The sequence below is a fragment of the Oryctolagus cuniculus genome, chromosome 6, assembly GCF_051225735.1.
Source record: "Oryctolagus cuniculus isolate XC-2025 breed Fujian yellow rabbit chromosome 6, ASM5122573v1, whole genome shotgun sequence".
NCBI lineage: Eukaryota > Metazoa > Chordata > Mammalia > Lagomorpha > Leporidae > Oryctolagus > Oryctolagus cuniculus.
In genome coordinates this window covers 168,048,237-168,172,377 of record NC_142872.1, presented here as the reverse complement: position 1 = coordinate 168,172,377, position 124,141 = coordinate 168,048,237, and the positions used below count along the sequence as shown (strand labels likewise).

Genomic DNA, 124,141 nt, shown 5'->3' with positions numbered 1-124,141 from the left:
GGCGACAGCAGCTCCGAGGCCAGGGAGCGGGGAGCAGCCTCGCGGGGTCCCTGTGCGGCAGGAGGATGTGGCGGGGGGGCGGGGCAGGCGCCGCGGGAAGCAACCAGAGCAACACGACCAGCAGTGACAGCTCCGGGACCAAGCGCAGAGCAAAACGGAAGCCGGCGGAGTCATGCGGACGAAGGCAGAGACCGCAGACAGACAACCGACGACAAACTGCAAAGGCGCACGACGCCTGCCAGGCTGCACCACGCTCACAGGGCTGTGCGCGGCTGGCCCTGCGTGAGCGGGCGGGGGCCGGGCAGCCGTGGAAAGCAAGACCCTGCTGGGTGCTATGTCCCCCACCCCCCACCCCGCTTAAACATGGAGAGGCACAGAGAGGCAGCAGGACCCCGCTGGGTGCTATGTACACCCCTCCTTAAACACCCAGACGTACAGAGGCAGCAGGACCCCGCTGGGTGCTATGTCCCCCCACCCCCACCCCGCTTAAACATGGAGAGGCACAGAGAGGCAGCAGGACCCCGCTGGGTGCTATGTCCCCCCACCCCCACCCCGTGTAAACACCGAGAGGCACAGAGAGGCAGCAGGACCCTGCTGGGTGCTATGTCCCCCCACCCCCACCCCGTGTAAACACCGAGAGGCACAGAGAGGCAGCAGGACCCTGCTGGGTGCTATGTCCCCCACCCCCACCCCGTGTAAACACCGAGAGGCACAGAGAGGCAGCAGGACCCTGCTGGGTGCTATGTCCCCCACCCCCACCCCGTGTAAACACCGAGAGGCACAGAGAGGCAGCAGGACCCCCCCCCCACTTAAACACGGAGAGGTACAGCATCTGTGCTCAGGTTCCCGGGGCCAGGCAGAGCCGTGGCCGCAGCCGGAGGCCCCAGCAGCCCCGCTTCAGGAACCCGGAACACGGCGCCAGTGGGGGAGGGGGCCCTCCCGGCCGGGCTGGCGGCCACGGAGCCCTCCCCGGCGGCGCCCGCGCCTTCCACACGGAACCCTTACCAGGACGCGTGAGCCCCGGCGACGCGTGTCTCCCCAGAAACGCGCCCGTCGCGTCGCTTGCCGAGTCTGTTGGCGCCGGCTTGTCCGTGGGACTCGTCTTCCGTCTGTGCGGTCAGGAGCGCCGCGGGGGCACCCGCTGGGGCCTGCGCTGGGGTCCGTCCCCGTGGTCTCGCAGGTCTGGCGCTGGGGTCTGTCCCCGTGATCACGGTGGCCGGTGCTGGGGTCTGTCCCCATGGTCTCGCAGGTCTGGGGCTGGGTTCCATCCCCGTGGTCACGGTGGCCAACGCTTGGGTCTGTCCCCGTGGTCTCACAGGTCTGGGGCTAGGTTCCATCCCTGTGGTCACGGTGGCCAGCACTGGGGTCCGTCCCCATGGTCTTGCGGGGCCGGCCCTGGATCCATCCCCATGGTCTCGGGGGGCCGGCACTGGGGTCCGTCCCTGTGGTCACGGTGGCCGGCGCTGGGGTCCGTCCCCGTGGTCATGGTAGCCGGGACCCGTCTCAGTTTCCATGCTGTGTCTCCTGCCCCACTGACCTCACTGACCACTGCTCAGCCCCCTTCACCGCAGCTTGTTTCTCACGCGGGAAGTGAGGCCGCTATACAGTTTTTTTAAAAGATCTATTTATCTGAAAGGCAGAGTTAGAGAGAGAGAGAGAGAGAGAGAGAGAGAGAGAGGTCTTCTATCCGCTGGTTCACTCCTCAGATGCCCACAACATCCAGGCCCGGGACAGGAGCCTTGGACGTCCTCCTGTTTCCCGCGACACGGGCAGGGACCCAAGCACTTGATCTGCCTCCTGCTGCCTCCCGGAGCACCCACGGGCAGCAGCCAGGGCTCCGGGGCGGGCGCAGGGCCGGGCGGTGGTTCCCCTCTCGGCAGCCCTGGCCTCGCCATGAGCGATCTGGCAGCCCAGCGTTCCGCTGCCAAGCAGGGGGGTGGGGGGTGGGGGGTGTGTGTTTCCGCACGATCTGTGCTGCGGGTTTGGCGCTGAGCCCTGCCTCAGACGACACCGGCCTCTGGTGAGGGCCCGGGCCTCTGTGATCGTCAGTTATGCGAGGACCCGACATTCGCTCGGAGGCGCCATCAGGGCCCTGAACCAGCCCAGGTCGGGCCGCCCTCACTCCCAAGCACACTGCTGCGGACCGAGAAGTCGGGCCCCGGACAGGGTAACCTGTAAGTCACAGGCCAGCCGCGGCCACCACGGCGGAGCGGAGACCCCGCGGTGACAGGCGCTCACGCCGGCTGTCGTCCTTGGAGGACGCGGCGCGGGGTCGACTCCCACGGGCTGCTGTGGCTGCTGCTCAGGGCTGGGCCCAGCTCCACCCAGAGAAGGCCACAGGAGGCCCGGCCCGGAAGTCACTAGAAAGCACCCACACGTGTGCCATGGTGGGTGGGCGTCGCCCGGCGGAGGACAGCAGAGCGACAGCCAGGAGCAGGGGAGACTCGTCCCAAACCATCACGCGGGCTCCCTTCACCTGAGACACAGGAAATGCCCGGATCTGTGCCAGACGGCTCGTGGGGGCGGGAACACCAGATCTGTGGTGAGGGATGGCACATGGGGCGGGAACAGGCCAGATCTGTGGTGAGGAATGGCACGTAGGCCCGGGAACACTGGCTCTGTGGTGACGACCGCACGTGGGGGCAGGAACAGATCTGTGTGATGGACGGCACGTGGGGGCGGGAACGCCGGATCTGTGTGATGGATGTCACGTGGGGGCGGGGACGCCGGATCTGTGTGATGGATGTCACATGGGGGCGGGAACAGGCCAGATCTGCGGTGAGGGAAGGCACGTAGGCCCGGGAACACTGGCTCTGTGGTGACGACCGCACGTGGGGGCGGGAACAGATCTGTGTGATGGACGGCACGTGGGGGCGGGAACGCCGGATCTGTGTGATGGATGTCACGTGGGGGCGGGGACGCCGGATCTGTGTGATGGATGGCACGTGGGGGCGTGGGCATCGGTGCCCACTTATTTATGAGCTTTGTGTTAAGATTTCCCTGTTCATGTGAAAGGCAGAGTTATGGAGAGCGAGAGCGAGCTATCTTCCACTGCTGGTTCACTCCTCAAGGCCGCAACCGCCGGCGTGGGCGGGCTGGAGCCAGGTCTTCTGTGTCTCCCACGTGGGCACAGGGGTCCAGGCACGTGGGCGTCCTCACCGCTCCTGCAGGGCACAGCAGGGAGCTGCCGGGACTTGAACTGGCAGACGCAGGCTGCAGCACCGGCCGCACGCTTATTTGAAAACATCCCCGCAAAGGATGGGACAGGTGGGGGCCCTGCGGCACGGCCTGAGGTGGGCCGCGGGCGGCCCCTTGGTGTCTGCGCCCGCCCCGCCCGCCAGGTCAGGGGCAGGAGGGTGGCTGGCGCCCTCATGGCTGCGACGGCGCCTCCTCTTTTCCCGGTCCTGTCTTGCGAGTGCCCAGCAGGTGGCAGCAAAGGCGCTGACATTTTGTCCTGATCCCAGCAGAAGAGTGAGGCTCTGGTGGGGACGTCTAGCGGTCTAGCGTGAGGAGTCCCCCCAGGCCGCCCAGGGACGTCCCCCCGGCTAACCCGCAAGCAGCGGCCCCGGGTGGGAGGTTTTGGAAACGTACTGAACACGAATTCAATACCAGGGTTCCAAAAAGTTCACGGAGAAGGAGTTAAAAGGTGAGCGGTCTCAGCACAGAAAGTTTTCTCAGGACGCGTCCTTGTGGACGGTGTGGCGAGGGTTCTGGATTTTGTTTTTAAAGATGTTTTGTTTATTTGAAAGGCATACTTACAGAAAGGCAGAGAGAGAGAGGGAGGTCGTCGATCCGCGGGCTCACTCCCCAAATGACCACAACAGCCAGGGCTGGGCCAGGCAGGAGCCAGGAGCCAGGAGCTTCTTCCTGGTCTCCCACGCGGGTGCAGGGCCCAAGGACCTGGCCCATCCTCCCCTGCTTTCCCGGGCCACAGCAGAGAGCTGGATCGGAAGAGGAGCAGCTGGGACTCGAACCGGCGCCCATGTGGGATGCCGGCGCTGCAGGCGGTGGTTTTTCCCGCTGTGCCACAGTGCCAGCCCCTGGATTGTGTTTTTATTTCAGCCTCTTTGGACAGGGAATGCTCAAGTGACAGAGAAGGGCTCTGCGGCGGCCGCTGAGTGCAGAGCCAGGCCTCGCGGGCAGCCCCAGGCCCCTGCGCCTTCGGCAGCCCTGAGCTCGGCACAGCCCACGTTCTCACACGAGCGGCTCACGAGTCACGGAAGGCACACCGAGGCTCCCCACAGCCTGTTGTTGATTTCCGAGGACAGCAGCATGAAAGACTCCTGCGTGCGCGTTGCTGGGGCTACTGAGATGCACGTCTTCTCCGAAGCTGCCTGGGAACCCAGCGGGGTAAGCAGCTGCCTGCGCACCGCGTCCCATCTGAACAACCACTCCAGTCCCGGCTGCCCCACTGCTGGTCCAGCGCCCCGCTCATGGCCTGGGAAAGCAGCAGAAGATGCGGGAGGCCCCGCCCCAGCTCTTGTGGGCCCTGGGGGTGGAGCCAGCAGTTAGGAACTCTCCCTCTCTCTGCCTTTCAAATGAATTAAGTAGATAAAAATGAAACCTAGAGGTGCTCAGTGTCCGAGTTGTCCCCCGTAGGGGCGCCGTGGGCTCCGCCTGTGCTGGGCTCAGCTTCCAGCCAGGCAGAATGCGGGGTCGGGGCCACTGCACACGTGGGCCGCGGCAAATCTTTTACGTTGGCAGAAAACGCAGCTCAATTCGGTAGCTGGGCGCCAGAGCCCTCACGCTCAGAACCAACTGCAGACCCCTGGGTGGGGGCCCCGGCGCTGCGGGGAGGGCTGCACCGCCTGGCCCCTGTGTCCAGTCTGGTGGGACAGGAAGCGTTTCCAGGGCGCTGCTTGGCCGGCAGGAGCCGTGGTGAAGATGCCCAGCGCCGCCGCCTCGTGCGGACGAGCAGAGGCGGTGAGGGCGGTGGCACGGGGACGCCGGGGTCCCCAGAGGAGCCGCAGACCGGGGCTCCTGTGAGTCCCCACTGCCCTGCTTGCCGTGGGCGAGCAGACCCCAGGCCGGCGTCCCAGGAGCTGCAGAACAGCTCGAATAATCCCGAAAGACGAGAGCCGCGGGGCCCCTCTTCCCCACCCACGTCTCACGGCACGGCGCCGGTTCTGGAGACAGCCTGGCACCGGCGCAGGACCGTCCCGGCGCAGCCGGCCTGGGACCAGGGGCCAGGCCATCAGCAGGCAAGGCCCGGCACTGGACAGTGGCCTCCGCACTGGGACCAGGGGCCAGGCCGTCAGCAGGCAAGGCCCGGCACTGGACAGTGGCCTCCGCACGGGACCAGGGGCCAGGCCATCAGCAGGCAAGGCCCGGCACTGGACAGTGGCTCTCCGCACGGGACCTGGGAGTGGACTGAGGCCCAGGAGTAAGACCTGGAGCTGCTGACCTCACAGGAACAGGCGCGCGTGTCTGCTGCCGTAAACTCCCAGACGTGGCTCCGGAGGCCCAGGCAGCCAAACGGGACGTCAACGTGAGCACTCGGTGCCTCAGGAAGACGCCCCTGGCGGAGCGGCCGGTGGAAACCAGCGCCGGCCCCGGGGGCCCGGGGACGCCCTCAGGCAGAGGACGGGAGAGGTGTGGGTTCTGCAGGGCCGTGGGACGTGCGCGTCTTGAGAACACCTGTGGACTGAGGCTGTCTGCATCAAAAGCGCACTGACTTTTTAATTGTTTCCCATGCGCGTCCTGAGGGGCCCGGATGCAGGCAAGGCAGAGAGACGCGGTGTGGCAGCGCCCGCGGGAGCAAGCTGGTCTCAGGACTTCCCAAGTCCACATTTCTTTTTTTTTTTTTTTTTTTTAAGATTTGTTTATTTATTTGAAAGCCAGAGTTACACAGAGAGAGGAGATGCAGAGAGAGAGAAAGAGAGAGAGAGAGAGAGAGAGAGGTCTTCCATCCTCTGGTTCACCCCCAGATGGCTGCAACGGCCGGAGCTGCGCTGGTCCGAAGCCAGGAGCCAGGAGCTTCCTCAGGGTCTCCCATGCGGGTGCAGGGGCCCAGGGACTCGGGCCATCCTCCACTGCCTTCCCGGGCCGCAGCAGAGAGCTGGATCCGAAGTAGAGGGGCCAGGACTCACACTGGCGCCCATATGGGATGCCGGCACCGCAGGCAGCGGCTTTACACGCTACACCACAGCACGGGCCCCAGTAATTGCATTTCAAAGAGGCAGAAGAAGCGCTGGCGCCGGCTCACTAGGCTAATCCTCCGCCTTGGTGCGCCGGCACACCTGGTTCTAGTCCCGGTCGGGGCGCCAGATTCTGTCCCGGTTGCCCCTCTTCCAGGCCAGCTCTCTGCTGTGGCCGGGAGTGCAGTGGAGGATGGCCCAAGTGCTTGGGCCCTGCACCCGCATGGGAGACCAGGAGAAGCACCTGGCTCCTGCCTTCAGAGGGTGAACCAACGGCAAAAAGGAAGACCTTTCTCTCTGTCTCTCTCTCTCTCACTGTCCACTCTGCCTGTCAAAAAAAAAAAAAAAAAAAAGCAGAAGAAGAAGCGGCAGCGAGAACGTGGAGGAACTGACGTCCGCATGCCTGGCTGGCGCCACTGTGAACGGGGACGGTGCCTGGGAAAGTTAAGCCCGGTCCACCTGGGTCCACCGTGCGACCCGAGCGCTCGCACACCCCTGGATGGCCTGGCTCGGCCTGGCTCCGTGGGAGAGTGCGGCATCTCACGCAGTGGAATGTCACTCAGCCGACAAAGGGCGACCCCGTACCCAGCACGGTGGGCACGAAAGGCCACGCGGCCACGTGTGTACCGACACGCACGGCCCGGAGCAGGAGGAGCGCAGACAGACGCGGACTCGCGCTTCCCGGCGTGAGGCCTGGATGGGTGATGGCTCCGCAGCCTCCCACTTGGCTGAGAACCGCCGCCCTGCGCACTTCAGGCTATTGAAGATGGAGTTGATGACAGCACAGCGGCGTTAGAGCCTGGGCCTGGGCCCGGGGTGGGAACGCCGCCTTCGTTCAGGGCACCGGAGACAGCGCGCGCCGGAGCGCTGGGTGACGCAGCCGGCCCAGCGGGGGCGTTCCCTGAGGCTGAGCAGCAAAGCCACGTTTCTTACGATTTTTATGTTGGCGGCGGTGGGAGGGGCAGGCTCTTCACGAGAAAGAATTCAGGCGTGGGACAGAGGGCGGCGGTCAGCAGGGGACAGGGGTACGGTGGGACAGAGGGCGGCGGTCAGCAGGGGGCAGGGGTACGGTGGGACAGAGGGCGGCGGTCAGCAGGGGGGCAGGGGTACGGTGGGACAGAGGGCGGCGGTCAGCAGGGGGCAGGGGTACGGGCGTCGTCAGAACGGGGTGGGGGACAGAACCTGAGAGAGAGCGCCCGTCACTCAGCCTGGGGACGGCGAGGCCCGTGGGTAAGTGGAGAGGGTGCACCCGGCGGGGCGGGCGGCAGAGCTGAGCGCGCAGTGGTCAGACTGCGGCTGATAAGGGAAGGGTCCAGGCCTTCCCGCCGTGCCCCTCCCCCCCCCCAGGACAGAGGTGTGCTGAGTGTCAGTGAGTGGACTCCTCCCGGCGTTCCCTGCTCAGTGCTGTCAGACGGGGAGCCCCCTGGGCGGGCAGAGGAGCCTCCCTCGGGCGCCCGCCCTGGAGGAAGGACGTGACGGATTTATTGCTCCGTGTGGTCAGGCCGGGCCACCCGTGGGTGCTGAGAGAGGGCTGTCCGGGGAGCCTTCCCTGGGGGCAGCCGGGACCCTGTGCGTCATCGGGGTCAGGCTGCGTCTGAGGCGGCTGCGTTCCCCTCCCCAGGCCCCTCACAGGCTGCTCCCACCTGACATTTGCAGGCTCAGCGGCGTCACACCTTAGGCGTCTCAGCGCTGCTGGTTTGTACGGCAGCCTTCCTGTGGTCGGGGGTCCGGCGTGTTCACGACAGAGACGCCCGGGGCAGGTTTCGAGGACAGATTTAGGACTGGAGCTTGGGAAGGCGGAGCCTGGGCCATCCCCTCCCTGCACGTGAGCAGGGAGTCACCGGGGGTGACCACGGCTGACCCCCTCACTTGTCTCTGGTTGCGGCCCTATTTTCTCTACACCAGGGCTGGCCGGGCTGAAGCCAGGAGCCAGGGGCGCCATCCAGGCCTCCCGTGTGGGTGGCAGGCACGCAGGTCTTGGGCCCATTCCTGTGCGTTGCAGGTGCGTAGGCAGGGAGCGGGGTCTACAGCGGAGGATGCGGTGTCACGGGCGGTGGCCGCTGTGCGCCTTACGGGGGTGAATCTCATGTGGGTGATGGCGAGCGAGAGGGTTAGGCAAGAACGGGCTGGTTTGCAAGAGGAGTGATGGGGAAGGGAGCCAGCCCCAGCCACCAGGGGCGAACGGCGCTGGAGGCGGCCTGCTGCGGCCCAGCCCAAGTCAGGGACTTGGCCAGGGCGCGGCGGCACACCCATGGCTGAATTCGGGCGGATTAGGCAGGCGCCTGGCAAATCCTTTCAAGTAGCGAAACGGCTCAAGGAGAACAGATCAAAGGGCCCGAAGTGACCCAAGTGCTGGGATGAGGGGCAGGACCAGGGCGCGGCTGCACAGAGCAGGGTGGCCGGGCCTTACGGGGCCGCGAGCGCTGCGGGAAGCCCGTTGGTTTTATGGTCTCTGGGACACGCACGAAGCCGTCCTCCTCCACCTGCGCCGCCCATGCCGCTGCACTCTGAAAACTGCCTGGAAAATTCCAGAAAGGCGCGCGGCGTGCGTTGCAGGCGCCTGCCGGTGTGGCCACGCAGGGACAGTCGGGCGGGAGCCGTTGCTGCTCTGGTGGACAGCGAGACCACCGTCTCTCTCCCCACAGGGCTCTGCTGGCATCTGAGAAGCAGGGAGACAGAGAGAGGGCCCGGCGGCAGGCACCCTTGCGCGGAGCCCTCGCCCCAGTCGGCCGGCGTCGCCCCCCACCCTCGGGCCCTTCACCGCTCCGTGTCCCGTGTTTCCTTCCAGAATTTGCCGCGACTGCCAGCATGGCGCAGCCTGGGAGCCGCGGCTGTGAACAATGGCCCAGCTCTCCCGTTGCCTGTCAGCGCCAGGTAAGGTGCCGGGAGGAAACAGGCGTTTGATGGTGGATCCGTGGGTCTTCGTGTGTAGACGGAGCCAGCGCCTCCAGCCTCTGCACAAACTGAACCGGGCTGAGAGTGTCTGGGGCCCGGGCGCCTCAGATGGTGCGGTGTGCGTGGCCCATGGCTGGCTTCAGAGTTCCGACGCCTGGGGCCCACCAGGGGCCGGCCCCTCCCCCACCTGTGCACCCTGGAGGCACCATCGCCGTCCTGGTGCCCAGTTAAGGCCGTGCAGGGTCCTGGGCTCTGCAGGGAAAATGCAAGGCCGGACAACACCCTGGCCATGCCTGCGGCCAAGCCCTGGGAACCGTGGTGGGCGGCACCGGCGGCAGGCAGCTGCGGCCCCCCGGGACTTCCGTTAGCGGTTTCTGAACGTAAGGCAGCATGCTTGCGAGCTCGGAGCAGAGTCTGCGTGAGGCTTCCTCCTGCTCTCACGAAGGAGCCCGAGCTCCCTGCGCCCCGCGTGCACCGTGAGATGTGGCCGCAGGGGATCCCGCCCCACCTGGCCCCACCTGGCTCCGGCGGGGGTAGACGCAGACCAGGGTGCTTCGCTGGGTTATGGGAGATTGGAGATCAGTTTGCCTTGAGGCAAAATTTTGAAAGGGGGACTGGCGCTGTGGTGCAGTGGAGTAAAGCCCCAGCCTGCAGTGCCAGCGTCCTGGACGGGCGCTGGTCAAGTCCCGGTGGCCCCACTTCCGATCCAGCTCCCTGCTAATGCGCCTGGGAAGGCAGTGGAGCAAGGACCAAGTGCTTGGGCCCCGCCCCCACGTGGAAGCTCCTGGCTCCTGGCCTCCCCGCCCCAGCCCTGGTCATTGCGGCCATCTGGGGAGTGAGCCAGCAGTTGGAGGACCTCTCTCTCTCTCTCTCTCTCTCTCTCTCTCTCTCTTTCTCTCTCTCTCTCCCTCTCTCCCCCCCACCCTGTAGCTCTGCCTCTCAAACAAATAAAAATAAATCTTAAAAAAATTCTTTGAAAGGAATGGCGTTGTGACACAACCACGGTGTGCGGTGCTGGCGTCGCGTATGAGCACCGGCCTGAGTGCCGGCTGCTCCACTTCCGACCCGGCTCCCTCTGGCGCACCTGGGAGCGCAGCGGAGGATGCCCAAGTACCTGGGAGACCCGGATGGAGCTCCCGCTCCTGGCTTTGGCCTGGCCCAGCCCTGGCCATTGTGGCCATTTGGGGAGTGAACCAATGAATGGGAGATCTCTCTGTAACTCTGCCTTTCAAATAAACAAATAAACAAATCATAAAACATTTTTCAAAAACCCATGGATACAAGGGGTCTTCAAAAAGTCTGTGGGAAATATGTTTTATGAGAAAGCCATGCCTAGATTTCCCCTTTTTTTAAGATTTATTTTTTATTTATTTGAAAGGCAGAGTTACATAGAGCTTGCGCAGACCCCTGCAGCGCGTCCTCATGTATATATATACACATACATACATACATATATATGGGGGGTTTCCTTCCACTGGTCCACTGCCCGAATGGCCACAACGGCCGGAGCTGTGCCAATCAGGAGCCAGGAGCTTCTTCCGGGTCTCCCACGCGGGTGCAGGGGCCCAAGCACTTGGGCCATCTTCTACTGCTTTCCCAGGCCACAGCAGAGAGCTGGATCAGAAGTGGAGCAGCCGGGACTCAAACCGGCTCCCATGTGGGATGCCGTGCTGCGGGCGGCGGCCTTACCATCTACGCCAGAGCGCCGGCCCTACCATCTACGCCACAGCGCCGGCCCCTGTCCTGCTCTCATCCCGCCCGGCCCGCGTTCCTCCGGAGCAGGCTGGGCTATTTCTGCCTCCCCAGGGCGCGTTCTCTGCCCCTCTCGCTTGCTGTGGCCGAGCACCCCTGGCGGCCCCTCCGCGGTGGACGTGGGGAGCCAGTGAGGAGCTCAGGCCCCCGCAGCCTGCGGCCCCACAGCCGTACAACAATGCCCCATTGTCCTGCTGCCAGCGCTGCTCCCTGGAGCCGGCCGGTGGGCCGCCAGCCTGGGCGCTTGCCTCTGAGCCTCTCTGCCAGGCTGCCACCCCCGGCCTCCCAGCGCCGGGAAGCCGGTTCTGTTTCTCCCCTGACTGACGGGCTTTGTTCCCCTCCACCCCCGCAGCGCCAGCCGCTGCCAGCAGCAGCAAGGCCCGGCCGGCAGGAGTTCTTGGCCTTGCCCGGTGTCCCCCTGGCTCCCGTGGCTTCCTTCCCCATGTCCTTCGTGTCCTCTCAGCACCCGGCTTCCGGCTCACGTGCTGCCCAGCTGTCGAGATCACGGTGTCACCGCGTTGGTTCCCTGTGGGCTCTTGGCCAGCTCCCTAGGGTGCCCCGGGCTTGTGTGGACCCATGCAGCGCGTCCTCACCGCCTCTGTCACCAGGCACAGTGGCCAGGCCCGTCCCCCGTCCACTGTGACCTCCTCTCAGCCACCGTACAAGTTCACATTCTGGGGTGCAGAGCTAGGCCTCAGCACAGCTCTTGGGGGACACAATGTGCGCCCACCAGCATTGGGTGAGAAGCGGGCATGGGTGGGGGTGATGACTCCGTGTCCCTGCTGTGAGGGCAGGGGGCACCTGTGACACCACTTCAGGAAGACCCCCAGGTGTCGGGTGCACGCAGGTGCGCGGCAGACACACGGCCGTGCACGCTGCAGACACACGGCCGTGTACAGTGCAGACACACGGCCATGTACAGTGCAGACACACGGCTGTGCACGCTGCAGACACACGGCCATGCACGCTGCAGACACACGGCCGTGCACGCTGCAGACACACGGCCGTGTACAGTGCAGACACACGGCCATGCACACAGCAGACACACGGCCATGCACGCTGCAGACACACGGCCATGCACGCTGCAGACACACGGCCGTGCACGCTGCAGACACACGGCTGTGCACGCTGCAGACACACGGCCATGCACGCTGCAGACACACGGCTGTGCACAGTGCAGACACACAGCCATGCACGCTGCAGACACACGGCCATGCACGCTGCAGACACACGGCCATGCACACAGCAGACACACGGCCATGCACAGTGCAGACACACGGCCGTGTACAGTGCAGACACACAGCCGTGCACAGTGCAGACACATTGCCATGCACGCTGCAGACCACAGCTGCCCCGGCGGCCTTTCTGTGGCCATGAGGGTTGAAGCAAAGCTGAGAATGTCAGACCAGAAGCAGACGGAGCCCGAGTCTTGGACAGCTGTCCGTCGAGTCTGCTTCCAAGGCCCACTGGCCGTGGGTCCATTTCAGGGAGAGAATGCCCCCCGCACACGAGCCTGGCTGCACGGCAGGCATCCTGTAAGCCTCTCGGGCCGGCTCCTCTGAACGGGGCTCAGGGCAGGCAGCTTGGGCCCAGCCGGCTCCGGTCCCTGGGCAGAGGGATCTGTGCAGACTCAGAACCCTTCAGAGCACCAGGGCGGCTGCCGCTGGGCCCTGGTAGAGGCGAACCACACGGCAGGGAAGCTGGGAGTTACCGCTCGCTGGCCGTGAAGGTGTGCGTGGGCACCAGGCACCAGCAGAGCCCAGGGCTGGGCTGCGGGCAGGAGCGGGTGGAGCTGGGAGGCGGCAGACGACTCTACCCCAACCGGATCTCGGCCCCAGCTGCAGACAGCTGCACCCGGCCAGAGGGGCCTGGAGAGGCAGGGGGATCTGCGCCCAGCCCCAGCGTCTCAGGCCCCCTGCCTGCTGTCCGCAGACCCTGAGGGGGGCTGCTCAGGGACGGCCAGTGCTTAGGTGGATGGACAGACACGTGGGAGGCCAGGGCAGGTGTGCAACAGCTGGGGGTGGGGTGGGGGCTGCGAGAATGCACCTGCTGGCACAGACAGAGGACACCTTGCCTGTCACCTGGGGCATGGGGGTGAGGCTGGGGGCCCGGGGGCCTCAGTTCAGCAGAGGGGACACGGGGGCTGTGACAGGCACCCCCTGACGTCTGTCTTGTTTTTCGGTTTCCAGTGGCAAAGGAGGGGACGAACGCGATGACTGACGGCTGGGGCTCAGCTCTAACTCACCCCCACCTCCCCAGGAATGCCCTACGCCGGCCACGGCCGGGGCCTCTGGGGGGTGGGGGCCCCGGTTGTAAGCTACAGAGACTCAGGCACAAGACAATCTGTTGGAAAAGACTGGAAGGCCTGCGGGATTGGGAGGGGCTTGGAGGGGGCTCGGGAGGCCAGAGGCAGGAGGGCAGCGGCCGGAAAAAGCCGGAGCCGGGGCCAGAGTCCCCGAGCCTCCACAGGCCGTCCTGGCCGGGAGCAGCCTGGCGCCTTTGCCCATCCTGAGACCAGGTCCTCAAAGGCACCGCCCTGACGGGGTCCGGGAGAGCCCGGTCACCTCGGAGGGTGAAGCCCCGGTGTGCGTGGAGGGAGGCCAGAGCCCGCAGCCCCTCGAGAGGCTGGCCCAGGTCTTCTTGCCCAGGTGCCGCCACACCTGGGTTGGATTGGATTAATTCAGCATTAATTGTGTGCCTGCTGTGTGCCTGGCTCTCGTCTGGACAGAGGCAAGAACCTATCGGGTGCCGCCCGCGTGCCCGCTGTGGGGCCTGGCTGGGATCTAGGTGAGAGGGCGTGGGAGGGGAAGCAGGGGGGGAGGGGGAGGGGGAGGGGGAGGCGGCTCACACGCATGTGGGTGTCGCTCTGGGGCAGAATTACTGGGTCCTCCCCTCCCCTGCAGTGGCTTTTGTCTGTCTGGGTTCCCAGGCCCAGTGGCTCCCAGAGCCTGCGTGCCGAGCAGCCGGGAGCGGCCAGGGCCCTGGGGCTGGACGGCCTTTGCCGCGGCCCACAAGGCCCCTCAGATGCACTCACTCCTCATACCAAGCTCATTCCACGGATTCCTCCGAATCGGGCTGCCAGGGCTGCCAGATTTCCGGGGAAGATAAGGACAGCTACAGCCCCTGCTGCGGCTGCCTGTTCCCCGGGCCGCAGCCCGGCCTCCGCCCCACCGCTCCGCCCCGCCCTGGCCTTCTGACCAGCCCGGGCCGCATCCAGGTGACCCCGGCCCTCGGTGTCTGGGTCCCTGGTCACCCACCCTCTCAGGACGGCTGCATCCAGGGCTGACCCCGGCCCTCGGTGTCTGGGTCCCTGGTCACCCACTCTCTCAGGATGGCCACGTCCAGGGCTGACCCCCCCCCTCGGTGTCTGGGTCCCTGGTCACCCACCTTCTCAGGACAGCCGCGTCCACGTGACTCTGCCCCTCGGTGTCTGGGTCCCTGGTCACCCACCCTCTCAGGACGGCCACGTCCAGGGCTGACCCCCCCCTCGGTGTCTGGGTCCCTGGTCACCCACCCTTCTCAGGACAGCCGCGTCCAGGTGACCCCCCCCCCTCGGTGTCTGGGTCCCTGGTCACCCACCCTCTCAGGACGGCTGCATCCGGGGCTGACCCCGGCCCTCGGTGTCTGGGTCCCTGGTCACCCACCCTCTCAGGACGGCCAGGCCTTGTGGTGGCTGCACTGCTCAGGCCCAGAAGCAGCAGCAGGTGCCAGGTGCTCTGGGTGCTGCTGGCCAGCTCCCGCACCCGCCCCGCACAGCCGGGCCCGAGAGGTCCCCAGTGACCTGCTGGTACCTGAAGCTTTAGGGACAAGGACCCTGGCTCTGTCTCCCGCCTGCCGCCTCCACTCCCAGACCCAGGGGTTCCCCTACGGGGGACACGACACCGCCCACCGATGTCCACCTTACAGAGTGACTGCCAGGGTGGCACCTTAGCTGTGGCTGTACCAGGCGGCTCCAGAGAGAGAGAGCGAGAGCATCCATCTGCTGGCGCACTCCCCAGATGGGCCAGGCTGGAGCCAGGAGCCAGGAGCTCCATCCGGGTCTCCCACGTGAGCGGCACAGGTGTGGGGACGTCTTCTCGGGCCACCACCGATGCCTCGCAGGTGTGTACCCAGGACGCCCATGGAAAGTGGCGTAGCGGGATGGAGCCCCCGCTCTGATACGGGTGTGGGTCCCAAAAGGCGGCTTAACCTCTGCACCGATGCCAGCCGTGCGCCCGCCCCACCGCCTTCCCCACCAGAAGCAGGCCTGTGGTTTAGGTTAGGCCATGGGGAGCCCCTGTGGCAAATCCCTCTCGCATCTGGCATTGCCACGGGGAGAGGGCAGACGGGACCCCCATTCCTGGGAGGGGTAACAGTGCAGGTTCAGTCTCTGCCACGAGACGACCCCAGGGCTGTGCAGCCCGGCTGTCCCCAGGGTGCCACCGAGGTTGTCGCCAGTGGTGGCCGTGGAAGCTGCCCAGGCACCAGGAAGGGCTGCACTGCGTCAGGTGCCGAGTCACGCGCCAAGGGAGTCGCCTGGAGCGGACGGCCGGGGTCGGGGGCGTGGGGCCTGAGGGTTGAGGTGGCCGCCTCCAGGGGTCAGTGCCCGCCCTGAGTCCCAGACTCCAGCTCCCTGCTCCTGCACGCCCTGGGCGGCAGCAGAGATCCTGCAGGACTGGGGTCCCTGTGTCCCCTCCTGCCTGACCGCTCCCAGCCCTGAGCTGCAGGCTTTAGGAGGCAGGCAGAGCCAGCGATGGGAAGTCTGTCTGTCCGTCCGTCCATCTGTCTGTCTCTGCTCCTCAGGAAATGAGACGTTTTACAAAGCGTGGGGAGGAGGTGGAGGCCCGGGCTGGGCCCTCGGCACACGTGGCTGACCACCGGGTGGCCCCCGAGTCCAGCACCGTCAGACACTCGCCAAGGGCCCCTCCTGCCCAAGTCCCACCCGCAGGGCTGAGCCGGCCCCTTCCTCCCCCAGACCACAGGGCATCAGGCCGCCGCCCCCCCCAGACCACAGGGCATCAGGCCGCCGCCCCCAGGTCCGACCCCAGACCACAGGGCATCAGGCTGCCGGCCCCCTCCTCCCCCAGACCACAGGGCATCAGGCCGCCGCCCCCCCCCCCCAGACCACAGGGCATCAGGCTGCTGGCCTCCTCCCCCAGACCACAGGGCATCAGGCCGCTGGCCTCCCCCCGCCCAGACCACAGGGCATCAGGCCGCTGGCCTCCTCCCCCAGACCACAGGGCATCAGGCCACCGGCCTCCCCCCCCCCAGACCACAGGGCATCAGGCCGCCGGCCCCCTCCTTCCCCAGACCACAGGGCATCAGGCCGCCGCCCCCAGGTCCTCCAGACCACAGGGCATCAGGCCGCCGCCCCCAGGTCCGACCCCGGCACACTGGGCGGCTCTGAGAGCAGAAACTTGAGCTGGTGGTGGCGGTGGCCCAGGGCAGGGCTGCTCTCCCTGCCGCGCGGCGACGCCTCGCGTCTCTCCCAGCCCCGGCGGGTGCAGCCGCCCTGGGCGGCCCGGCCTGCAGCGGCAGCTCCTCCTTGGCTTCACTGGGCTGTGAAACCCTGTTGCCAAATGAGGTTCCGGGTTTAGGTCCCGGGCCTGGCACTCAACAATGGAGCCAGGACAGCAGGCGGCCTGCTCTAGAGCCTGGGCAAGGGGCGCGAGGTGCCCCCCCCCCCCAGTCCTCTGGTTGTTTTCCGTGCTCCAGGCCAGCGGGAGCCGGTTTCTGTGGCCGTCTCCCCGAGGGGGCTGTGGGGCAGGTGCCCCGCTGATGGCTGTTGCAAAGGCACAGGCTGGGGCGGCTGGGTCTCCCTGCCGACAGGGCCCGCGTGCTTCCCTTCTCTGCGCCACGGCCCTGCTGCAGAGCTCCGGGCCCCTCCCCGCCAGGCCGGCCTTGGCCACTGTGACTCCGCCAGGGAGTCACTCCCATGGGGACGCTGCCGTCTGGCTCCACCAGTGCTGACGCAGTTGCTGGCCCCCTGGGCCGTGGCCACTACAGGCTGGGAGGGAACCCGGACCAGACCCCGGTCCTCAGCTAAGATGGGAGGCACCAGGTGAGGTGGGGCCTCTGCACGGGTGCCCAGTGTGTCCACTTGAACTTGAGACGAATGGACACAGAGAAGGTGGCCTGGGCTGCACGGCCGTAGGCCCCAGCACTGTTGTCTCCTAGCCTGCTGTGGGCAGCCACGTTGCCAGTCATGGATGGGAGGGGCTCTTGGGCAGGGGGCCACAGGGCCTGAGGGTCCTGCTGGGCAGGGGTGCGGGAGGAGCCAGGGGCAGCAGGAGAACTGGAAGTGCCCAGCCTCGCGGGGCCTCTGCTCCCCGGCCACAGCCGGGCTGACCCAGCAGGACCTGTCCAGGGTGCAGGCCTAGGACAGGGTGGGGAGGGGGCATGCAGGCTGGAAGAAGGCCGGGTGCCCGCCATGGCGCTGGTCCTGGGGCCTCCGGAGGGTGTCCCCACAGCCGGGCGCCAGGGCACAGGTCGGTGCCAGGGCGGGCGGGTCTCCCCACCCACTGAGGCTCCTGTGGGGACCCCACACTCCGTGCTCCCGGGCCTGGGGTGGGGACTGAGAACAGGGAACAGGCAGGACAGGGTGTGGGACGCAGAAACCCCTCCCAGGAGAGGCGTCTGCCCCCAGCATCCGCCCTGCACCCACAGCCTGCCCTGACCTGTCCTCCTGCCCACCTCACCCAGCATTTTCCGATGCACAGTCCCCAGGGCAACGGAGCAACAGGCCAGCAGGGCAGGGGTGGGCCGGGTGGTCACAGGCTGGAGGCGGGCCTGAAGGGCGGGGAGCCGTTGCCAGGCAGCCAAGGGACCCGTCACACCCCAGCCCGTCTGGAGGCCGGGTCCTGGGCTCCCCTGCCCCTGCCCCACCAAGGCAGGATGGCTCCCGGGAGGGCCCAGCAGGGGACCACCTGACCACAAAGCACACCATGCACCTTGGGGATGGGCGCCCCTCACCCTCCCTCTCCCCCCGGGCCTGGGAGGAGGGGGTTTCCTGTCTGGAGGAGGAGCAGGTTCGTTCCAGGCCTGGGTGGGGTAGGTGTGGCCAGGTGTGGAAGCTCCTGGGACCAGTCTGGGGCAGGAGGTAACCTCCGGTTGTGGGGGGGCTGTGTCTGAGCCCCAAGGGGGTGGGACGGGCACAGGAAGACGGAGGCTGTGGGAGGAGGGGAAGCCAGCCGGGGTCCAGGGGTCTGCACCTGCCTATGGGCCCCACCCTGATCCCAGGGCGCATGCAAGGCCCCCCTCTCCACTAGGGCGGGCCTGGTGTCACTACCAGCACAGCCTCCCCCACAGCGATGCCCGGGGGCTGCTCAGGGCCTGTGGGCAGTGGGAGCCGAGGAGGAGGCGCGAGGAGCCGCAGCCCACCCCATCTCCCAGGAAAGATCTGGAGGAAGACCCTGAGCCGACTGGCAGGACAGGCTGGGCTCCAGCCGACGGCCCGAGACTGGCCGGTTCAGGGCTGCGGACAAAGGCGAGCTCCAGGCCAGCTCCGGTCTGCCCAGGCCAGGACCCACAGCGGGGACCCCAGCAGGTGAGTCCCAGGTGGGGCTCCAGCAGCAGGCTCGCACAGGGCGACAGGCCCCTGGGGCCCCTCCCTGCAGGCGCCCCTTGGCGTCCTGCCCTCACTGTAGGCCTTGCTGTGTCCACCATGGGAACCTGGCCTCCAGGTTGGCCTGCCCGGGGAGAGAGAAGCCGCTCGGTGGCCTCGCCGGGCAGCACCCAGGTCTGCTCCCACTAGAGAACTCCTGGGCCTGCGGGGTCCTGTGCCTCGGAGGTGACAGACAGCGGTGACGGAGGCCACGCAGGTGAGGCCTGGCCAGCCCAGGTGTGGCACTCCAGCCTCAGGAGCACAGGTGCGCAGTGCCGGGGGCTGGGGAGCCAGCGCAATGCAGGCACCTGCTAAGGTCCCCATGGCTGGTGACCCCCAAGAGGGGCAGTGGTGGGAGAGTGGGCAGGGCCACCTCCACCCCGTGCCCAGCTCTGCGTGCCCTGGCTGCTGCTCCCGCACCTGCCAGGGGCGCAGGCACTGCAGGTGGAGCGGCGCTGCAGCGGGCACGGCTTGGCGGAGCTGCACAGAGTGGGACAGGAGCTGGGGGAGGCCGAGGGGGCGCGGCGGGAGGAGTTGGTGCCCGGGGGCTTGGTCCCCAGCTGGGGCTCCCCCGAGGGGCAGCTGCCCCAGGGAGACCGGCCGTTCAGCCTGGTCACTCAGCCTGACCCGTCCGCACTGCAGGCGCTGCTGGGGGCTCGAGTCACCCCACAGCCCTGCCTCTGTGCTGTCTGCAGGAGACGAATTTCAGGCCTCCAGCCCAGGGTTCCTCCCGTTGCCCACGACGCCCGTGTCTCTCAGCCCCTGATGTCCACACTGATCCCCGGCCGCCCCTCCAGGGCCACCGAGGAGCAAGCTCAGCCGTGGGGCTGACAGTGGTGTTGGGGGGGGTGTCCTGCAGGAGGGAGCTGTGTGCGTCAAGGCTCGAGGGCCCACCTCAGGGGTCCGTGCCCACCTTGCCTCCCTCCCCTAGAGGTCTCCCCACTGCACCCGGGCGGGCTGCAGCCCGTACCCTGCAGGGCAGGGGCAGCTGCTGGGTTCCTAAGGGCTTTCTGCTCGCAGGCTGCCCGAGGCGATGCCGGCTCCCTCCCCGTGGAGCGCCGGCAGGCAGAGTGGACAGCAGCCCTACAGCGTCCCTCCAGGAATGGAACTGCCTGGCAGTGTCCTGGGCAGAGCTGGAGCCCCTGATGGGACACTGGGCTGAAGGCCACATGGGGGCCACCACGTAGATCCGGTGGAGCTGGCAGTGACCAAGGAGGGACTGTGGCCAGGGCAGCAGGGTTACAGGTGCCTGGGACAGTTGGGGGGCATCACCCAGAGTCTTTAGGGAAGAGGGGTGACCATGGGTGGGGTACATACTGGGTCCCCTGGAGGTAGAGAACACCGGGTGGGGGAGGGGGGTGAAGAGGAAGGAAGTGGGGGCGGGGCGGCCGGGGCAGATTTCTGGAATCAACCTCAGGATTTCCACGCCTCCCACCACCTCAGTGTCCCCAGCACCAGAACTCTGCAGCAGGTGACCGCCCCGCCCCCACCCCAGCGCCTGCCGCGTTCCTTGGTGGTGACTCTGCGGGTCGGGGGGTGAGGGGAGGGTCCCTGGCGCTCGGCAGCCCCTCCTAGCCCTGCTGGACCTGCAGCAGTGCCCCTGGCACACCAGTGCCCAAGCCCTAGCCTGTGCGGGGACACAGTGAGGGCCCAGTGAGAGCACACCTGCCCCTCCCCCACACCTGCACCTCCCACACCTGCCCACACCTCTCTGGACCACGCACCCTGTGGGAGACATTGCTGCTCCTGGGCCCCACAGGCTGTCAGCAGCTACAGCCTGCACAGGGTGCCCTGGGATGCCCTTCCTCGGACCTGCCCTCCGAGAGCCCCTCTACCCCCAGGCAGGTGCGGCAGTGGCCATGGGGCCCCCTTGCTTGCCTCCCCTCCCTGCTGTGCAGGTGGTGCAGCCCCGGTGAGGGCGCTGCTTAGCGGAGGCCCTGGATCTAAGGGGCGCTGACCGGGGCCGCCCAGGGCCCTGGCAGTGGAAGCTGCCCAGGCGTGCCTCAGGGGCAGGCCCCAGCAGAGGCAGGCTGGACGTCATGGTGGACAGAACTGGAGCTGCAGGAAGTTGGAGCCCAGAGAGAGGAGCCTGGAGGTCAAGGACAGTGGGCGCAGCTGGGGCAGGGCCAGTGGCAGGTGTCCCGCCCACTCCAGAGCACGTGATCGAAGACGGGCACCACCCACCCCAGACCCACCAGGAGGGCTCGGCGTCCTCCAAGGGGCTGGCACACACCCGGGCTCAGCCTGCCAGCGACACCACTGCAATGGCGTGGTGAGGGCCCTGGGCCCCCAGTACCTGACAGCCATGGTAGCAGGGCTGGGGGGGACGCACCCGGTCAGCTGCTCCTGGAGGAAGTGGCCCCACACCCAAGGTCGCCACTGTGGCCAGCAGCAACCTCACTGTTTGGCCAGAGTGGGGACACATTAGGGGCGAGCACGCAGCTGGCCCTAGTGAGCAGGTGTGGGGGTGAGTTCGGGGGAGGGTGCAGCCATAGAGCCTCCCCAGCAGCCCAGCACTCCAGTGTGGCGAGGGTGGCCTTGAAATGCCCTCACACGTGTGCTGGAGGCAGCTGGCTGGCAAGGCGTGAGGGCTGGGACTGGACATAGGGCCAGGGAGTGGCCAGGGCCTCAGGACCTTCAGAGGGGGCGAGGCTGAGGCCCTGGTCTGAACGGGGTGGGGTGGGGGCCAGGAACCTTCTGTGACCATTAACGCACCCCCCACTTGCCAGCTGCTGGCTGAGGCCACGCCGCCAGGACACCGGCCCCAGGGGCCCTGCAGGCAGCAGAGAGCAGGGGCCGCGGATCTGCGCGCCCAGCCCTTAGGCGGGAAGTCCCTGCTCCCGGCCGCGGCCCTATACAGCAGGTGACCGCCCCCGCCCCCGCCCCAGCGCCTGCCGCGTTCCTTCGCGGTGACTCTGCGGGGGGCGGGGGGGTCGAGGGGAGGGTCCCTGGCGCTCGGCAGCCCCTCCTAGCCCGGGGGTGCTCACAGTCGCCCGGCGCGCCCGAGTTCCCGGTACCTGCCCGCCCCACCCCGCTGGCGTCCTCGACCTGGCGGCCGCCGCGCCCCGGCCCCCAGAGGAAGGCGGAGCCGCCGCGGGAGGGGCCTGCTCCGAGTTAAAGGCGGGCGGCGCGGGCGCGGAGCCACTGCGGACTGAGGAGCGTTCGGCAGGTGCGCAAAGGTGCAGGTGCGGACGCGGGCCGGGGGCGGGGCGGCCACCGGGCGAAACCGAAACACCTGCGCGCCGGCGGGTGCGGGGCGCAGCCGGCCCGGGGCCCGGGGCTCGGGGCCGGCGCGGAGCCCTTGCGCCCGGCGCGAGAGGAGGCTGAGGCCTGGCGGAGATCTCGCTGACCCAGCTTTCCGGGTGGGATGAGTTAGGGGGGGCGGGGCGGGGGGACTGCAGGAAGGGGACGGGGCGGACCCATCCGGAGCACTGGCGCGGCCCGCGGCCCCACGCAGGGTGCGCTCCAGGCCTTCCGAGGTAGAGGCAGAGGCGGGGGCACCCTGTTTCTGTCCCTACCTGCCGTCCTGCCCCCGGCTCTGGTCTGTCTGCAGGGCCAGGGAGCAGGTGGGTGGGGTTCTGGGCCCGCTGCCCAGCCTCCTGGTTCCCTTTGGACCTGGCCCACGTGGGCCCGCAGCAAATGCCTGCTCCTTGTCCCAGACTGGAGGGGCCGCCTGCCCTTCCGTGCAGCCCCCGCCTCCTCCCCAGCCCCCTGCGCACTTCCTCCCCCACCTGCCCTGAGCTCTGGCCTTCTCCAGAGCCCTGGACCCCTTCCTGGCCACCGCTGCCCTGCATGGCCTGCAGTGCCTGTGCTGGGCAGGAGACTCTTGCCCTCTCCCCCCACCACATCCTGGCCGGAGATCAAGGGGCAGTCCTGTCCCCGGCTCATGCCTCAGACCTGGACAGTGTCCGGTGTGAGTCACACGGGCTCACCGGGAGGGCAGGCCCTGTGCAGTGGGTAGCCACGTGCCCAGGCTGGGTTCTCGGAGCAGAGTGTGAGACCGTGGCCCCCACAACAGGGAGGGAGGAGGTGCGGTGGGCGAGGCGGGTGCTGGCCCGTTGTGTCCCCCTGGTCCCTGAGGGCTGGTCTGGGCCTGTGCCCACCAGCGCCACAGCCACACCCCTGAACCAGCCTCCGGGGGCTGCTGCAGGCACCCACTGCCCCTGCTGTCACCAGTCCACCACAGTCCCCCTCTGCACACCTGGGGGAGGCTCCCTGGGACCTGGCCTGGCCCTCCTCCCTGAAGGTCCCTCCCAGGCCAGCAGAACTACGGGCACTGGGAGGGCAGGTACTGCTAGCCACCGGGGCCCATGCCCACCCCAAACGAGGCGGCCATGCCTTCTCCTAGCGGTCAGCTGTGACCCCACAGTGACCCCTGTCTGCCTTTCGTCCCTGGTGAAAGTGGCCAGAGGCCCTTGGCTCCGTGGGGCTGGTCATGTCCCTGGCACAGAGCTGTGGATCGCCAGGGGTGTTGGGCAGTCACTGCTGGTCACCCCAGACCTCCGTTCCTGCACCCATGTGGCCCTTCTGGGAAAAGCCATCTGGGGTGCTCCCTGGGAGCTGGGCCTTGTGGGTCATCCTGAGAGGCCAGCAGCCTCCGGGCGGCACGCACGCTGTGGCCAGTGGCCCGCGGTGAGCTGCACGGCTCTGCTCCTGGCTTTCCTCACCGGGCGGCGTTTCTGCTAAGGCCAGGGAACTCCCAAGGACACCGCCCACCCCACACAGACACTTAAGGTCAAGGGAGGGGGCTACGGAGAGGCCCACGGCCCCACTGCGAGCCAGCCTGGCCCAGGGCCCCGGGGGGCCTCCAGGCGCTCCGCCACGTGGTCCCTGCTCCTGTGGCCACACTCCCTGGCAGCGGGGGGAGGGGTCCTTCTTGGTGTCTGCTCTGGACCCGGGGCTAGGCTGGGGGACCTTGGCCTGAGAACCGTGTCCGTGCCTCTTGCTCAGGTCGGGTCACCCTTACGGCCGCCCCAGCTTCGTCTGGCAGCTGTTCCCGGAACCCTCTGTGGTGGCCGGGGGTCCCTGCCTTGGCTGCCGGTCACCTCCAGGCTCCCACCTGCTGGGTCCCTCCCACGGTGGCCGTCCCAACCCTGGGCTTCAGGCTCCCGTGCTGGGCTCCTGCAGCCCTTCCGGGTTGGGGGTCCCAGGCTGGGTTCTGGGGACCTGTCAGTGGCAGCAGACCCCTCAGGGCAGGTGCTGTAGAAGGGGCTCTGGCCTGAGGGGGGCGCTCCGACAGGGGCAGGGACTTGGGGGTACATGGAGCCAGGTGTCAGGGTGCCCCCCAGTGCCACTGGGGCCCTGCCTTTGGTGAGGCCCCCACCCTGGCCCTGCAGCACGCCCCCCACTCCCGCATCTCTAGCCAGCCAGGGTTTGCATCCCGAGTATGCCCCCCTTTGGAGAGCAGAGCCACAGGGCCACGCCCTCCAGGTGACCACCGACCCCAGCCACGCTGAGGAGGCTGCTTGGTCCTAGCACCAATGGCCAGGACTCTGAGTAGCAGGGCAAGACGCCTGGGGAGGGCTCAGGACCAGATCTGTGCCAGGGAGGGGTGAGATCTTGCTGGGAAGGGGTGGGCTGCAGGTGTGGCCATTGGCTGCCCAGGAGGGGGTGCCCTGGGGCTGCAGGGCGGCACTAGCCATGGCTCTCCTGAGCTGGGGCTGAGACCTACAGCCCCAGAGGACGTCTGGCAGGCTGGCCACCCCCGGGTCCAGGGGACATCAGGCCCCGGCTTGTCCCTGTGCCACCAAAGCCCCTGCCCTGGCCCGTCACCCTGAGCACATTCCAGACTGGTGTGTTGCTGGGAGGGCAGAGGGCAGTGGGGTGGCCGGGTAGGAGCCGGCCCAGGCACGCAGGAGCAAGAAGGCAGGAGTGGGTCGCCTGGCGTGGAGCTGCGGTGGCCCTTGTGGGGCCAGGGAGAGAGGCCAGGCTGGCCCCTGTGTCAGTCTGCGAGGGTGTGGGACCCCTGAGATCGCCCAGAGGGTGCCTGTGTCCAGCTGGATGCCTGGTTCTGAGCTCAAGCTGCAGATTCTGGGGGCTGAAAGCTGCTGGGGGGTCTCTGCTTTGACGGGTAAACAACAGCCGAGCAGGACCACCACGGGGAGGAGCTCCCCCAGGTCCAGACTGCCTGCGAGCTGGGGGCAGGAGTTGGGTGCTGCGGGGAGGCGGGGCCCGCGTCGCCCGAGACCCTGGGAGCTGAGGGGCAAGGGTGCAGGCAGGCTCCCGGTGGACGGAAGCTTCCAGCAGGACTGGATGTGGGCCGAGAGGGGTCCGCAAGGGGTTCCGAGGGGCGGAGGCAGGTGCAAGGAGCCGGCGAGCCCAGGAAGGGGCCGCAGAGACGCGGAACGGGCGTGAAGGCCCAGGGAACGGATGCCAGGGCCACACGTCTGAAACGCAGGTGCGGGTGGGGCCGGGGCAGGATCCTGCCTGCCGCGGCTGCCCCTGGTGCCTGCGTCAGCCGCCTACTCCGCCTGCATCCTCCCAGGGCCGTGTTACAAGGCTGTGACCTCACCTCGCTTAGGTCAGCAGGGATCCTGTTTCCAAATAAGGCTGCCTTCGCAGGAGCTGTCTAGGGCACCAGTGCAGCCCGCTGGAAAGGGGCAGGAAGTCAGGTGGGGAGGCGAGGCTGACGGAGCAGCCTCAGCGTAGGACCAGGGCCCTCCAGGGCACGCGTGGGTGAGGGCAGGCGGAGGAGGGGCCCGGGGGTGGGGCTGTCAGGGAGCCTGGGTCCCAGGCAGAGGCCTCCTGCAGGGTGGCCGCCACGTGGGGAAGGTGGAAGGAGGCAGGTGCTGCTGACCCGTGAGACCACCCAGGGGAGGGCAGGAGGCAGACGCTGAGGCTGAGGGGCGGGGCAAGGCGCTCAGCAGGGCGGGCCAGAGGGGGACCCAGGGTGGCGTGGACACACAGACCCCTGCTTCCCCCGAGACAGAGAGAGCCCCTCACCCGGCCCCTGTGCTCACGCCCTCTGGGCCCCCTGAGGACCCCTCGCTGCCCGCACAGGGGCCTGCAGGGCTGGGGAGCACCCACTGAGTGGGGCTCGTGCCCCAGGGGGGAGCTGTTCCCGCGAGCAGACGTGGCTGCCCAGGACCCCTCCACCCTGGGCATTTGGAGGTGGTCCCAGGGCTCATCCTGCGCAGAGGGGCGGGGATTAACCCTGGGACAGTGTCCCCTCCCAGCCACCCTGGCCATCCAGGGTCTCTGACCGAGGCTTCTGTCCCTGCAGGACACGAGTGCGGCTTGGTGAGCTCTCCAGGACCAGGCACCGGCAATGAACGGCCTCGCCTCTCCTCCTCTTGACATCCTCACCAGTGGGGGCACCGAGCCGGCCGGCGTCCCCAGGACCATGAAGCCTGGCCCAGAGCCCGGCACCAGCTCTGCAGAGGCCAGGAGCATCGCTGGGGTGTATGCGGAGGCCTCGGGCCAGGTGCAGAGCGTCTACGCGGCCATGAAGCAGGGCCTGCTGCCTGCCGGGCTTGGGCTAGCTCTGCTGGAGGCACAGGCGGCCACAGGGGGCCTGGTGGACCCCAGCAGGGGCCAGCTGCTCCCCGTGTCCGAAGCCCTCCGGCAGGGCCTGGTGGGGCTGGAGCTGAAGGAGAGGCTGCTGGCCGCGGAGCGCGCGGTCACCGGCTATCCTGACCCCTACGGGGGCGGGAAGCTGGCCCTCTTCCAGGCCATTGGGAAGGAGGTTGTGGACAGGGCCCTGGGGTGGAGCTGGCTGGATGCCCAGCTGGCCACAGGTGGCCTCATAGACCCTGCTCGGGGCGTCCGAGTGGCCCCGGACCTAGCCTGCCAGCAGGGCTTCCTGGACCAGGAGACGTGGCAGGGCCTGGTGGAGCCGGAGCTGCAGCCGGAGCCGGGCACCGGCGCCCCAGGCTTCCTGGATCCCAACACCCTGGAGCGGCTGCCATACGGCACACTGCTGAGCAGGTGTGTGCAGGCCCCTGGCTCGGGGCTGGCACTGCTGCCCCTGAGGGTCACCTTCCACACGCTGGGCAGGGCAGTGAGTGCCGGCGAGCTGCTGGAGGCGGGAATCCTGGACCAGGAGGCGGTCCAGGGCCTGCAGGAGGGCAGGCTGGCCGTGGGGGAGGTGGGCGCCCGGCCCGAGGTGAGGCGATACCTGGAGGGCACCGGTGGTGTGGTGGGGGTCGTCCTGCTGCCCACAGGCCACACGAAGGGCTTCTTCCAGGCTGCCTCCGAGCACCTGCTCCCTCTGGGCGCCGTGCTCCCACTCCTGGAGGCACAGGCCGCCACCTGCACCCTGGTGGACCCCGCCACGGGCCGCCAGCTGTGGGTGGAGGAGGCGGTCAGGGCAGGCCTGGTCGGCCCGGAGCTCCACCACCGGCTCCTGGCGGCAGAGCACGCGGTGACCGGCTACCACGACCCCTTCAGTGGCTCCCGAGTCTCTCTCTTCCAGGCCATGCAGAAGGGGCTGGTGGACAGGCCGCTGGCTCTGCGCCTCCTGGACGCCCAGCTGGCCACGGGTGGGCTGGTGTGTCCGGCCCGCAGACTCCGGCTGCCCCTGGAGGCCGCCCTGCGCTGTGGTTGTCTGGACGAGGAGACACGGCGGCACCTCCCGCAGGCCGCTGGCTTCTCAGACCCCTGCACGCACGACAGCCTGAGCTACGGGCAGCTGCTGGCCCGCTGCGTCACCGACCCCGAGACGGGGCTGGCCTTCCTGCCCCTCTCGGGGGAGCCCCGTGGAGAAGAGTCCCCCGCACGCCCGTTTCTCGAGCACCGCACGCGGCAGGCCCTGAGCACGGCCAGCACCGAGGTGTCCGTGGGGAAGCTCCGGGGCCGGCCCGTGTCCCTCTGGGAGCTGCTCTTCTCCGAGGCCGTCTCCGCAGAGCAGAGGGTATCGCTGACCCAGCGGTACCAGGCAGGGGCCCTCTCCATGGAGGAGCTGGCGGCCGAGCTGAAGGCCGGCGCCGAGCAGGCCGCCGCCAGGGTCACCTTCGCCGGGCTGCGGGACGCCGTGACCCCGGGGGACCTGCTGACGGCCGAGATCATCAGCCGGGACCTGTATGAGCAGCTGCAGCGGGGGCAGACCACGGCCCAGGCGGTGGGCAGCCTGGACTCGGTGCGGAGGTACCTGCAGGGCACCGGCTGCATCGCTGGCCTGCTGCTGCCCAGCACCCAGGAGCGGCTCAGCATCTACGAGGCCCGCGGCAGGGGGCTCCTCAGGCCGGGTACTGCCCTCGTCCTCCTGGAGGCACAGGCAGCCACCGGCTTTGTCATCGAGCCGAAAGAAAACAAGAGGTACTCCGTGGAGGAGGCGCTAAGGGCCGGCGTCATCGGGCCCGACGTGTTCGCCAAGCTGCTGTCGGCCGAGCGCGCCGTCACGGGCTACACCGACCCCTACACGGGCGAGCAGATCTCGCTCTTCCAGGCCATGCAGAAGGACCTGATCGTGCGTGACCACGGCATCCGGCTGCTGGAGGCGCAGATCGCCACGGGCGGCATCGTTGACCCGGTGCACAGCCACCGCCTGCCGGTGGGCGTGGCCTACGAGCGCGGCTACTTCGACGAGGAGATGAACTCTGTCCTGCTGGACCCGGACGACGACACCAAGGGCTTCTTCGACCCCAACACGCACGAGAACCTCACCTACCTGCAGCTGCTGGAGCGCTGCGTGGAGGACCCCGAGACGGGCCTGCGCCTGCTGCCGCTCAGCGGCCGGCAGCCCCAGCTGGTGGACGGGGCCACCCGGCAGGCCCTCCAGAGCCTGCTGCTGCCCATGAAGCACGGGCGCTTCCAGGGGCGGGCGGTGTCTGCCTGGGAGCTCGTCAACTCGGAGCTCTTCAGTGAGGCCCGGCGGCGGCAGCTGCTGCGGCAGTACCGGCTGCGCAGGCTCACGCTGCAGCAGGTGGCACGGCTGCTGGAGACGGAGGCGCGGCGCTGGGCGGGCGTCACTCTGCCTGCGCTGCGGGGCCAGGTCCCCGCCCACCAGCTGCTGGAGGCCGGCGTCATCGACGAGGAGCTCCTGGACCAGGTGCTGGAGGGGGCGGTCAGCCCCGAGGCCCTGCTCCGCGTGGACAGTGTGCGCAGGTGCCTGCGGGGCTCGGGCGTCGTGGGGGGCGTGCTGCTGCAGCCCTCCGGCCGGCACCTCAGCCTGTACCAGGCCATGGAGCAGAAGCTCCTGGCGCCCAGTGTGGCCCTGCCCTTGCTGGAGGCCCAGGCGGCCACGGGGGCTGTCAGGGACCCCTGCAGCCGGGAGAGCCTGTCAGTGGACGAGGCTGTGCGCAGGGGGGTGGTGGGGCCTGAGCTGTACGGCAGGCTGAGGTGGGCCGAGGACGCCATCGTCGGCTTCAGGGACCCCTTCTCTGGCAAGCGGGTGTCCCTGTTCCAGGCCATGAAGAAGGGCCTCGTCCCCGTGGAGCAGGCCACCCGCCTCCTGGAGGCCCAGGTGGCCACGGGGGGCGTCGTCGACCCCAGAGGCCACCACCACCTACCCCTGCCCGTGGCCGTCCAGCGCGGCTGCATCGATGAGGAGACCGGCACGGCCCTGTCCGGCTCACCTGAGACCTTCCCCACCGCAGACGGCCAAGGCCGGACCAGCTACGCCCAGCTGCTGGAACAGTGCTTGCCGGACGAGGCCTCCGGCCTGCACCTGCTGCCGCTGCTGGAGGGTGCGCCCGCCCTCCCCAGTGACGCGCAGCTGCAGGAGACCCTGCGGGCCACGCCGGGGACGGAGGACGGCCGCTCCCTCTGGGACCTCCTGAGCTCGTGCCACTTCACCGAGGAGCAGCGCAGGGCCCTGCTGGAGGACGTGCGGGTGGGGCGGACCCCCGTGCCGCAGCTGCAGGCCACCGTGCGCAGCTGGGTGCAGGGGGCAGAGCTCCTGGCCCACACCCATGTCGCGCTGCCCGGCCCGCGGGGCGAGGTCCCTGCCGCCTGGCTGCGGGACGCCGAGGTCATCACCCAGGAGACCCTGGAGGCGCTGGCACGGGGCACACAGTCGCCCTCGGAGGTGGCCGAGCAGCCTGCCATGCGGGCCTGCCTGTGGGGCACAGGCTGTGTGGCCGGCGTGCGGCTGCAGCCCTCAGGGGCCAAGGCCAGCATCGCCCAGGCTGTGAGGGACGGGCTCCTGCCCCCGGGCCTGGGCCAGAGGCTACTGGAGGCCCAGGTGGCATCCGGCTCCCTCGTGGACCCCGAGACTAACCAGAGACTGTCGGTGGACAATGCAGTGAGGGCCGGCCTCGTGGACAGGGAGATGAGCGAGCGGCTCAGGCAGGCCGAGCAGGCTGTGGCTGGGTACGCGGACCCCTACTCCGGGGGCACCCTGTCCCTGTGGCAGGCCATGGAGAAGGGGCTCGTGCCCCAGAGCGAGGGCCTCCCTCTCCTGCAGGTGCAGCTGGCCACGGGGGGCGTGATGGACACCGTCCACGGGGTGCACCTGCCCCTGGCAGGGGCCTGCAAACTGGGCCTCGTGGATGAGCAGACGCATCGGGAACTGACTGCCACGGACGAGGGCAGAAAGTTCTTCTTTGACCCCAACACCCGGGCCGAGGTGACGTACCAGCAGCTCAAGGAGCGGTGCGAGCTGGATGCTGACACCGGCCTGTGGCTGCTGCCGCTCCCCCAGGCCGCCGCTCTGGAGGTGGACGAGCACACCGCCGTGGCGCTGAGGGCCATGAAGGTGGCCGTCAGCCTGGGGAGGTTCCAGGGGCACAGCGTCTCGCTCTGGGACCTGCTGCACTCCGAGTACGTGGGCGCCGACAGGCGGCGGGAGCTGGCCGCCCTCTGTCGGTCCGGCCGGGCAGCAGCCCTGCGGCAGGTGGTCAGCGCGGTCACGGCCCTGGTGGAGGCCGCGGAGAAGCAGCCCCAGGAGGCCACCTTCAGGGGGCTCCGGAAGCAGGTGTCGGCCAGGGACCTGTTCAGGTCCCAGCTGATCGATAAGAAGACGCTGGACGAGCTGAAGGAGGGGAAGAAGACGGTGCAGGAGGTGACCCAGATGCGCAGCGTGCGGCAGTCCCTGGAAGGTGGCAACTTCATTGCCGGGGTCCTCATCCAGAGCACCAGGGAGAAGCTGAGCATCCCCGAGGCCCTGAGGCGGCACATCCTGCGGCCCGGCACGGCCCTGGTGCTGCTGGAGGCGCAGGCGGCCACCGGCTTCATCATCGACCCCGTGGAGAACCGGAAGCTGACCGTGGAGCAGGCCTTCGAAGCGGGGATGTTCGGCAGGGAAACCTACATGAAGCTGCTGTCGGCCGAGCGCGCCGTCACGGGCTACACCGACCCCTACACGGGCGAGCAGATCTCGCTCTTCCAGGCCATGCAGAAGGACCTGATCGTGCGCGACCACGGCATCCGGCTGCTGGAGGCGCAGATCGCCACGGGCGGCATCATCGACCCCGTGCACAGCCACCGCCTGCCGGTGGGCGTGGCCTACGAGCGCGGCTACTTCGACGAGGAGATGAACCGCGTGCTGCAGGACCCGAGCGACGACACCAAGGGCTTCTTCGACCCCAACACGCACGAGAACCTCACCTACCTGCAGCTGCTGGAGCGCTGCGTGCCCGACCCCGACACGGGCCTGCACCTGCTACAAATCGTGAAGAAGGGAGAAACCTACTCCTACATCGACGAGGCCACCAGGCGGGCTCTGCTGTCCCGAACGCTGCCGGTGCGTGTGGGCAGGTTTGCCGGCCAGACTCTGTCCTTCTGGGACCTGCTGTCCTCTGTGTACTTCTCCGAGGAGAGGAAGCGGGAACTTGTGCAGCAGTACCGGGCCCAGAGCCTGAGCCTGGAACAGCTGCTGGAGATCATCACCGCCGCCGTAGAGGAGACGGAGACACAGAGCCAAGGAATCACGGTGGCAGCCCCGGGGGGGCAGGTGACGGCGGCAGAATTATTCAACGCCGGCATCATCGACAAAAAGACCCTGGACACACTTCGCAGTGGGGAGAGCGGCGAGCAGGCCCTCAGCAGCCTGGAGGGCGTGAAGACCTTCCTGGAGGGCCGCGGCTGCATTGCCGGGGTCACCGTCCCCACCACCCAGGCCGTCTTGAGCTTCCATGACGCCAGCAGGAAAGAGCTCATCCCTGCAGGCATCGCGGCTCAGCTGCTGGAGGCCCAGGCCGCCACCGGGTTCCTGCTGGACCCCTGCACCCACCAGAGGCTCTCCGTGGACGAGGCCCTGGCTGCCGGCCTGGTAGCACAGGAATTGCGGGAGAGCCTCCTGAACGCCGAGCAGGCCGCCAAAGGCTACGTGGACCCGGATACCGGGGACACCATCCCCCTGTTCCAGGCCATGAAGAAGCAGCTCGTGCAGAAGGAGGAAGCCCTGAGGCTGCTGGAGGTGCAGCTGGCCACAGGGGGTGTCCTGGACCCTCTGCACCACCACCGGCTCCCGCTGGACACGGCCTACAGGCGCGGCTGCCTGCAAGAGGACGTGTACCCGCTGGTGGCAGACCAGAAGCGCATGAAGAAGAGGTTTCTGGACCCCAACACGCAGGAGAAAGTCACATACCAGGAGCTGCAGGAGCGGTGCCGGACCCAGCAGGAGACAGGCTGGGCGCTGTTCCCTGTGGTCCAGGGCCCAGAGCACGCTGAGTACGTGGACGAGGCAACCAGGAGGGCTCTGCAGGAGGAGCAGGTGCACATCACGGTGGGAAAGTACAGAGGCCAGAGGCGCTCCGTGTGGGAGCTGCTGAACTCGGAGTACGTGACCGAGGAGAGGAAGCGGGAGCTGGTGCGGCTGTACAGGACCCACACCGCCGAGGCGCTGGGCAGGGTCAGGGATGCCGTTCTGCAGCTGATCGAGGAGAAGGAGGCGGGCAGCCAGCAGCTGTGGTTCACAGGCATCAGGAAGCAGGTCACAGCCGCCGAGCTTCTGCAGGCAGCCGTGATCAGCCAAGAGACGCTGCAGGAGCTGCAGGCCGGCACGCGCACCGTGCAGCAGCTGCAGGACAGCGAGGCCGTGCGGCGCTACCTGCAGGGCACCGGCTGCATCGCGGGCGTCCTGCTGCCGCCGTCCGGGGCCCGGCCCGGCGCCCCGCAGAAGATGAGCATCTACCAGGCCATGCGCCAGGGCGTGCTGCGGCCCGGCACCGCCCTGGTGCTGCTGGAGGCGCAGGCGGCCACCGGCTTCGTCGTGGACCCGGCGCGCGACCGCAGGCTGTCGGTGGAGGAGGCGGTGGCCGAGGGCGTGGTGGGCGGCGAGCTGCGGGAGAAGCTGCTGTCGGCCGAGCGCGCCGTCACGGGCTACACCGACCCCTACACGGGCGAGCAGATCTCGCTCTTCCAGGCCATGCAGAGGGACCTGATCGTGCGCGACCACGGCATCCGGCTGCTGGAGGCGCAGATCGCCACGGGCGGCATCATCGACCCCGTGCACAGCCACCGCCTGCCGGTGGGCGTGGCCTACGAGCGCGGCTACTTCGACGAGGACCTGAGCCGCGTGCTGGGGGACCCGGACGACGACACCAAGGGCTTCTTCGACCCCAACACGCACGAGAACCTCACCTACCTGCAGCTGCTGCGCCGCTGCGTGCCCGACCCCGACACCGGGCTGTACATGCTGCAGCTGGCCGCCCGGGGCTCGGCCGTGCACCAGCTGAGCGAGGAGCTGCGCGCCGCCCTGCGCGACGCGCGCGTGACGCCCGCCGCGGGCGCCCTGCGCGGCCAGAGCCTGTCCGTGTGGGAGCTCCTGTTCTACCGCGAGGTGCCCGAGAGCCTGCGGCAGGACCTGCTGCGCAGGTACCAGGCGGGCGCGCTCACGGCGCAGGAGGTGGGCTCGGCGCTCAGCTCTCTGCCGGCCGGGCCCGACGCCGGGGGCCCCGGCTCGGACCCTCGCGGCGCCCTGCGAGCGGCCACCATGGAGGTGAAGGTGGGCCGCCTGCGGGGGCCCGCGGTGCCCGTGCTGGACGTGTTGGAGTCCAGCTACGTGAGCGCGGCCGTGCGTGAGCACCTGATGGCCCAGTTCGGCTCGGGGGCGCTGGCCTTGCCCGCGCTGACCCGCAGGCTGACCACCATCATCGAGGAGGCCGAGGAGGAGCCGGTGGGCGGCGGCGAGGGCGGCGAGGGCGGCGAGGGCGGCGAGGGCGGCTCGGGGCCTCCGGCCTCGCCCCCCAGCCGCAGCGGCCAGGAACAGACCCTGCGCGCGGCCACCATGGAGCTGCAGCGCGGGCAGTTCCGGGGCCGGCAGGTGTCCGTGTGGGAGGTGCTGTTCTCCGCCTACGTGAGCGAGGCCCGGCGGCGGGAGCTGCTGGCGCAGCACGCGGCCGGCACCCTGGGCCTGCCCGACCTGGTGGCCGCGCTGGTGCGGGCGGTGGAGGAGGCGGAGGAGCGGCTCAGCAAGGTGTCCTTCCGCGGGCTGCGGCGCCAGGTGTCCGCCGCCGAGCTGCGCGCCTCCGGCATCCTGGGCGCCGACACGCTGCGGGAGCTGGCGCAGGGCACCAAGACCCCGCAGGAGGTGACGGAGATGGATTCGGTCAGGCGCTACCTGCAGGGCACCGGCTGCATCGCGGGCGTCCTGCTGCCGCCGTCCGGGGCCCGGCCCGGCGCCCCGCAGAAGATGAGCATCTACCAGGCCATGCGCCAGGGCGTGCTGCGGCCCGGCACCGCCCTGGTGCTGCTGGAGGCGCAGGCGGCCACCGGCTTCGTCGTGGACCCGGCGCGCGACCGCAGGCTGTCGGTGGAGGAGGCGGTGGCCGAGGGCGTGGTGGGCGGCGAGCTGCGGGAGAAGCTGCTGTCGGCCGAGCGCGCCGTCACGGGCTACACCGACCCCTACACGGGCGAGCAGATCTCGCTCTTCCAGGCCATGCAGAGGGGCCTGATCGTGCGCGACCACGGCATCCGGCTGCTGGAGGCGCAGATCGCCACGGGCGGCATCATCGACCCCGTGCACAGCCACCGCCTGCCGGTGGGCGTGGCCTACGAGCGCGGCTACTTCGACGAGGACCTGAGCCGCGTGCTGGGGGACCCGGACGACGACACCAAGGGCTTCTTCGACCCCAACACGCACGAGAACCTCACCTACCTGCAGCTGCTGCGCCGCTGCGTGCCCGACCCCGACACCGGGCTGTACATGCTGCAGCTGGCCGCCCGGGGCTCGGCCGTGCACCAGCTGAGCGAGGAGCTGCGCGCCGCCCTGCGCGACGCGCGCGTGACGCCCGCCGCGGGCGCCCTGCGCGGCCAGAGCCTGTCCGTGTGGGAGCTCCTGTTCTACCGCGAGGTGCCCGAGAGCCTGCGGCAGGACCTGCTGCGCAGGTACCAGGCGGGCGCGCTCACGGCGCAGGAGGTGGGCTCGGCGCTCAGCTCTCTGCCGGCCGGGCCCGACGCCGGGGGCCCCGGCTCGGACCCTCGCGGCGCCCTGCGAGCGGCCACCATGGAGGTGAAGGTGGGCCGCCTGCGGGGGCCCGCGGTGCCCGTGCTGGACGTGTTGGAGTCCAGCTACGTGAGCGCGGCCGTGCGTGAGCACCTGATGGCCCAGTTCGGCTCGGGGGCGCTGGCCTTGCCCGCGCTGACCCGCAGGCTGACCACCATCATCGAGGAGGCCGAGGAGGAGCCGGTGGGCGGCGGCGAGGGCGGCGAGGGCGGCGAGGGCGGCGAGGGCGGCTCGGGGCCTCCGGCCTCGCCCCCCAGCCGCAGCGGCCAGGAACAGACCCTGCGCGCGGCCACCATGGAGCTGCAGCGCGGGCAGTTCCGGGGCCGGCAGGTGTCCGTGTGGGAGGTGCTGTTCTCCGCCTACGTGAGCGAGGCCCGGCGGCGGGAGCTGCTGGCGCAGCACGCGGCCGGCACCCTGGGCCTGCCCGACCTGGTGGCCGCGCTGGTGCGGGCGGTGGAGGAGGCGGAGGAGCGGCTCAGCAAGGTGTCCTTCCGCGGGCTGCGGCGCCAGGTGTCCGCCGCCGAGCTGCGCGCCTCCGGCATCCTGGGCGCCGACACGCTGCGGGAGCTGGCGCAGGGCACCAAGACCCCGCAGGAGGTGACGGAGATGGATTCGGTCAGGCGCTACCTGCAGGGCACCGGCTGCATCGCGGGCGTCCTGCTGCCGCCGTCCGGGGCCCGGCCCGGCGCCCCGCAGAAGATGAGCATCTACCAGGCCATGCGCCAGGGCGTGCTGCGGCCCGGCACCGCCCTGGTGCTGCTGGAGGCGCAGGCGGCCACCGGCTTCGTCGTGGACCCGGCGCGCGACCGCAGGCTGTCGGTGGAGGAGGCGGTGGCCGAGGGCGTGGTGGGCGGCGAGCTGCGGGAGAAGCTGCTGTCGGCCGAGCGCGCCGTCACGGGCTACACCGACCCCTACACGGGCGAGCAGATCTCGCTCTTCCAGGCCATGCAGAGGGGCCTGATCGTGCGCGACCACGGCATCCGGCTGCTGGAGGCGCAGATCGCCACGGGCGGCATCATCGACCCCGTGCACAGCCACCGCCTGCCGGTGGGCGTGGCCTACGAGCGCGGCTACTTCGACGAGGACCTGAGCCGCGTGCTGGGGGACCCGGACGACGACACCAAGGGCTTCTTCGACCCCAACACGCACGAGAACCTCACCTACCTGCAGCTGCTGCGCCGCTGCGTGCCCGACCCCGACACCGGGCTGTACATGCTGCAGCTGGCCGCCCGGGGCTCGGCCGTGCACCAGCTGAGCGAGGAGCTGCGCGCCGCCCTGCGCGACGCGCGCGTGACGCCCGCCGCGGGCGCCCTGCGCGGCCAGAGCCTGTCCGTGTGGGAGCTCCTGTTCTACCGCGAGGTGCCCGAGAGCCTGCGGCAGGACCTGCTGCGCAGGTACCAGGCGGGCGCGCTCACGGCGCAGGAGGTGGGCTCGGCGCTCAGCTCTCTGCCGGCCGGGCCCGACGCCGGGGGCCCCGGCTCGGACCCTCGCGGCGCCCTGCGAGCGGCCACCATGGAGGTGAAGGTGGGCCGCCTGCGGGGGCCCGCGGTGCCCGTGCTGGACGTGTTGGAGTCCAGCTACGTGAGCGCGGCCGTGCGTGAGCACCTGATGGCCCAGTTCGGCTCGGGGGCGCTGGCCTTGCCCGCGCTGACCCGCAGGCTGACCACCATCATCGAGGAGGCCGAGGAGGAGCCGGTGGGCGGCGGCGAGGGCGGCGAGGGCGGCGAGGGCGGCGAGGGCGGCTCGGGGCCTCCGGCCTCGCCCCCCAGCCGCAGCGGCCAGGAACAGACCCTGCGCGCGGCCACCATGGAGCTGCAGCGCGGGCAGTTCCGGGGCCGGCAGGTGTCCGTGTGGGAGGTGCTGTTCTCCGCCTACGTGAGCGAGGCCCGGCGGCGGGAGCTGCTGGCGCAGCACGCGGCCGGCACCCTGGGCCTGCCCGACCTGGTGGCCGCGCTGGTGCGGGCGGTGGAGGAGGCGGAGGAGCGGCTCAGCAAGGTGTCCTTCCGCGGGCTGCGGCGCCAGGTGTCCGCCGCCGAGCTGCGCGCCTCCGGCATCCTGGGCGCCGACACGCTGCGGGAGCTGGCGCAGGGCACCAAGACCCCGCAGGAGGTGACGGAGATGGATTCGGTCAGGCGCTACCTGCAGGGCACCGGCTGCATCGCGGGCGTCCTGCTGCCGCCGTCCGGGGCCCGGCCCGGCGCCCCGCAGAAGATGAGCATCTACCAGGCCATGCGCCAGGGCGTGCTGCGGCCCGGCACCGCCCTGGTGCTGCTGGAGGCGCAGGCGGCCACCGGCTTCGTCGTGGACCCGGCGCGCGACCGCAGGCTGTCGGTGGAGGAGGCGGTGGCCGAGGGCGTGGTGGGCGGCGAGCTGCGGGAGAAGCTGCTGTCGGCCGAGCGCGCCGTCACGGGCTACACCGACCCCTACACGGGCGAGCAGATCTCGCTCTTCCAGGCCATGCAGAGGGACCTGATCGTGCGCGACCACGGCATCCGGCTGCTGGAGGCGCAGATCGCCACGGGCGGCATCATCGACCCCGTGCACAGCCACCGCCTGCCGGTGGGCGTGGCCTACGAGCGCGGCTACTTCGACGAGGACCTGAGCCGCGTGCTGGGGGACCCGGACGACGACACCAAGGGCTTCTTCGACCCCAACACGCACGAGAACCTCACCTACCTGCAGCTGCTGCGCCGCTGCGTGCCCGACCCCGACACCGGGCTGTACATGCTGCAGCTGGCCGCCCGGGGCTCGGCCGTGCACCAGCTGAGCGAGGAGCTGCGCGCCGCCCTGCGCGACGCGCGCGTGACGCCCGCCGCGGGCGCCCTGCGCGGCCAGAGCCTGTCCGTGTGGGAGCTCCTGTTCTACCGCGAGGTGCCCGAGAGCCTGCGGCAGGACCTGCTGCGCAGGTACCAGGCGGGCGCGCTCACGGCGCAGGAGGTGGGCTCGGCGCTCAGCTCTCTGCCGGCCGGGCCCGACGCCGGGGGCCCCGGCTCGGACCCTCGCGGCGCCCTGCGAGCGGCCACCATGGAGGTGAAGGTGGGCCGCCTGCGGGGGCCCGCGGTGCCCGTGCTGGACGTGTTGGAGTCCAGCTACGTGAGCGCGGCCGTGCGTGAGCACCTGATGGCCCAGTTCGGCTCGGGGGCGCTGGCCTTGCCCGCGCTGACCCGCAGGCTGACCACCATCATCGAGGAGGCCGAGGAGGAGCCGGTGGGCGGCGGCGAGGGCGGCGAGGGCGGCGAGGGCGGCGAGGGCGGCTCGGGGCCTCCGGCCTCGCCCCCCAGCCGCAGCGGCCAGGAACAGACCCTGCGCGCGGCCACCATGGAGCTGCAGCGCGGGCAGTTCCGGGGCCGGCAGGTGTCCGTGTGGGAGGTGCTGTTCTCCGCCTACGTGAGCGAGGCCCGGCGGCGGGAGCTGCTGGCGCAGCACGCGGCCGGCACCCTGGGCCTGCCCGACCTGGTGGCCGCGCTGGTGCGGGCGGTGGAGGAGGCGGAGGAGCGGCTCAGCAAGGTGTCCTTCCGCGGGCTGCGGCGCCAGGTGTCCGCCGCCGAGCTGCGCGCCTCCGGCATCCTGGGCGCCGACACGCTGCGGGAGCTGGCGCAGGGCACCAAGACCCCGCAGGAGGTGACGGAGATGCACTCGGTCAGGCGCTACCTGCAGGGCACCGGCTGCATCGCGGGCGTCCTGCTGCCGCCGTCCGGGGCCCGGCCCGGCGCCCCGCAGAAGATGAGCATCTACCAGGCCATGCGCCAGGGCGTGCTGCGGCCCGGCACCGCCCTGGTGCTGCTGGAGGCGCAGGCGGCCACCGGCTTCGTCGTGGACCCGGCGCGCGACCGCAGGCTGTCGGTGGAGGAGGCGGTGGCCGAGGGCGTGGTGGGCGGCGAGCTGCGGGAGAAGCTGCTGTCGGCCGAGCGCGCCGTCACGGGCTACACCGACCCCTACACGGGCGAGCAGATCTCGCTCTTCCAGGCCATGCAGAGGGACCTGATCGTGCGCGACCACGGCATCCGGCTGCTGGAGGCGCAGATCGCCACGGGCGGCATCATCGACCCCGTGCACAGCCACCGCCTGCCGGTGGGCGTGGCCTACGAGCGCGGCTACTTCGACGAGGAGATGAACCGCGTGCTGCAGGACCCGAGCGACGACACCAAGGGCTTCTTCGACCCCAACACGCACGAGAACCTCACCTACCTGCAGCTGCTGGAGCGCTGCGTGCCCGACCCTGACACCGGGCTTCTGTTTCTGGCCCTCACCCTGGTGTGAGTGCCCTTGGGTTCCCTCAGCACCCGCTCCTGTGTTCCGCGGCGTTCGGCTTTCTCCTCATTTTGTTTTGCTCGGTGTCTGCCGTCTTGTGTGTATTTTTTCCCCTTGTACTTTTTTCAGTTCTTTGCCTTTTTTCACATCTCCAAATTGTCCTGTCCCTTGGCTGTTCGGAGCCCTGTTCTGTCCTGGCTGGCCTCATTTTGGTTTGGAGCATTTTGCAAAACGAAGTTCGTGCATACAATAAAGTTTGTCTTTGTTTTCAGGGGTTTGAAAGCTCATCACCCAAACCTTTACATCCTTAATGTGGAGATTAAAGCTGGAACGTTAGCACCGTGGCACCCCGTCCTGAGAGCCTGCCTGTGGTGGGGTGACACACACTCTGCTCTCCCTACCAGGTCTTCGAGCCTCCGTGCCCTGGCCGGGCCGACAGGCGGTGCAGGCTCGGGTCTGTGTGGTCCGCTCCCGGCACTCATCGCGCGGCTGCCGTCGTTGGCGTGGGCTCTGTCCTGTTTGTAGGATGGGAGCTCTCACGCCCACACGGGAGCGAGTTTTCACGTGACTGTCTAAGGCCCTGCTTGCTGTGCTGAGCCCTGGCCCCCCGCAGGCAGGAGCCCTGCTGGCTGGTGTTTGAGTCCAGCTGCGGGCTCCCCGAGCCTGCCGCCACCGCCCTCACTTTCCTGCCAGCTGAGCCATCTCTCTGGGCCGCTTTCCCCTTCCCCGACGCCCCTCGGGCCCCCACTCGGCTGCTGAGACGGTGGATTTATTATTTCAAGCACTGTGTTTTTCTGGCATTTCATGCGGCTCTCACTGAGATTGCCTGTCTGCCTTGGGTGTTACGCCACGCTCTCTAACTGCCACCGGTCACCTTTTGTAAAGAAAACAGGTTTACTGTGCAGCTCAAAGTCCGGGCTGCGTCCCCTCGTGGCCAGTGGTCCCTCTGCAGGTCCCTCCTCCAGATCCCAGCACAGGCAGGCTCGTGGAGGGCCCCCCCGCGGTCCAGGCTCGCACTGGCCCGGCCTGCTCCCCTCAGCCCTGGGCAGACTTCCAGTCCTGGATGCTGAGTCACTTGGGGCTTACCTTGGATGTTATAAACACACAGAATGTGGGACTCTGGGTCCTGTTAACCCCCTGCTGAGAGGAGGTGCCCTGGGTTGTGGCCAGCACCTGCCTTGGCCAGGTCCAGGCCTGGAGCTGTGCCCGGCCCTCTGGGGGCAGTGGTCTCACGGTCAGTTCCATTTTCACAGCTTTTGCTGGTCCGTGTGGTTTCCTGGCCTGCTGCTGGGCGCCGGGTCAGCCCCTACATGGCATGGGCAGCCCTTTGTCCAGCGCTGCCCCTCCAGGATCTCCCCCACAAGGCCCTTCTCCCAGTCCTCCCCTCTGGGAGTGGCGAGTCTCATGCCATCTGGCAATCCCACACCCCCGGGCCAGAGAAGTCAGGAGAGGGCACAGGGGACCCCACACACATGCCACAGTGCCCACTCCTCTGTCTGCAAGGGCGGGGTGCCACAACACTGCCAGCACAGGACAGGCCTGGGTCAGGGCTGGCTCCAGGGCGGGCCTCCTCTGGGGCTCTGTTCTCTGTTTAGGGTGAGCACCACTCTCCGCAGGGCAAAGCCCCAGACACAGCTGCACACGACACCCTCCCCCCAACCTCAGGGGGGGTACCTCTGCTCTCCAGGACATGACTCCTGGCAAGATGGGTGGGCCAGGTCTCCCGTGACAAGCACCCAACTCTGGAGTGCACCCTCAGCCACACAGCGCCCTGGCTGGACCTGCCCCGGGGCCGGGAGCCTGCCAGCCTCCTCGGGTCTGGCTGAGCCTGCAATGGGCAGAGCTGTCCAGCAGGACTCAGCTGCTGGGGCCCGGGGAGGTTGGGGTGGGCTCTCCGAGAGCAGGTGGGAGCAGTGGGGGTGGGTGCGGCAGGACCAACGGCCCGGCCCTCCTGGTTGGGAGAGAGAAGAGACCAGCAGGAGGCCCCAGACCGTCCTGGCCTTCCACGAGCCAGCAGACTCTCAGAACTCAGAGCGGTTACACTGGAAGGGGTACCTCACCGTGGCCGGGGACACAGGGCAGAGCGGGCAGGAGAGCCCCCACAGGTACCATCCGGCGCGGCCATGCGGACAGATGAGGCTTGGTCTCCTGAGGCCTGGGCTGCGGCCAGCCGGGCAGGCTCCACGGGCCTCATGCCCAGGGCTTCTACAGGGACAGGTTCTCACTGCAAGGCCCCAGGCCTCTGGGGGGAACGCAGACACACCAAGAGGTGTTCCTGGGAGCCGGTCGGGGCCAGTTCTTTAGGAGGTGTGGGGCACAGGCTGGTCAGAACGGTGACAGCAGTGGACGTGGGAAAGGGTCAGATGCCAGGGTTCGGGGAGCCCAGCAGTTCAGCTAGTTTCAGCCGGAGAGGAAGCAGGCACCCCAGCCCCCAGGGAGGGAGTCGGCAGATGTGTGTGTGTGGGAGGGGGTGCATGTTGAGATGAGTTTTTCTTTTCTTTTCTTTTTTAAGACATTTTATCTAAAAGGCAGAGTGACAGACAGGCACACACACACACACACACACTTCCATCCTCTGGTTCCCAACCCAAATGGCCACAACAGCCAGGTCTGGGTCAGGCAGAGACCAGGAGCCAGGAGCTCCATCCGGGTCTCCCACGTGGTGCAGGTTGGGGGACCACCGGACCTCCCCACCTCAGCGGAGTGTGCTCCCACTGGGCACGGCAGTGGCGGCGTAGGGATGCGGGGCAGCAAGGTGGTCGTGGGTGGTTCCCGACCGCGCTGCGCCCCAGGGAAGCCCCGGCCTAGGAGGCTCAGGCTGGCGCTGGGGTCTCTCCTGCCCATAGCCGGAGCGCCCCGGGCCCAGGGCAGCCGAACGAGGCCTCGGGCGGTTAGGGGCCAGGCTCTGACGGAGCGGCCAGGGATGGGGCAGCCTTGGGTGGGGCGGAGCCGCAGAGTGGGCCGGGCGCGGGCGCTGCCCTCCGGCTCCTCCCCCCGGCCCGCCGCGCGCCCGCGCCTCCGGATTCCCGAGCGCGGGTGGGGGCTTCAGGCGGCGGCGGCGGCTCGGCTCGGCTCGGCCGGGGCGGGCGCGGGGCTGGGCGGGGGCCGGGGCGCGGGACGCGGGGCTGGGGCGCGAGAAGGGCGGTGCCTGCCCGCCCAGCCATGGCGGCCCCGGAGCCGACGCCGAGGAGGGGCCGTGAGAGGGAGCGAGAGGACGAGAGCGAGGACGAGAGCGAGATCCTGGAGGAGAGCCCGTGCGGCCGCTGGCAGAAGCGGCGGGAGCAGGTGGGCGCGGGCGGGCGACGCTGGCGGCCTCGGACGCCGCGGGCCCGACGCGCGCGCCCTGGAGAGAAGCCCCGGGCCTCCGAGGACCGGTCTTCTCCCTGGACCACCGTGCGTCCCCGGAATCCGGCCCTGGCATGCGGCCCACCGCTCCTGGGGGACCCAGCCACGAGCGCGCGGGGCTGCGGGACGGGCGCGCGCAGGGCCCGGTCCCACCCGCGGCGCGCGCTGCCCCGCCCAGGTGAACCAGGGGAACATGCCCGGGATCCAGAGCACGTTCCTGGCCATGGACGCGGAGGAGGGGGTGGAGGTGGTGTGGAACGAGCTGCACTTCGGCGACAGGAAGGCCTTCGCGGCCCACGAGGTGAGACCCGGCCCCGCCGCGCCGCGCCCCGGGCCGCCCCTCGCTGCTCCTGACCGCGCCCCCTGTCCAGGAGAAGATCCTGACCATGTTCGAGCAGCTGGCGCTCGTCGACCACCCTAACATCGTGAAGCTGCACCGCTACTGGCTGGACGCCTCGGAGACCCGCGCGCGGGTGAGCCGCGGTGGGGTGCGGGCGAGGCGCGGCGGGCGAGGCGCGGGCCGTGGGACCCGCCGCGAGCCCGCCCGCCACGCAGGTGGTCTTCATCACGGAGTACGTGTCGTCGGGCAGCCTCAAGCAGTTCCTGAAAAAGACCAAGAAGAATCACAAGGCCATGAACGCCCGGGTATGGGGGAGGGGGCGGGCCAGGGGTCAGGGTGGGGGTGGGCGCGGGGGGGGGCGGGCTGCGCAGGCCCGGCCGCCCCCCCCAGCCCACCCGATGGCGTCGTGCGTCGCCGCTAGGCCTGGAAGCGCTGGTGCACGCAGATCCTGTCGGCGCTCAGGTGAGCCTGCGCCTGCGCGCCCGCGCCCCACGCCGGCCGGGCGCAGCCTGACCACGCGGCCTCTCCCTGCCCCGCGTCCGCAGCTTCCTGCACGCCTGCAGCCCCCCGATCATTCACGGCAACCTGACCAGCGACACCATCTTCATCCAGCACAACGGCCTGGTCAAGATCGGCTCCGGTGCGGGTGCAGGCGCGGGCGCGGACGCGGCGGCGGGGGCAGGGCCGGGCGGGGACCGTGGACGCCGCGGCCTCGCGCTGACGCCTCTCTCTCCCCGCCGGTGCCGGTGCAGTGTGGTACCGCATCTTCTCCAACGGTGCGTGGGGCTCGGGGTAGCCTTGGCTGCGGCCAGGTTGCGTCCGCTCAGTGCCCGCGCTCCCCTGCAGCCCTCCCGGACGATCTGCGCAGCCCGGTCCTGGCGGAGCGCGAGCAGCTTCGGAACCTGCACTTCTTCCCCCCGGAGTACGGAGGTGGGTCCGGGGGCTCGGCGCGCGCCTCGCGGGCCCTGCCCGGCCCTGCCCGGCTGCCCGGCCTCGCGTCTCCCTTTCAGAGGTGGCCGACGGCACCGCCGTGGACATCTTCTCCTTCGGGATGTGCGCGCTGGAGGTACTGGCCCTGGCTCCCCGCCCCTCCGTGCCGGGCGGCCTCCGCCTCACCGCTGTCCTCTCCACGCCCAGATGGCTGTGCTGGAGATCCAGGCCAACGGGGACGCCCGGGTCACCGAGGAGGCCGTGGCTCAGGCCCGGCATTCCCTGAGCGACCCCAACATGCGGGTGAGCAGCCTGCCCGGGCTCTGGGCCTGCGGCTGCCGCCGAGGGGTGTGCCAACCACTTGCACAAAGCCCACCGGCGAGGAGGACCTTGCTGGGGCCCCAGGCGGGTTTGGGGCCTAGGACCCTAGGGGATCAGCGCTGTGAAGCCAAGGGCACTAGAGACAGCCTTGGCACGTGGCGCACTGGACCTCCCCCCCCCCCCCCCAGACCCGAGGCTGGCTCAGAGAGGGAGCCACAGCGTCACGCCGTCTGCCCAGCCCCGAGACCTCCAAGCTTCCAGACCTGGGGCTCCAGGTGGATGGGGGCAGGGTGGGCAAAGCAAGTGTAGGGCGCAAGCCTTTCGGGTCGGAGGCCAAGGGTTAGCTCTGCGGCCCCAGGGGCTCCTGGGGAGCTGGGGCGGCCCGGTCCATGCAGCCCCTGAGGCAGAGCCTGAGCAGGGCCGGGCTGTGGGTAGGGCCCGCCTGTGTGCCCGGATAATGGCAGTCACTGCCCGCGGTGCCGGTGCCCTCCCGCTCAGAGTCGGGGCTGGCTTGGCTGCCCTCGGGGTGCCTTTCCCTGGGTATTCCCGCCCAGGGCTCCCGCTGGGACTCTGAGGCGAGAGGGGCTGCACCCTGGGGTGCGGGGTTTCAGGAGGCCTCCTCCCACGCCCTCAGGAGTTCATCCTGTCCTGCCTGGCCCGGGACCCTGCCCGCCGGCCCTCGGCCCACAGCCTGCTGTTCCACCGCGTGCTGTTTGAGGTGCACTCGCTGAAGCTCCTGGCGGCCCACTGCTTCATCCAGCACCAGTGTGAGTGGCCGGCCAGCTGGGCCTGGCGTCCTGGCGCGGCAGCGTCCCCCAGGACTGGGGCTCAGCCCGCCCGTGTATCCTGCGGCCCGCAGACCTCATGCCGGAGAACATGGTGGAGGACAAGACCAAGGCGCTGGATCTGCACGCCGTCATGGCGGAGGTCCCCCGGCCCCCCCGGCCCCCCGTGCAGTGGCGGTGAGCGGCCGCAGCCAGAGAGGCCCCTCTCCGGAGAGCCCTGGACGGCCACCGCTTACGCACTCCCTCCCCCGTGCCAGGTACTCGGAGGTGTCCTTCCTGGAGCTGGACAAATTCCTGGAAGATGTCAGGTGAGGGAGCTGGCTTGAGGCCGGGGAGCAGGTGGCCGTCAGGCCCGAGCCCCAGCTACCGCCTGCTGTACCCCAGGAACGGGATCTACCCGCTGATGAACTTCGCGGCCGCTCGGCCCCTGGGGCTGCCCCGGGCGCTGGCCCCACAGCCCGAGGAGGCCCAGAAGGCCAAGACCCCAACGCCAGAACCCTTCGACTCAGAGACCAGAAAGGTGAGTCTTGCCGCTGTAGTGCACCCCGTTTTCCCTGGGGCCCCCACAGCCCCATCCCCAGGCTGCCTGTGGCCAGGGCCAGCCCCCGCGGAGGCGGGGCTCCAAGGGCTGTTTCACCAGAGGCACCCCTGAAGACCCTTCCCCCACCTTGCTCCAAGCAGCCTCCTCTGTCCCCCCTTCACCACCACACCTGCAGGGCTGCAGAGGCCCGGCCACCTCCCTTCCCCTCCACCCAGCTTTCGGACCAGCCAGGGCCGCTAGCATCTGCTGACAGCACCACTGTCCACCCGCAGAAGCCCCTGCCCGGCCCCGCCCCGCCCCCACGCCGCCAGCCCCGGCATCGGCTCCGGCAGAGAGCAGGGGCAAGGACGCCCCGTTCCCCCGGCAAACAGCCCCGTTTCCGGTCTCTGCCGCCCCTCTGGGCCCTCGGGCAGCGTCAGCCCGTCCTGCTGGCCGCTGAGTTTCGGCCTCCCGCCTGCAGGTGATCCAGATGCAGTGTAACCTGGAGAGGAGCGAGGACAAGGCGCGCTGGCATGTGAGCGGGGGCGGGCGCTTGATGGGAGGAGCGGAGCCCGGGAGGGGAGGGGCAGGCCCGATGGTGGGGGGGGGGGCAGGGGCGAGGGGCGGGGCCTGGGGGAGGAGCCCGATGGTAAGGGGGAGGCCTGGGAGGGGTGGGCCGGCAAGGGGCGGGGCCTGGGTTGTGAGGGGTCAGGCCCGATGGTAGGGAAGGGGCAGAGGTGAGGCCTGGGAGGAGCGGGGGGGGGGGGGGGCTGGGGAGGGGCTGGAGCTTGATGGGAGGAGCGGAGCCTGGGAGGGGCGGGGCCTGACGGCAGGGGCCGGCGGGGGCGGGGCCCCAGTCCGCCGCGCCGACCGCAGCTCCCGCCCGCAGCTCACGCTGCTCCTGGTGCTGGAGGACCGGCTGCACCGGCAGCTGACCTATGACCTGCTCCCAAGTAGGCTGCGCGGAGACCCCGGGCGGCGGGCGGGCGCTGCGGGCGCGGCCGTGACCTCACGCCGGGGTCCCCGCCTGTCCCGCAGCTGACAAAGCCCAGGACCTGGCCGCCCAGCTCGTGCACTACGGCTTCGTCCGCGAGGTGCGCGGGGCGGGCGGCGCCCGGGCGGGCGGGGGGCGGCGCAGGGCGGGCCTGCCGGCGTGCCCGCCAAGCCTCCCTCCCTCGCAGGATGACCGGGCGAAGCTGGCCGCCTTCCTGGAGAGCACCCTCCGCAAGCACCGCGGAGCCTAGGGCCGAGCCCCTGGCCTGGGCGCGCGCCCCATGGGCACTGCCGAAGGCAGCCCTGTGGGCCCCGGGTGGGGTGGGGGTGGCGGGGCCCCTTGCGTCTCCACGGTCACCCTGCTATGTCCGCGGGTCTTCTGGCCGGGAGGCCCTCGGGAGGACACCTGGCCCGTGACTGGGCACTGGGCCTGCACGGCAGAACACGCACACCCCTCCCCCCCCAAACCTGCAGGTGTCAGGCAGGGCGCTGGGCAGTGGGCAGGGCCGGACCTGGAGGGAGAAGCAGCGGGGAGAGCCCGGAGTCCAAGCTTCAGTGCCCGAAACCTAGGTCCCCTCCAGCCCACACCTGCCCAGAGTCCACCACCTGCTGTCCCGGCAGCCCCGCCATCGGGCCAAACTCATGCCCTCCTCCCTGGGCAGCCGGGAGCCACCAGGACATGGGTGCCTGGCTCTGGCCCATGTCACCCAAGTGCTGGGTCAGCCTTGCGCAGTCCGGTGCCGGCCCGGGGACGCCTCCCCCACTCCTGCCTGGATCGCTTCCCAGGCCTGTCCACTCCCCACGAGGAAGGCTGACCACTGCGCCTGTTGGTGCCACCGTGAGGCCGCGTGCACTGGCCCAAGACGGCAGCCTTTGCTACAGCCGGGTGGGTGGGCGGGCTGACCCGGGCCCACCACCAGAGCCGGGGTGGGTTGAGCTCACAGCCCTGCCGTGGTGGGCGCTTCCTGCTGGCTGCAACCAGGGCGGCGGTCGGCTGCCAGAGGCTGCCTCGGCCCTTCCCCGCCCTCGAGGCCAGCGCCAGGAGCTTGAGTCTGCCCCAGTACCCCTCCTGTGCCTCAGGGAGGTGCTCCTGTCTCCCACGGCGCCCGGGACGACAGCCCTCTCGGCCCTCGGCGTCGGTCACACCTGAGAAAGCCTTGTGCCTGGTCAGCCGAGGGCTAGGGGCTGACCCCAGCCGAAGGCCAGCCCTGAGAACAAAGGTGTCTCGAGTCTCCGTGCCTTACGGTGCCCCCGTTGTACACATTCCAGTACTGCTCACGACACGGCCGCCGTCCCGCGCCTGCAGCTGGGTCGGGGTCTAACAGCACTCACACGGCCCAGGTCCCGGCTGAGCGAGCTGGCGACAGCGGACCGTGATTAAACGGAATTTTCCAAGCGTCCGAGCCATCGCCTCTGCTGAGCGTTGCATTTTCAGTTTTGTCTGCTCAGGGTGACACCACGTGCCTGAAAGCGGAACCGGTTCTTGAGGCAAACAGCCGTTTACCGCGCAGCCCCCCCCCCCCACAGCTGTTTACCGTGCAGCCCCTCACAGCCATTTACCGCCCAGCCCCCCCATTTATAATGCAGCCCCCCCAGCTCAGCTTCTCACCGTTTCTTCAGGCACTTGCAACCACTTTCCTCAAAACCACAGCGCGCTTTTAGCCCTGCTGCCTGGCTGCTTTCTCTTAAAAAGATTGATTTATTGTTTGAAAGGCAGAGGGAGAGGTCTTCCATCCACTGGTTCACTCCCCAAATGGCTACAATGACCAGGGCTGGGCCAGGCGGAAGCCAGTAGCTTCCTCGGGTCTCCCACGGGCGCAGGGGCCCAGGGACCTGGGCCATCCTCCACTGCTTTCCCAGGCCACAGCAGGGAGCAGCATCGAAGTGGGACAGCCGGGACGCGAACCAGCGCTCGGATGGGGTGCGGGCGCTGCAGGTGGCAGCCTTCCCTGCGCCACCACACTGGCTGGTTTTTCTGTATCCCGTGTCCCCAGGCAGCGTCCTCTGCAGGGGGGCGGCGGGCCCTGTCCTCACCCCACCTGCCCCACCTGCTCCAGCGGTGGCTCCTCCACCAAGGTCCCTCCAGGGAACTCAGCGTCCTGGACTTTGTCAGCGCCTGCATCCCCAGTCAGCGGTCAGGTGCCCTGAAGTGGTGGACATGGCCGTGGCCGTGGGGGTCCCCTGGCCGCCTGCCCTCTCTCTCTGTTGGAGCAGGAACTCCCTCCAGGTGTGCCAGGCAGTGTGGCTGGCAGGCACAGGGCGGCCTGCGGGCCTCACTCTGCCCTCAGCCGAGCGGCCAGGCAGCGTGCTGGCTGGGACCACCTCTCCCCAGGATCTGGGCGTGCCGTGCTGTTTCCTTCCACGTCCCAACCTTTGCACAGGGCTGCTCTCCCGGGGGTCCCGATTGCTCAGCACCTCAGAATGGCTGTAGAAGGTTTTCCTGAATTCTTTCCTTGTCGGCTCCACTTTCCTTATTTCCGGACACTACTGAGATGTAGAACTTATCTTTTTTTTTACTATTATTTATTTATTTGAGAGGCAGGGTTACAGAAAGAGAGAGAGAGACAGAGAGAGGTCTTCCATCCGCTGGGTCACTGCCCAGATGGCCGCAATGCCTGGGGCTGGAGCAGGCACTGAGACGCAGTGCAGCCTCCCGCGTCCGGGGCGGCGGTCACTGCTGCCGCCAGGGTCTGTGGGCAGCTGGAGCCTGGTGCCCACGCGTGCTTCCTCACCTGTGGAAACAGGCCCGGGTGCCCACCGAGCGGCTACTGTAAGGGTCACTGCAGGTGACCAGGCCCACCACGGCCAGCAGAGGGTGGCGCTGGAGTGGATGCCTGGTGAGGAGGACCGGCCGGGGTTGCTGCTGGCACTGTGTTCTGGAAGATTCCAGCTGTGTGGAGGTGTTCACGGCGTGCTGAAGGTCATTGCACTGCGGCTCTGGGGCCTCACCCCACCTGCGTTGCCTCCGAGCCCCGCAGCCCTGGCTGTGCGGCTGCCTGGACTTGGGACTCCCAGTGGCGGGGGGCCTCTCGGCTGGCCGGCCTGCGGCCATTCCAGACAGTGCCAGCTTGGCTTTTTTTTTTTTTTTTTTTTGGTAAAAGTTTATTTATTTATTTATTTGCAAGGCAGAGTTACAGAGAGAGAGAGGGAGAGAAATCTGGAGCCAGGAGCTCTCTCCAAGTCTCCCACGCACGTGCGGGGGCCCAAGGACTCGGGCCATCCTCTACTGCTTTCCCAGGCCACAGCAGGGAGCTGGGTCGGAGATGGAACAGCGGGACTTGGATGGGCACCCGTATGGGAGGCCGGCACTGCAGGTGGATGCTTAGCCTTCTGCACCACAGTGCTGGCCCCGCTTTTCTTAATTTTACATAAGGTAGGGGCCGGCGCTGTGGCAGAGTGGGTTAACGCCCTGGCCTGAAGCGCCGGCATCCCATATGGGTGCCGGTTCGAGACCCAGCTGCTCCACTTCCGATCCAGCTGTGGCCTGGGAAAGCAGCAGAAGATGGTCCAAGTCCTTGGGCCCCTGCACCCACGTGGGAGACCCGGAAGAAGCTCCTGACTCCTGGCTTCAGATTGGCACAGCTCCGGCTGTTGCGGCCAATTGAGGAGTGAACCAGCAGATGGAAGATTCTCTCTCTCTCCCTCCCTCCCTCTCCTCTCCCTGTGTAACTCTTTCAAATAAATAAATAAATCTTTAAAAAATTTACCTAAGCTATAGGAGTTTCTTGTATTTCCTATATACAGGTTCAGGAACAGTGACATCCCCACCCCACCCTCCGTCCTGCCCAGCTCCCACCCTTCCTCCTCCTCCCTCTCCCATTCCCACTCTTAAGTTTTACAAAGATCTGTATTCAGTTTACTTTATACTCATAAGGTTAACCCTACACTCAGTATGAAGACAAAGCCCTGCTCCTCAACAGTCGAGACAAGGGCTGTAAACAATCATGGAGTCTCAGAATGTCCGTTTCTCTCCAACACGTTGCATTCCAGGTACTCTGTTAGTACCACAGCTGGGGAAGCGTACCGCGTCTGTCTGTCTGGGCCTGGCGTGTTTCACTGAGTATAACGGTTTCTGGTTGTAGCCATTTCCTTGCAAAAGGCAAGATTACTTTTTTTTTTTTACCTGAGTCGCACTCCTGATTTTTTTTTTTTTTTTTTTTTTTTGACAGGCAGAGTGGACAGAGAGAGAGAGACAGAAAGGTCTTCCTTTTGCAGTTAGTTCACCCTCCAATGGCCGCCGCAGCCGGCGCACCGCGCTGATCCAAAGGCAGGAGCCAGGTGCTTCTCCTGGTCTCCCATGGGGTGCAGGGCCCAAGCACCTGGGCCATCCTCCACTGCACTCCCGGGCCACAGCAGAGAGCTGGCCTGGAAGAGGGGCAACCGGGACAGAATCCGGCGCCCCAACCGGGACTAGAACCCGGTGTGCTGGCGCCGCAAGGCGGAGGATTAGCCTAGTGAGCCGCGGCACCGGCCAACTCCTGATTTCTTTATCCAGCCATCAGCTGATGGATGTCGGTGAGCTGAGCTGCCGTGGGCGTGGGGATCAGATCTCTTTCTTACGCTGATTCCATTTCCTCCGGGTAAATCCCAGGAGGGGATTGCCGGTCTCTTCAACAAGTGGTGCTGGGAAGACCGATCTCCACGTTCAGAAGCAAGAAGCCTGACCCCTACCTTCCACCTCACACAAAAACCCACTCAGCATGGATCAGAAGTCTAAATCTATGACCTGACACCACCAGATTACCGGAGAACATTGGGGAGGCCCTGCAAGACTTTGCTAGAGGCAGGTTTCTCGGAAAACACCCCAGAGGCACAGACCAGCCAAGACTGACAAATGGGATTATGTCAAGCCAAGGCGCGTCCGCACTCCAAAAGAAACACTCAGAAACGTGAAAAAAAAAAAAATGAACAGAATTGGAGAAGTTATTTGCATACTCTGCAACTGATAGGATTAACAACAACAATCAATTTAAGAAATGGGTAAAGGGGCGGGTAAAGCCGCCGCCTGCAGCACTGGCATCCCATATGGGTGCTGGTTCGAGTTCCGGCTGCTCTACTTCTGATCCAGCTCTCTGCTGTGGCCTGGGAAAGCAGTGGAAGATGGCCCACGTGCTTGGGCTTCTGCACCCGTGTGGGAGACCTGGAGGTAGCTCCTGGCTCCTGGCTTCGGATCAGCACAGCTCCGGCCGTTGTGGCCATCTGGGGAGTGAACCAGAGGATGGAAGACCTCTCTCTCTTCCTCTCTCCCTCTCTGCCTCTCTTTCTCTCTCTGTGTAACTCCTTTCAAGTAAATAAATAAATCTTTAAAAAAAAAAATGGGCAAATGACTTGAATAGGAATTTTTCCTTTTTCTTTTTCTTTCTTTTTTTCTTTCTTTTTTTTTTTTTTTTTTTGTAAGATTTATTTTATTTATTTGAAAGAGAGTTACAGAGAAAGGTCTCCCAACCTCTGGTTCACTCCTCAAATGGCCACAACAGCCGGAGCTGCGCCGATCCAAAGCCAGGAGCCAGGAGCTTCTTCCGGGTCTCCCACATGGGTGCAGGGGCCCAAGGACGTGGGCCATCTTCTACTGCTTTCCCAGGCCATAGCAGAGAGCTGGATTGGAAGAGGAGCAGCCGGGACTCAAACCAGCGTCTATATGCGATGCTGGTGCTGCAGGCCAGGTCTTTAACCTGTTATGCCAAAGTGCGGGGCCGGGGGGGGGGGGGTGTCCGCATTTCTCAAGAGAGGAAACTCGAGGCCAACAGATTCCTGATAAAATGCTCAGGATCACTGGCCATCAGGGAAATGCACATCAAAACCACAACAGGGTTTCACCTCGTCCCAGAATGGCTTCTACAGAAGTGAACACAGATGCTGGCCAGGATGTGGGGAGAAAGGTCCCCTAGTCCACTGTTGGTGGGGATGCACACTGGTGTAGTCACTGTGGAAGGCCTCAGAGTGTAGACGACCACGTGACCCAGCCTCCTCTCTCCAGCCGGGAGCTGGGCTGAGGATCCTCCTCCAAGCAATCCGGATGGCTCTGTCAGGGGCCTGGCTGTGGGGCTGGGGCTGGGTGCAGGGGCCTGGCTGTGGGACTGGGGCTGGGGCTGGGTGCAGGGGCCTGGCTGTGGGGCTGGGGCTGGGGCTGGGGCTGGGTGCAGGGGCCTGGCTGTGGGGCTGGGGCTGGGGCTGGGTGCAGGGGCCTGGCTGTGGGGCTCGGGCTGGGGCTGGGTACAGGGGCCTGGCTGTGGGGATGGGGCTAGGGCTGGGGTACAGGGGCCTGGCTGTGGGGCTGGGTGCAGGGGCCTGGCTGTGGGGCAGGGTGCAGGGTGCAGGGGTCTGGCTGTGGGGCTGGGTGCAGGGGGCAGGGTCCTGGCTGTGGGGCTGGGGTGCAGGGGCCTGGCTGTGGGGCTGGGACTGGGGTGAATGGTGCAGGGGGCCTGGCTGTGGGGCTGGGACTGGGGTGAATGGTGCAGGGGGCCTGGCTGTGGGGCTGGGTGCAGGGGGCCTGGCTGTGGGGCTGGGGTGCAGGGGGCCTGGCTGTGGGGCTGGGGTGCAGGGGTCTGGCTGTGGGGCTGGGATTGGGGTGAAGGGTGCAGGGGGCCTGGCTGTGGGGCTGGGACTGGGGTGAATGGTGCAGGGGGCCTGGCTGTGGGGCTGGGGTGCAGGGGGCCTGGCTGTGGGGCTGGGGTGCAGGGGGCCTGGCTGTGGGGCTGGGGTACAGGGGCCTGGCTGTGGGGCTGGGGCTGGGGTGCAGGGGCCTGGCTGTGGGGCTGGGGCTGGGGTGCAGGGGGCCTGGCTGTGGGGCTGGGTGCAGGGGCCTAGCTTTGGGGCTGGGACTGGGGTGAAGGGTGCAGGGGGCCTGGCTGTGGGGCTGGGTGCAGGGTACAGAGGGCCTGGCTGTGGGGCTGGGGTGCAGGGGGCCTGGCTGTGGGGCTGGGGCTGGGTGCAGGGTGCAGGGGCCTGGCTGTGGGGCTGGGGTGCAGGGGCCTGGCTGTGGGGCTGGGTGCAGGGGGCCTGGCTGTGGGGCTGGGGCTGGGTGCAGTGGCCTGGCTGTGGGGCTGGGTGCAGGGTGCAGGGGCCTGGCTGTGGGGCAGGGATTCAGGGCCGCCCTCTCTGGGAGCTCAATCAGCCACGCGCTGGCGGGAGCTGGAGGCCAGGAAGATCTGCTTTGTCCAGCGGCCCCTGGCTGCACAACCCTCACACTGACCGGTGTGGGCCCGGGCACGGTGACCACTGTGGGGCCCTCCCGGCTCTTTTCAACAAAGCGTTTCCTTTCATTTCGGGGCGTCGGGGGGGTGGGGGCGGCCGGCCGGAGGGGTCTTCTCCCTCAGCGCGGGGCAGGGGACGCTGTAAAATGCATGGCCACTCTGGGGGTCCCTGTGAGGGACAGCGGCGCAAACACGTCCCCAAATCCGAGCGTCTGTCCCGTGAGCCTGCTCCGAGAGGCCGTGTAGACACGCCCGCGGCCAGCAGGGAAACCGCAGCGGCCAGAGGCCGAGGGGGGCCACGGCCGCGCGCCTCCGCCCCGGCGCGCGCGCTCCCGGCCCAGGCCCCGCCTCGCGCGCTCCCGCCTAGGCCCCGCCTCGCGCGCTCCTGCCCAGGCCAGCCCCCTCCAGGGGGCGTCGCCTCCCTCGCCCCGCCCCGGAAGCGCGGTCCCTCTCCTTCCACGTCGGTCGCTCAAGGCTCTGTTATCGCGAGAGCGCCGCGCGCCGGACCCAGATCGCGCGAGACTGCGGAGGCAGCAGCACCGTGTGGCGCGCGCGGCGGCCGCGACGGACGCAAGATGGCGACGGCGACCATAGCCCTCGTAAGTGAGCCCGCGAGAGGGCAGGCGGCCCTCGGTCGGCGGGAGCAGGTCGCCGGCTCGGCCCGGGCGCGGACGGCCTGCCGGGGTGCGGCGGTCCTCACGGCCCTCCCAGGGGCCCCCGCGGCCTCGAGTCGTGCGGGGCGGGGGCGGGGCAGGCGCGCGCCGGCGGCCGGTCCGCGGCCACCGCTTCCGGCCGCGGCCGTCGGCTTCCGGCCTCCGGACGGGGCGGGGACCCGGGGCGCGCCGGCGGGGGGCGGGCGTCCGCGCGCGCCTGGGGAAGGCGGTGCTGTTGCCCCGCGCGGGGAGGGCGGACGTGCCGGCTGCGCCCTCGCTTTGTCCCGGCCGCCGCGCCCGTGGGGCTGCCTCCCCTCGCAGACCCGTCTGCGCCGCAGCCCCTGCCGTGCGTCCCCGCCCCGGCCCGCCCCGCCCGGCCCCGCGGGAGCTTGGCGCTGTTGAGGGGGAAGCCCGAGCAGGGGGCGCCCCGGGGCCCGGCGCCGCGGTCGAGGGGGCGCCCCGCCCCCGCCAGGCCTGTTGTCAGCTGTCATGCTCGGGAGGCCAGCGAGAGCTGCCGCGCTCCTCCTGTTGTCTGCGCCGGCTTCCGGCAGGGAGGGAGCGTGCCGCCGGGGGCGGATTTGGCTGGCGCGGGTCTTGGGGCCGAATGCAGGGGGTTGCAGAAAGGCGTCCTCTGGGTGCGCTTCCGGCGTGGTGCTGCAGCCCCCTCCCAGCGGGCAGGGTCCCCGGCACCTGCAGCCCAGCCCCCTCCCAGCGGGCAGGGTCCCCGGTACCTGCAGCCCAGCCCTGTCCCAGCGGGCAGGGTCCCCGGCACCTGCAGCCCAGCCCCCTCCCAGCGGGCAGGGTCCCCGGCACCTGCAGCCCAGTCCCCCTCCCAGCGGGCAGGGTCCCCGGCACCTGCAGCCCAGCCTCCTCCCAGCGGGCAGGGTCCCCGGCACCTGCAGCCCAGCCCCCTCCCAGCGGGCAGGGTCCCCGGCACCTGCAGCCCCCTCCCAGAAGGGCAGGGTCCCCGGCACCTGCAGCCCAGCCCCCTCCCAGCGGGCAGGGTCCCCGGCACCTGCAGCCCAGCCCCCTCCCAGCGGGCAGGGTCCCCGGCACCTGCAGCCCAGCCCCCTCCCAGCGGGCAGGGTCCCCGGCACCTGCAGCCCAGCCTCCTCCCAGCGGGCAGGGTCCCCGGCACCTGCAGCCCAGCCCCCTCCCAGCGGGCAGGGTCCCCGGCACCTGCAGCCCAGCCCCCTCCCAGCGGGCAGGGTCCCCGGCACCTGCAGCCCCCTCCCAGCGGGCAGGGTCCCCGGCACCTGCAGCCCAGCCTCCTCCCAGCGGGCAGGGTCCCCGGCACCTGCAGCCCAGCCCCCTCCCAGCGGGCAGGGTCCCCGGCACCTGCAGCCCCCTCCCAGAAGGGCAGGGTCCCCGGCACCTGCAGCCCAGCCCCCTCCCAGCGGGCAGGGTCCCCGGCACCTGCAGCCCAGCCCCCTCCCAGCGGGCAGGGTCCCCGGCACCTGCAGCCCAGCCCCCTCCCAGCGGGCAGGGTCCCCGGCACCTGCAGCCCAGCCCCCTCCCAGCGGGCAGGGTCCCCGGCACCTGCAGCCCAGCCCCCTCCCAGCGGGCAGGGTCCCCGGCACCTGCAGCCCAGTCCCCTCCCAGCGGGCAGGGTCCCCGGCACCTGCAGCCCAGCCCCCTCCCAGCGGGCAGGGTCCCCGGCACCTGCAGCCCAGCCCCCTCCCAGCGGGCAGGGTCCCCGGCACCTACAGCCCAGCCCCCTCCCAGCGGGCAGGGTCCCCGGCACCTGCAGCCCCCTCCCAGCGGGCAGGGTCCCCGGAACCTGCAGCCCAGTCCCCTCCCAGCGGGCAGGGTCCCCGGCACCTGCAGCCCAGCCCCCTCCCAGCGGGCAGGGTCCCCGGCACCTGCAGCCCAGCCCCCTCCCAGCGGGCAGGGTCCCCGGCACCTGCAGCCCCCTCCCAGCGGGCAGGGTCCCCGGCACCTGCAGCCCAGCCCCCTCCCAGCGGGCAGGGTCCCCGGCACCTGCAGCCCAGCCTCCTCCCAGCGGGCAGGGTCCCCGGCACCTGCAGCCCAGCCCCCTCCCAGCGGGCAGGGTCCCCGGCACCTGCAGCCCAGCCCCCTCCCAGCGGGCAGGGTCCCCGGCACCTGCAGCCCCCTCCCAGCGGGCAGGGTCCCCGGCACCTGCAGCCCAGCCCCCTCCCAGCGGGCAGGGTCCCCGGCACCTGCAGCCCAGCCCCCTCCCAGCGGGCAGGGTCCCCGGCACCTGCAGCCCAGTCCCCTCCCAGCGGGCAGGGTCCCCGGCACCTGCAGCCCAGTCCCCTCCCAGCGGGCAGGGTCCCCGGCACCTGCAGCCCAGCCCCCTCCCAGCGGGCAGGGTCCCCGGCACCTGCAGCCCCCTCCCAGCGGGCAGGGTCCCCGGCACCTGCAGCCCAGCCCCCTCCCAGCGGGCAGGGTCCCCGGCACCTGCAGCCCAGCCCCCTCCCAGCGGGCAGGGTCCCCGGCACCTGCAGCCCAGCCCCCTCCCAGCGGGCAGGGTCCCCGGCACCTACAGCCCAGCCCCCTCCCAGCGGGCAGGGTCCCCCGGCAGCTGTGTCCTTGGCTCCCTGCTCTGAGCTTTGCAGCTCTGATTGCCTGACCTGTTCCCAGTTGGGGCCGTTGACCTTGGGTTCCTTCTTGGGCACAATTTTATCCTCTCTTCCTGGAGACTTGGGAGACCCGGCCCATTGGGTGCCTCCCAGAGGAGAGCCCCTGGCTGTGGCCTGGCGCGGGGCCACGCGCTTGCTGTCCATGGCTGTTTTCTTCTTGGGGTTCGTTAGCCTCGGCAGTCAGCTTAGGTGCAGCTGGCTTTGTCTGCCGGCAGTTGGCCAGGGGGCTCCTGCGAGAGGTGTCTCCTGCTGTGTGTGTGTGCAGCCAGCGCAGAGCCGGCCGTGGGCGCTCCCGGCACAGGACGGGGAGGCAGCCGCCAGCGCGCCCTGGGTCCGACTCTGAGGGCTCCACACTGCCGATCCTAGGGTTTGCGCAGGACGCACTGAGGGGTGGGCACCTCAAGAAACTGCTTGAAAGTGAAGTTCAAGTTAAAACGTAAGGTGTTTTGGTACAGAAAATTTTTGAAATCCTTTGTACAAAGTTTTTTTCTTTTTTTTAATGTTTATGAAAGTGCACATCATGAAAACCCTATGCATGGATTTCAGGATTTTTTCTACCAAAATAAACATGTCTTTTGTTTTTATTTGCGGGGCAGACAGACAGAGCTCTCCTCCTTTGATCCTTCCTCAAGTGCCCGGAACAGCCCGGGCTGCACCAGGCCGGAGCTGAGCGCTGGGGCTGAATCCCAGGTCTCCCATGGAGGGGACGGGCTGACTGCTGTACCCTCCCGGGACGCCTCTCAGGCCGTCTGTTAGCAGGAAGCTGGAACTGGGAGCCAGGGCCCAGAGTCCAGTCCAGGCACTCTTGGATGGGGTGTAGAGGTCTCCCGCCCACCAAGATATATTGTATTTATTTGAAAAACCGGGTTACGGAGAGAGAGAGGTCTTCCATCTGCTGGGTCACTCCCCAGATGGCCACAGCAGCCAGAGCTGGGCTGATTCGAAGCCAGGAGCTTCTTCCGGGTCTTCCACGTGGGTGCAGGGGCCCAGGCACCTGGGCCATCTTCTGTTACTTTCCCAGGCCACAGCTGAGAGCTGGGTGGGAAGTGGAGCCGCCGGCACTGCGGGCCGCTGCTTTAACCCGCTGTGCCACAGCATGGGCCCTGGATGTGGTTGTCTTAGCCAGTACTTCAGACGCCTGCCGCTGAGCCTAACGTGGCTCCAGGTGCTGTGCGCTCCGGAGGTGAGGCGCTCAGTGTCTGAGGCAGCCGGGAGCCTGAGGCCTGGACACCAGTGCCTGGGCTGCCCTGCTTCTCGGAGGGGCCCCTGCCCAGTGCCGACGCGTGTGGCTGTGACGATGGCCACTCTGAGGGAGCGGTTAGCCCAGCCCTGCTCCCCGGGGCCGGAGGACTTCCTTCTGTCGTGGATGTCGTCCTGGGCCGTGCGTTCGGAGGGCAGGAAGGCAGGACAGGACGGTGCCCCCACGGTCACTTCCTGAAACCATGTCTTCCGTGGGCGTTGAGCCTGTGTCCCCGCTCTGGGGAGGCCTGCCCTCAGGGCTGTTCCCCGGCATGCGTGGGGCTGACATCCAGAGCAGTGCCAGGCGCTCCTTCCCCAGCAGGCTGGGTCCCCGGCGCGGCCCGTGCCAGGTCAGCCAGCTGCAGGGGTGGGAGCTGAGAGGGTGAGAACACTGCGCTGTGCGGTCCTGCCCAGCCTCCCGCACACCGCTCATCTGGCGGGAGCTGCCCCTCCTCCTACCTGCCTGGCTAGGGCTCTGTCCAGTGCGGAGGAGCAGGCCTGGAGCTGCGCTCCGAGGAGTTAGGCAGCCCTGAGCAGTGTGGCTGCGGAGAGAGAAGCCTTGCGCTGTTGGCGGGGGGGGGGGGGGGGGGGGGGCTCTTCAGCTCAGGCCTAGGCCTGGCCAGAACCTGTGGAAGCAGCGGGACTGATGCCGAGCTGTAGTCCAGCCCTGCCGCCTGGGGAGGGCGTGGGGGAGACAGCTGGGCACCTGCCACTGCCCGCTGCTGGGAGACGGGGGTGGGAGTGCACGCTGTTCCCCTCTTCCTCCTCGCTGCCAGCTCAGGCCTGTCCCAGATGCCACTTGGGCCAGGGCCTGGGCTGCTGTGGGTGTGAGGAATGGGCAGTGTGGGGTGGAGGTAGCGTTGAGAATAATTCAGGGATCAGGCCAGAGCTGATCTCTTCCTATGTCTCCGCCTGGCCTCCTTTGTCCACGGGGAGCTCAGCCATTAGTGTGGGCAGAGGAGGGGGCTGGGGTGGGTGGGGCCGTGTGACCATCCATGACAACGTGTCCTTCTTTGCCTACAGCAGGTCAATGGCCAGCAAGCAGGGGGGTCTGAGCCGGCGGCGGCGGCGGCAGTGGTGGCAGCGGGAGACAAATGGAAACCTCCGCAGGTACTGACCTTGGGCGTCCTCTCCCTGGGCCTCCGTCTGCCTGCCGGCTGGCCGGCCTACACACCCTAACCAGAGAGCCGTGGTGGGGCGTGGGTCAGGAGCCCCGGGGGCGCGGCTTTGCCATCTGCCTGTGGGACTGTGGGACTGTGGGCCATGTCCTGAGCCTGTGCTGCCCTGGCCCCGCCCAGCCCCAGCCTGCTTCTCCCGGGCCAGTGGTCTGGCTGGGTGGGGCTCCTGGGACTGGCCAGCAGGGCTGTCATGCTGTGTGGAAGGTGTAGAATGCGAGCGAGAAGCGCAAGCCTCATTGTAGCGCTTTGTGAGTTTACAAAAGGAGCACAAGATAGGGTATTGGAGAAAGGACAGGGCTGGCTGGGACCGCCCCGCCCCGCCCGCTCCCCGCCTGGGCCCCTCGCTCCAGGGTGGGTGCAGGTGGGCCTTGGGAGCAGAGCTCGGCCCTGCAGCTGGGTGCTTGGTTCTTTGTGCTGCCCCATCCCGAAGGCCCCAGCAGCCTCTCGAGGTGGCCCCTTGGAGCTAGGCTCTCCCGCCCCCCAGGCACGGGGGGTGTGGTATGCAGCCTTTCCCCCAGCCGGCCATTGGTTGGTGGGAGAAGGGCCTTTTGTTTCTCAAGACAAAGAGGAGATTGAGGAGTTTCTAGGGGGCTGAGAGGGCTGGCATTGATTACCATGGTGACAGCCTGCTCTGCCCTCTCCCACTAAGGAGACATGGGCTTGGGGCCAGCTGGGAGAGCGGCCAGGACAGGCCAGTGTGAACCAGACTGGCGCCGACCTCTGATAGGCCTTGGGGCTCACCAGGATGGGGTTCTCGGGGTCTGGGTCTGCAGCCCAGCCTGGATCCTAGCTTTGCACTCCTCCCCGCCCCTCTCGAGCCTGTGGAGTCTGTGGTTTGGAGCTGTGGACAGGCAGACCTGCCCTGTGCTCCCTGTGCGCACTTTACCACGACCCTGCTGGACGCCCACGGTCTTCCCTTGCCAAGGGCCGGGAAACACGATGCTCATGGCTTCCGCTGGGGTCTGCAGCCCAGCCCAGCCGCCCTGTCCCTGGGCAGTGTCCACCCTGCCTGGTGCCTCCCAGTGGCAGGCATGGCCTGTGCAGGTGCTTGGCACCTCTGGGGCTCTTGGGCAGAGGGAGGGGCTGCGATGGGGAGCGCTTTGCCTGCACTGTTCCTCCATTGGCCCTGGAAGCCAAGTTCATGTCCCTTTCGGGGACTCACTCTGACAAGGCTGAGAAGCCTGGGTGCCAGGCAGCCCAGGATCCGGCAGTTCTGGGATGTTCGGAGCCTGACCGCTTTCCCCGGGGGCAGGGGGACTGGCAGCAAGGGGCTCCCCCTCTCCTGCTGCCTGGACCCACCCTGGTGCTGGGTTGGCCCGGAATCCCTGGGGGAGACCCGCATCCCCGCCAGGCAGGGGACAGCAGGTGCTGGGCCTGGCCCTGGAGGGGCGGGGGCCGTGAGGGGCCTCAGGCTGCTGCTGAACCAGTCCCCGCCCTCCAGGGCACAGAAGCCATCAAGATGGAGAACGGGCAGAGCACAGCCGCCAAGCTGGGGCTGCCTCCCCTGACGCCCGAGCAGCAGGAGGCCCTCCAGAAGGTGAGCGTGTGTCTTCCTGGGGGGCTCTGCCGGGGGCGGGCGGGGCCGGCCCTCCCCGCGGGCGGGGCCCCCAGTGCTCCTCACCGCTGTCTCCCGCAGGCCAAGAAGTACGCCATGGAGCAGAGCATCAAGAGCGTGCTGGTGAAGCAGACCATCGCCCACCAGCAGCAGCAGCTCACCAACCTGCAGGTGAGCGCGCCCCGCCCGCACCCCGCCGCCCACGCCGCCTCCTCTTCGCTCTCTTCCTCCTCCCCAGAAGGTGTGAACGGTTCTCACATGCGCAAGGACTCTCGGGACCCTCGGGGTCCTCCTCTGTAGCTCCTCCTGTCCCCTCCACCGCCCCTCCCTGTCGCCGGGGGCTCCCCAGTGCTCCCCTCAGGCTGCACGGCTGCGGTGGCGGCGTGCGGGCTGTGCACCCTCCTGCCCCTGCGGCCTTGGATCAGGCGGTCAGGCTCCCACCCCTGCAGCGAGTCCAGACTATCGGGGCTAGGGCCCGGGGCCAGGGGACGGTCTGGGGGTGCCTCCCAGACTCTGCCCTAAGCGTACGGCCAGAGGCTTCGCAGTCAGAGGCCAGCGGTTCCTGGGCCTCGTGCCTCCCACCCCCTCCCCGCCCTCAGACGTGCACGCTGCCGGGAAGCCCGGCTGTTCACTCTTATCCGTGCGTCCCTCTCCTCCGGCGAGGCTGCGGGCAGGGCTCCGGGGCCCGGACGCCCCCGTGGGCAGGCGCCAGCGGCCAGCTAGGCGGCGGCAGCATGGGAAGGCAGGTGGGCCTCCCAGGCAGGGGGACTGGGCCTGCGGCCGCCTGCGTGAGGTGCTGACGAGAGCGGGCCTGCTCGGCTCCAACAGACTGAACTCTGTGTTTACTGTCTTTCAGATGGCAGCAGTGACAATGGGCTTTGGAGATCCTCTCTCACCTTTGCAATCGGTCAATAGACTTGCTCACTTCTGCCGGGGCTCTGTCCTTAGTCAGGCTAGGGGGGGCAGTGCGGCCCGCGCGCTGGGGACCTTGCGCCCTAGCCGGCCCTGCCCGCCAGCTCAGGACGAGCGCAGCAGAGCGCCAGGCGCGGCGGGCCAGTGTGTGGGCGCCCACCCCGGGACCGCCCCCAGGGGAGGCCTCCGTCTGCTCTGAGGGCCCGCCTTAAAACTAACCGGCCAGGTAACTGCGGAGCGGAGGGCAGCTGCCGGCGCCAGGCCCGTCCACCGTGCCGCCAGCTCCGTCAGTATCCAGGCTGCCCGGGCTCTTGGGTTGGGGTCAGGCCCCTGAGGAGAGAGGGGTCCTAACCCATGGCCCCATCATGGAGGGAGGACGGATGGAGGGCGGAGTTGGGGGGCCCCCAGCAAGCGAGTGAGGGAAGGGCAGAGGCCGGGGACTTGAGCCTAGGGCCTGGCTCTCAACAAGGGGCAGAGGCCACGAGGCCGGGGGGAGGAGGAGGCAGAGGCCATGGCCAGGCCTGCGGAGGGACTGGGGAAGGAGACGCCCCCTCCCTTTCTCGGAGGCTGAGGCGGCGGCCAGGCCCCCCTCGAGGGAGGGCAAGGGTGCAGCTTGGCCCCGACTCTGGGCTGTGTGCAGGGCTCTCGGCGAGGCCTCTCTGAGAGCCCCAGGTGGGGGAGGCGTGGCAGGAGACAGCAGCGTGCCCTCCGTGGCTGGGGAACCCCACAGTGAAGAGGAGACGAGACCCTGTCTTGGGCAACTCTGACCTGAGGGGAGACGGGGAGTCCGCTGGGAGGGGCGTGGCTGCACCGGCAGGTCCTTGGTCTGAGCGGGAGCCTGAGGCCGGGTCAGAGGGCAGCAGCCCCATTTTCAGGGACTTCCTAGTTTGAGGGAAGGCCCCGTCTGAGGGAGGGGAGGCTCGGCCAGCGCTGGGCTGGCCGGTGTCTCTGGCCCCACTGGCCCCTTTGTGAGGGTGAGAGGAGAGCCTCGCTGCTGGGCGGGGCGGGCTCTGGCTCGCTGGCCTCTGGTTTGCAGCCCGCTGCCTCTGGCTCTGGCGCCCCTGCCTGGCACGCCCACGTGAGGTGGGAGGGCCCTCGGCACGGTCCAGCTCACAGCCACAGGCCTGTGTCCTCCCCAGCGACAGAGATCCCAGGGCTTTTCCGCTGGGGTCTGCTACCCATGCTGCTCCCAGGGGCCACGCCAGCAGCCTTGCTGTGGCCAGCTCCCGTGGCTGTCGCACGGGCTGTAGGTGGCTCTTTTCTGTGGAGGGGAGGGAGTGTGCGTGTAGAGCATCGAGGCCCCCCCCCCCCCAGAGTCAGCCCCGCACAAGCTGCTGCCCCTCCTGTCTCTCCAGGGAGCCCCTGTCCGGGCCTCTGACCTCTGACCTCCCCCGGGCCTCTTCTGGGCAGCGCTGCCCTGTCTTCTCTTCTGCCCTCCAGACAGTGGGTCCCTCCACCTGGACTCCTCCTCTGCCTGCTTGGCCGGGGCAGCGGGAGGCCCTCCCAGCTCAGCCTGGGCTCCCTGGCCCCCAGACTGGAGGGTGGGCTGGGTGGGAGGGCGCACAGCCCCGCCCCCACCCACCCGCCGGCTTACTGCTGCAGTCTGCTGGGGTGGGCGAGCTGGGAGGCACCGTGGCCACCCTGGGCCTGCTCTTCCTTCCTGGGGGTGGGGTCCTCCTGACCCCCTCGCCCTGACTACAGGGGCCGAGCCTGCACCTCGCTGTCGTGTGGGCAGCCCTCCCCACAGTAGTGCCGGGGGTGGGCCAGGAGGGGAGTGGGCCGCCAGGCCTCCTGCACCCCTGACCAGCCGGTGGCTGTCTCCCCTGTCCTGCTGCAGATGGCGGCTCAGCGGCAGCGGGCGCTGGCCATCATGTGTCGGGTCTACGTGGGCTCCATCTACTACGAGCTGGGGGAGGACACGATCCGCCAGGCCTTCGCCCCGTTTGGCCCCATCAAGAGCATCGACATGTCCTGGGACTCTGTCACCATGAAGCACAAGGTGACAGGCGCGGCCCGCCCCGCCCCGCCCCGCCGCCCCGGCGCGAGCCTCACGCGTGCTCCCCTGTGCCTAGGGCTTTGCCTTTGTGGAGTACGAGGTCCCCGAAGCCGCACAGCTGGCCTTGGAGCAGATGAACTCCGTGATGCTGGGGGGCAGGAACATCAAGGTGAGGGCAGGGGCCGGGCCCCCACGGCGCGGAGCAGCGCCGGGCGGCCGGGCTGACAGGTGCCTCTGGCCCCCCCGCCCCCTCCCCAGGTGGGCAGGCCCAGCAACATTGGGCAGGCCCAGCCCATCATCGACCAGCTGGCTGAGGAGGCGCGCGCCTTCAACCGCATCTACGTGGCCTCCGTGCACCAGGACCTGTCAGACGACGACATCAAGAGTGTGTTTGAGGCCTTCGGCAAGATCAAGTCCTGCACGCTGGCCCGGGACCCCACCACCGGCAAGCACAAGGGCTACGGCTTCATTGGTGAGCTGGGGGCGGCGGCGGCGGCGGCAGCGGGCGCCCCGTGCCGAGGCTGCCCCCTCACGGCGCCCCTGCCCTGCAGAGTACGAGAAGGCACAGTCGTCCCAGGACGCCGTGTCCTCCATGAACCTCTTCGACCTGGGCGGCCAGTACTTGCGGGTGGGCAAGGCCGTCACACCCCCCATGCCCCTGCTGACACCTGCCACACCTGGAGGTCTCCCGCCTGCTGCTGCTGTGGCCGCAGCTGCAGCCACGGCCAAAATCACAGCTCAGGTAGGGACCTGCGGTGACACGGGCGGGGCAGTGCCCCCACCCCACCGGCTACTTGGGGTCTGGCCTGTAGGGGTGCTGAGTGGAGGTGACAGGGCTGAGCGTGGTGGCCTTTTGGGTTGCAGGAAGCCGTGGCTGGAGCGGCAGTGCTGGGTTCCTTGGCTACACCTGGACTGGTGTCCCCAGCCCTCACGCTGGCCCAGCCCCTGGGGGCGTTGCCGCAGGCTGTCATGGCTGCACAGGCGCCGGGAGTCATCACAGGTGGGTCTGCGCGGGGCAGGGTCCCCTCCTCCCGCGGCCCGGCCGGCCGTCGCGCACTGGGGGAGGGGTGACTGCTGGACCCGGCTGGTGTTGCTGCAGGTGTGACCCCGGCCCGTCCTCCCATTCCTGTCACCATCCCCTCCGTGGGCGTGGTGAACCCGATCCTGGCCAGCCCCCCCACCCTGGGACTGCTGGAGCCCAAGAAGGAGAAGGAGGAGGAGGAGCTGTTCCCCGAGTCCGAGCGGCCCGAGATGCTGAGCGAGCAGGAGCACATGAGCATCTCGGGCAGCAGCGCGCGCCACATGGTGATGCAGAAGCTGCTGCGCAAGCAGGAGGTGGGCGGGGCAGGGGGCGGGCCGGGGCGGGGCCGGCGCGCGGGCGGGGGCGGGGCCGACGCTCAGCGCTGCGCGCTCTGCCCCCCACAGTCCACGGTGATGGTTCTGCGGAACATGGTGGACCCCAAGGACATCGACGACGACCTGGAGGGGGAGGTGACGGAGGAGTGCGGCAAGTTCGGGGCCGTCAACCGCGTGATCATCTACCAGGAGAAGCAGGGCGAGGAGGAGGACGCCGAGATCATCGTGAAGATCTTCGTGGAGTTCTCCGTGGCCTCCGAGACTCACAAGGCCATCCAGGCCCTCAACGGCCGCTGGTTCGCCGGCCGCAAGGTGGTGGCCGAGGTGTACGACCAGGAGCGCTTCGACAACAGCGACCTCTCGGCCTGACCGCGGCCCCCCCCCCGGACTCGCTCTGCCTCCCTGTCTGGGTTCTCTGTGACAGTCGTGTCCCCGGGCCGGGGGCGCTGCCCGCCCCGTCTGTAGTGTGGATAAAGGAGCAGGAGCTGCTGGCTCTCGACGTGCCTGTGTCCCGCATCGTTCCGGGGGCCGGCGCTGGTGCGCGCGCGTGCGGACGTGCGTGCAGGGAGCCACGCCGACCGCGGGTCTGCAGCCGCACGGGGTGGGCGCGAGGGGCCTGGGGCTGAGGAGGAGGGAGGCGACCGGGAGTGCGCGCGCGTCGGTCCGGCCGTGCTGTGGACCTGGGGGCAGCCGCCGGGGCTCGCGGCAGGCCTGGGGGGCGGGGCGGGGCGCTACGGAGCTCCCCGGGGCCTCCGCGTTCGGGCTGGAGCCGGCTTCCCGGCAGGCTGTGCGCGAGGTCCTCGGAGGCGGCGCGGTGCCTTCTGGGGGTTGTAGTTCGGGCGGCGAGGGCGGGACTCGGCTTCCCGGCGGGCCGCGCGACGGCGGGGCAGTCGGCGGGCAGCAGCGGCGGCGGTGGTTCCGGCGGCGGGCGGACGAGCGGGCGGGCCGAGCCGAGCTGTGCTTGAGCGGGCGGGCGGGCGGGCGGGATGCGGAGCCGCCGGCGCTTCCTGGCCGCCTGAGAGTCGAGTCCCGGCCGCCTCCGCGCCGGCCCCGCGGCCCGAGAGCCGGGAGCGCCGGCCGGGCCCAGAGCCGCCCCGGCCGGACCCCGGCGCCGGCCCGCCCCCCGCCCGGCGCCCATGCGGGCCGGGCCCCGCCCCCCGCCCCGAGCCCGCCGAGCGCCGCCGAGCCCGCACCATGCTCAAGTGCATCCCGCTGTGGCGCTGCAACCGGCACGTGGAGTCGGTGGACAAGCGGCACTGCTCGCTGCAGGCCGTGCCCGAGGAGATCTACCGCTACAGCCGCAGCCTGGAGGAGCTGCTGCTCGACGCCAACCAGCTGCGCGAGCTGCCCAAGGTGAGCCCGCACCTGCGCCGCGCCGGCGGGCGGCAGGTGCCTCGCCGCGGGCGAGGCCGGCGGGCGGCGCTGCCGCTGCCCCTCCCGGCGCGGGGACGGGTCGGGGGCCCTCCGAGGTCCCGGCCGGCGCTCCCGTTCTTCCGGTCGGCTTGTTTTCCTTCTCCCGGGCCGCTCCGGCGGAGCCGGAGGAAGCAGGTTATGAGGGATTTCCTTCCCAGGGGCTGGGTGCTGAGCGCCGGGGACTGGTGCCACGGAGGGTGTGGCTGTGCCGGGGAACCTGGCGTGACAGCCCTGCCTCCTTGGGCGTCGGTGCGCGCCCGGGGTCCCCCTGCGCCGCTTTGCGGGCCGGCGCGCGCCTCTGCGTGTGTACGTGTGTGTGTGTGTGTGTGTGCGTGCGTGTGTGGTCTCTGCCCGGTTCTCAGCGTGGATCTGCTGAGGTGTGGCTTGGGCGTGCCAGAGGACCCCAGAGGGCTGGTCTCCAGGCTGGGGTCCCCACGCGCACGGAGGCGGGGGACGGGCCGTCCAGTGGGCAGCGGGCAGCTCTGAGCCGGTGGGAGGCGTGGCGCAGCCCCGCAGGAGTCTGTGGGCGGGCCCGTGGGTGCTCCCTCCCCCGCGTCCAGAGCTCTTGCTGGGGGGGCTGCTCTGCCCCAGAGCCCATCCCCCAGCCACACCCCCTGCCCACAGCCCTTCTTCCGGCTGCTGAACCTGCGCAAGCTGGGCCTGAGTGACAACGAGATCCAGCGGCTGCCCCCTGAGGTGGCCAACTTCATGCAGCTGGTGGAGCTGGACGTCTCCCGCAACGGTGGGCGGGGGCGGGGCGGGGCGGGGCGGGCAGGCCGGGGCTGGGGGCGGGGCGGGGCGGGGCCAGAGCAACTGTCGGGGCCTCTCGCAGACATCCCCGAGATCCCCGAGAGCATCAAGTTCTGCAAGGCCCTGGAGATCGCCGACTTCAGCGGGAACCCCCTGTCCAGGTGGGCCGCGGCCGGGGGCGGGGCGGGCCGGCGGCCGGAGGGCCGGGGCTGCGGGCGGCCCGCGCCCTGCGTCTGAGGCCCTGCGCCCCCCCCAGGCTCCCCGAGGGCTTCACGCAGCTGCGCAGCCTGGCTCACCTGGCCCTGAATGACGTGTCCCTGCAGGCACTGCCCGGGGACGTGGGCAGGTGAGTGGCCACCCCCGGGGCCCGCCTCTGCCTTCCTCACTTCCTCACCCTTCTCACTCCCGCCCCCGGCTTCTCGCGCAGCCTGGCCAACCTGGTGACCCTGGAGCTCCGGGAGAACCTGCTGAAGTCCTTGCCGGCGTGAGTGCGCCGCCCCGGGCTGGGTGGGGCCGGCCCGCGGGCAGGCGCTCAGCCGCGTCTCCTCCGCAGGTCGCTGTCTTTCCTGGTCAAGCTGGAGCAGCTGGATCTGGGAGGCAACGACCTGGAAGTGCTGGTGCGGGCGGGGCCTGAGGCGGGGCCTTGGGGGGCGGGGCGGGGCAGGGGCGGGCGGGCCGAGCCTCCCTCCCCTCCCGCTCTCTTCCCGCAGCCCGACACGCTAGGGGCGCTGCCCAACCTGCGGGAGCTGTGGCTGGACCGGAACCAGCTGTCGGCGCTGCCCCCGGTGAGTGCGGGCGGCACCCCGGCGCCCCGCGTCTCTGCCCGCTGGCTAACCGGCGCCCCCCCCCCCCAGGAGCTGGGGAACCTGCGGCGCCTGGTGTGCCTGGACGTGTCGGAGAACCGGCTGGAGGAGCTGCCCGTGGAGCTGGGGGGCCTGGCGCTGCTCACCGACCTGCTACTCTCCCAGAACCTGCTGCAGCGGCTTCCCGACGGCATCGGTCAGTGCCGGCCGGGGGTGGCTCTGGTGCTGGAGGGCTCGGGGGGGCCTGGGCCTCGCCCCGGTAGCAGGGAGGGCCCGAAGAGAACCCATGCCCAGATCCGGTGCCGGTCCTGTGCGGCCTGGTGCGTGCCCTCCGAGGAGGCGTGGCCCCGCCAGTCCTGGGTTGGGCAAGCAGGACGGGGGCCCAGGCGTCGTGGGAGCGGGTCGGTGGCCCTCGGCAGCCCTCAGAGGAGTGGGGGTCTCGTGTGTCTTGCACGGTGGGGGGGTGCCCAGGGTTGGCCTCGGCCCCCCCCCCAGCCCCCTCTGCGTCCCCCTCACGCCAGGCCAGCTGAAGCAGCTGTCCATCCTGAAGGTGGACCAGAACCGGCTGTGCGAAGTGACCGAGGCCATCGGAGACTGCGAGAACCTGTCCGAGCTGATCCTCACCGAGAACCTCCTGACGGTAGGCCCCGTGCCGGGCCGGTGCTGCTCCCGGGTGTTGCTTTTGCGGCTGGGAGCTGCGGGGTGCGCGGCACACGACCCTGAGGGTGGGGACCCCGTGTGGGCCCACGCGGCGGGCTGAGCTGGCCTGGCTCGAGCTGCGAGGGAGGGAGGCGTTTGGGTCTGAAGAGGAAGCTTCCCTGGCTGGGGCAGGGGTGGGGGCCGCGGGGCAGGGGTGGGGGAAGGCAGGAACGAGGGTGGAGCAGACTGGGGCCCCTGCCACGCTGTGGTCTCATCTCCCGTGGCCCCGGGAAGGGGGAGGCACCTCCTGTGCAGAGCAGGGGGTGCCCAGGCCGTGGGGACGGATAGGGCGACCCTGTGGGGGACAGGGACAGGGAGCCCTGGGACAGCGGGGCTTTGGGGAGGGCGGAGCTGGGAGCCCTTCAGGTCCTGGGTTGCAGACGGCCTGGCTGGGCGTCGGCGGTGGGCGGTCTTGTCCTGGTTTCAAAGATTTGTCTGGAAGGGAGAATGAAGGGGAGGTGGAGGTGGAGGGCTTCTGTCTGCTGGTTCACTCCCCAAGTGGCTGTCGTGGCCAGGGCCGGGCAGGCCGGAGCCAGCTGCCCCATCTGGGTCTCCCATTCGGGTGCAGGGGCCCCAGCCCTCGGGCCGTTGTCCACCGCTCTCCCAGGCCACAGCAGGGAGCTGGGTGGAGACAGCAGCCAGGACGGAGCTGGCGCTCGCACCGAGGGTGGCCGCTTAACCCACTGCACACAGCGCCGGCCCCGCCGTGGTGGTGGGTCTCGGCCTGCTGGGTAGCAGGGGTCGGGGGCTCTGTCCTCCTTCGTCTGCCCTGGGGGGCTCCCGGCTCCTGCAACCGCTGGCCTCGCCTTGCCCACCCAGGCTCTGCCCCGCTCTCTGGGGAGGCTGACCAAGCTGACCAACCTCAACGTGGACCGGAACCACCTGGAGGCACTGCCGCCTGAGATCGGGGGCTGCGTGGCGCTCAGCGTCCTCTCCCTGAGGGACAACCGCCTGGCCGCCCTGCCGCCCGAGCTGGCCCACACCGCCGAGCTGCACGTGCTGGACGTGGCCGGGAACCGGTGAGTGCCGCCCCCCCCCCGCCCCCGCCCCCGCCCCGTCGGGGCGCAGCCGCTCACCGCGCCTGCCGCCTCCAGGCTGCGGAGTCTGCCGCTGGCGCTCACCCACCTCAACCTCAAGGCCCTGTGGCTGGCCGAGAACCAGGCGCAGCCCATGCTGCGCTTCCAGACCGAGGACGACGCCCAGACCGGCGAGAAGGTGCTCACCTGCTACCTGCTCCCGCAGCAGCCGCTGCCTGGCCTCGGTAGGTCGCCGGGGCCCGGCTCCGCCCAGCGCGGGCGTGGCCTCGGGGGGGCCTGGACCTGACCCCTGCCTCCCTCAGAGGACCCCGGGCAGCAGGGCAGCCCCTCCGAGAGCTGGAGCGACGTCCCCCCGAGCCGTGCCAGCGTCATCCAGTTCCTGGACAGCCCCGCGGGCGGCGAGGACGCCGAGGAGGCCGCTGCCGAAAAGCGGGTACGGGGGGGGGGGCCGGACACCGAGCGCCCGCCCCGCCACCTGCCCGCCGCCCTGCTTCCCTCCCTCACCCCGTCCTCCCGCAGGGCCTGCAGCGCCGGGCCACACCCCACCCCAGCGAGCTGAAGGTGATGAAGCGGGGCATGGAGGAGCGCCGGGCCGAGGCGCCCTGCCGGCCTGAGCCCCCGGAGGAGGTGGGAGGGGCAGCAGCTGGCACCACGCTGCGGGGGGGCAGGGGGCCTGCAGGGCAAGGGCGCGGTGCACAGAGGGTGTGGGGTGGACCCCAGTGCGGGAGGGGCGTGGGGTGGACCCCGGGTGCGGGAGGGGCGTGGGGTGGACCCCGGTGCGGGAGGGGTGTGGGGAGGACCCCGGGTGCAGGAGGGGTGTGGGGTGGAGCCCGGTGCGGGAGGGGCGTGGGGTGGACCCCGGGTGCGGGAGGGGCGTGGGGAGGACCCCGGGTGCGGGAGGGGTGTGGGGTGGACCCCGGTGCGGGAGGGGTGTGGGGAGGACCCCGGGTGCAGGAGGGGTGTGGGGTGGACCCCGGGTACGGGAGGGGCGTGGGGTGGACCCCGGGTGCGGGAGGGGCGTGGGGTGGACCCAGGTGCGGGAGGGGTGTGGGGAGGACCCGGGTGCGGGAGGGGTGTGGGGTGGACCCCGGGTGCGGGAGGGGTGTGGGGTGGAGCCCGGTGCGGGAGGGGCGTGGGGAGGACCCCGGGTGTGGGAGGGGCGTGGGGAGGACCCGGGTGCGGGAGGGGTGTGGGGTGGACCCCGGTGCGGGAGGGGTGTGGGGAGGACCCCGGGTGCGGGAGGGGCGTGGGGTGGACCCCGGTGCGGGAGGGGTGTGGGGAGGACCCGGGTGTGGGAGGGGCGTGGGGAGGACCCGGGTGCGGGAGGGGTGTGGGGTGGACCCCGGTGCGGGAGGGGCGTGGGGAGGACCCCGGGTGCGGGAGGGGTGTGGGGTGGACCCCGGTGCGGGAGGCCGCTCCCCATGCCCGCCCTGCCGCCCGCAGGAGAAGAGGCTGAGCAGCGAGTCGGGGCTGAGCGAGGACTCCGGCGCGGCCGCCAGCACGGCCTCCGCGGGAGAGCCCGGGGACGCGCTGACCGTGCAGGGCCCGAGCCCCCAGGACGACCCGGAGGAGGAGTACGAGGAGGTGAGGGCGGGGCCCTGGCCGGCCTGCGCTGGCGTGAGGGGGGCGCGTCTCCAGCCGCAGAGCCGCCCGTCACACTGCCGCCTGCGGGGGGTGGGGCCAGGCCAGGCCGCCCCTCACCCTGCTGCCCACGCAGCCCACAGTGCACTTCGCCGAGGACGCCGACAGCCCGGAGGGGCAGCTGGAGGCGCCCTGGCCCCTGCCGGGCGGGCGGCAGCGGCTCATCCGCAAAGACACGCCCCACTACAAGAAGCACTTCAAGATCTGCAAGCTGCCGCAGCCGGAGGCCGTGGTGGCCCTGCTGCGGGGGGCGCAGCCGGACGGCCAGGGCCCCGCCCTGCCTGGCGACTGGCACGACGGCCCCCGTGCGCCCCGGGCGCCTCGGGCGCAGGGGGAGGAGGAGGAGGAGGAGGAGGAGGAGGAGGAGGAGGAGGAGAACGGGGCCGAGGAGGAGGAGGAGGAGGAGGAGGAGGAGGCTGAAGCGGAGGAGGAGGGCGGGGCCGCCAGCGAGGAAGAGGACAAGGAGGCGGGGCCCTGCGTGCCCTCCGTGAAGGTGGGTCCCGGCCCCAGCCTGTTCCCAGGGCTCGCGCTGGCGCTGACCCCAGGACACACGCAGCTTCTGCCTGACCCCCTGCCGCGGGCTGTGGGCCGTGGGCCAGCTCCCAACCCCGAGAGCCACGCTGCAGGATCCTCCCTGTGCTGGTGCTGCCCTCCCCTGAGCCGACAGCTGCGGGTCCTGGAGCGTCGCTCGGGGCTGGGCCGGCCTGGGCTATGGGGCTTGGTGTGTGCTCGCGGCTGGGCCGGGTGAGGTGGTGGTGGGGCTGGCGGTGGCTGACCCGCTCTGCCTTGCTGGTGCCGTCCTGACAGGGCGTGTCGTTCGACCAGGCCAATAACCTGCTGATAGAGCCCGCCCGCATTGAGGAGGAGGAGGTCTGTACCCGCTCCGCCGGCCTCGCCTCCTGGGCTGCGGGCTCTCGCCTCGCCCTCGCGCACCCCGGGGCTCCGAGGGGCTTCCGCAGCCCCCTGAGCCAGCCCTCTGCTTGCAGCTCACTCTCACCATCGTGCGGCAGACCGGGGGCCTGGGCATCAGCATCGCGGGGGGCAAGGGCTCCACTCCCTACAAGGGGGACGACGAGGTGAGGCGGCCCGCCCCCCGCTGCTGTGTGGCCAGAGGCGCTGGCTGGGGGAGGCAGTGCGCCCAGGCCCGCAGCCAGCTCACAGCCGAGGGCTTCTAGTGGGCGGGGCCGGGATGAGGAGGGCGGGCAAGCACCCACCTGCCTGTCCCGCAGGGCATCTTCATCTCTCGGGTGTCCGAGGAGGGGCCCGCGGCCAGGGCCGGCGTCCGAGTGGGCGACAAGCTCCTCGAGGTGAGCCACGGACGGAGAGACTTGGGCCCGCGACCACGGGGGAGGCCGTGGCGGCCCAGCGGCCAGCCCCTGGGAGAACCCGTCTGCGTGGGTGGTGTGGGGCACGGCAGCCCCGGGGCTGGCTTGGAGGGGGTCAGGCCCGAGCAGGTGTAGGGGTTTGGTCCCCGCCCTGAGCACGTGGGTGGCCAGCAGCTCAGGAGAGGCCTCAGCCTTCCTGCGGGGAGGCGAGCGGGGCGGCGCTGGGCGGCGTGGGGACCCGGCCTGGGGACCCGGCCTGGCTGCCTCCCGGCTTTCCCCTGGAGGAGGGCTGGGGCCGGCGGGGGCTGCCTTGGCGCACGCAGCGTGGCCGCAGTGGCTCTGCCCCCACCCCCGCAGGTGAACGGCGTGGCCCTGCAGGAGGCGGAGCACCACGAGGCGGTGGAGGCGCTGCGGGGGGCGGGCGCCACCGTGCAGATGCGGGTGTGGCGGGAGCGCATGGTGGAGCCGGAGAACGCGGTGACCGTCGCGCCCCTGCGGCCCGAGGATGACTACAGCCCCCGGGAGCGGGAGCGGCGTGGCGGGGGCTCGCGGGAGGCCCCCGGAGCCCTGCGACAGCGCCAGCGCCATGCGGCCTGCCTGGTCCGCAGCGAGAAGGGGCTGGGCTTCAGCATCGCCGGGGGCAAGGGCTCCACGCCGTACCGCGCCGGCGACGGGGTGAGGCGCCCGGCGGAGCCGCGGGCTGGGCAGGCGCTGCGCTGGCGCCCGAGCCGCCTCACGAGGCCCCCTGCTCCCCACAGGGCATCTTCATTTCCCGCATCGCCGAGGGGGGTGCTGCCCAGCGCGCGGGCACCCTGCAGGTCGGTGACCGCGTCCTCTCGGTGAGTGGGGCGCCCGGGGAGGCTGGGGGCGGCCATCGGTGCTCCTCGTCCTGTCCCCTTGGGGGCCCGCGTGACCCCAGTGCCCTCACGCAGATCAATGGAGTGGACATGACGGAGGCCAGGCACGACCACGCGGTCTCCCTGCTCACCGCTGCCTCCCCCACCATTGCCCTGCTGCTGGAGCGGGAGGCCGGGGGGCCCCTGCTGCCCACCCCCACGGCCGCCCCTGGGGAGCTTGGGCAGCCGAGGCTGGCCCCGAGCCTGCTGGAAGGACCGTACCCTGTGGAGGTGAGCCGCCCACCCCGGGGGCGTGGGCCCCGAGTTCCGCCCCCTCAGGCCTGGATGTAGCCCCGTGGAGGCCCCCTCCCCGCGCCCTTACCAAGGCCCCCGTGTGTCCAGGAGGTCCGCCTTCCACGAGCCGGGGGCCCGCTGGGGCTCAGCATCGTAGGGGGCTCTGACCACTCGAGCCACCCCTTTGGCATCCAGGAGCCTGGCGTGTTCATATCCAAGGTAGGGTTCAGGGTGGGCGGGACCCACGGTGGGTGTGGGGCGTGGCCGGCGCAGCCCAGCCCAGCGGACGAGGCCGTCCCCCCACAGGTTCTCCCGCGGGGCCTGGCTGCGCGCAGTGGCCTGCGGGTCGGGGACCGCATCTTGGCGGTGAACGGCCAGGACGTGCGGGAAGCCACGCATCAGGAGGCGGTGAGCGCGCTGCTGCGGCCCTGCCTGGAGCTGTGCCTGCTGGTGCGCAGGGACCCGCCGCCGCCCGGCATGCGGGAGCTGTGCATCCGCAAGGCCCCCGGGGAGAAGCTGGGCATCAGCATCCGCGGGGGCGCCAAGGGCCACGCGGGCAACCCCTGGGACCCCACGGACGAGGGCATCTTCATATCCAAGGTGAGGGAGGCCCTGCCCGGCCGGCCCCGGCCCCCCGGGCCCCCGGGCCCCGCCGGCGCCAGGCCTCCCGTGTCGGTCTCCCCGCAGGTGAGCCCCACGGGGGCGGCCGGACGCGACGGGCGGCTGTGTGTGGGGCTGCGGCTGCTGGAGGTGGACCAGCAGAGCCTGCTGGGCCTGACGCACGCCGAGGCCGTGCAGCTGCTGCGAGGCGTGGGCGACACCCTCACCGTGCTCGTCTGCGACGGCTTCCACGCCAGCTCCGCCGCGGCCCTGGAGGTCAGTGCTGTCCCCACAGCCTCGGGCTCTGGGGACTGGGGCGCAAGTGTGCGAGGGGCCGCCTCCTGCTCCCCCAGCTCATCCCTGGGCCAGGAGCTCACTCTTCCTGGTGGCCTCTGTCCGGCTGACCTCTCACGCAAGCCTAGAGCATTAGCCGAGCCAGGGGTGCGGGGAGGGGCCCCGGGGAGCAGGGGTGGCGGCAGCATCCTGCTCTCGGCCGTCTTCGCCCTCCCGGAGCTGCCTCGGGGAGCCCACTGGTCCCAGGGCACGTGGCCGTGCACGGCTTCCCCTCCTCACAGTGGCTCTACCTCAGCTGGCTCTCGTGGGTCCTGGCGGGTGACTGCCTGCTGGACACCAGCCAGAGACACCTGGGGCCTCACTGTTGGAGCACAGGGGCTGTGTTCTGCTTGCTAAGGCCCCGTGCACCACGCAGTGCCCTGTGCTCGGGCCACAGGCTGGCCCTCGCCCCCCGCCGTCCCGGGGGGTGCGGGAAGGGGCCTGGCCTGCTGCCCTGCTCCCAGGCGTGTGTTCAGAACTTCCGGTCCCTGCAGCTCCACGGTCTGTCTCTTTACGGGGCTCTGGCCCCTCGGGAAGCGGGCGCTGCTGTGCCCATGCCTGGCTGGGCGTGTCCGTGCTCCGGTGTGGGCGGGGCTTCCACAGGCAGGGGACCGGCACCGGGGAGCTGCCCTCGCGTTTCTGATGGGCCTGGCAGTGAGGGTGCTGGACCAGGGAGACCCAGAGCCTCGGGTGTGTGCAGGTCTCGTGAACTTGGGGTGCGCCCGCCTCTCACACTCACCTTGTCTGCCTCCACACTGCCCGCGAGTGGAGCCCCTGACCCTGGCCGCATTACGTGGTCCCGGGGCCAGGAGCCGTGGGTGTGCAGTGCTCTGCACGCCTGGGTCCAGGCTTTGTTTCTGGACCGGGCTGACTGGGCGCCGCGGGCCCCGGGCCGGGCGACAGCGCCCTCTCGGTGTGTGGTGTCCTCGGCCTCGGTGGCTTTGCCGGGACGAGAAGGGCGGCTTTCCTCCCGCAGGGCTTGTTCCGCTCTGCGGCGTCTCCTGCGGAAGGGGCCAGCTCCACCAGGTTTGCTTATTTACTCCAAGCGAGGGGGCTCCGTCCGCTGGTTCACTCCCCAAATGGCCGCAACAGCCGGGGCTGGGCCGGGCCAGAGCCAGGAGCTTCCTCTGGGTCTCCCACGTGGGTGCAGGGTCGGAGCCAGATCAGAAGCGGAGCAGCTGGGAGTTGAACCAGGTGTTCTGAAACGGGTGCCGGCATCCCCCATGCCGGCTGTGCCACACGCCCAGCCTGAGACGGGGGTCTTCTCTATCCTGACAAGTGTTTACCCGGCCACCGCGTGCCATGGGCGTCCCTGCCCCGCCTGGCCCCCACAGAGGCAGGGCACGCAGGCCCGGGCCGGTGTTGCCTTGGCTGCCCCGGCTGTCTCTCGGGCTTCTCCGAGTGGCTCCCCATGATGGTTTCAGCCTTCTGGATTCCATGCCGTGTCCTCGCGTCCACTCAGCCTTCCTCTCTGGTTCCTTAACGACCGCAAGGGGCGGCGCTGGCCCGTCCCTGGCACCGGCACCGGCACCGAGCACGGAGGGACAGTGTGGGTCCCACGCACAGCTGTTAGGGACCGTCACGCACTCCCGGGGTCAGCACGACAGCGCTGCCCACGAGGAACCTGCCTCGCTCTGCCTCCCCTTTGGATAAATACGAGCAGATACTAAAATAGACTTTAAAAGATGTATGTATTTGAAAGGCAGTTACAGGCCGGCGCCGCGGCTCACTAGGCTAATCCTCCGCCTGCGGCGCCGGCACACAGGGTTCTAGTCCTGGTCGGGGTGCCGGATTCTGTCCCGGTTGCCCCCCTTCCAGGCCAGCTCTCTGCTGTGGCCAGGGAGTGCAGTGGAGGATGGCCCAAGTGCTTGGGCCCTGCACCCCATGGGAGACCAGGAAAAGCACCTGGCTCCTGGCTCCTGCCATCGGATCAGTGCGCAGCGCGCCGGCAGCGGCGGCCATTGGAGGGTGAACCAACGGCAAAGGAAGACCTTTCTCTCTCTCTCTCTCTCTCTCACTGTCTACTCTGCCTGTCAAAAAAAAAAAAAAAAAAAAAAGACAGTTACAGAAGGGGCGGAGGGGGAGAGAGAGGAGAGACGATCTTCTCTCCGCTGGCTCACTCCCCAAATGGCCAAAATGACCAGGGCTGGGCCAGGCCAAAGCCAGCAGCCAGGAGCCTCCTCCAGGTCCTCCACGTGGGTGCAGGGGCCCAAGCCCGTGGGCATCTTCTGCCTTCCCAGCCATTAGAGAGCTGGATTGAAAGAGGAGCAGCCAGGACTCGGACCGGCGCCCACGTGGGATGCTGGGGCCACAGGCAGAGGCTTAGCCCACAGTGCCCCTGTGACGGCCCTGCCGCCCGGTTCCGGTTCCGTGACGGCTGGTCCTCGTCACCAGGCGTGCCGCGTTCTGCCTCATCCTGGCCCCCGGAAGGGGCTGGGCCGGGACCCGGCTTTGCTGAGCACCCTGACCTGGTCGTGGAAGCGCCCGCTTCCGGGAGCACGGGCGCTGCTAGGTGTCCGGAGGTCCAGCCTGGGTGTGTGCCCTGCTGCTGGCCGGGGCGGGGCCTCAGGGCCTCGTGGTGGCCAGAGCTGCAGGGGAGCCGGCACAGTATGCTTCCCGCCGCTGCCCTGCCGTGCTGGGGTTCGAGCTGTCGGCTCGCGCTCCTGGTGCTCTGCTCTCTGCTTGGCTGCCGCTCGTTCGTACCTACGGCGTGACGTGCCGCCTCGGCTGTGGCACCTGCCGATGCCCTAGACCTTCAGCCCCGCCTCGTCTGCTCCGCAGGACTCCCCACCTTCAGTGTGTGCTCCTGCAGTCACTTGGCCGTGCCCTTACCCCTCATCTCGATCCTGTCAGTATTTTCACTTGTGAGAGGCAGGGGTCGTCCATCCGCAGGGTCAGTCCCTCAGGTGCCCACAGCGGCCGGGTCAGAACCGGGTCAGAACCAGCCACGGCCTGCTGCCTCCCCGGGTGCACGCCAGCAGGAAGCTGGAATCAGAAGTGGATCTTGCCGGCGGCGCCGGCACCCCGGGTTCTAGTCCCGGTCGGGGCGCCGGATTCTGTCCCGGTTGCCCCTCTTCCAGGCCAGCTCTCTGCTGTGGCCAGGGAGTGCAGTGGAGGATGGCCCAGGTGCTTGGGCCCTGCACCCCATGGGAGACCAGGAGGAAGCTCCTGGCTTCGGATTGGCACAGCGCCGACTAGCGGTCATTTGGGGGGTTAAGCAGTGGAAGGAAGACCTTTCTCTCTGTCTCTCACCGGGTGGGCTGTGTGGCTCCTGGCTTTAACCTGAGTGGACCAGCCGATGGGAGAGATCTCTCCCCGTCTCTGCCTTTCAGATACACAAACACGTCTTTGAAAAAGACAACACCAGTGCGCATGCGTGGTGAGGACAGGCGCTGAGCCTGCCCTGTGGGGTGGGCGTGTTCCCAGGTCCTCCCAGCCGCCGTCCTGCCTGTCGCCGGGCAGTGGGCAGTGGGCAGCCGGGCAGGCCTTTCCTTGGGGCTCACGCCGCAGACGTGGTCCAGCCTGCACGGTGGGGGACCACGGTGCAGTGAACTTCCGGCTGAAGGCCCAGTCCCGAGTCTGCCCTGGGGGTGGGACCCGGCGGCCGCCATGCCCACCTCGGCCCTCCGTCCTCAGGTGTCCCCGGGGGTCATTGCCAACCCCTTTGCGGCCGGCATGGGCCACCGGAACAGCCTGGAGAGCATCTCGTCCATCGACCGGGAGCTGAGCCCTGAGGGCAAGGTCAGGACGCCTGCTGCGGCCGCTGCCAGCCCTGCGTGTTCTGTGCAGGAGAAGGAGCTGCCCGCACCCAGCCCGCCGTGGGGGCCCGAGGCCTTGCAGGCCACCGTGAGTGTCCCATCCCTCCTGCCCCACACGGCCCATGGGGCAGTGGTCTGCCGGGCCCCAGGCCCCCGCCGCCAGGACCAGTGCCTGGACAGGGCCCCTGCCCGCGTCCTCACCTAGCAGCCGTGGACGTGGGGCCCAGGCCCAGCCTCTGCAGGCAGAGGAGCAGCTGCGGGGGGGGGGGGGGGAGGCAGGGGCGGGGCTGGCTCGGGCAGCTGGGCTGGGTGTGGGGGCTCTTATTCTCCCCCAAGAGGCATAAATAGCCTTCCCCGAGGCTCGCCCAGCTGGCCGCCACCGGGAGACCCAGCAGGAGTGTGAGTGCCCTGGGGCTGTGGGGGGGTGGCTGGCGTCTCTGGCCAGGACAGGCAAAGCTTGGGTGACCGGTGTGGGTCACCTCAGTGCATGGGTGGAGGTGGCTGAGCCGGGAGGCCCTGCAGCCAGCCCCCTCCTAGGCAGCTGGCATAGGCGCGGGGCAGCAGCTGTCCCCCGACACGCATGTCTCGTCCTGGCTCTCTCTGCCTGGGCCTCCAACCTCCTGAGCCGAGGCAGGACCCCAGACCCCACCTTTGGCCTGAGCCCTTTCTGGTCACTAGTCCCGTTTGGGGGTGGTCAGCTGGCGCCTGAGGAGTGGCTTCGGTGCCACCCAGCCCTCACCGCACACTGCCCCCAGCCCCTGCAGGTACCGTCCAGCACGACGGGAGGGAAGATGGCCGAGGCCGCCTGCTCTCCCGGCAGCCAGCAGGTGAGTGTCCCCAGTCCCGGTGCTCACTGGGTGCAGCCCCTGGGGAGGTGGCGTGGGGAGACTGGGCCCTGCTCCCCGCTGCCACCGTCATCCGGCTGAGGACAAGGCCGGTGGATACCTTCCCGGCCAGAGCTGGGGGCAGGGGTGGCCCTGGCTGCCCACGCCCTCCCCTCTGCTGGCTCAACACTGCCCCCAGCCGGCTCCCGCCTTTCTCCCTGTCTCCTCCGCACTGCCCTCTGCAGACTGAGCCAGGGGTCATCCAGCCGTTGGCTCGGGCCTGGCCCAGGGGCTCCCCAACCCAGAGGGGCAGCAGTCCCAGCTCTGTGAGTGCCCCGTCCCACTCGGCGTGGGGGTGGCAGGGTGGCGGTGGGGTCAGAGGCAGTTGGCAGGGACAGCTGGCGGCCGGGAGGTGCCTGCAGCTGGGACAGCTGCCCCCCCAGCAGTTAAAACCGACCCCCCGCAGCCCCCCTCCCCCGACGAGCTGCCTGCCAACGTGAAGCAGGCGTACAGGGCCTTCGCCGCGGTGCCCAGCCCGCACCCGCCCGAGGACGGCCCCGCCCAGGTATGCGGGGAGCCCTTCCCCTGCACGGCCCGGGGGGGGGGGGGGGGGGGCGGGCGTGCCGGGTCCAAGGCCCTGCTCTGGCTCCCGCAGCCCCCCGCGCCCGGGACCTTGGCCTCGCCCGAGCAGCTGTCTTTCCGCGAGCGGCAGAAATACTTCGAGCTGGAGCTGCGCATGCCCCAGGCTGAAGGCCCCCCCAAGCGCGTGTCCCTGGTGGGTGCCGACGACCTGCGGAAGATGCAGGAGGAGGAAGGTGAGGCGGGGGCGGGGCGGGCGCGGCCTGGGTCTGGGCTGGCCCCGCCCGGTCTGACTGCCCCGCCCCCGCCAGCCCGCAAGCTGCAGCGGAAGAGAGCTCAGATGCTGCGCGAGGAGGCCGCTGCGGGGCTCGCCCTGGACGCCGAGGCCCCGGAGGAGGAGCCGGAGCCGGAAGACGAACCGCCCTGGGCCGGCCCGGGCCCCACTGGAGGGTGAGGACCTCCCGTCTGTCCCCGGCCGGAGGGCTCGAGGCGCGCACGCGCCCTGCGCCCTCACCGCACCCTGCCCCTCTCCCAGGCCCAGCCCGACTGGCCCCGCTGCCCTGGGAGGCGGCGGCGCCCCGGTGCGCACAGCCAAAGCCGAGCGGCGCCAGCAGGAGCGGCTGCGCATGCAGAGCCCGGAGCTGGGGGAGCCGCCGGCGCCCGAGCGCGCCTTGTCCCCGGCCGAGCGTCGCGCCCTGGAGGCGGAGAAGCGGGCGCTGTGGCGGGCGGCCAGGATGAAGTCGCTGGAGCAGGACGCCCTGCGCGCGCAGATGGTCCTCAGCCGGTCCCAGGACGGCCGCGGCAAGCGGGGGCCCCTGGAGCGCCTGGCCGAGGCCCCGTCCCCCGCGCCCACACCGTCTCCCACCCCACCGGAAGGTCCGTGTGCCCGGGGGTGGGGGAGCCGGGGACCCGGTCCGCCGCAGGGACGGCTCCCAACGCCCGCTTCTCGCTTCTCGCCCCGCAGACCTCGGCCCCCAGCGCAGCCCGGCCCCTGGACGCCTGGTGAGGAGCCCGCAGCCGCCACCCTCGCCCGCGCCGCTCCGGCCTGGGGGTGGGGGTGCGGACCCCGCCCCGCGGCCCTCGCCTCCTGCGCGTACTCTCTCTGCCTCTCCCCCCTCGCGCTGTCCTCTCCAGCCCCTGTCTGGAAAGAAGTTTGACTACAGGGCGTTCGCAGCCCTGCCTTCTTCCAGACCTGTCTATGCGCTCCAGGTACCGCGGCCGCGCGGCGCGCCCCGCCCCGCAGCCCTGCGCGCGCTCGCCCTGCTTGCCCCCTTGCGCACCGTCCCTGCACTCTGGCCCCGCGCGCGCCAGTGGCTCCCCGCAGGTCCCTCGCCGCCCTGACCGCCCTCTCCCCGCCGCAGTCGCCCGGCCTGGAGGAGCTGAGCTGCCTGGAGCCGTCCCCCAGCCCCAGCCCGCAGGAGGAGGACGGAGAGGTGGCCCTGGTGCTGCTGGGCAGGGCCCCGGCCGGCGCCGAGGACACGACGCCGTGCAGTGGCCGCCGCCCGCTGCGGCCGGGACGCCGGGGCCTAGGCCCCGTGCCTTCGTAGGGGCGCGCGCGCCCGGCCACACTGTAACTAGTGACGTTTGTACAACCAAAGACTCTATTTTGTGGTTTAAGGAGAATAAAGTTGACTACGTTTTAGCCCCCGCGCCTCCGTCCGCCGCTCTGCAGGGTGGGGCTGGCGGGGCTGGGGCTTGTTCGAGGCCCCGGGGCGGCTGCACTCGCACCGGGAGCAGCGCCTGCAGCTGCTCGGCCGGCGGCCAGCGGGCGCGCGTGACGAAGAGGAGGCGGAAGCGGTGCAGGCGCGCCTCCTGGAACCGCGCGGGGCTGTACTCGGGGCCGTCGGCGGGGCGCCGCAGCGACAGGTAGCGCTCCTGCTCCAGCAGCCCGCGGCTCAGCAGCGCTTGCGCCAGGCCCGGCTGCACCGCGTCCAGCTGCCGCAGCACGGCCGCAAACAGGTCCAGGTCGCGCAGGTCGAAGACCAGCGGCTTCCCGTACCTGCGGGGCCGGGCGGGGCGGGGCGGGGCGTGGGCAGGGCCGCCCCGCCTCCCCTGGGCGCCACGCCCGCCGGCCCCGCGCCTCACCTGAGCGCCCCCAGCAGCGCCAGGCGGATCCTCTCCGGGCGCAGGTGCTCGGGGTTCACCGTGTCCAGGTAGTTGGTGTCCTGGTAGCGCAGGAAGGTGGCCGCCTGGCCCGAGGGGTCGATGACGAGAGGCCACCTGGGGGCGACGAGCGGCTCGGCGCCGGCCGTCCTCGCGGGCTCACCAGCCCCCCACGCCCCGCAGCACTGACCGGCCGTCGGCGCTGATGCGGTCGCCCACGTCTTTCAGCAGCACGTCGTGCAGCTCGGTGATCTGGCACCGCAGCCCGGGCGCCATCGCCTCGTCTGGGGGGTCGGGGACAGCTAGCGGCGCCCGCGCCAAGCCCGCCCCGGGCCTCGCCTCCCCGCGGCCAGGGCTGACCCCGCCCACCCTCCTGGGCCTGCTCCCGAAGCTCCAGCCTGGCCAGCGCCAGCGTCTCCTCGGCCGTCTGAGCCTGCTGCCGCAGCCTGTCCACGCGCGCCTCGGCGTCCTTGACGGCCTGGAGGGGGCGCCACGGCCGGCTCGGCTCGGAGCAGCCAGGCCCAAAGCCGCGCCCCACCCCCGCCAGCTGCGGGAGGGACCGGTCCCCCGGGGGCGCGGGGGGTGGGGCGTAGGGGCGCACCTGTGCCGAGGGCTCCGTGCTGACCGCGCGCCGGCGTTCGCACGCGTCGAGCTCGGCGATCCTCCGGCTGAGTTCGCAGTAGGCCTGCTGCAGCTGGGGGCGCCCCCGTGAGCCCCGCCGCCCCTCCCCCGCCGCGCCCCTCCCCGGGGCACGCGGCCCGCTCACCTCCTTGTGACAGCGCTGCTGCTCCTGGGCCAGCCGCTGCACCTGGAGGGCCATGCTGGGGGGCGGGACGGGCAGGGTCAGAGGGCTCCCCGTCGGCACCGCGCCCCCGCCCGAGCGTCCCCGCACCGCGTGGCCTCCGCCTGCTGCTGCGTCTGGGTCTCGCGCGCCCGGCGCTGGTGTTCGGCGTCCATGTTCTGCAGCATGGCTTCCGTGAGGCTCAGATCCCAGGAGCGCAGCACGCCGGCCACGGGCTCCAGAGAGGTCACCTGCGGACAGCGCGTGCGTGTCGCCGGGGTGCTTGGTCCCGTGCCTCACCCGCCTCGGGGGCGCGCACGCTGCCGCAGGGACCCCACGCAGCGGCCCCAAAGCTGAGCCCTCGACAGTCCATGCAGCCACCAGCTCCCGTGGCAGGGCCTCCAGGGGTCCACCTCCCCCAGGCTCCTGCCCATGGCCGGAATCCAGAGCTGCCCCCACCCCGCCCCCCGAAGCAGTGGCAGCCAGCAGGGCCAGCAGGCAGCAGAGGCTGGACCTCACGAAGTCGCCCACACCAGGCCCAGACACAGGACACCAAAGCCCGCCCCGGCCTGGTGCCGGAGGGGGGAGGGGAGCGGAGGGTCTCAAAGGCCCCCTCCAAGGCAGGGTGGACGCCTGCCTGGGCCCCAGCTCTGCCAGACCACCCAGCCAGACGTCGCCTGTGCTGGGAGTTCCATTCTACCAAAGAAAACAAAGATGTGCGCGAGCGAGGCGCAAGCCAGGCAGCCAACCCAGGGGCAGGCGCCCGGGCTCCCCACGGCGCACCTGGGAGGCCAGTGATGGCCCTGCACCCACGTGGGGGGCCCGGACGGAGCTCGGGCCCAGCCCAGCAGTTTCGGCCATGGGAGCAGGAGCCAGTGCGTGGAGATGTGTCTCTGGGCCTCTCTGGCTGTGCGGCGTTGGGTCACTCCTGCACCTTGCAGCCTGCACACGTGCCTTCCGCCTTGCTGGACATGGATGCCCCTGCATTTGTTCCGGGTTACGTGCCTGGGAAGGCTTTAGCCCTTGGGTTTTGAGGTTAGGCCGGGCCGGAGCAGACGGAGGCCCCTGGGTGGCCGGGTCCCCGCGTGGGAGCTGCCGGGGCTCCGCCCAGCACCCTCCCCCATCTGCGTGGCTCTGGAGTGTCCCTGGCCTCCGGGCACTGCCCAGCTCTGCCCGGGGCCCCGGCACGGAGCCCAGCCCAGCGCTCAGCCTGCGGAGCTGGGAGTCACGGCCTCTCCGTTCACATCCGGCTTCTTGGGGTCATTTGTGATTTTTTTGCCTGATGTCTGTATCCTCTTTAAGATTGATTTTATTTATCTGAAAGGCAGGGTTGGAGATGGGTCAGTCTTCATCCAGTGCTCACTCTCCAAACGGCTGCCGTGGCTGGGCCTGGGCCGGGCCGAGCCTGGAGCTCCATCTGGTCTCCCATGTAGGCACAGGGGCCCAAGCACAGGCCAGCAGCTCTCAGGACTCCAGCGTGGCAGGTGGCCCAGCCCCCGTGCCCAGACGCAGGTCCCACGTCGCCGCTGCGCCTGGTTCTGCCTGGGCCCTGTGTTTCCATCTCAGGAGGGTTCCCGACATCTTCCCTCCGTGTTTCTGGAGAGCTCCTGCTGCTCCGTGGTCAGCCTGACACGTTTCGGGTCTGATCGGCTCTGCCGCTGAGCCGGCCCCCGGGGAAGGCGCCAGGCTGCGCCCAGGCGAGCTGCTGTGGACGCCTGCCACACGTCTTGTGCACATGGCTTCATCTTCCTGGGGTAAGTGCCCAGGAGTGACGCAGGGCCACACAGAACCACGGCTGCTGCCCCAGCCTTCCCAGAGCGGGGGCCACACGGGGGGGGGGGGGCCGGCAGGGAGTCAGTGTCCCGGGCCAGGCGTGTGCCTGGCTCAGCAGCCCCCTCCTGTGTTCGTCTGCTGCCATTACAGCTCTGCAGCCCCCTTGGCTGTAGGGTGGCGGGGGGGGGGGGGGGGGGGGGGCAGGCCCAGGGCAGCCTCAGATCTGTCACCTGCGGGCCTTTCTCTTGCCCGTGGCTTGGCTTCTTTGCTTCTTATCGTGGTATTGATTTAAAGATTTACTTATTTGAAAGGCAGAGAAAGAGAGATCTTCCATGCAGTGGTTCACTCCCCCAGGGGCCACAGCGGCCAGGGCGGGGCCAGGCTGAAGCCAGGAGCTCCATCAGGGTCTCCCACGTGGGTGCAGGGGCCCAAGCACTCGGGCCATCCTCCACTGCTTTCCCAGGCCACAGCAGGGAGCTGGATCAGAAGTGGAGCAGCCGGGACTCCAACTGGCGCTCAAATGGGATGCCGGCACCACAGCACTGGTCCCAGGCCAGTTATTTAAACAGAAAACATTTTCATCTTATTTGAAAGGCAGAGACAGAGAGAGGTCGTCCCCCAGTTCCCTCCCCAGACGTCTGCAGCAGCCCAGGCTGGGCCAGGTAGAGGCCAGGAGCTGGAATCTCACTCCAGGTCTCCCACGTGGGACAGCAAGCACTTGGGGCCCTGACAGCCGACCGGGCGGGAGCCAGTGCACAGACGTCTCCGCCCCCCCTCTCGGTGCCACTCCACCTTTCCAGTAAGTCAATCGAGGGGAAGTTTGGCCACTGATGAGGCCCAGCCGAGCGGGGTTTGTGACTGGGGTCTTCTCCCACGTGTCCTAAGTGTCCTGGACTCCGGGCTTCCCCCGTGCCCCACTCGGGCCGACCTCACGAGAGCCTGCCGGGCAGGACGAGGCTCGCTCCTCTGTGGGGGTCCCGGTCTCCGTCCTCCCCGCGTGCTGGCCCGAGTGCGCCCAGACGGGCTTGGGAGTTCGTGGAGAACCCGGTTCTCAGGCGGCTTAAAGGAGACGAGGGTGGAGGCTCTACAGGCTCTCGGCCGGGCTGCGGCTCAGGGGGCCCCGCACCTGCTCGGGGGTGCTGCCGTCGTCCGCGTGCACCCGCGGGTCTGCGCCGAGCCGCAGCAGCAGCTGCACGGCCTCCAGGTGCCCCCCGAAGGCCGCGCGGTACAGCGGCGTCCGGCCGAAGGCGCCCTGCGGGAATGGCTGGTGAGCGAGGCCCCGGCCGCGCGGCCCGGCCCGGCTCCCCGCACGCACCTTGCTGTTGGGGTTGGCGCCCAGCTCAGCCAGCAGCTGGATGGCCCGCGGCTGCCCGCCCGCGGCCGCCTCGGACAGCGGCGTGTTCCCGTGGCGGTCCTCGCACTCCACGAGCGCCACGCGCCGCTGCAGCCGCCGCGCCGCGCCCTCCTCGTCGTGGCCCACGCCCTCGCGAGTCAGCAGCTGCTCCACCTGCGCCGGCGGCCGCTCTCACCCGCGCGCCCCGCCCGCCTCCTCCAGCACCGCCCCGCCCACCCGCGCGCCCCGCCCGCCTCCTCCAGCACCGCCCACCTCCTCCAGCACCGCCCCGCCCACCCCGTACGCCCGCCCACCTCCTCCAGCACCGCGCGCATCTCCCCCACGTCCCCGTCGAAGGCGGCGTCCAGCAGGCGGCCGCGGCGCTGCAGCTCCTCCCGCCGCTCGCGCTGCGCCGCTTCCTCCTGCTCGCGCCGCCGCCGAGCCGCCGCCTGCTCCCGCAGCACCGCCGCAACGAAGGCCTGCGGGGCACCACCCGGGTGGCCGAGCCCAGGCCTGGGGTCCCGCCCGCAGCCCCGGAGTCCCCGCCCGCAGCCCCGGGGTCCCCGCCCACAGCCCCGGGGTCCCGCCCGCAGCCCCGGAGTCCCCGCCCACAGCCCCGGGGTCCCCGCCCGCAGCCCCGGAGTCCCCGCCCACAGCCCCGGGGTCCCCGCCCGCAGCCCCGGAATCCCCGCCCGCAGCCCCGGGGTCCCCGCCCGCAGCCCCGGAGTCCCCGCCCGCAGCCCCGGAATCCCCGCCCGCAGCCCCGGGGTCCCCGCCCGCAGCCCCGGAATCCCCGCCCACAGCCCGGGGTCCCCGCCCGCAGCCCCGGAATCCCCGCCCGCAGCCCCGGAATCCCCGCCCACAGCCCCGGGGTCCCCGCCCGCAGCCCCGGGGTCCCCGCCCACAGCCCCGGAATCCCCGCCCGCAGCCCCGGGGTCCCCGCCCACAGCCCCGGGGTCCCCGCCCGCAGCCCCGGAATCCCCGCCCACAGCCCGGGGTCCCCACCCGCAGCCCCGGAATCCCCGCCCGCAGTCCCGGGGTCCCCGCCCGCAGCCCCGGAGTCCCCGCCCGCAGCCCCGGGGTCCCCGCCCGCAGCCCCGGAATCCCCGCCCGCAGCCCCGGGGTCCCCGCCCACAGCCCCGGGGTCCCCGCCCACAGCCCGGGGTCCCCGCCCGCAGCCCCGGAATCCCCGCCCGCAGTCCCGGGGTCCCCGCCCGCAGCCCCGGAGTCCCCGCCCGCAGCCCCGGGGTCCCCGCCCGCAGCCCCGGAATCCCCGCCCGCAGCCCCGGGGTCCCCGCCCACAGCCCCGGGGTCCCCGCCCGCAGCCCCGGGGTCCCCGCCCACAGCCCCGGGGTCCCCGCCCGCAGCCCCGGGGTCCCCGCCCACAGCCCTGGAATCCCCGCCCACAGCCCCGGGGTCCCCGCCCGCAGCCACGGTCCCCAGCCCTGGGTCCCCGCCCCCAGCCCCGGGTCCCACCCACCGTCCCAGGTCCCCCACCGTCCCCAGCCCCTAGCCCCGCGTCCCTCCCACCGTCCCCACCTCCAAGCCCCGGTTCCCCGCCCACAGCCTGGAGTCCCCGCCCACAGCCCCGGTCCCGCCTGCAGCCCCGGAATCCCCGCCCCCAGCCCCGGGTCCCACCCACCGTCCCAGCCCCCGGCCCCGGGTCCCGTCCCCAGCCCCAGGTCCCTGCCCACCGTCCTCAGCCCCGCGTCCCTCCCACCGTCCCCAGCCCCCAGCCCCGGTTCCCCGCCCACAGCCCGGAGTCCCCGCCCACAGCCCCAGTCCCGGTCCCGCCCGCAGCCCCGGAATCCCCGCCCACAGTTCCAGGTCCCCGCCCACCGTCCCCAGCTCCGGTACCCGCCCACCGTCCCCAGCCCCGGGCCCCTCCCACCGTCCCCAGCCCTCAGCCCCGTGTCCCCTCCCACAGCCTGGAGTCCCCGCCCACAGCCCCGGGTCCCCGCCCACCGTCCCCAGCCCCCAGCCCCAGGTTCCCGCCCACCGCCCACAGGCCTGGGTCCCCGCCCCCAGCCCCGAGTCCCGCCCACCGTCCCCAGCCCCCGGCCTGCCCCGGAGTGGGGCCCCCGGCCCGCTCACCTCCCTCTGCAGCTTCTCCATCCGCTCCTCGTACTCCTGGCGCTGCCGCTTGCGCCGGGCCAGCTCCCTCCTCGCCAGGTGCTGCCGCAGGGCGCCCTGGATGACCATGGCCGCGCGGTCCTCGGCGGTGGGCTCTGGGGGTGAGAGGGCGCGTGTGGACGGCCCCGGTGCGCTGACCCCCAGGCCCCCGCCTTCCCGCCCGGCCAGGCCGAGCCGCTGGGCCTGAAAACGCCGGCCGGGGCCGGGAGGGGCTGGGGCGGAGCTGCCCGGCGAGGGCGGGTGGCGATCCGCGGTCCCCACGGTCGGTCGAGCCGAGGCCCAGGCTGCACGCTGCGCCAGGGACCCGAGAGACCCGCACCAGCTAGAACCGACCTGGCGCACGGGGCTCCCAACGCCCCTGGACCCGCGAACCGGCGCCGGGCACCGCCCGCTACACCGCGGGCAGCTGGGGATATCTCCAGGGAGACCCGCCGGGAGCTCCTGGTTCCATCTCACCCAGCCCTGGCTGCATCGCCATTTTAAAAAATCTATTTGAGAGGCAGAGACAGAGAGGCCCCTCCACGGCTCACTCCCCAAAGGGCAGCAGCAGCCAGGCCTCCGCTGGGGAGCAGGGGCCTCCAGCCCTCACTGCTGCCTCCCTGGTGGGCAGGAGCAGCCCTAGCCCAGGCCCTCTGGCTGGGACCCGTGCATCACCAGTGCCCCCCAACGCCGACTTTACGCTGTGGCGTAGCAGGTAAAGCCGCCACCTGCAGCGCCAGCATCCTATATGGGCACCGATTCGTGTCCCAGCTGCTCCACTTCTGATCCAGCTCTGCTGTGGCCCAGGAGGGCAGTGGAGGATGGCCCAAGTGCTTGGGCCCTGCACCCGCGTGGGAGACCCAGAAGAAGCTCCTGGCTCCTGGCTTCGGATCAGCGCAGCTCTGGCCATTGCAGCCAATTGGGGAGTGAACCAGAGGATGGAAGACCTCTCTCTCTCTCTCTCTCTCTCTCTCTCTCTCTGCCTCTCCTTCTCTCTCTGTGTAACTCTGACTTTCAAATAAATAATTTTTTTAAAAAAAAAGGCACATATGCAGCGAGCTGGATCAGAAGTGGAGCAGCCAGGACTTGAACCGGCGCCATACAGGATGTCCGTGCTGCAGGCAGAGGCTCAGCCCACTACGACACAGCGCCAGCCCCTAAATGAGGGCTCTCTGAGTTGCTGTGTTTGTGCTAATTTGTCCTGAAGCAAGAGATACCCAACTGCCAACCACATTAAAAAGCAGAATAATAAAAATATTTTAATAAGTCAAAAATGTATAAGAAAGGAACCCCAAGTAGGCAGAGAAGTATTAGGCAAATACCAACAAAGTATTTTGTTGTATTCAAAACACAAATAATTGACTGCATTACATGTAAATGGAAAAGAATTCTGAGTGAAAGACAAGGATTTGAAAAACAGTTGGGGTGGCTGTGTGAGCAGTCGTTAAGCTGCTGCTTCCAATGCCCACGTCAGGGCCCTGGGTTCCTGCCCCACCAGGGCTTCAAGTACTGGGACCCCTGCCAGCCACCGGGAGACCCCCGCAGAGTTCTGGGCTCCTGGCTGCAGCCTGGCCCAGCCCTGGCTGTTGCAGCCATCTGGGGAGTGAACCAGTGGATGGAAGACCTCTCTCTCTCTCTACCTCTCCTCTCTGTGTAACGCTGCCTTTGAAAGTCAGAGTTACACAGAGAGGGGAGAGGGAGAGGGAGGGAGGGAGGGAGGGAGGGAGAGAGAGAGAGAGAGAGAGAGAGAGAGAGAGAGAGGTCTTCCATCTGCTGGTTCACTCCCCAGTTGGCCACAAGGGTCGGAGCTGCGCTGATCCAAAGCCAGGAGCCAGGAGCCTTTTCCAGGTCTCCCACGCGGGTGCAGGGGCCCAGGGACTTGGGCATCTCCCACTGCTTTCCCAGCCACAGCAGAGAGCTGGATCGGAAGAGGAACAGCCAGGACTAGAAATGCAGGCACCAGCTTAACCTGCAGCACCACACCGCTGGTCCCCAAATAATTTTTTAAAGTAAAACTAGGGAGGGGTCGGCGCTGTGTCGTAGCAGGTCAAGCCACCGCCTGCAGTGCCGGCGTCCCACGTGGGCCCTTCTCGCCTCTCGGCTCTGGGATGAGACCTCCACACGCACCACTGGGATGCAGGGGTTTGGGAAGCAAACCCCAGGGTGGAAGATCTGTCTCTCTCTCTCCTGTCTGAAATGCTGTCAAATAAATCTTCAAACAAATTAGCAGGAACCCTGTAGCACGTCTTCAGACTCAGATCCCAGCTGCCGACAGCGGGAGACCGGCCCGGGAGGTGCTCACAGGACGCAGGCGCGGGAAGACGACTTCCCAGGGGCTGGGCGGGAGCATCAGGGTGGCAATCACAACCCCAAGGCGCAGCCTCGCTGGGGCCCAGGACCCCAGAGGCAGTGCACCTGGAGTCAGAACGGGGGAATGGACTCGGCCCTGGGACCAGCACTGGAGGAGCCTCAGAAGGGGAGGAGGGAGAGACAGGGGCAGAGAGAGGCCAGCAAATCATGGCGGGGAACCTCCCCCGAACGGGAGCTGAGTGTGGGGCAGCTGCACAACCCCACACGTGCACGGCGAGACATCTGCGGGAATCCTGAGAGCCAAGAGGGGCAGGGGTGGGGGCAGGGGCAGGGTGGCTCAGCCCAGAGCCCTCTCCTCCTCAGGCCACCTTTGGCTTGGCCCAGCTTCGGCCTCTGCAGGTTTTTGGGGGATGAACCGGCAGATGGGAGATATCACCCCCCTTCAAATAAATAAATTAATAAAAAAAGAAAAATAGAAAAAAAAAAAACACAAAACCTGCCAACCAAAAATTCTATGTGCAGCAGAACTGTCCTGCAAAATGCGGGAGAGATCAAGCCGTTCTCAGGGGGTGGGAAGCTGAGGGCCGGCGGGGGACGGACCAGGACGCGCAGCACCCGCCCGGCCACCCCCACCCGCCTTCTGTTCCCCACGGCGGCGGGGGCCAGCCTGACCCACGGTGCCACCTGACTTCCGCGCCCTCAGCCACCGACAGCCACGGCGACCACAGAGAAAACCGCTGGGGGCACACAGAGAAGGGGACGAGAAAGACACTCAAACGTGACTGCGAGGGACACAGAAGACCACAGCAACGCAGGACGCGCAGGACCAAATGCAAACGCCCGGCGTGAGCTCCTCGTCGGAGGAGGCAAAGGCAGACGCCGGCAGGACAGTCGGCTCAGCCACGCGCAGCCGTGCACTGTCACAAATGCCCAGCACACCTGGCACAGCCACGAACGCCCGCATGGCTCCACAGGGCCACACACAGCCACGAACGGCCACGCACACGCCACACACTCTGCACACCCCAGCACGGTCCCGCATGGCCGACCGAAGTCAGCTGCAGAGATGGAGGTCGGGACGGCTGCAGGTGACCAAGGTGGGCACCTGGCGAAGTGCTCTGCGACCACAGGACAGTGCGAGACGTGGCAGTGACAGGAAGCTGAGAGCCCGCAGATGTGGCGGTGGGAAACCCCTCACCCCCAGACTGCCCAGGGCAGCGGAGACGCACAGCTCGGGAAAGATCCCCAGCCCGCAGAAGTGGAGGAAGCAGAAACAGAACCCGACGCCGCAGGGAAGTGACTGAGCCCAGGGGAGCGTGCGGGAGGCGGCGGGAGGGCGGGAGAACCCACGTGGGTTCTTCAAAGAGACTGCGAGGCTGGCAGGACTGCAGCGGCGGGAGGAACGCCCGGTGCTGAGGAGCCAGGACCCAAACCCAGGCTCTCCCAAGAGGGAGCCATTGTAACCACCTGCCAAACGCCTGCCCCGGGCTGCATGGTTTGACACGCGGAAACCCTAAAGATCCACCAAAAATTGTCATAAATTAATGAAGAGGGCCCGGCGCTGTGGCGCAGCAGGTTAAGCCACTGACTGCAGCGCCAGCATCCCATATGGGCGCCGGTTCGAGTCCTGGCTGCTCCATTTCCGATCCAGCTCTCTGCTGTGGCCTGGGAAAGCAGCAGAAGATGCCCCAAGTGCTTGGGCCCTGCACCTGCATGGGGACCAGGACGGAGCTCCAGGTTCCTGGCTTTGGCCTGTCCCAGCCCCAGCTGTTGCGGCCATCTGGGGAGTGAACCCGTGGGTGGAAGACCTCTCTCTCTCTCTCTCTCTCTCTCTCTGTGTGTGTGTGTGTGTGTGTGTGTCTCCTATCTGTAACTCTGCCTTTCAAATAAATAAAATAAATATTTTTAAAAGTGAGTAAATAGGCCGGCACCACGGCTCACTAGGCTAATCCTCCACCTTGCGGCGCCAGCACACCGGGTTCTAGTCCCGGTCGGGGCGCCGGATTCTGTCCCGGTTGCCCCTCTTCCAGGCCAGCCCTCTGCTGTGGCCAGGGAGTGCAGTGGAGGATGGCCCAGGTGCTTGGGCCCTGCACCCCATGGGAGACCAGGAGAAGCACCTGGCTCCTGCCATCGGATCAGCGTGGTGCGCCGGCCGCAGCGGCCATTGGAGGGTGAACCAACGGCAAAGGAAGACCTTTCTCTCTGTCTCTCTCTCTCACTGTCCACTCTGCCTGTAAAAAAAAAAAAGTGAGTAAATAAAAATTGTTATATGGCGCCAGCGCTGTGGCACATGTCCTGGAGGGCACCAGCACCCCAGATGGGCGCCGGCTCACGTCCAGGCCGCCCCACTTCCCACCCAGCTCCCTGCGATGGCCTGGGAGGGCAGCAGAAGGCCCAAGGGTTGCGGCCCCTGCACCCACGTCCGAGACCCGATGGAGCTCCTGGCTGTGGCCTGGGCCGGCCCAGCTCCTGTGGCCATTTGGGGAGTGAACCAGTGGATGAAGATCAGTTTCTTTCTTTCTGTCTTACCCTCTCTCTGTCACTGTGGCTTTCAAATAAAATAGATCGTTTTTAAAAAACTGTTATAACTAAGAAATGAATTCAGCCAAGTGGCAGGACCATCGTGGTCCTCGGCCCTCAGAGTGGAGGCCATGAGGTGGACAGTGCTGTGGCCAAGTCCATGTCCAGTGGGTCCACTCTGTACCTGGCTGCCGACAGAGCTCACACAGCTCCCTGGACCGCGCAGCGAGGGCCCTCCTCCATGAGACAGCGAGCCGGCCGGAGAGAACAGCAGGGGCGGGGTCCCCCCTCAGCGGGAGACACGGGAACCACGTGGGCCAGGCGGGGCCACAGGCAACCAGAGCAGGCTGCCCAAGCAAGGACGCGCGGGGGCCTCTGCCCTGGCCCCGTCACCGCCTACTGCCCAGCGGCTGTTGGGAGCACCCAAAGCAGCCCACCCTCGCCAGGCAGGAACCACAGACCCCTGCTGCACAGCTCCTGTCCCGGGAGAGATGGGAAGGCGGAGGAGGCCCCAGGGCTGTCCACACCCCGGTCCCTGGGGGGAGGGGCTAAGGGCGCTGGCCACAGGGCCCTCCCCAGTGCAGGCGGGCGGAGGGAGGACGGAGGTTCTGGGTCCTGCTCGGCGGGCAGCCACGGGAGCCCCGTGTGGGAGAGGGCTCTGTGAACATTTTCACTCCAGAGAAGGGACATTCAAATGGCAGACGGCCACCCTGACTCGAACAGGACCCCGGGGGCCCCGTAAACGGGAACAGTCCTCACGCACCCCTGAACGGGACATCGCAATCCACAGCAAGAAGGGCTGGGGGCTCCCGGGAGGCGTCCACCCCCCCCCCCAGGCCAGCGCTGCAGAAACAGGCACTCAGACCCCAGCACCGCCGCAGAGCGCAGAGGGACCTGCAGGGACGGCTCCTGGAGGCACAGCCTGCTCCCGCTCCTTATCCCGGCCCCTGGGGGGAGGGCGCACGGGCGGCTGCGCTGCGGCGGCTTCCAATGCCCAGCTGCGGCACACACGCTGGACTGACCCCCACCAGGTCCGCCAAGGAAGCCAGCGGTCGGGGCCAGGCCGGGCGGGGCGGGGCCTGGAGGAGAAGGCCGCCAGCTGGCTGGAGTTTGTGGACAGCCGGGCCGGGTTCCAGCACAGCTGAGCAGGCGAGGAGGATGAGCTAGACACAGGTCCCGGCGTCGGGGGCCGGCAGCGCCCCGGAGGCCGCGGAGCCGGAGCCCCACGCGGAGCGGAGCCCGCCCCTGCCCTGCCCCGCGGGCCGCTCCCTTTCCTGCCACCAGAGGGCAGCAGCCCCGGCCACCGCAGGGGAAGGGACGGCGACCCCGTGGGTGCCGGGACGCGGAGCCGCAGGGAGGGAGCCACTCGCAAGTCTTTGCCGTGACTCGCTGCGCCCAGGCTCTCCTCGCATGCCAGGGAGCCACGCGGGCCCCAGAGCCCGCCCAAGAGCGAGGCCCGCACAGACGGTCAGAAAGTGGCCAAAGGTCACCTCGGCTTGGCGCACCCCAGGAGCGCAAGCCGTATCAGGGTAAAGCACCCCGCACCCAGCACACGCACGAGCACCTCCCCTCTGCCTGGGCCCCCCTAAAACAGACACCTGCTTCCCGCGCCCGCCCACGCCCTGTGCTCTCCTCGGTCCTCGGCTCTGTGGGACAGCTCCCCGGCCGCACTCCTCAGAACTCTCCGAGAGTGGACCCGCAGCAACGGGGGAACCGCGGCTCCCAGCGTGCCACAGGCCTGCTCTGCAAGCACACGTGCACACGCACACACGTGCACCACGGCACACATGTGTGCAGCAGGGCGCGTGCATGCGCATGCATAAACATGCACACACTGGGCACAGACATGCACACACATGCAGGAACACGCACACACCAGAGCGCACACAGGGCACGGACACATGTGTGTGCACACGTGGTACATAGGTACACATGGGCATGAACATACACCAACTGGAGTACACACGTGTGCGTACAGGGCACGTGCATGCGTATGCATAAACACATGCACACACTGAGCACAGACATGCAGGAACACACACACCAGTGCACACACGCATATGTATGCACACGTGTTACGTACGCACGCATGGGCATGAACACACACACCCGCACTGAAGTACACTTGTGTGCACCCAGGGCACACACATGTGGGCACATGCACACACACACCTGGGTACATGTGTGGGCACACACTGCCCGAGTACATGTGTGGGCACACACACACCTGAGTACGTGTGTGGCACATATGCCACATGCCTGAGTACGTGTGTGGCACATATGCACACATGCCTGAGTACAGGTGGGGCACATGCCATACACCTGCGTATATGCGTGGCACACCGTGTCCTTGGCCAGGGCAGCCCCTCCTGCCAGCTGGCCCTCCTGGCGGCTGTGTCCTCACCTGCAGCGGCCGGGGGGCTCTCGCCGGGCACAGGCGCCCTCACTTGCTGACTCGTATTCCTGGGCGGCTGATGCCTCTCTCCGGGCTGCCCTGGGGAGGGGCGAGACAGTCAGGGTGGCCGGGCTGGGAGACCCCCCGCCTGACGACCTCAGGAATCATTTATGGGGCCCCACCGCGTCCTCCTGCAGGCCCTCGGGTGAGGGAGACAGCGGGCGTGCTGCAGCCCCAGGCAGGGGACCCTGCTGGTCAGCCTCACCCACACCCTGCCCCCTGCCCAGCACCTGTGCCACCCCCACCCCAGGTGCCTCCTGCTTCCGTGTGTCCAACTCAGTGCTGTCCTGGGAGGCGTCTGTCCACCTTCTCCTGAGGCCTCTGGGGCAAGGTCTGGGCAGGAGGGGGTGTGCGCCGGGCAGGGCTGGACCAGGCGAACCCGTCCAGCCAGTGTGGCAGAGCTGGCGGCTGGGCAGGACCCTGGGCGTCGCTGTGAGTCAGCACCCAGCCCCGGGCTGGGGAAACGCTCGGGAGGGGGCCTTTGGAGTCTGCCTTCCAGACAGGAAGCCTGGGGGGGGCTGGCCTTGCACCCCCCAGCCCCGGGACCCCCACCCAGGATGGTCGTGGGAGGCCCCTTGCCTGGCCCCCAGCCTCCAGCCATCTGGCATGGCGCAGGAAAGCAGGCTGGGGGCCCTGTCTCCGCTTCCGGCACTGCCGCCAGGCCCTCGCCACAGGCCACCACGCTGGGGCCAGGGCCTTCCTCTCAAGTCCCCCACAAGCTCGAGCCCTGTGGGGCTCCTTGGAGTGTCCACCTGGGCTTGGTCCACACAGGGCTCGGGGCAAGCCAGGCTGGAGCCGCCCATGGCCAGCGGATGGGCTAGGCTGTGGCCAGGGAGAGTCTGAGTGTCCGTGGTCCGTGGGACTAGGACACAGTTTGAGTTTCCCGCGACCAGGGGTGGGGCAGGGGAGCCGGTGGGGCGGGGTGGGGGCCTCGGCGCCGCCCAGGGCAGGCCCGGGCACGGCGTGGCTGCGCACCACCGTCTGGCTGCGAGAGCCGCCTCCACTCTGTCTCCCTCCCAGGCTGGCCTGTGAGGCCTGTGGCCCGAGAACCCCCGGGCCCTGTGTCAGCACGTTAGTCAGCCTTCTCGGCGGGTGAGCCACCGCGCCGCCGAGTCCCCATAAACTTGCTGGCGTGGCCCGGCCCTGCCGAGTGGGGCCCGTGAGGGCCACAGGCAGAGCCAGGGCCCAGAGCCGCCGGGCTGCGGGCACGACCGAGGGGCAAGGCGGGCGCGCGGGGACTACAGGAGCCTGGCACGGGAGCCAGCAGCCCTCTGGGGCCTTCCGCAGGTGCCCGCTGAGCTAGCCGACGGAGGCGCGCGGCCGCCGAGCTGGGGCCCTGGGAGCGGACACCTGGCGGAAGGGCCATGTCTGGCAAACGAGGCCGGGCTCGCAAACCCCGAGCCAGGAGGGCGGGCAGGGCCCAGCGGGCGGCAGGGCGGCAGGGCACAGAGGCCGAGCTCCCGCCCCCTGCCACAGAGGGCCCTCAGGGTGAGACGGGGCTGGCCCCTCCAGGGCACGTGACCAGCATCCAGCTGGCTCCCCAAGGATACCCCAGGGCAGCCGGGCCAGAGCAGCCCCAGGCAGCCGTGAGGCCAGAGCAGGCCGCCGCCCTGGGGTCCGAGTGGGTGCCAGTCCCGGCTGAGCAGATGGAGGGCTGTGGAGCGGGGGGCCCCTTGCCGTCCCTGGGCCCCGAGCTGCTGCGGCTCCACGAGGTCCAGCTGTGCCTGGCCCAGGAGCAGCTGCTGCTGGAGGAGAGGCGGCGGCAGGTGCAGCTGCAGAGCCAGCTGTGGCAGGAGGAGCAGCTGTGGCTGCAGCAGCTGCAGGAGGAGCAGGCCTGGGTGCACATGGAGGGGCTGCAGCTGGCCGTGGCCCTGGAGCAGCTGCGCAGTGCCGGCCTGGAGGTGCTGCAGACCCAGAGCCAGGTAAGGCCTGGCGGGCAGGGGCGCGGGGGGGCTCCAGCGGGGGGCGCCCACGGCTTGTTCACACGCTTGGCAAGGGAGGCTGTGCCCGTCGCAAGGCAGCGCAGACCAAAGCTTGGTGGGTGGAAGACGCCGAGCCGGGGAGCGCGGTGCCCCTTGTGGGGGGCCGGGGGAGGGGGCAGGGCAGGCCGGTCGGAGGCTGTGAGTGCTTCCTGGTCCGCCCGCCCTGCCTGTTTATTGCTGCTCACATGCCCAGGGCTTGGGGTGGCGGAAGCAGTACGCGGCACCTGCACTCATTACCTCATTCCAGGAGGGGCGGCCTCAGACGCCGCTGGGGCTATTTTGGGGAGCTGGGACCTAACCCTGCCCGAGGTGAGGCGCAGTCGCCACCAGACCCTGGGACTCTGGGAGCTCTCTAGGGGCAGGGCTCAAGCCAGGCCCCTGCACGAGGGCTGCGTCTGGGGAGAGCCCAGGGCAGGCCCGAGCGGCAGAGGCCGGGAGCCGCCGCCTGGACAATGCATACGACAAAGCTGGGCTCCTCCGAGCACTGCCCAGGCCCACCCCACCTCGGGGGCTGTCACAGTCAACCCAACTCGGACACCCACTGAGGCCACGTTCCGGGAAGGGGCTCCAGACAAGGTGCCGTGGGGAGATGTCCAGGGGTCTCCCAGGCCAGTGCCTGGTGGCTGTGCCCTGGAGGTCAGAGGCCACACTCACCAGCAGTGGCTCTCGGCTCCGGCCCAGGCAGGAGTGTCCGCCATGTCCCTGGCGCAGCCACGGCCCCTCCCTTCTTACCGTTCATTCTCCTGGAGTGGGAAGGGAAGGCCAGGGAGGGGGTGCTCAGCGTGGCCGAGGTCGGGGCAGGGGGACAGGCCCCCCCATGGCTTCCCAGGGGTGCCCAGCAGCTGGGCAAGGCCTTGGGTAACAGCTCGTCCCCCTCAGCCCCAGAGTTCGCTCCCACACTCTGGGCTTAGCCCACCCCGCTGGCTTCCGGGGTCTGCTGCCCAGTACAGGTCACCCTCTCCAGACCACAGGGGCCACGAGGGCACCAGGCTGACCCAACCCTGGCCCCAGCTCCACGCCCAGCTCCCCCACCACCCCTCCCACCCTGGCCCCAGCTCCACGTCCCCGTTCTCCCCACAGACCCCTCCTACCCTGACCCCAGCTCTCCCCCCAGACCCCTCCTACCCTGACCACAGCTCTCCCCCCCAGACCCCTCCTACCCTGACCCCAGCTCTCCCCCCAGACCCCTCCTACCCTGACCACAGCTCTCCCCTCCCAGACCCCTCCTACCCTGACCCCAGCTCTCCCCCCAGACCCCTCCTACCCTGGCCCCAGCTCTCCCCACCCAGACCCCTCCTACCCTGGCCCCAGCTCTCCCCCCAGACCCCTCCTACCCTGGCCCCAGCTCTCCCCCCCAGACCCCTCCTACCCTGGCCCCAGCTCTCCCCCCCCAGACCCCTCCTACCCTGGCCCCAGCTCTCCCCCCAGACCCCTCCTACCCTGGCCCCAGCTCTCCCCCCAGACCCCTCCTACCCTGGCCCCAGCTCTCCCCCCCAGACCCCTCCTACCCTGGCCCCAGCTCTCCCCCCAGACCCCTCCTACCCTGGCCCCAGCTCTCCCCCCCAGACCCCTCCTACCCTGGCCCCAGCTCTCCCCCCAGACCCCTCCTACCCTGGCCCCAGCTCTCCCCCCCAGACCCCTCCTACCCTGGCCCCAGCTCTCCCCCCAGACCCCTCCTACCCTGGCCCCAGCTCTCCCCCCCAGACCCCTCCTACCCTGGCCCCAGCTCTCCCCCCAGACCCCTCCTACCCTGGCCCCAGCTCTCCCCCCCAGACCCCTCCTACCCTGGCCCCAGCTCTCCCCCCAGACCCCTCCTACCCTGGCCCCAGCTCTCCCCCCCAGACCCCTCCTACCCTGGCCCCAGCTCCTTGTTCCCGCTCTCCCCCCAGACCCCTCCTACCCTGGCCTCACATCTCCCCCCCAGACCCCTCCTACCCTGGCCCCAGCTCTCCCCCCAGACCCCTCCTAAACTGACCCCAGCTCTCCCCTCCCAGACCCCTCCTACTCTGGCCCCAGCTCTCCCCCCCAGACCCCTCCTACCCTGGCCCCAGCTCTCCCCTCCCAGACCCCTCCTACCCTGACCCCAGCTCTCCACACCTAGACCCCTCCTACCCTGGCCCCAGCTCTCCCCCCCAGACCCCTCCTACCCTGGCCCCAGCTCTCCCCTCCCAGACCCCTCCTACCCTGGCCCCACATCTCCCCCCCAGACCCCTCCTACCCTGGCCCCAGCTCTCCCCCCAGACCCCGCCTAACCTGACCCCAGCTCTCCCCTCCCAGACCCCTCCTACTCTGGCCCCAGCTCTCCCCCCCAGACCCCTCCTACCCTGGCCCCAGCTCTCCCCCCCAGACCCCTCCTAACCTGACCCCAGCTCTCCCCTCCCAGACCCCTCCTACTCTGGCCCCAGCTCTCCCCCCCAGACCCCTCCTACCCTGGCCCCAGCTCTCCCCTCCCAGACCTCTCCTACCCTGGCCCCAGCTCTCCCCCCCAGACCCCTCCTACCCTGACCCCAGCTCTCCCCCCCAGACCCCTCCTACCCTGGCCCCAGCTCTCCCCACCTAGACCCCTCTTACCCTGACCCCAGCTCTCCCCACCTAGACCCCTCCTACCCTGACCCCAGCTCTCCCCCCCAGACCTCTCCTACCCTGACCCCAGCTCTCCGCCCCAGACCCCTCCTACCCTGGCCCCAGCTCTCCCCCCCAGAACCCTCCTACCCTGGCCCCAGCTCTCCCCTCCCAGACCCCTCCTACCCTGACCCCAGCTCTCCACACCTAGACCCCTCCTACCCTGACCCCAACTCTCCCCCCCCAGACCCCTCCTACCCTGGCCCCAGCTCTCCCCCCTAGACCCCTCCTACCCTGGCCCCAGCTCTCCCCTCCCAGACCCCTCCTACCCTGGCCCCAGCTCTCCCCACCAGACCCCTCCTACCCTGACCCCAGCTCTCCCCTCCCAGACCTCTCCTACCCTGACCCCAGCTCTCCCCCCAGACCCCTCCTACCCTGACCCCAGCTCTCCCCTCCCAGACCCCTCCTACCCTGACTCCACATCTCCCCCCGAGACCCCTCCTACCCTGGCCCCAGCTCTCCCCCCCCAGAACCCTCCTACCCTGATCCCAGCTCTCCCCCCAGACCCCTCCTACCCTGACTCCAGCTCTCCCCCCCAGACCCCTCCTACCCTGGCCCCAGCTCTCCCCCCCCAGACCCCTCCTACCCTGGCCCCAGCTCTCCCCTCCCAGACCCCTCCTACCCTGACCCCAGCTCTCCACACCTAGACCCCTCCTACCCTGACCCCAACTCTCCCCCCCCAGACCCCTCCTACCCTGGCCCCAGCTCTCCCCCCCAGACCCCTCCTACCCTGACCCCAGCTCTCCCCACCTAGACCCCTCCTACCCTGGCCCCACATCTCCCCCCCAGGCCCCTCCCACATTGGCCCCAGCTCTCCCCCCAGACTCCTCCCACACTGGCTCCAGCACCACTCCCGAGCTCCTCCCCCCACCCCTCCCACCCAGGCTCCAGCGCCAGGCCTCAGCTCCCCCGCCCCACTCCAGAGCCCTACATGAGGAACCCCCTGCAGCACCACTGCCCAGTACTGGTCTGGCCCAGCCTGGGTACCTGTGGTGTTTGCTCTGGGGAAGGAACCCGTGAGACTGGAGATGACCCTGAAAGCAGACTTGGGGAGGTCAGGGACCCTAAGTTCTGCGGCTGGTGGGGCGTGTGCGGACAGGAGGTCAAGAGGTGGCTCAATCCTGGCAGAAGGGTTCAGGCAGGTGGTGGACAGGAGGACAGGTGGACAGGAGGCTGGGGCCTGGAGCAGCCGAGGGCTCCCGCGCCAGCTGGGGGTGGGTGTCTGTGTGGGGGGCTCCGCGTGTGTGCAGGGGTCCCAGGCGGGGGTCGGGGCTTGGATACAGGAAGGTCGCGCCCCTACGTGAGGCCTTCCAGGGATCTCCGTGGTGTCGAGTGGGCGTGTCAGCGTGCACCTGGCTACCTGGGGCTTGGCGCGGGGGATGGGGATGGGTGTGAGGTCATCGGAACCCACAGTCACGCGGGTCGCGGCACCAATGTGCAGGGGTCGGCGTCGCCCCCCCCTTGTGCCACGTCCTGCGTGCCTGTGGGGAGCGTGGGGCGGACTGCGCGGGGCCGAGGCGCGGGATCGGGCAGGACGAGGAACGGCCCGGGACTGCGAGCGCAGGGTCTCAGCCACCTGTGCGCGACAGCGGTGGCGTCTGGGTCGGTGCGCGTCACTGCGGGAGGCCGAGGCGTGCGGTGACCCCGGTGCTCGGGGAGCCCTCGGGCCTGGCGCCGCCCCGCGGCCTCACCTGTCTCACCTGCCCCCACAAAGCGCCTCTGCGGCCGCAGGCTCCGCCCCCCGACTCGGGCTGGGCGTTCCCTAGCGACCGAGCCGGAACTTCCGAGTCACCCCGACTTCCGGGGCGAGGGTCAGGGGTCAGTGATAGGGACTTTGAGCCCTCAGTTAAGAAATGGTCCCCGTGGGCGTGGGGTCCTTGAAGTAGGGGCGGCGGGGGTCCCCGGGCGCGCGGCTCCGGGACGCGGCCGGGGCGGGGTTGGGGGTCGTGGACGCGGGCCTGGGGCGGGGCCGGGGGCGCGGGCCGGGGCGGGCGTCGGGCGCAGGAATGCGGGCGCGTCGCGGGTGGGGCCGCCCCGCCCCCAGGTGCTGCCCGGGCAGGCAGGAGGCAGGAGCGGCGGGCGGGGCGGGGGCGGGCGCGTGAATCAGGCCGGGCGGGCCGCGCAGGGAGTGGCTGCCGGACCGACCGGACCGCGAGGCCGCTGGGCGGCGGTCGGCTCCTGCTGCCCCTGTGCCGAGACCCCGCACACCTGGCCAGGTAGGGCCCCCTCCCTCGGCTCGGGCGGGGCGGGGCGGGAGGCCGGAGCCCCCCGGCGCTGCCTCACCTGAGCCCCTGCCGAGAGACTCGGGGCGGGGAGGGGCCGGTGGCCCGCGCCCGCGTGCGCGGGGAGAGGGGCCGGCGGCGCGCGGGCTGCGGGGCGGGGGCGGCCGCGGCCTCTCGCGCCCTCACACGCCGGCCCAGGAAGCGCAGAGTGGGAAGGGGTGGGGGTCGGCACGGGGCCTGCCCGCGCCCGCCCTGTGGCCCAGCTGGAGTCCAGGGAGGGTGCAGGCTGCTCGGCACACGGCGCGTGGGCCGCAACGAGAGCACTGGCCCCGGATCCCCTGATTAGCGTGGGTGGACACCTGGCCTGGGCCACCACCTCCAGTCCTGGGGTGCGCTCGCCTACTTCCGGCCTGAGTCCCGGCCGCCCGACCCCACCTCCCGGCAGCTGACGCGTCCACGTCCTCCTGCCCTCCCAGGGTACTGCGGCAGGGGTCACCCCGCTTTGTGGAAGAGCTGGGGCGCCTTCCTGTAGGATCCTCCTTCCGGTGGCTTGGCGCACTTCCTGCCCAGATGGGGAGGATCCGGGTCCTTCAAGTCCACAGTTAGGGCCCTGGGGAGGATCCGGGTCCTTCAAGTCCACAGTTAGGGCCCTGGGGAGGATCCGGGTCCTTCAAGTCCACAGTTAGGGCCCTGGGGAGGATCCGGGTCCTTCAAGTCCACGCTGAGGGCCCTGGAGACTGCATGGCCTCGGGTCAGAGGGCAGCGGCCAGGGGCACTCCCGCTGAGTCAGTGGTCTGGCGTCGTTGCCCCTCCCTCCTTCAGTGCAGGCAGCTGGCAGTCAAATGCAGGGCTGCCTGGTGCTGGCTGGGCAGTGGCCATGGCCAGCCCCCGGCCCAGGGAGGGGAGCAGGTGCAGTCACTGGGCCTGGTCAGCAGCCCACATGGGGACACTCGACCACGGTGACCCCGCACAGCCTCACAGCTGTGTGGTTCTGTGGGACAAAAGTGTCTCCCCCAGTCCCGAGTGGTCAGACACTGCCCTGCCAGATACAGCGAGGCCCAGGGACAGTCAGACACCCTGGGACCCCCCTCCCCGCATCCGCCTCATGCTTCTGCCACAGCCGGGACCCTGCCTCACCCTTGTCCCAAGGGCACCCCCAGGCAAAGCCAGGACAGCTTTCCTGGGTATCTGGGCCAGGTAGCCTCCGGGGCTGGCGGACTCCAGGGTACACAGGAGCACCCCCCGCACCCATCGCCACACCGTGCCCAGCAGTCGGGGATGCCGGGCAGGACAGCGGGCAGCATGGTGCCCAGTCCTGAGCCTGCCGTTCCCAGGCAAGTGCGTGCCTGCGGCTCCAGTGCCGTCTGGCCAGCCAGCGCCCGCCCCGGCCACATGGCCCGGGCACCCTGAGCAGAGCCCGGTCCCCAGCCAGGACCAGTAGTCTAGCACCTGTCTGGGCAGATCAGGGTCCCCGCCTGTGCCCCGCACCTGAGGGGATGGGGGTGCAGTCCCTGGGCCAGCAGTGTGTCTGGGCAGTCAGATGAAGATCAGCCCGGAAGTCCACCACAGGGCCCCACCCAGGACTTCCCAGCGCCCACTGGGGGGCAGGCTGGGCGGGGGGCATGGCAGTGCAGGCCTCAGGACGGGCACCAAGGCCACGGCCAAAGGCTCCGGCTTCCTCCTGAGTGGAGCCGGGTGGTGACCGGGGTTGAGAGTGCCTGCTGCCACAGGGCCTGGCCACGCCTGGTGGGGACAGGGCTGCGGCCAGGGCAGCTCGTTCATGGGTGTGGGAAGGGCCAGTGCCATAGGAGAGAGCAGCAACAGAGGTTAGTGGTGGGTGGGGACAGCGGCTAGCGGTCAGGGCACGGAGGGCTGGGAGGTCAGCGCGAAGCCCTGAGGATGAGGGGGAAGCGTGGCCAGGGGCTGTGGGAAGGAATTAAGGTTGTCATTCCTGGCTGAAGGCCGTCCCAGCCCTGTGTGTCACATCAGTCCCGGGAAGTGCTGCCCAGCACGGGTGGCAGCCAGGGGCGCGGTGGCCTGCCCAGGGTCCAGGGCAGGTGCTGGGCAGAGACACAGTGGCCTGCTCAGGGCGCCCACAGCCCGGGCAGCACGCGTGAACGTGCTGTCTTAGAAGGAAAACGAATATGGTGACGGCGACTCTGGCCTGGCTTCTAATTTTGTCTTTGAACCACAGTCATGAAATAGTTAAGTCCATACAGAGCGAGGGGCCCCAGCCTGGGCCGGGGTGCTGGTGGGAGCAGAGGAGAGGGGCTGGGGTGCCTGTGCCCAGCACAGCCGTGAACCTGACTCAGCCCCCCACCCCAGGCCTGGGCTGGCAGCCCCTCCCCCAACCTATGCCACGTGGGAGGGGTGGGGGTGGGCCCTGCGCCCCTGCCCCTCCTAACGTGTGTCCCTGCCCTTCCAGGCCCCTGGCCCCAACATGGCGCGTCGCTCGCAGAGCTCCTCGCAGGGGGATAACCCGCTGGCGCCCGGGTACCTGCCTCCCCATTACAAGGAGTACTACCGCCTGGCAGTGGACGCGCTGGCCGAGGGCGGGCCAGAGGCCTACAGCCGCTTCCTGGCGTCCGAGGGGGCCCCCGACTTCCTGTGCCCCGAGGAGCTGGAGCACGTGAGCCGTCACCTGCGGCCCCCCCAGCACGCTGCCCGGGAGCCCCCCGAGGGCACCCCTCCGGATGTGGACATGGACGGCTCCTCAGGCACCTACTGGCCTGTGAACTCGGACCAGGCTGTGCCCGAGCTCGACCTGGGCTGGCCCCTAACCTTCGGCTTCCAGGGCACCGAGGTGACCACGCTGGTGCAGCCGCCACCGCCGGACAGCCCCAGCATCAAGGATGAGGCCCGCAGGATGATCCGCTCCGCCCAGCAGGTGCCGGTGGGGGCGCCGGGCCGTGGGGGAGGGCGGATGTGGCCGTAGCCTGAAGCGGGAGGCGGCGGGCAGTGAGGGCAAAGTGCACGCGTGACCACATGGAGGCGGGCTGAGGCCAGACCGGCTGCCCCTGCCGCGCCCCCGAAAGGGTTGGTCACTGCCAGCCGCTCACGGCTCAGGCTGGTTCTGGGACGGCCGCCCTGCTCCCATCTGGGCCTTAGGCCTTGGGGCTGGCAGGACTGCAGGCCCAGGGGCGCGGGCCCCTCTCCTGGGGTGACCCCGCCCCCAGAGTACGAGCGGCGCTGGGCCCTGCCGCACCCCCGCAGGTGGTGGCCGTGGTGATGGACATGTTCACCGACGTGGACCTGCTGGCTGAGGTGCTGGAGGCCGCGGCGCGCCGCGTGCCCGTCTACATCCTGCTGGACGAGATGAACGCACACCACTTCCTGGACATGGCAGACAAGTGCCGGGTCAACCTGCACCACGTGGACGTGAGTGACGCGGGGGGGCGTCCCGTGGGGATGCGAGTGGCGGCGTGGGGGGGCCGCCCCGCCTGGAAAAGCCCCTGCGACCCCCGGGGCTCCCCTTCTCCGCTGCAGTTCCTGCGCGTGCGCACAGTGGCAGGCCCCACCTACTACTGCCGCACCGGGAAGTCCTTCAAAGGCCACGTGAAGGAGAAGTTCCTGCTGGTGGACTGCGCCGTGGTGATGAGCGGCAGCTACAGGTGCGCACGCGCGGCCCCCTGCCGCAGCCCCTCCCCACGCCCCGGCCCCGGCCCCGGCCCGGCCCGGCCTCCTCTGACCGCGGCCTTGGCCCTCCCACAGCTTCATGTGGTCCTTCGAGAAGATCCACCGCAGCCTGGCGCACGTGTTCCAGGGCGAGCTGGTCTCCAGCTTCGACGAGGAGTTCCGCATCCTCTTCGCGCAGTCGGAGCCGCTGGTGCCCTCGGCCGGGGCCCTGGCCCGCATGGACGCCTACGCCCTGGCCCCCTATGCTGGGGCCGGGCCGCTCATGGGGGTCCCTGGAGTCGGAGCACCGACCCCCTTCTCCTTCCCCAAGCGCGCGCACCTCCTGTTCCCGCCGCCCCGGGAGGAGGGCCTGGGCTTCCCCTCCTTCCTGGACCCCGACCGGCATTTCCTGTCGCCCTTCCGCCGCGAGGAGCCGCTGAGGATGCCCGGGGGCGCGCTGGAGCCGCACTCGGGCCTGCGGCCGGGCGCCGAGCTGGGGGGCGCGCGGGGCTTCTTCCAGGCGCGGCACCTGGAGGTGGACGCCTTCAAGCGGCACAGCTTCGCGGCGGCTGACGGCGCGGGCGCCGTGGAGAACTTCGCGGCGGCGCGGCAGGTGTCGCGGCACACGTTCCTCAGCCACGGCGACGACTTCCGCTTCCAGACCAGCCACTTCCACCGCGACCAGCTCTACCAGCAGCACTACCAGTGGGACCCGCAGTGCGCGCCCACGCGCCCGCAGGGCCTGTTCGAGAAGCTGCGCGCTGGCCGCCCGGGCTTCCCCGACCACGAGGACCTGGCCCTGGGCGCGGGGCCGCGCTTCCCGGAGCTCGGCCCGGACGGGCACCAGCGGCTGGAGTACGTGCCGTCCAGCGCCTCGCGAGAAGTGCGCCATGGCTCCGACCCCGCCTTCGGGCCGGGGCCCCGCGGCCTGGAACCCGGCGGGGCACCGCGCCCCAATCTGAGCCAGCGCTTCCCGTGCCAGTCCGCTGCGAAGCAGGGCCTGGACGCCAGCACCGAGCCGGAGCCGGAGCGCAGGGGCGGGCACGAGGGACGCGCCGGGCTGCGGCACTGGCGCCTGGCGTCCTACCTGAGCGGCTGCCACAGTGACAGCGCCGGCGACGAGGGCCTGCCCACGCCCATGGACGCTGAGGACTACGACGACGACGTGCTGGCGCCCGGCGGCCGAGACCCGCTCCCGGCGGCCTTCCGCGTCCCTGCAGCCTTGGCGCCCAGGGGCCTGGCGCCAGGTTCTGGCGGCGGCGGGGGCGGCGGCGGCGGGGACAGTTCCGAGCACGAGGGCGCCGAGGAGGTGGCCCCGGCCACGCAGGACTCCTTCCGCTCCCGCCTCAACCCGCTCATCCAGCGCAGCTCGAGGCTGCGGTCCTCGCTGATCTTTGCGTCGCAGGCCGAGGGCGCAGGGGGCACCGCCGCGGCCACCACGGAGAAAGTGCAGGTGATGCACAAGGAGCAGACGGTCAGCGAGACCGTGGGGCCTGGCGGCGAGGCCGTGCGCTCCGCCGCCTCTGCCAAGGTCGCCGAGCTGCTGGAGAAGTACAAGGGCCCGGCGCGCGACGCTGGCGGCGCTGTCACCGTGGCCAGCCACAGCAAGGCTGTCGTGTCCCAGGCGTGGCGGGAAGAGGTGGCTGGGGGCGAGCGCCGCAGCCTTGAGAGCTGTCTGCTTGACCTGCGCGACTCGTTCGCCCAGCGGCTGCACCAGGAGTCCGAGCGGCAACCGGGCTCCGCAGCGGTCACGGCTACTCAGCTGCTGGACACGCTGGGCCGCGGCGGCGCAGACCGCCTGCCCTCCCGCTTCCTCTCTGCCCACGGCCGCTCCACCTCCCCGCAGGGGCGTGGCAGCCCCCCACCAGAGGGGCCAGGTGCACACCAGGCCCCCCATCCTGAGCAGAAAGGGAGCCCCACCGCCGCCTACCCGGAGCGGAAGGGCAGCCCCACCGCCGCCTACCCGGAGCGGAAGGGCAGCCCCGTGCCCCCGGTGCCTGAGCGCAGGGCCAGCCCCGTGCCCCCGGTGCCTGAGCGCAGGGGCAGCCTCACCCTCAGCTTCTCTGGGGACGCTCCAAAGGTGGGGCCCCTGGAAGAGGCTGCGGGCGGCCCCATGGAAGTCCTGCGCAAGGGCTCCCTGCGCCTCAGGCAGCTGCTGAGCCCCAAGGGCGAGCGGCGGGCCGAGGACGAGGGCGGCTCCCCGGCGCCGGCGCCGCAAGAGAACGGGCAGCCCGAGAGCCCCCGGCGGCCGTCCCTGGGCCGGGGTGACAGCACAGAGGCTGCTGCGGGCGACGAGAAGGGCCCGCGGGCGCGCCTGGCCTCGGCCACGGCCAACGCCTTGTACAGCAGCAACCTGCGGGACGACACCAAGGCCATCCTGGAGCAGATCAGCGCCCACGGCCAGAAGCACCGTGGAGCCCCGGCCCCGGGCCCAGGCGCGGCCCACAGCAGCCCTGAGCTCGGCCGCCGCCCGACCGCCGGCGGCCTGGCCCCCGACATGTCCGACAAGGACAAGTGCTCGGCCATCTTCCGCTCGGACAGCCTGGGCGCGCAGGGCCGGCTGAGCCGCACGCTGCCCGCCAGCGCGGAGGAGCGCGACCGGCTCCTGCGGCGCATGGAGAGCATGCGCAAGGAGAAGCGGGTGTACAGCCGCTTCGAGGTGTTCTGCAAGAGGGAGGAGGCGGGCGGCCCGGGGCCCGCGCAGGGCCCGGCGGAGGACGACGCCAGGGACAGCAAGGTGGGCAAGTTCATGCCCAAGATCCTGGGCACGCTCAAAGGCAAGAAGTGAGCTCGCGGCCCTGCGGCGCGGCCGGGGTGCAGGGAGCGCCCTGTCCTCAAGCCGGTGCCCGCCTGGCGCTCGGTGGGTGGCCTCTCCGCCGGGGGCTGGGGACCCCGCACTGCCTGGTGCCTTTCCCCCTGCAGCGTCTCTCCTGGGGCTCGTCCCTCCCGGGCCTCCGTCCTCAGGGACCCCTCCGTACCTCAGTCCCCCTCTCCACAGGGCTTGTGTTCTCAGGGCTCCCCTCACTGCCCCCGGCTCTGTGCCCCCTCGCTGCCACGGCCCAGCCTCGGGCCTCTTCCGTTGATTCCGTTGGCTCCCCGGTCCCCTCACTGCCTCCAGCGTCTTTCTGGGTGGCCCGGCCTCTTGCTGCGACAAAGGCTGCCCCTTGTGTGATGGGTGCTGGGTGGGGTGGGCCACTGGGAAAAGAGGTGCTGGAGACCCTCAAGGGGCTGCCCACGGTGCCGGCAAAAGGAGCAGGCGCACTGGGCGTTGCGGCGCAATAAAACGTGATCTGGACAGACAATGGCGGCCCCAGCCTCTTGAAGTGTCCCAGGGGAGAGGCTGGGTGTGGGCCAGCAGGCGGGCTGTGCAGGAGCCCTGCCCGCACCCGTCTCCCTGTCCCTGGTGTGAGCAGCACGCGGACCCCGGGCAAGGTTCTGCTTCGCCTTTCTTGTGCCTTTTGTCCCTAAGCTCACAGAGTAACTTTACTGGATTTGGAATGACACATCTTGGCACCAAATGCTTAGGAGGCGCCCCATGGTTACACAGTGCAGCATTGCAAGATTGCTTTCTGTTTTGTATTGCTTTTCAACTTTTTAAAGTATAAGAAATTCCCAGGGGAAAAGTATGTCCACAAGCCCGGGCAGGCGTGCAGCCGAGTGCTTAACGCGATGGTTAGGATGCCTGCGATCAGCACCTGGCTCGGGTTCCTGAAGGGAAGGCAGCGGTAAGGGTCTGAGTGGGTGGGTTCCTGCCACCCCTGCGGGAGACCCAGCCCGGTCTCCACCACGCCAGCCTCTCCAATAAATGCAAAGTTTTTTAAAAGAAAAAGGCCACCCAGCTTTGCGCAGTGGCAGTATCGTAGCCAGTGAGGTTTATCCGAGGCGTGATTATTGCTAATTAAAAGAAAAAGGCCACGAAATTAAGGCAGAATCCGGGCTCCAGCAGTGGAGCAGGGCGGGTGTTGGGCTTGGTATATGCGCTGCCGAAGCGAGGGCTGGGTGGTGGGCTTGGGCAGCGGCTCCCTCTCTGACACCAAAGCCCCCACCCAGGCACGGATGACAGCAGCGGCTTTTGGCCGTGTGGAAGAGGTCCCCCGGGAAGGTTCCTGGGCGACATGCCCGTGTGTCCTGTGCCAGCGTCCAGAGCAGACTGGGCATGGGCCCAAGGCGTGGAGAGCCTCCAGGGAGCCCAGGGCCTCCTGCCGGCAGCCTCCACACCTTGCTGAGCCCAGTCTGGTGCCCACAAGTTCCCAGATGTTTCCCTGCCTGCGGCTGTAGGCAACCTGCAACCTTGTGGCCTTCCCAGCACCCTGTGGGAGCACCAGCCGTCCCTCCAACAGCGCCGCTCAGCCTTCCAGCCCAGGCAAAGCCTCCGCTGCCCCAGCCCTCCGGGGGGCACACACTGCTGTCATCTGGTCTCAGAGCAAGAAGCCCCCTGCCCAGCCCGCCCCGTTGCCGGCCGTTCCCTGGCCTATCACAGCCACAGCTGTGCTGCTGGGCCATCAGCTCGGGGCTGTGCCTCAGGCAGCAAACTGCTCCCTCCCCCCTTGCTGCTCCATCCCTGCCCCTGCCCCTGCCCGCCTACTCCCTCCTAGGCTCTGTGTGGCCAGCTCCCCTCGCTCCCCTCATTTCCTGACAGGGCCTGGAGGCCTTTAGGACACAGCGGAGCTCTGGGCTCCCGGCCGCCTGGCCTGGCCACCACGGGGGCTGCAGCTCCTCTGGCCAGGGTGAGGCGAGGTTCAGGGGCCCCCATGGGCACTGGGCCCCCACAGCTCCAGCCAGAGCTCTGGCCAGGCCTCCTGCCTGGCGGTGGCCGGAGTTGGTGGCCTGGAGCCCCGTGAGGCCCGTCCAGGCAGTGCCAGGCACAGGCTGTGGGAAAGGCAGGGCCAGGTGGAGACTGGAGGGTGGGCTGGACGGGGTAGTCCCCTGGCTCCTTGCTTTTCCTCCGGCTCAGTGTCCCACAGGTCCCTGCCCTGGGGACAGCCCGGGGACAGCCCGGGGACAGCCCGGGACAGCCTGGGACAGCCTGGAACCCCCAGTAGCTCCAGGCGGGGATGTGGAGGTGGCAGGGGCCCCTTCGGACATCAGCCAGCCTTGGCGCCTTCACCCTGAGGGAAGCCCCGCGCTGGGCGCTGGGCAGACAGGGGCCACGGTGACAGCTTCAGCGGGCGAGGGGAGGCCCACGGGAGGGGCGCTGGGGTCCGGGGAAGGCAGAGGATGAAAGTCGGGGGACATGACTTTATTGGAGGGGGGCCGGGACTGGGTTGGGAAGAAGCACTGAGCAGGTCCGGGAGTTCCCGCGTGGCGGCTCAGGTGCAGGGCGGGGAAGCAGGGGCAGGCAGTCCAGTGCCGAGCGGCAGACTGTGCCATATGCCTGGGAGTAGCCCCCGAGCGCAGCCCTGGCAGCGCCCTGGGCGCCCTGTAGCGCGGAGGTGCTGCCCAGCATCCTGCGGCCCGGCCGAGGCTCCGGGGCATCCCTGGGAGGGGCCTGCGCTCCGGGCAGTGGTCGGGAGCGCGCCGGGGAGAGCAGAGGTGGAGCAGGAGGGCCTGGGCCCCGGCTCCCGCGGAGCCTGCCAGCGGCCCGCAGCCCACTGACCCGCGTCTGGTCGCTGCGGATCAGGGCCCGGTTGGCCGCCTGGGCCACAGCCTGCGAGGTCAGGGAGGGCGCCGGCCTCCCCTGGGAAGGAGCAGCCAGAGCGGCACCCAGGGCGCAATGGGAGGCGCCGCCGGCGCCCGCCGCACGACTTACCACCCCCGCTGGTGCCAAGGGGGCCTCCGCCGCCGGCGCAGGGGGCCGAGCCCGCCTCCCTGGGGGTGGAAGTTGGAGCAGGGGTGCGGGGCGCTGCCGGGACTTGCTCGTGGCGGCGCGGGGGGCCTCTGCGGGGCAGACAGAGCCGCTGTCAGGGCAGGGGCCGCGCAAGCCGCTGGGGACGCGGCGGGGACGGCAGCACGCACCGCGCTCGGGCGCGCGCCCGCCGCTACTCCGATGCCTGCGTCCCGGCTCCTGCGGGGCCGCTCCGGGTTCAGGGGCTGCGCCCCCCAGGCCGCCGCTGCCCCTGCGCTCCAGCAGCATCTGCGGGAGGAGGGGTGTCAGGGCGCACGGTGTGCGTGGGGGTCACTACGGGAGGCGGGAGCCCGGAGTGGATGGGACGATGGGGGTCGTGGGCGGAGCACCTGATAGAGCCGGTTGCGATACTCAGTCGCAGAGAGCTGGACCCCTGCGGGCACCGGAAGCTGAAAGGCCGCGTCCCGTGTCCACTCCTGGCCGGGGCAGTGGAACCTGCGTGGAGCAGAGGCACGCCCGGGGGTCGGGGCAGGGAACCATGGCCGCGGTCACGCCTCCCGCCCCCCCCCCCCCGCCGCACCTCTGCACGTAGGGGTGCTGCAGGGCCTGCGCGGCGCTCAGGCGCTTGTCCGGGGCGAACACCAGCAGTCGCCGGAGGAGATCCAGGGCCTGCGGCGGGGTGTCCGGCGGCAGAAGGGCGTCCAGCAGCTGCCGAGGCCTGTGGGTGGCCCCATGTGTCCTGTCCAGGGCCCAACCCGCGGGCCCTCCCCAGATGCCCACCCCTGGCGACTGGGGAGGCCCCCAAACCTTGGCCACTTCCACTTTCCAGTCTGGGAGGACCCCTAAGACCAAGCTGTGGGCAGCCTGGGAGTGTGGAGACCTCCGAGACTGGGCTGGGGCAGGGGTCTCCTCCCTGGCTAGCAGAGTTGCTGGGCTCGGGGCCCCCTCAGGACAGCAGGGCAAGACAAAGCCACACAAGCAGACCCCACTCACCGGGACCCCAGATGGTGCAGGACCAAGGAACTGTAGTTTGAGCCGAGAGCCAGGAGGTCTGGGGGTGGGCGGCACAAAGTGGTGTGATCTGGGGCCCTGGCTGGGGTCGGGGGGTGGCTGAGGGGGTCTGGGGCCCTGGAGTGCAGCAGTGGCTGCCCTGTCTGGTGGGGCTCAGACCCCCAGGCGAGCCTGTGCCCGCCCGTGCGTGTACCCGCCCCGGCACCTTCATAGCCCAACTCCCGGGAGCCTCACACCTGGGGCACTCATGCTCCCACTCCATACACTGCCTCTTTGCTGTGTGGACCCCAGGAAGCAAGCACCGGGCGAGATCAGGGCCCCCACCCCTTGCCACGCCCCCAGTGACCAGTGACCTGTAGAGCTGCCCAGCCCAGCCCTACCTTCCTCCAAGCCTCAGCACAGCAGCCGCCCCACCCCCGACACCCCCACAACCCTGGGCGGGCCCCAGGCCCTGTCGCTCCCCAGCTGGCCCCGGTGGCTCCTCCCTGGGCCCTCCATCCTCAAGCTGGCCCTGTCCTCTGTCCTCCTGGGCCCTTGGACAGTCCTGGTGACCCAGGCGTGGCCACCCGCGGCCCCCGGCCCACGCTCACCCTCCTCGGAGGGCGGGGGGACGGCCTCCAGGATCAGCTGCAGCTGGTGCAGCGTGGACGTGCCTGGGAACAGGGGCCGCCCTCGCAGCATCTCCCCCAGGATGCAGCCCAGGCTCCACATGTCCACCCCCGGGGTGTACCTGGGGCGGGAAAGGGAGAGGCAGAGGCGCAGGTGGAGGTGCTGGCCAGGCGAGGCGGCCCCGGGGAGGAGGCGGGGGGTTTACCAGTGTGAGGACAGCAGCACCTCCGGCGCCCGGTACCAGCGTGTGGCCACGTACTCCGTCAGCGGCTGGCCCTCGGGCCCCTCGGGGACACTGCTCAGCGACCGGGCCAGGCCAAAGTCGCAGAGCTTCACCAGGCAGTTGGCGTCCAGCAGGACGTTGGATGGCTGCAGGGAGGAGGCGGCCCCGTGGGTGCGCACAAGGGCTGGGGGCCGCGGGGTGGGGAAGTCGCGTGGGGCCGCACCTTCTGGTCCCGGTGGACGACGTGGCCCGAGTGGAGGAACTGCGTGGCCCGCAGGAGCTGGTAGAAGATGTAGCGTTTGTGGATGTCTTTCAACAGCGTGCCCTTCTCAATGACCGCGTGCAGGTCCGTGTCTGGGGCGGGGGGGGGCGCAGGTCAGCCGTGGGCAGCAGGGGCAGGTCTGGCCCACAGCCCGCGTCCCCTGGCCCCAGCGCCACCCTCAGGGCCGGGGCCTCAGCACTCCCACGCTGGGCACGGAGACGAAAGTGTGGGGTCACATTAGTACTTCCTGTCCTGGTTTGCGGGGTGAGAAAGGAATGCAGCGGTGGACCGTGGACAAGGGGGAGCTTGTGCAGGCGGGGGCCCTGCGGGTGGACACCTGCCAGCTGCCTGCTTGTGCACAGGCGGCGAGCACGAGGTAGGAGCGCCGGCCACTCGGGGCCGCGGCTGACCAAGGCCTCGCTCACCCATAGACTCAAACACCAGGTAGATGTCCCTGTCGTTCTCGGCTCGGATCACGTCCAGCAGGCGGATGATGTTGGGGTGGCCTCCAAACTCCTGCGGAGAGGCCGCGGCTGTGCCCGGGGTCAAGGCCAGCTCCGCCCTGCCCCTTGTCTAGAGAACTGCATCTGGAGAAGGCGGACAGGCAGGAGGCCGGCCACCCACCTGCAGGAGCACGATCTCCCGGAAGGTCCTCTGAGGAGACAAACACAGGCGTGCGGGCAGATGGGCAAGGCAAGGAGCTGGCCACCTCCTGAAGGGCCCAGGCGCGCACTGGCCCAGAGACAGCAGGAGCCCCGGGCTGGCCCCCGCCTGCCCGAGTCTGCCCCGAGTCCGGCTCGCCCACCTGGGCATCCGTCTGGTCTCTGAAGGCATCGAAGATCTTCTTGATGGCCACGACCTCGCCGGTGCTCCGGTCCACTGCCTTCCAAACAATGCCGTAGGCCTGGGGGGGCGCACGGCTGCCTTGAGGGCAGAGGGCCCGCGCGGCTCAGCCTCGGGGGGAGTGGGAGGGCCCGGGAGGAGCTGCCCAGGAGGGGCGGTGGCCAGCGGGGAGGCCCGCGGTAGGCATGCCGGCTCGGCGGCAGCTCCTCCAGCTGCTGCTCGCGCTCTCCGCGCTCCGGGCGGCCCGGCGGACGCAGCCCCGCGCCCGCGGGGACCCCCGCGCCGGCGGCAAGAGCTCACCCCCTTGCCCAGCCGCCGCTGCAGCCGGAATCTCCGCGCTATGTGAGCGTCCACCTCGGCGGCGCACATGGCGGCGCCGCTGTTGCGGTGCGTTGCCCGGCGACCCGGGCGCGCGGAGCCCGCGGTGCGCCTGCGCCCCCGCGGCCGGGCCCCTCCCCGGGCCCGCGCCGGGAGCCGCCGTGCGCCCTCGCCCGCGCGCGCCGCCCCCGGCCGCCCCGAGGCAGGCAGAGCCCAGGCAGGAGGCAAAGCTGGGGGAGGACGCGGAGGAAGAGCCTGTGGCGAGCGGGCACCCGGAGCCCCTGGGCGTCGGGCGCGCGCGGGGCGCCAAAGGGAGCGCGTGGAACCGGTGCGAGAAAGAGGACTGGGCGAGCCCGGGCTCCCCGCCGGCCCTAGAGGGACAGGGCGACTCGGCGCCGGGACGTGGCAGGCTCCCGCCACCCGTGAGAGAGCCGGGGGCCAATCCTGGGTGCTGCGCTTCGGCGGGGCCGAGGCGGCTCGCGTGGGGGCGCTGGCCGGGGCCGCCAGGGACGCGTGGGGTACAGACTGGCGGCGGCAGGGAAGCCCACGCAGCCAGGCCAAGCTGCAAGCCGTGACGTCACACCTTCACTTATTCAAACATAAGCATACAATCTCAGTTGTAACTGTGGCTTTATTTCTCCTTTAAGTTACATCAGGCTTATTTTTTTTTTTTATTTGTTTATTTGAGAGAGTTAGGAGAGAAATGCTCGTTCATTCCCCAAGTGGGCACATGGTGAGAGCTGGGCCAGGCCAAAGCCAGGAGCCAGGAGCCTCTTCCAGGTCTCCCCCGTGGGTGCAGGGGCCCAAGCCCGTGGGCCATCTTCTACTGCTTTCCCCAGGCGCATTAGCAGGGAGCTGGATCGGAAGAGGAGCAGCCGGGACTAGAACTGGCGCCGTATGGGATGCCGGTGCTGCAGGCAGAGGCTTAGCGTACTCCGCCACAGGGCCGGCCCCATGTCTAAGATTTATTTTATCTGAAAGGCAGAGTGACACAGAGAGAGGGAGAGACAGAGATCTTCCACCCATTGGTGTCCACCAAAATAAACCATGTTCTAAGCACGGTAAAGCAAAGCTCAACAACTTTAAAAGAATAGAAATCACGCAGATGATGTTCTCTGGCCCCACAGAATTGGGTTGAAAATAAGTCACGGGGTGGGCCCTGGTGTGCAGGCTGGGAGACCTGCGCCCCGTGGCACGGTGCCTGGCTCTGCAGCAGTCCAGCGTCCTGCTAACGCGCACCGGGGAGCCAACCAATGGCAGCCCCAGTACTTGGGCCCTGTCACCCACGTGGGAGACCCAGATGGAGTTCCTGGCTGTTGAGGGCATGTGGGGTGGGGGGGGTGAACCAGTGTTTGGGACTGTCAGCCCATCTCTGCCTCTGCCTCTCAAATAAACATTTGAGAAAGGACGACAGACCAGAGCTATTTAGAAACCCCCAGGGGTGTAGACATCAACTACACCTTCTGAAGAGTCAGTGAGTCAGAGACAGCACCAGGCACACCAGAATCCGGTGCCGAGGCGCCATGCCGGAGTGCATGGGCGCTGCGGCCGCCTGCACCTTAGGAGCCCGAAAAGGAGAGAAAATTAGGCCCAACCTAGGCAGAAAGAAGGAAAGAAGTTCAGAGTAGGAATAATCGAAACAGAGAGACGTGAGAAAAAACAGCTAAGCTACAAGCTAGGTCTTTGAATAAATGGGACAGAACCTGGCCGGGCTGATGGGAGCCGAGGGGAGTTACCGACGCAAGGACAGTGCTTCAGGTCAGGGCCACCGCGACAGCGCCTCCCGGTGCACCTGACACATTCACCCCAGAAACACTCAACAGCAAACCAGGGCACAAAGAGCAGAGAGGCCGAGGGGGGCGTGCCAGCCTGTGGATGTGCGTGGGGAGAGCCTGAGAGCTGGGCTGGGGCAGACCGGGAGAGCCAGCGCCCTTGACCTTGGACACTGCAGTCAGACACACTGCCGTCCCTGCCACCTCGGGCAGCAGCTGCAAGTGGACAGCAGCGGCCTCGGTAGCCACAGAGCCCGTGGAGTTCGGGCTGTTTTGAGACCTCCAATGAGGGCTGCCCTGGCCGGGGGCGACTAACAGCAAAGCCCCCAGTACCCCTGACCGCGGGAGAAGGCCGGAGTCACAGGGTGTTCTAGGCGCCCTCCCAGGACCCCCCGGCTCAGGCCTCATCCTGGCCCCGGAAGCCACACTGTGAAGCCGGGACCCTCGCTGTGCCGGCCACGTCGGCCACGTCGTCTGAGGCAGGTGGCCATGGTCTGGCATCCAGCCCAGCTGCCTGCTGGGGGTGGGGGTGGGAGTCACGGTGAGGGAGGCCTGCAGGGGTGTGGAGAAGGGGAGAGGCTCAGGTCAGGCCCAGGGTGCAGAGAGCAACCAGGCTGGGACCTCCAGGGCTTGACCCCAGCCAGAGGACATGGCGGGTGGATGGGCTCTGCTAGACCTCCCTCCTTCACAGTCCTGCCATCGTCCCCTGTGCTCTAGGCTCTAATTAGGGACGAGGTTAGGGTGGGGTTGGCACATTTCGTCATGTCGAGAGCCCCCCAGGGTCACTTCCTGTGACCACTGGTCAGCGTCAGGCTGCCCTGTGGACCCGGCTCCTGCCCAGAACTGAGACAGGGACAGTGCCAGGTATCACCACGACCCACTCCCAGCTCTGCACACGGAGCCACATGGGGGCCCCAGGTCGCCTTTGACCTTGTCCCCTTGTCCAAGGGCACAGGCAGGGACAGGAGAAGACTGCAAGAGGCTAGGTGCAGAAGTGGGAGGAGCCCGCCAAGGCCCGCCCACGTCAGCCCCACTGTTCCCAGGCAGCCTTGAGCAAGTCACTCTATGGCTCAGTTTCTCTGTGCAGTGGGAGGGGAGGAGCCTGGGAATGCTCACCCAGGGTCAGGCGCAGGGCCCATCCCACACCCCAAGTCTGAGGGAGTGAATAGGTGGGTGTTCAGGGCAGGAACAGCCAGTGGGCCGCCTGGAATCCTGCAGAGCCAGTGGCCGCCAGGGTCTCGTGGGCAGTGCTCCAGTGGCAGGCCCAAAGCCACACCTTGCTGCAGCCCGCACGTGCAGGCGCCGGCACGGCCGGAGACGGCTTGGCCCTCCTCCCAGCTCAGCCCAGGAGGTGTGACCCCAGACTCACAGCAGGAGAGGGGAGAGCCGAGGGTGTACCTGGCTTCCAATCTATGTGCCCTGTGGCTGCTGGGGCATGGTGGGCATAGCACACAGCCCATCCTGACACACGGAGAGTCTGGGGCTGGGGGAGGCACCCTGGGTCTCCAGGCCAGGCAGAGGAGGTGGTTCTGGGTGGGTGCAGGCATAGAAGCTCCAGGTGAGCAGACCCCAGGGAGCCAGGGCAGGTGGACAGGGCAGGGGGACCCACTGATTGCTTTCCGGTCTGTGAGAAGTCGGCGCCACCTTCACATTAAAACCCGCATATGTGAACTCCACTGGTGGGCACCCAGTGACCTGAGCCTCCGCAGCCGCCTCCAGGGTGCGCAGGAGCAGGGACTGGGGTTGAAGTGGACCATAAGCTGGGCGCCTGCCCCGGAAGTCCTCGCTGTGACGTCGACGGAGTGAGAATCGACAGTCTCCAAACATTGGCACAGGGGCTCACCTTCGGTCACCGGCACACCAGCACACCTTCGGTCAGGCGCTCATCACGGCCAGTCCAGCAGAGGCTGTGAAACCAACGCTCGGACAGGGCTGGACAAACCTGCGCAGACCCAGGCGGACAGCCAACCAGGTGAGCCCACGCGGCGTCAGCCAGGTCCCCGAGGCCCGCTCACCCGCTCCGGCCACCCGAGCAGTGGGAGAAGCCGCGCGGGGGCACGGCCCGGCATGGGGTGGGGGGTGCCAGCGCCGGGTGAGGACCCCAGAGACAACCGCTCGGGAACCTCAATTCCTACGCGGGCAAAGCCAGGATCCCGGGGCCAGGGGACGCTTGGGGCCGTGCACCGTCCTGACACCGGCATCGCCCACAGGACCATGCGGACGAGACCCGAGCGGGCCGGAGGGAGGCACGCGGAGAGTCCCGCGGAGGCGAGGGAGTCGTTGGCCGAACCCCCGGGGTGGGGAGGGGAGGGCGGCCGAGTTCCGTCTCCATGGAGACGTGCCGCAGGACGGCCGCGGTGCGAGGACTTCGGGCGCCCCGGGCCGGACGGGCAGCCAAGGTTGGACGCGGCCCCACGACCGAAGGTTGGCGACGTTGCCCCCGACCTCGATCCCTGTGGACCCTGGCTCTCGGAGGCCCTGAGACGCATCCCAGCCCTGGCCCCGGGGCCCGGAACATCCGGGCTGTGGAGCGAGTGGGCGGCGACGGGGCTCCCACGACTCCTCGTGCCCCAGACCCCAGCCCATGGCGCCCAAGAAGCGCGGGCCGATCGCGGGGCGCCGGCCGGGCGCGGCAGGCGAAGGCGGCGAGCAGCAGCTGTCGGAGCGCGCGCAGTACCTGCAGCGCGAGTACACGCAGCTCTCGGAGCAGCTGGAGGCCTGCGAGACGCGCGTGGACCGCGTGCTGCAGGAGAACGCCTTCCTGGACCGCGAGGCCCTGCGCCTGCGCGAGGAGAACCGGCTGTACGCTAGCTACGTGAGCGCGCGCGCGCAGCGCTGCGCCCACGCGATCGTGCGGCTGGAGGAGCAGCACCGCGCCGACCTGGCGCAGGTGCACTGGCAGCGCGCCCAGCTGGCGTCGCTGTACCAGGGGCGCGAGGAAGGGGTGCGCGCGCAGCTGCAGGAGATGGAGGCGCGCGCGGCGCAGATGGCTCGGCAGGTGCAGGAGCTGCAGCCCTACAAGGCCAGTGCGCGCGCCCGCGGGCGGCGCGGCGGGGCGGGGCGGGCGGCGGGGGCGCCCGCCGCACCCCCGCGCTGACCTGCTCGCGCCGTCGCAGGAGCTGCAGCTGGAGCAGCTGGCGCGGATCCGGGCGTTGGAGCGCGAGCTCCTGCACATGCGCGTGGAGCACACGCAGGTGCTGCACCGCGTCAAGCGGCGCTTCCTGGAGGACAAGACGGGCTTCGAGCGCGAGGCGCGCCAGCGCGTGCAGTCCCTGGGCCGGCGCGCGGAGCGGGAGGCGGCGCGCGCTCTCGTGGCGCACACGCAGGCGCTCAAGGCGGACAACGGGCGCCTGCGGCAGGAGCTGCTGCGGCTGCTGCACCGCGCGCAGCTGCTGCACGACACGCGGCGCCAGCTGCTGGAGCAGCGCGAGCAGCTGCGGCGCGAGCACGAGGACACGCGGAACATGGCGAGGGTGCACGGCTGGCTGCGCCGGGGCTCCGGGGGCCCCCCGCTCTGGCAGCCGCCCTGGCCGCCCGCCTCGCGCCCCGGCTCGCCCCCCGCCTCCCGAGGCGCCTCGCGTGCCGCCTCTCGGGCCCCGTCCTTGACCCCTTCGCGGCCCGAGGACCCATCGGCGACGCCGGCGCGCGTGGCCTCGCGGGCCCAGTCCCTGAGCCGGCCCCGCGCGGCCTCGCGGGCCCCGTCCCTGAGCCGGCCCCGCGTGGCCTCCCGGGCCCTGTCCCTCACGCCGCAGCGCACACGGACCCTGTTGCACACGGCCTCGCGGGCCCCATCGCTGACGCCGTCCGGTGGGGCTCCCCAGGCCCTGCCCCAGAGGCGGTCCCACGTGGCTTCACAATCCCCATCCGCGGTTCCCTCGCGCACCAGCTCCCACACGACGTCGCCGACGCGGTCCCAGGAGGGCTCCCACCTGTCCTCTTGGTCCTCTATGCACACAGCCTATCCGGACCCCCTCCCCCCAGTGGAGTCCAGACCCAGGCTCTCCGTGCGCCTGTCCGGGGACCCGGCTCTGCACACACCATCGTCAGAGGGGACCCTGCACTCTGACGCCGGGACCGGACACCCTACCCCGGAGGGCGTCTGAACTCCAGGGCGGCCAGCAGTCGGGACGCTGGAAGGTCGGCTGTTTAATAAAAGTGTGGCCCGCACCGCTGCGGCCTGTCTGCTCACTGCCCGCTGCTCACGTGTCCTGCCTTGAGCCGCACACCTTCCAGGGTCCACTGTACTCGCTCTTCCAGCCAGGGCCTTAGCCGGAGGTGGGGTCCCAGGAAGGGAACGGGCCTGGTTCTCTGCACCACCAGTTTTGCTTTTCAACTTTTTAAAAGATTTATTTACTCTCTCTGAGTTCCAGAGAGAGAGAGAGATCTTCCATTCGCTGGTTCACTCCCCAAATGTCCACAACGGCCAGGGCTGGGCCAGATCAAAGCCAGGAGCCAGGAGCTCCATCTGGCTCTCCACATGGGTGCAGGGGCCCAAGCACTTGGGTCATCTTCCACTGCCTTCCCAGGCCATTAGCAGGGAGCTGGGTGGGAAGTGGAGCAGCCAGAATTGGAACCAGTACCCATATAGGATGCCGGTGTCCCAGGCTATGGCTTAACCCACTGTGCCGCACTGCCAGCCCTGGTAATTTTAAATTTCGATGTGATTTTCACCTTAGAGGGAGTTTTGTGAGTGGCGCCTCCCTTCGGATGCCAGGTGCACCCCTGTGTGTTCTGTGTGTGGCCGTCCCGCAGCCGCCTGGGCTCGGGCTGAAGCTGCAGGCCCGTCCAGCCTGCTCACCAGGCCTTTGTTGGACACATAGACTCTCCTGCGTTCGTTCAGGTGCAGGACATTTGCCTCGAAGCAGCACTGCTTGCTTTCTCTCTTTTTAAGATTTGAGTTACATAGACAGGGCTTCCATCCGCTGGTTCACTCCCCAAATGGCCACAAATGGCCAGGCCTGGGCCAGACCCGAGCCAGGAGCTTTATCTGGCTTGATGCAGGGGCCCACGCACTTGGGCCATCCTCCACTACCTCCCAGGCCATCAGCAAGGAGCTGGGTCGGAAGCGGAGCCGCCAGGACTCAAACCCATATGGGATGCGGGCACTGCAGGCGACACAGCACACATACAAGGCTGCCTCCGGTCCCAGGGTCCTCTGTGGCCGCCACCCTCTCCCCAGGGCCTGTCACGCGTCACCGTGCAAGGCCGGTACCAGGCTGTCCCTGCGGGAGCCTGACCCTCCAGAAGCTAGTGCTGCCAGGGCACTGAGTTCCAGGGCGCTGAGCTTCCGCGTGGGTTGCCACCCTGCAGGGCGGGCTCCCGAGGCGCAGCTTCCAGTCACGGTCACGTCGCCTCGCTGCAAAGGGGTCGGCGGCCGCCGCGGGCCTGGGCCGGGCCTGGCACCACGTGCTGAGGGAGCACGCTGGCCGGGGCCGCGCCCTCAGGGGGGTCCGTGAACGAAGGCCCCGCTGGAAGGACCCCTGCAGACGCACTGTCTCTGATGCCGCCAAGGGGGGCCCTCGCGGGTGGCCACAGCTCCTCCGTCCCTGCCCTGACCCGCAGGCGCCCACGGGGCGTCCAGGGAGTGACCCAGCTGATGGACGCTCTGGAGTCTGCCTTTGAGAAAGCCAATACCTTAGTGAGCCAGGCTGGTCCGGGAAAGCTGCGTGAGGTGACTTTGGGTTCCGCCCTAGCAAAGGCGCAGGGCAGGAGGCGGGGTGCCGAGGGGTGCAGAGGGGTGCCAAGGGGACGGGGCCACACTTTGTGCTCAGCTTTCCAGTATGCCTACAGCTGCTGTAAGTAGGAAATTCCTTTCCTTTTTTTTTTTTAAGTTTTATTTTATTTATTTGAAAGACAGAGTTACAGAGAGAGAGAGAGAGAGGTCTTCCATCCACTGGTTCACTCCCCAATTGGCCACAACAGCCGGAGCTGCGCCGATCCGAAGCCAGGAGCCAGGAGCTTCTTCTGGGTCTCCCACGTGGGTGCAGGGGCTCAAGGACTTGGGCCATCCTCCACTGCTTTCCCAGGCCATAGCATAGAGCTGGATCAGAAGAGGAGCAGCCGGGACTAGAACTGGCGCCCATTTGAGACGCCGGCGCTGCAGGCCAGGGCTTTAACCTGCTGCGCCACAGCGCCACCCTGAAGTCCCTTTACTTTGTTAAAAGATTCATTTAGGGGCCAGCATTGCAGCGTAGCAGGTAAAGTCTCCGCGTGCATCCCATATAGGCACAGGTTCTTTTGCCTGCTGCTCCATTTCCAATGCAGCTCCCTGCTAATGACCTGGGAAAGCAGCAGAGGATGGCCTTAGTGCTTGTGCCCCTGGGCCCCCACGGGAGACCCTTCAGCCTAGCACAGCCCTGGCCATTGCAGCCATTTGGGGAGTGAACCAGCAGATGGAAGCTCTAACTGTGCCTTTCAAATAAGTAAAATAAATCTTTAAAAAATTATGTGAAAGAGAGAGGAGAGAATGTCTTGTGTCTGCTGATTTACTCCCCCAGACACTCCCGGGGCCAGGTGGAAGTCAGGAGCCGGGAGCTGCGTCGTGGTCTCCCACGTGAGGCAGGGCTGCAGCACCTGTGCCGTCATCCGCTGCTTTTCCATTAGCAGGAGGCAGGTAGAAAGCGGAGCAGCCAGGACTCGAACCGCCTGACCTGCTGGGCCACAACGCCAGTCCCTGTTAACTTTTTAAGATTTGCTATTTATTTAAAAGGGCGAGAGTTAGAGACAGCAGGAGAGAAAGAAAGGTCTTCCATCTGCTGGTTCACTCCCCAAATGGCCACAACACCCAGTGCTGGGCCAGGAGCTTCCTGGGCCATCTTTTACCTCTTTCCCAAGCCATTAGCAGGGATCTGGCCCGGAAGCACAGTGGCCGGACTCAGATCAGTGCCAGTATGGGATGCCGTGCTGCAGAGGGTGGCTTTTCCTGCTGTGCCACCGCGCCGGCCCCCACGAAGGTGTCCAAAACAAAGCAAAACCGAGCAGGCCTCCTAGCACAGCGGTTAAGGCCTGGCCGCCTGCATCCCCTAGCAGAGGCCCTGGGCTGCAGTCTCACCTCTGGTCCGAGTCCAGCCCCTGCTCATGCATCTGGGAAACAGCAGATGGTGGCCCAGGTACTTGGGTCGCAGCCCCTGACATGGAAGCCTGGATGGAGATCTTGGCTCCTGATGTCTGCCTGGCCCAGCCTGGGCTGTCTCAGGCCTTTGAGAAGTGCACCAGCAGGTGGGATCTCTCCCGCCCCCACTTCTGTCACTCCACCTTTCAAATAAAATGTTTTTTTTTTTATATATACTTTTTTTTGTTTTTGTTTTTTTGTTTTTTTGACAGGCAGAGTAGACAGTGAGAGAGAGAGAGAGAGAGAGAAAGGTCTTCCTTTTGCCGCTGGTTCACCCTCCAATGGCCGCCATGGCCGGCGCGCTGCAGCCGGCGCACAGAGCTGATCCGATGGCAGGAGCCAGGTGATTCTCCTGGTCTCCCATGGGGTGCAGGGCCCAAGCACTTGGGCCATCCTCCACTGCACTCCCTGGCCACAGCAGAGGGCTGGCCTGGAAGAGGGGCAACCGGGACAGAATCCGGCACCCCGACCGGGACTAGAACCCGGTGTGCCGGCGCCGCAAGGCGGAGGATTAGCCTAGTGAGCCGCGGCGCCGGCCCTCAAATAAAATGTTTTAAAAACACGAAAGAGCAGGAGTGTGGAGGGTGCACAGGCTGACTGAGGAAGCGGATGAGGGCGCAGCAA

General features: G+C 69.2%; 8 protein-coding genes, 1 long non-coding RNA gene and 1 pseudogene across 44 annotated transcripts; 8 read left to right on the top strand and 2 right to left on the bottom strand.

Moving 5' to 3' along the window:
• Window positions 1–21,398: 21,398 nt before the first annotated feature.
• Window positions 21,399–39,215, top strand: EPPK1 (epiplakin 1). 2 transcript variants are annotated; one of them, XM_070075629.2, is made up of 2 exons: window positions 21,399–21,535; window positions 25,589–39,215. In XM_070075629.2, the coding sequence occupies exon 2, from the start codon at window positions 25,634–25,636 to the stop codon at window positions 38,951–38,953; it is 13,320 nt and encodes a 4,439-aa protein (XP_069931730.2). In that variant the 5' UTR covers window positions 21,399–21,535; window positions 25,589–25,633; the 3' UTR covers window positions 38,954–39,215. The 2 variants fall into 2 exon arrangements, with proteins under 2 accessions (XP_069931730.2, XP_002724211.4); XM_002724165.6 differs by having other exon boundaries at window positions 21,466–21,551.
• Window positions 39,216–41,962: 2,747 nt separating this feature from the next.
• NRBP2 (nuclear receptor binding protein 2) lies at window positions 41,963–47,581 on the top strand. The gene is given in 17 exon segments (XM_089336559.1): window positions 41,963–42,229; window positions 42,468–42,590; window positions 42,661–42,762; window positions 42,845–42,934; window positions 43,051–43,091; window positions 43,175–43,269; window positions 43,382–43,405; window positions 43,476–43,559; window positions 43,640–43,695; window positions 43,767–43,862; window positions 44,515–44,733; window positions 44,735–44,973; window positions 45,050–45,185; window positions 45,667–45,720; window positions 46,075–46,138; window positions 46,224–46,279; window positions 46,367–47,581. Coding segments are annotated over 17 exon segments (1,665 nt in total). The 5' UTR covers window positions 41,963–42,106; the 3' UTR covers window positions 46,430–47,581.
• Window positions 47,582–50,345: 2,764 nt separating this feature from the next.
• LOC138849997 (uncharacterized) lies at window positions 50,346–50,908 on the top strand. Its single transcript, XR_011389368.2, has 3 exons — window positions 50,346–50,456; window positions 50,674–50,693; window positions 50,770–50,908. It is a non-coding gene; the product is annotated as an uncharacterized LOC138849997 (long non-coding RNA).
• Window positions 50,909–53,934: 3,026 nt separating this feature from the next.
• PUF60 (poly(U) binding splicing factor 60) lies at window positions 53,935–65,362 on the top strand. 5 transcript variants are annotated; one of them, XM_070075625.2, is made up of 12 exons: window positions 53,935–53,970; window positions 58,893–58,976; window positions 60,486–60,581; window positions 60,681–60,770; window positions 61,456–61,506; window positions 63,349–63,510; window positions 63,584–63,676; window positions 63,766–63,979; window positions 64,059–64,249; window positions 64,372–64,507; window positions 64,607–64,842; window positions 64,933–65,362. In XM_070075625.2, the coding sequence occupies exons 1-12, from the start codon at window positions 53,947–53,949 to the stop codon at window positions 65,230–65,232; spliced, it is 1,677 nt and encodes a 558-aa protein (XP_069931726.1). In that variant the 5' UTR covers window positions 53,935–53,946; the 3' UTR covers window positions 65,233–65,362. The 5 variants fall into 5 exon arrangements, with proteins under 5 accessions (XP_069931726.1, XP_069931725.1, XP_069931728.1 ...); XM_070075624.2 differs by having other exon boundaries at window positions 58,890–58,976; XM_070075627.2 differs by lacking the exon at window positions 61,456–61,506.
• Window positions 65,363–65,923: 561 nt separating this feature from the next.
• SCRIB (scribble planar cell polarity protein) lies at window positions 65,924–81,397 on the top strand. 9 transcript variants are annotated; one of them, XM_070075600.2, is made up of 34 exons: window positions 65,924–66,216; window positions 66,901–67,018; window positions 67,109–67,187; window positions 67,283–67,372; window positions 67,454–67,510; window positions 67,580–67,643; window positions 67,737–67,811; window positions 67,881–68,025; window positions 68,351–68,469; window positions 69,348–69,547; window positions 69,623–69,789; window positions 69,868–69,998; window positions 70,085–70,192; window positions 71,009–71,149; window positions 71,283–71,699; window positions 72,014–72,076; window positions 72,193–72,282; window positions 72,436–72,513; window positions 72,889–73,206; window positions 73,290–73,349; window positions 73,464–73,658; window positions 73,770–73,880; window positions 73,968–74,261; window positions 74,349–74,537; window positions 78,231–78,440; window positions 79,108–79,179; window positions 79,422–79,502; window positions 79,643–79,741; window positions 79,832–79,991; window positions 80,067–80,205; window positions 80,291–80,631; window positions 80,720–80,757; window positions 80,890–80,964; window positions 81,117–81,397. In XM_070075600.2, the coding sequence occupies exons 1-34, from the start codon at window positions 66,058–66,060 to the stop codon at window positions 81,300–81,302; spliced, it is 4,869 nt and encodes a 1,622-aa protein (XP_069931701.2). In that variant the 5' UTR covers window positions 65,924–66,057; the 3' UTR covers window positions 81,303–81,397. The 9 variants fall into 9 exon arrangements, with proteins under 9 accessions (XP_069931701.2, XP_069931706.2, XP_069931699.2 ...); XM_070075598.2 differs by having other exon boundaries at window positions 65,925–66,216; window positions 73,290–73,370; XM_070075605.2 differs by lacking the exon at window positions 70,085–70,192 and having other exon boundaries at window positions 73,290–73,370.
• Window positions 81,325–101,548, bottom strand: IQANK1 (IQ motif and ankyrin repeat containing 1). 17 transcript variants are annotated; one of them, XM_070075618.2, is made up of 14 exons: window positions 101,438–101,548; window positions 97,779–97,867; window positions 95,092–95,181; window positions 87,840–87,973; window positions 86,060–86,224; window positions 85,728–85,919; window positions 85,539–85,664; window positions 82,751–82,890; window positions 82,625–82,679; window positions 82,460–82,552; window positions 82,228–82,336; window positions 82,049–82,142; window positions 81,841–81,975; window positions 81,388–81,754 (listed from the first exon to the last, which is right to left on the bottom strand). In XM_070075618.2, exons 2-14 carry the CDS (start codon window positions 97,861–97,863, stop codon window positions 81,388–81,390), a joined length of 1,785 nt encoding a protein of 594 aa, XP_069931719.1. In that variant the 5' UTR covers window positions 97,864–97,867; window positions 101,438–101,548. The 17 variants fall into 17 exon arrangements, with proteins under 17 accessions (XP_089192654.1, XP_069931719.1, XP_069931716.1 ...); XM_070075615.2 differs by having other exon boundaries at window positions 85,539–85,919; XM_089336534.1 differs by having other exon boundaries at window positions 82,460–82,679; window positions 85,539–85,919.
• Window positions 96,374–108,885, top strand: SACK1H (scaffolding CK1 anchoring protein H). 3 transcript variants are annotated; one of them, XM_051830397.3, is made up of 5 exons: window positions 96,374–97,064; window positions 104,394–104,855; window positions 105,182–105,346; window positions 105,455–105,579; window positions 105,680–108,507. In XM_051830397.3, the coding sequence occupies exons 1-5, from the start codon at window positions 96,507–96,509 to the stop codon at window positions 108,369–108,371; spliced, it is 4,002 nt and encodes a 1,333-aa protein (XP_051686357.3). In that variant the 5' UTR covers window positions 96,374–96,506; the 3' UTR covers window positions 108,372–108,507. The 3 variants fall into 3 exon arrangements, with proteins under 3 accessions (XP_051686357.3, XP_051686359.3, XP_051686358.3); XM_051830399.3 differs by lacking the exon at window positions 96,374–97,064 and adding an exon at window positions 101,826–101,962 and having other exon boundaries at window positions 105,680–108,885; XM_051830398.3 differs by lacking the exon at window positions 96,374–97,064 and adding an exon at window positions 103,377–104,172.
• A 155-nt stretch (window positions 108,886–109,040) lies between these two features.
• MAPK15 (mitogen-activated protein kinase 15) lies at window positions 109,041–114,790 on the bottom strand. 5 transcript variants are annotated; one of them, XM_089336552.1, is made up of 13 exons: window positions 114,617–114,751; window positions 114,279–114,377; window positions 114,098–114,127; window positions 113,899–113,989; window positions 113,435–113,565; window positions 113,194–113,357; window positions 112,970–113,109; window positions 112,362–112,419; window positions 111,949–112,086; window positions 111,758–111,863; window positions 111,539–111,656; window positions 111,333–111,460; window positions 109,041–109,291 (listed from the first exon to the last, which is right to left on the bottom strand). In XM_089336552.1, the coding sequence occupies exons 1-13, from the start codon at window positions 114,683–114,685 to the stop codon at window positions 109,178–109,180; spliced, it is 1,386 nt and encodes a 461-aa protein (XP_089192678.1). In that variant the 5' UTR covers window positions 114,686–114,751; the 3' UTR covers window positions 109,041–109,177. The 5 variants fall into 5 exon arrangements, with proteins under 5 accessions (XP_089192678.1, XP_089192679.1, XP_089192677.1 ...); XM_089336551.1 differs by lacking the exon at window positions 109,041–109,291 and having other exon boundaries at window positions 110,695–111,460; window positions 113,899–114,006; window positions 114,617–114,790; XM_008253705.5 differs by lacking the exon at window positions 109,041–109,291 and having other exon boundaries at window positions 110,696–111,460.
• LOC127486427 (U4 spliceosomal RNA) lies at window positions 109,421–109,489 on the top strand (annotated as a pseudogene).
• A 4,074-nt stretch (window positions 114,791–118,864) lies between the features above and the next one.
• CCDC166 (coiled-coil domain containing 166) lies at window positions 118,865–120,632 on the top strand. Its single transcript, XM_070075628.2, has 2 exons — window positions 118,865–119,428; window positions 119,523–120,632. The coding sequence occupies exons 1-2, from the start codon at window positions 118,991–118,993 to the stop codon at window positions 120,507–120,509; spliced, it is 1,425 nt and encodes a 474-aa protein (XP_069931729.2). The 5' UTR covers window positions 118,865–118,990; the 3' UTR covers window positions 120,510–120,632.
• Window positions 120,633–124,141: the final 3,509 nt, after the last annotated feature.

What these genes read in the sequence shown, in the direction of transcription:
- EPPK1 (XM_070075629.2), top strand. Translation starts at nt 25,634, where the DNA reads ATGAACGGCCTCGCCTCTCCTCCTCTTGACATCCTCACCAGTGGGGGC.
- PUF60 (XM_070075623.2), top strand. Translation starts at nt 57,724, where the DNA reads ATGGGCCCTGGATGTGGTTGTCTTAGCCAGTACTTCAGACGCCTGCCG. An exon ending in AGCAGGAGGCCCTCCAGAAG is followed by an intron (nt 60,582 to 60,680) that starts GTGAGCGTGTGT and finishes TGTCTCCCGCAG; the next exon opens with GCCAAGAAGTACGCCATGGA. An exon ending in CAAGGGCTACGGCTTCATTG is followed by an intron (nt 63,980 to 64,058) that starts GTGAGCTGGGGG and finishes CCTGCCCTGCAG; the next exon opens with AGTACGAGAAGGCACAGTCG.
- SCRIB (XM_070075598.2), top strand. Translation starts at nt 66,058, where the DNA reads ATGCTCAAGTGCATCCCGCTGTGGCGCTGCAACCGGCACGTGGAGTCG. An exon ending in GCTCCGCCGCGGCCCTGGAG is followed by an intron (nt 74,538 to 78,230) that starts GTCAGTGCTGTC and finishes CTCCGTCCTCAG; the next exon opens with GTGTCCCCGGGGGTCATTGC. An exon ending in GACCTGTCTATGCGCTCCAG is followed by an intron (nt 80,965 to 81,116) that starts GTACCGCGGCCG and finishes TCCCCGCCGCAG; the next exon opens with TCGCCCGGCCTGGAGGAGCT.
- SACK1H (XM_051830397.3), top strand. Translation starts at nt 96,507, where the DNA reads ATGTCTGGCAAACGAGGCCGGGCTCGCAAACCCCGAGCCAGGAGGGCG. An exon ending in TGATCCGCTCCGCCCAGCAG is followed by an intron (nt 104,856 to 105,181) that starts GTGCCGGTGGGG and finishes GCACCCCCGCAG; the next exon opens with GTGGTGGCCGTGGTGATGGA. An exon ending in GTGATGAGCGGCAGCTACAG is followed by an intron (nt 105,580 to 105,679) that starts GTGCGCACGCGC and finishes GCCCTCCCACAG; the next exon opens with CTTCATGTGGTCCTTCGAGA.
- IQANK1 (XM_089336523.1), bottom strand. Translation starts at nt 97,863, where the DNA reads ATGAACGGTAAGAAGGGAGGGGCCGTGGCTGCGCCAGGGACATGGCGG. An exon ending in GGAGCCGAGAGCCACTGCTG is followed by an intron (nt 95,182 to 97,778) that starts GTGAGTGTGGCC and finishes GCCCCTCCCCAG; the next exon opens with GGCAGCCCGGAGAGAGGCAT. An exon ending in CAGCAGGCGGAGGCCACGCG is followed by an intron (nt 82,680 to 82,750) that starts GTGCGGGGACGC and finishes CCCGCCCCCCAG; the next exon opens with CATGGCCCTCCAGGTGCAGC.
- MAPK15 (XM_008253705.5), bottom strand. Translation starts at nt 114,685, where the DNA reads ATGTGCGCCGCCGAGGTGGACGCTCACATAGCGCGGAGATTCCGGCTG. An exon ending in GAGACCAGACGGATGCCCAG is followed by an intron (nt 114,128 to 114,278) that starts GTGGGCGAGCCG and finishes TTGTCTCCTCAG; the next exon opens with AGGACCTTCCGGGAGATCGT. An exon ending in CTGCACCATCTGGGGTCCCG is followed by an intron (nt 112,087 to 112,361) that starts GTGAGTGGGGTC and finishes GGCCACCCACAG; the next exon opens with GCCTCGGCAGCTGCTGGACG.
- CCDC166 (XM_070075628.2), top strand. Translation starts at nt 118,991, where the DNA reads ATGGCGCCCAAGAAGCGCGGGCCGATCGCGGGGCGCCGGCCGGGCGCG. An exon ending in AGGAGCTGCAGCCCTACAAG is followed by an intron (nt 119,429 to 119,522) that starts GCCAGTGCGCGC and finishes GCGCCGTCGCAG; the next exon opens with GAGCTGCAGCTGGAGCAGCT.